Source organism: Gigantopelta aegis, unplaced genomic scaffold, assembly GCF_016097555.1.
Source record: "Gigantopelta aegis isolate Gae_Host unplaced genomic scaffold, Gae_host_genome ctg2261_pilon_pilon, whole genome shotgun sequence".
Classification (NCBI taxonomy): domain Eukaryota; kingdom Metazoa; phylum Mollusca; class Gastropoda; order Neomphalida; family Peltospiridae; genus Gigantopelta; species Gigantopelta aegis.
In genome coordinates, this window is record NW_024532885.1 from 1 (window position 1) to 119631 (window position 119631).

The 119631-nt window shown below is 31.8% G+C and overlaps 2 protein-coding genes across 2 annotated transcripts; one reads left to right on the plus strand and one right to left on the minus strand.

Annotated features, from left to right (window-relative positions):
- Positions 1 to 8723: 8723 nt before the first annotated feature.
- On the plus strand, positions 8724 to 42070 carry LOC121391381 (paraspeckle component 1-like). Its single transcript, XM_041523035.1, has 7 exons — positions 8724 to 9092; positions 9611 to 9912; positions 10044 to 10139; positions 10411 to 10594; positions 10994 to 11317; positions 40744 to 40860; positions 42059 to 42070. The coding sequence occupies exons 1-7, from the start codon at positions 8724 to 8726 to the stop codon at positions 42068 to 42070; spliced, it is 1404 nt and encodes a 467-aa protein (XP_041378969.1).
- Positions 42071 to 53069: 10999 nt separating this feature from the next.
- LOC121391380 (DNA-(apurinic or apyrimidinic site) endonuclease-like) lies at positions 53070 to 66826 on the minus strand. The gene is given in 18 exon segments (XM_041523034.1): positions 53070 to 53187; positions 53527 to 53615; positions 53617 to 53711; positions 53976 to 54091; positions 54166 to 54268; positions 54314 to 54357; positions 54403 to 54424; positions 54427 to 54472; positions 54532 to 54620; positions 55460 to 55545; positions 56092 to 56226; positions 56584 to 56663; positions 57127 to 57332; positions 61901 to 61943; positions 63125 to 63217; positions 63691 to 63792; positions 64584 to 64769; positions 66743 to 66826. Coding segments are annotated over 18 exon segments (1737 nt in total).
- Positions 66827 to 119631: the final 52805 nt, after the last annotated feature.

The window sequence follows — 119631 nt, forward strand, 5'->3', positions numbered from 1 at the left end:
TCTATAATACTTTTTTGGGAGTTTCCAAATTGTTTTAAATGCTACCCAAAATTTGGGAAATATTTTGTCAACATGGAAAGGGCTGCAACCATGTACTTATACATGTATGTAAAAATTTATCTGAAAACCCTTATTCTCACAGTCAAAAAGAAAACCTACTCCTGATCAAAATCTTGTGATAGAATTCAACCGGTGTTTTGTTTCTAAAAGGTTCCTGAGAGAATTCTCATCAACTTTACAAAGAAAAATCTAATTTTGTGAAAAGAAAACAAAAAGTAGAAAAGTCCAAAAAAAATTAAGTTTGAAATTAAGCTCTAGAGTAATTACTCTTTAATAAAACTATTTTTTTCGGAATTTCAATGGTAAAAGCAATACAAAAAGGGACAATTTTACTAGAAAATGAAGTATTTCCCGAAATTTTGCAAAGGGTAAATCTTAAAAAACTGATTTCAAGATTAAACTTGTATGACTTTCAAGAACTGGATTGAGTTCCAAACCCTTGTTACAAAGAAAAAAAGGGGAAGGGGGTAATTTTGGAATATCCCTTAAATTGGCTGGAAGTTTAATAAAAGGTTATTTTATATCACACCATTTAATACCTAATCTTCATTATTTGTAAAATCTGTTATTCGTTTTGGTTGGTATTTTTATACTTGGCTATGTGTTTCTAAAGAAAATAATCCCTTTATATCGCTGATGTGGGACTTCGATATGGTCCCCCATGTGGTATCATGGGTCACCTGTTAATGGTGGACTAAACGTCCACTCCATTAAATCTACTTAACCGAAAGTTTCCTCGTTTTTTGGGGTAACAAAGGTGTTGTGGCTGTAAACACGTTTCAATATTTTTCATTCATACCATTTTTATTAGTGATTTCAACCATTTAGCCGCCATGTTTGAGGAAGGTTGAGAAAAGAAATCCATGTATGCCACACCCTAACGCAACTTTTCATTATTACTAATAAGTCACCCATTGTTTATACAAGCCTCGTTACAATTTATTAATTTTGTTTTGTTTTCCCCAGGACTACCCTCAAATCTATATAGTTAGATTACAATTCTTTAGAGCTCCCACATTACCATACAGTATAATGGCTCACAAGTAAGCCACGCCTTTTGACCACATCCCTTTAGTATTATTTCTCTAGTTTTTGTAATATGGCTCGTAGAGCTAATTATCGATATAACACTTCACAAGAAATGAACACCTGCAATTATTAGAGCCAGATGGCCGACTCATATCCAATTTCGCGATTATTCTACTTCCGTCATGACAGCCCTCTGGTACAACACATCAAGAAGAAAGGGGAAGCATTTAACACAATTTCAGGAACCACCCCCCCCCCCCCCTTTTATTGGAGTTTTAAACCAACTACAATATTATCCCTTACAATATTTTTGGGATTCTAGTGAGAAACACTCTGTGCACCAGCCTGGTTGATCGTTTACTTTTATCACCGTGAGGAAACTCAATTAAAGTTTTAAAATATGTGAGTTCATCCAGAGATGATTATCACGTGATCATAAACCTGTTAGTGCCACTTGTTGATTTGGAAGTAAGTTTATTACTATTCATAAATTCATCTAACTAGCATAATCTTATATCAATCCTATTTAATATATCTTATTCCTATTTGTTTTTTAGTCAAAGTAGTAATAACCAGAGAGGAACGTTATGTATTAGAAACATATTAACTGGAAACTGTGACAAAGGAAGAAAATGAGATCACTTCCTCAAGTGAGCTGAATTCCTTAGAAGTAAATACATTTAATGACCTTGCTTTTATAAAAACTCTCTCTCTCTCTCTCTCTCTCCTTCTCCCCTCTCTCTCCTCTCTCCTCTCTCTCTCTCTACTCTCTCTTCTCTCTCTATCTTAGTTTCAAGTTTAAATAGTGTCAAGTTTATGGTACCACAAAGGCAATATATTCAAATTCATATGTTGGTCCAAGACCTGTTCAATTAAGTTTTTTAACTACCACGATACCGAGACACTATATGTAACCCATGGCTATCAATAAAAACAGATAGAGCCATTATACTCACAGGTATGACTACATCATTCTCCTTTTACAAATCATCAATAAGTGTAAAATGTCCATTTAGCAAATGTAACATTAATTGATAATGACTGTTTTGCAAAAACCTACTTTTTTTTGTTTTTCCAACTATTAGCACCTTTTGTACTTGATTTCTTAACATACCCATGTGCACCAATGTGGCTTATATTAACAATTACTGTAGTATTATAACTTCAAATGGTTAGTGGGCTAAAATTGTCTTTCTGTGATTAATAATGGCTCATGAAATGTTCTTATTTCAAATGTTAAATTTTTTTTTTTTCCCATCCTAATCAGTTGTATCATGATATATTTTTTCATTGAAATTTTACCTTTTGGGAAAAAAAACCTTAAAATCACATAAATTTTAGTGCATTGAAATATTAGACTAGCGATATAACACATGTATTAGTTCTGACCTTTGAACTTTGTCCTTTGATCTTTGCAGAAGAGGAAGTCACTATTGAGTTACCCCCGCTCTATTAATTGATAGTGAGATAGTATCAAGTTTCAACAATGGCAGGAGAGAAACTAGAGGACATCTTAGTACTTCATCTTGAAGGGGGGAAAGATTTCTTTATCTCTATATCCTGTTCCTTTTTTTTTAACATCTTTGTTTTGGATCATCACTGAAACAACTCATTCATCACCATACTTACATACATGAAGTACCTACAAGTAGATCATCAGATCTTACTTTTGGTAGGTTATTGATCAATGATCAATTCATCGATCAGTTCATTCATTAAATTATAATATATGTTTTTTTTTTCAAAACTATCATCTTCTTGGGAAGAATTTGATGAAGATACAACTTCAGTTGGAACTTTCTCCCCTCCTCTTGATATTTCCTAAAGAACTACATCAACTTGTGACACATCTTACTAACCATGGACTAAAAGTGTGAGCCCTTGTTTGTTCGTTGTTTGTAAACAAAGTACTTGTGACCAGAAGGAATAATATATTAATAATGATTGTTGTTGTTTTGCTATGAATGTAATACGGGTTATTTTAGGAGTCCCTTTTTACTGATGGTGGCCTCACTATTGAACGTGAGAAAATCAGAGATATATTGGACACAGGAGGGAGTGAACTTCGTATCCTCTTTATTAAATCTTAACTATTAAGGGTGTGGTTTTGTTATTTTTTCCTTAATTTTATTTTACAGCTGGTAGCGTGTACTCAGTAGCTGCTTGTCTATTAACTTTTTTTTGCGGTCTTTATCAGAACCAGTTATTCCTCGTTCATTTTCATCAACAATGTATGGAAGGATGTCAAAAATCATATACTTTGTAGACAGGTCTGTCTTTTGTATACATATGTAGATCAAGTCTTTAATTTATACATTCATCAGTCATACTGATGAATCCATTCTTTATTTATGTGAATCCATTTGTTGATTATACATTGCCCATTTATAGTGTGTCTATATTAATCAGTTGTTATTCATTGATCTTTTCATTTAGATCATACTAAAGATATCAACTGTTCATAGAAGAGTCTTTGTTTATATTATAACTTTTTTGAAGAAAATATTAGACCATTCTCATGTTAATCAGATGGATGCCAAGTTTTTAGTGAATTGATAGTTACCAGGGAAACTAATTGATAAGCTATTGTCTTTTTAGCATCTGTTTTTGGTGACATTCTTCTTTGTATGTCTCGTGAAATGAGACTAAGTCACACAAAGAAGACATTAGTAGATTATAACCAAAAGAAAGTAAATTTTATTTACCAATTTCTAACTAATGATTTAACAATTGAATATAAATAAATTGTTAACAATTGTGGCATAATAGTTACCATGGAGATTCTAATGTTCCCCATGTAATGAATGTAATCTAATTTTTATTATATATTATTTTAGTGACTTTTGAATTTTAAATAGAAAGTTATGTAAAAATCATTTTGACAGCTTAAAAGTTGAAAAGGCAGATCCATACATTACATCTGATTCCAGATAGTAGGTAGTCTTGTCTATTCCTTAACATCATAAGGGCAGAAAATGTGTAAGAAAGTCTGGGAATGAGACTAAAATATTGCCTCTCTTCCATACAGTAGTCACTTAATGAGACTATGTATTAGTATGGGTGGTTTAATTTTAGACTAATTTCTTAAGAAGTTCGCACAATATCAGTTCTAAATTGAGAGAAGATTGTAAATACTGACAATGATATATGCAACATACCATCTAGTACATTTTGAGAGGTGTTAGAAATAACTTCATCAATCTCAACATTTTGGCTCTTCTAAGTTTTATTTCAACCTTAGCAGCTGTTATATTATTGCTCTCCTTTCTCCTGCTTTTTATTTACCATCATGACTGTCGCCATTTTGTTGTTTCTTCTTTCTTCGTTTAATTTGTTTCATTTCATTAGGAGGTTTTTGTAATTGTTTTTAATAGCGAATCTAAAAACCATTTTCATCAAGAACATTCTTCAGCATGCTCTCTCTCTAACTGATTGACAACTTTGTCAGTGGACAATTACTGAAGTATTACTATTGAGGTTGGTTATTAATATTATTCTGATGTGGTATGTTATCATCATTTATCTCTCAAGAAAAAAGGAATGGCAGTGTTAAACTGGCTTTGATATCCACTTCTGTCAGGTAGATTTTGAGAGGGAGGGAAGTGACCTGGGAACAGCTGCTGAAAGATGCATCGGATTCAGTACAGTTTTGCATCCACTGTGGTGTTAATGTTGGCATGTAACAAGACATGGGTTGTCCCATCATTACATTGTACCCTGGAGACCGTATGGATTATATGGAGGATACATATATTGAGGAGAGTAGGATGTGGTGCTGGCAGTGACCAAAAAAAGGCGGGGCTGGTAGAGGCTGCTGCTGATGAAGAAATAGCCTGGATATCCTCCAGTTATCGGAAATGGCGGGTAAAGCTTGCCTATTTCTGTTGGAAGTAAGCTAGATCTTTGACGTTTATGACGGAAATTTCTTACACTGAGTGATTGTCTCTAGCCTGTTAATTAAATACGCGTACGTAGCTGTTAATTTTAATAATTATTACTTTCCCGGTAAGGACCACGCCCATATCCAACATGGCTCTCAGCACAAAGGAGTTATCTAACTTACTTACGTAAGCATTGTTATACTAATAATAGATATATTAATTACAGGGCTTTTATCTATTAGGATCTTAGCTGTAGATAATGTGACATCAAATACATTGGAACCATAGCAAACTGCTTTCCATCGTAATTTCAGCCGTTTGATCACTTCCGTGTCGGCACAGCCCTTGTAAGTGAGTAATAACATGACATCATCCCTAGATCACGTGACTACATCCTAGACCCTTTTACTACAACACAAAAGGATCTGTTGCCAATATCAGCTCAAACGCATAGCGGGATTGTTTCCTGTTGTATGATTATATCGTACAGAGCCAGCTGGCTCAAATCCATTTAATGGTAACAACACCCATTAATTAATTAGCTAATTAATATCATATTAAAGTTTTTCTTTCTTGAGCTTCCTTCAACCTTCATACGAAGATGATCGTGTTGCTATGGGATTACCATGTGGCCACACCCTCTCTCCAACTGAATGCAACCTTCCTCCATCAACTCTTGACTCCACAAACATTTCGTGATCTGTTAAAAAAGACTCCACATGCTCCTCTTGCTACAAATGATATCCCTCCTGGACAGGCTCCTGACCCAGCTGTACTGTGTCAAACTTTACAAGAAATCAATTGAAGGAATTACCCCCGCTAAAAACAAGTTTGGTATATCAACTGTTATCGGCTGATTTCTGATACATTGACATCAAGGTATAATTTAAAACTTTTAATTACGGGGTTAACTCTTTAAATTTGTAGCCATCCTGATGTCACTGTAGCGGCACCTACTGCTGAGAATCTTCTTTGTGGTAAGTTACATGACATATCACGTGACATCAATATTGTTATAAATTTTTGTTAGTTGGGATCCATGGTTGGAACAACCTTTTGAGCCGGGATTTATAAGACCACTCCCCACCTCTCCATGCATGCACTGATGAGGTATAGAGGTCATCATACAAGCTCCACCTACTTTTTATTAACATACAGGTTGTCTGCTTAATCCAACAGAAAGTCAATATTCTGTTCAATGGGACACAATGATGTTTGGTATCCGGGGGTGATGGTATGTAAGGGTTAAAAATGAAATGACTCCACTCCCTTTTATAGAGATTAAAAAGCTATTTGGAAAAGCATGTCACGAAACGTTGAATTTACAAGAACAACAGGTTATTGATTTGGATGCATGTTCCACCACCCTTTACTCCACCCATATAGACATTGTTAAGTCAACTTGAAGTTGATCCAAAACTTGTCTATCAAGATATTGGACTAACACCAGCTAAAGTAATAGTACCCTACGCTATAAGTATTACACTTAGCACATGTATATAATAATACATTATAGTACATGTACTTTTATGTATTAAGTACATGTTCATGATCATATTGACTGTACTAGTAGTTGTCATTAACACTTTCATTACACACACATACTTCAAAAACATCCTTTCATACTATGTGACTTTATGAATGAATACTTGTCAGTAGTCCATACCAATATAATAAATCACATTATATAATATTATATTAATGAGCTCACCTTGTATATATATCATATTGTCTAGTTTTACCACAGTTAGTAGAGAAGAATCCAGCTATTGCTATTGAGGTTCTCCTACGTCACATCATCTAGTCAAAATATCAGAGTAAGTCTGTACTCAATCTAATGTTTCACATTTTCTCTTTTTCTCTCTCTCTGGGTGTTTAGATATTTTGCAGCTCTTGTTAATAGGAAATGACTCTTCATTCAATGGAAGTAGTTAACAGACTGACACAAGTGAGCTAGTTGTCTCTAATTATCAGTAATGAATAATTTATTATCTAAAAACTGTAAATATTCTAATTATCAGATTAATAATGTACCAGAAACATTTTAAATTAAAATTATTAAACTTTCTTAAACCCCCCCCCCCCCCACTTTAGTTCTAATTATTAGTACAACTTATTCTACTCTATTTCATCTGAAATTATTTCTTTCCTAGGCTGTTGATTTGCCCCACAGAGTTGTTTCTTCATTTGTACATTAACAATTGATTCAACGTTGCCGTGACGTCCAATAAGAGTTTATCAAAGCCGACTAGTACGACTGGTAAGACAGGTTTTAATAAACTCGTATCATAGTCACACATGATTATTAATAATAGGTCTGTGTATTCTTACAATCCTTGATACGTAATAAAATTATTAGTGTTCAAGTAAGGGATTATCATTTTTTTATTGTCCCATTTATCAAGTAATTTATCTGTCCCCTTCACCCATTTCCTGATATTAATTGGTTCATTCATCCATTAATCAATCTTATTTATCCATTACTAATAAATGTACTGTCCCATTGTTGTATTGTAGGACGAATCTCTAGAGATCCAGGCATTTTGTTTAGAATATAGTAAAAATCAGAGAAGCTACTGCATTATATAGATTATTAAAACAATTAGATGGAGAGGGAAGGAGCTGGAAGACAATAAAAATATATAATCATGTGACGTTATTGTCAATATTATAATTACTATCGTTCAAAAAAGAATGATTTCGTTTATTTTCACTAAACACAAAAAAAATTATATAATATTACAAAATATTTATATAACACAATATATACACACACACATTATTTGATGCCTATAGTCATTGATCTTTACCATTCTGGTGTTTTGTAAGACTGCCAACATCTCTCTTTAAATACCTAAAGAAAGCAGGTGACATAAATACTCTAATTATACATAATTATAGAAAAATTAGAAGTTCCTAATAATGTACTAATTATGGGTTATTCATAGAAATTATTTCTTTACCTTAATACTCTGTCTACTTACTACTTTCTTCAACTGTCAATTCATTTTGCATTAATCTTAATTTAGTCTGCTCGTTACGAAGATCCTTAGTCACATTACTATCAGGTGATTTGCTTTCTTTTCTCTCGTAATACATCAAGTTGTTTAGATGTTAAGTCAATGCATTGTTGAATTGCAGCTTGGTCTTGACTTGTGGGCACCACGTAGCCTAAAATGGACACATAGAGACAATGAATGCATATAAATTGATAACTAATTGAACAGTGTATTGTAAAATAAAAATGGAGATATTTTTGTGTTCTATGGACATATGGCCACACCCACCTCTTGGTACAATCCTTTACATTGTTCAGGTGCATTAACTTGGTCTGCAAATGATGTTGTCGGAATTGAAGTATTTATTTATAAATTATACGATCATCAAGGGCTCTCATGTCCTGTAAGGCTTCCTGTATACAATATGGAATAATGATATATATATTTAATTAAATATACCTTTATTATCTATTTTAGGACTTACTTTAAACTCTGAAAATTCTTTACAGGGAAGCTCTGTTTGGTATATCTTCAGCCATTTCATTACACGTGGTCTCAAGAATGCGGATGTTTACGGAAACGTTCTGAATTTTTCTTAGAAATGTGATTTGTGACAAAATTACCGTATACTATGCTATGTCGTGTTCTTATAAAGGGGAAATTGATCACGTGAGCTGTGCATGTGTTATCACATAGTAGTGTAAGCATTGTAAGCTCTCTCTTTAAGTGCCATATTTTAGAAATATGTCAAGAAATGGCTACAAAAACAAGCAAACCTGGTCCTTATCCTTCAGGGTCTCGTGACTGGAGTGAAAGACGATCAGGCCAATCACATTCCTCTTCCAATGAAGATATACCAACCTCAGCTCCTTCATCAATGACTCATGGGGGGAGTGGCAGTTCTATGTCAAATGAAATGAATCGTATGACAGATGTCAGTCCACAACGTAGCTTTGAACGAAACAGACAAGAGAAGAAGTTTGCTAATAATCGTGCTCGTCTCTACGTTGGTAACTTACCTCGTGGTATTTCAGAAGCTGAATTAAAGTTATTATTTGATCCTCATGGTGAGATGACACAAGTATTTATTGAGAAAGATAAAAACTTTGGCTTTGTGAGAATGGTGAGTTTAATATTGTATAATAGTACATGTACACGTACAGGAGGTTTATCAGCTTGTTACATCAGTGACTAGCTTCTTTATTGCTAGTTAATTATTATGGTTATTAATTGGGTTTGTCCCTACTGTAGTTAATTAACCCTTTTCGCGCATGCACATAAAAGCAAGTAATTACTGCCAACCGCACGAGTATTTTCAGGGTTGGAGTGTTGCGTTTCAGCTCTTGTATCATCTCTAAACTGTCTCCTAGAAGTTTAGCTGTTTCAAGTTTGCTTTAATATGGATACCTGGATGTTTTGTTCTTCTTATGATTGGTGTATTCGTTGTAGAAGTTTCTGGATAAATCGATCAACATACGAGATGTTATATACACAAAACGCATAAATGCGTCGTCGGCGCGGAAAGGGTTAAGTTATAATGACTTGCCCCTATTGATAATCACTTTAAAGTTAATTAACTACTATCTCTTAACAACTCTTAATATTAATTATACAATGATGTCATAATGACTCTATTTATAGGCATATAGAAGTAATGCTGAGAAAGCTGTAGCTGCACTTAATGGTCAGACCATAAAAGGACGAGAAATAAGAGTCCGTTTTGCTGCTAGCAGCTGCTCAGTAAAAGTCACTAACTTACATCCAACTGTCTCCAATGAGTTACTACATGATGCTTTCTCCCAATTTGGGGAGGTGGAGTTTGCTGTTGTTGTCACCGATGAAAGGGGAAAATCCCTTGGACATGGTCTCGTTGATTTTGCTAAGAAATCACAAGCACTAACAGCTATTGAAAGATGTCGTTATGGATGCTTTTTGTTAACTAAGTATGTGTGTTAATATAGTCAGAGAGAACTGGACACAATAGACTGGTAGCCATTTTTATATTAAGATTACTGGAATATTTTAGAATTTACTGAAGTATAACTGGCCTCATGATGTACTTATGTTATTGTAGGTCACCCATTCCAATATCTGTTGCTGAACTAGTAAGAGAAAACGAAGAGGAAGGATTACCTGAGAAACAAATATCTAAATCAAGTCAATATACTTAGTGAGTTACCCCTGTTAATTATTTAATTAATTAGTTTTTAATAACTACCCTCATTGGGCATGACCTCATAGTACTTTGTGTACAATGTTGTGGATCTATTTCACATGAGGGAAGAGAAATATATTGAATACGATGACAATCTTTAAGTCTACAATAAATGCTAAAAAACTGTTATAAAACTTCACTAACATTAATACATTGATATAGAATTTATGAGTAGATTACAACTGTTATACAAATACATGTACATCCCATTTTTTTGATTTCTCAGTGAGCGTGAAGCTCCGCCCAGAATGGCTCAACCTGGTTCTCCAGAATTTGATTTTGCAATGAGATTTAAAGCACTTTACGAAAATGAGAAAGCACGCCGTGATGAACTGGACAGTCAATTGAAAGAAACTCGTAATCAACTTGAGACTGAAATGGAGCAATTTAAACATCATGAACATGCTAATGTTTTGCGATTACGTAAGTTAAATAGATAGATGGAAGGTGGATGGTCTTGTTAATAACTAGTTTAATAACTACCCTCATTGGGCATGACCTCATAGTACTTTGTGTACAATGTTGTGGATCTATTTCACATGAGGGAAGATAGAAATATATTGAATACGATGACAGTCTTTAAGTTTACAACAAATCTATAGACTGTTGTAAAATTCATTGACATTAATATTACATGTAGTAGATAACTGTGATAAGTACTGATGTTCACTAGTCTAGAGTATTTACTAATGGTAGCTATCCTAGGTCACTGTGGTAAGTACTGATATTCACTAGTTTAGACTCTAGAGCTTACTAATGGTAGCTAGATCACTGTGGTAAGTACTGATGTTTGGTTGCTCATTTCTTAGAATTGGCAGAATATCATCAAAGAGCAAATGAGACTTCAACAACGATTACAAACACATGAAGAATTCATCAAAGGAGGTCATCCTCCAATAGGTGCCCTCCCTCCTCCACCACACTCTCATTTCCCTCATATGCCTCCTCCATTACCTCCTGGGACGGGGGGACCTCCCTTAATGCCCCAACCTTTGCTTTCATTGGACAACGATGGTCGACCTGATGGGTTTGCTATGATGGGAAGTAACCCTTTATTACCTCCAAGGGGAGGTCCTCATATGCCACCTGATCGTAATCAACCTGCTTTTCTCCTTCCTGCTCCTGTAGGACAGGTAAGAGTATGAGTAAATAAAGAGTGAGTTTAGAGAGAGAAATGGAGAGAGAATGTCTGTGGATTTTAGACTGACTAACTAGAAACTTGTTATGTCTGTATTTTTTGTATTAAATATAGGGCAAAGATCTGTGATTATTTTAACCCTTAACTCACTATGACTAGTGCTCATTAAACATTTAATGAGCACTATTATCTCTATTGCCAACTAGAATATGGCTGTGTTTGTGATCTAGTCATTGTTAAGACTATTGTAACAAAACATTACTTGACGTGGTCTTACAATACATTTTAAAATGTGTATGTGTTGCCCTTCTCCTTAAATCACCTCTTAATTGTAATCCAATAATATTATATCCACACTATTGGACACTATATATTTCAGTGTAACACCAACTAGTACATAAAGTATAAATATTATCTTGTCATGTTTTTTTCTCTGTTTTAAGAAGACAAGTATGTTTATTGCTAGCTCATTCCACTTTCAGAGTTTGTCAAACACTTATCACATATAAGCAGTATTGGTTTCTCAATTGTCTTGTTCCAAGTGATCATAGTATGACCAACATGACATATACTATAAGTGTTATATTCTAGTATACACTATACAAGTAGATGACAATTAAAATCAATGTATTAACAACAGCCATTGAAGTAATTGATTGTCTTAGACAATGTTGCTTGTAACTATTGTAGGCTGACTAACTGCTGGTATAAGAAAAAATATTTAATAAATATTCATATATTAAGTGCTGCTATTAATAATTGAAGTTTTAAATATAATCTTTGCTTAAGAATGATACTGATAGTAGCTTCACTTAATCTTCATAATTAGTGTGGGCGTACTTTTGCTCTAGTACATGAATATTTATATGTATATTTACATTTATTGTTGTATTGAACTTGTTTGTTAACATATCAGTGCAGGTATATTATCAGTAGCTAGATCTCTAACAACTTCACTATTTTATTTGAAATTATTTATATACCTTTTTAATAAGCATAATAATTATAATTAGGGTCAGCCACACCCTTTTTTCATGAGTAACAGGAGTTTTTTGGTACTAGATTTGATGTAGTTAAAGGGTTAATATATTTGTTCTAATTTGGATGTTTTTAACTTTAATGGAAATACTTATAGTATTATTCTGAACTTGTAAGAATTGTTATTGATTTAGTGGCTGATAATGGTCATGTGACTATTTATATTATCATCATGTGACTAAGTAGTATCATGTGACCAATAGCATACAAATTTATTATCTATGTTGCTTTATTTAGCAAATGCCCCCACCTTCTTAAATGGGGGTGTGGCCAAGGGTCAGGGAACAAGGAAGTAGCCAGTATTAACCACACCTGCTAATCAGTTCTCTCTAATTAATTATTATTAAACTAGTTAATAACTAGATTGTGAACTCATAATTTTAATAAATTACAAGTGGACTCATATTTATTAATATACTTTCTTGTTTAAGCTTGGTCTGTTTGTAACTAGTTTTTCTTGTTTTCATAACCTGTTTTTTCATGTACAAAACAGATGTTTTGAGTTCATGTATAAACTATTTATGACTCAGTCAATTCTTATTTCACAATTAAATTTATTGTTGCCAATAATTATTGTCTAAGACTTAATGATTGACGCTGACTCTAGCAACAATGTTAGCTCTGTTGTCATGGTTACAAATGACGCAGAACCCTATATGGAGCTGTACTGTCTCTCTTAAGATACATACACTACATCAAATAATATATTTGCATTACATCATCCCTATTCTCTATATATAGACCATAAAGCCTGCTAAGTTCTAAATATAGTAACATACATTACATGTCTACTATTTTTAGTAAATGTGCATTAAATAGAGGGTAAACCTTGTAATGTTGCCTTTCTTATTGCTAGTCTATTGCTTACAACATTAGTGTTAATATGCACATAGTAAGTACACACTGGACATATCTTTCTTCATCTCTTCTACTCACATATTCTTGTAACAATTTTGATAGATTACACATAATAAAAAAACTATTATGTATTATGCTAGTATAGCTTATACAAAATCCTTTCTTGACTGGAGTACTATTTCTTTAAATAAATTTCTGCAGAATTCCTATTAATGTTATACAATTAACCTCTACTCAGCATTTACTACTATCGAATTACATAACTACACCTGGTTCTTTAGCAATACTTGACCAGTGTTAGTAATTGTGGTCACTGTATAATCTAATACCAGTGCTCAAATATCGCTGTATTTCAAGTAATTCACGTATCATTAACTGATAAAGGAATGTAATTACTTGTGTTAGTTGCTATAGTTACCTGATATATGGTTATGTTTGATGTTAAGTCTTTGAGATGTAATATTATGTGAAAAAAATGGCAATATTTTTTTTGAAGGTTAATTACAGAAATGTGACACTCTATGTGATCAGTTTTATGTGAAGTAACAAAATGAAACGATTTAAAAATAGTTGATATGATTTTATTACATGAATAACTCATGTCGATGTTGGAAATACGAAAATAGAAAAATATAAAATAATTAAAATTTTAGATTAATCAACTGACCAGTACATGGTTTACTAGACACATAATGCTTCACGTTATTCCAATCATTCTAACTTGATTTTACAATAACCTTGTCTGCCTATAATCACACATAAACATATTTACATATGATGAGTTTACTTGTATATGCATATATATGCATATACTGTGTTTAATAATTTTTATATAACAGTCCTGAGAGGAGAGGGTCACTAAATGAACGAGAGCGTTGATGATGTGTATAATTCTTTAGATGCGTTCGTTCTGCTGAGGGTATCCTTGGCAGTTTAGGTATTGAACTCTGAGTGCTATGATTATTTCTTGATGTTGGGGTTAATGGGGGAAGACGATGTTCTTTATGTAGCAATTCAGGAAGGGATAGAACAGGAGAACTAGGCTCTTCCGAGTCTGGGGAAAAGATTATTGAAGGGTGGGGTTTTCGGGGTCAGTTACTGTAATGATGGGTGGGTTCGTTGTTATAATCATAATTCAGTGTAGGGAATTCTGTAGTGGGTGTGGTGAATGAGTAATGACGTTTTTAGCCTGCTTTGTCTTAATTGTATGGGGTGGGGATATAGCTAAATAGGGTGGAGTTATAGTGGGTTGGTTCATGCCTATAGATTGTATAATAAGTCTTCATCAGAATGGTCTGTTATGTCAGTGTAACTATTGTCGCATCCATCTGTGTTCTCCATGTTTTGGTCGCCTTCTGGTATTTTTATAATCAAAATTTTCCCACGGTTTATTCAAAGGTTGGGTTAAGGGGGGAGAGGAAGGTCGTTTGGTAGCCGAGGGGACGTTCCTGTCTTTTTTAGACTTGTCCCTTGAACTACGAGACCTAACCTCGGAGATGATGCAGGAGAAGGTTGGCTTAGGGAGGAGACCCCCCGGTAAGCATTTTGTTAGCTGAAGAAGAACAGAAAATATTATGTCATTAAAAATCATATAATACAATGTAATAACATTTTATTTTATTGTCATATAATCAATTTATACTTTATTTAAATGTTTTGGGATCACATATAATATGTATACACACACATAATTACAATGCTTTATATCTGAACAAAAATTGTGACAAATAAAATTGGAAAGAACCTATTCAAAATTTTGACTACTATCTTATTTTTAATAGCCAAATAAAATTAATGTATTATATTTTCAGTTTCTCTACACTAGAAGCATACAATAAATATACTTACTTTGAAATATTAAGTGAATATCTGGAGAGAGACAAACTAACTACTTCACTCGCTTAGTAGATACTTTATCATGTTGTTTATTAGTTCAACCATATTACCATAGTAACCAGTCCCCACCCTACATATGCATGATAGTGGTTATGCTTCTTTGATGATGTGTTCAAAACAGAGGACATTCCAACAATTATATTATTATGTCTGTAATTATCACATGATTGGTCTCAATTGATATTGTATATTACTGACATGTTATTTGGAGGTAGTAAGTTTGTAAATTTGAGCTTATAATGGACTTCAAAATTACACACACACTGTAAACTTCTAATGGATATAATTATGGTACTTATTTTGTATTCAAAACTGACTTATCAACATTGAAATCACTGTCAGTGAAGTGACCAATGAAGTAACACTGATATAGTTCATAAAGTCATAAAAACTTAAAACGATTGATTAGTATTTCCTGGAACTCTTGTTTATTAACTACTGGAACATACTTAATAAACTCTACACAGATATTACATCACATTAGTGTTGTATTAGTATAGAAATCAGTATGTTCTTTGATTTAATTCTACTTATCAAGTCTCATTCTTACAGTATTAAGTTCAATAGAAATCTATACCTCAGTATGTAGCCTTATAATTATTATATGTATATAAATGAAATATAATTAATATATTCATGAGAAGATACCAGACATTTTATATAATATATAAGAGGTAAGTCATTAGTCTTATAAACCAGACCTGATTGCTTAGAGGTTGGTCTGGCTTGTGAGACTAGTAAGGTAGTTAGTAGCCGCACCTACCATGTGTTGATAAGAAAATGATTATAATAGAAATTGAAAGAGGTTTCAATTGTTTTTAATTTCATTTTCAATTTTATCTTCATTGTTGTGTGGCTACTTGACTATACTTTATTGTAATTGTTCTGGTTATGATATATTGTTACTATAAATAGTAGCATATGGAGTACATGCTTGTTTCTCAAATAGTAACGTGTGTTTCTAAATTTAGAGTCAATTATGTGTATGGAAATATAAAGACATTACCAATGAATTAAACTTTAATGGAGTATCTAATTATAATATAAACTTCTGAAAGTGGACACTTATTGTGAAAACATACTTTTCTGTGCAAAACTAATCTTTAAAAACCTTGTACTTTGTTTTATAATTATCATAATGAAAACAGAATATGATGAAAGAAGACATCATGCCATCTCTGCACAGGCAGAAAAAATGTCTGCTTAATAGGACAATAAGTTCTTAATCTAACCTCGTTATTATTATTGTTTATTATTATTATTATTGTTATTATTGGTATTATTATTATTATATTATTATTATTATTATTATTATTATAGGGTATCTTGGTTACTAAATAGGTCATTGGTATTATCATTGATGACAATGTAATGATGCCCCCCCACCTGCTCTATTATCAAGATCCAAGTTACAATGTAAGTGGTATGAGGTATAGCAGTAGTGTGTTTATTGCCACGCCCATTCTGATTTTTATCTGACTTGAGATTGTATTACATATTGTTTAAACATTAATTCAATATTCCACACCTCTCTGAGTATTCATAAGCTGTAGAGATAATCCAGCACGCACAATTGTAATTGTTATAGTAATTATCTTTTTGTGTCAGTATAGTAGCTCCAGGTGTGTTTAGCCCAAGGCTTGTTTTAAATGAAAAAGGAATGGTAAATACATATATTGACTATATTTCTGCTTTCTTAACATACTTTTAAACCAGCGATTTATTGACATTGCTACAGCATCACATACCGTAATTTGTTGACAAGTTGTTAGCCAAATAACAATTTAAAGTAGTGTTACCAATAATATTACATATTAATATATAGTGTAAAAGTTGGGATATTTAATTTCACTTAATTTGTGTTATGTTGAGAATTTGTAAAATCAAACCTCTAAATCATAAAAGGAAATTTGTCATTTATACAGTAAGTAACACAGAAAGTTTTGACTAAAATTGGTAACACTATAATTTCGTTGTTTCTGTCACTATCATGTGCATGTTATGTGATGTCATTGTTATTGGTAATGTAACTTACATATATAGTATAGTGATATTTAATCAATGTAACATATGTGATCATGGCTATATATTAAATTTTTGAAAACCTCCCACTTTTTGTATTAAATTCTTGGTATTTGTTTGTAATCTTGTTTCTTGATAGCATGTACATCCATTGTGGATTACAATGCACAATTATAGTAATATCATTGTTTAGAGATCGTCTAGTAAACATTACTGATATACCATGTATTGATATAAATATATCAGATATAAATAACATGTACAGTGTATTTATTTCTTATCAAGAGTAACTGTGAGCTGATTGAAACTGGAGTGTTCTTGAAGAATCTTCTATCAAGAATATTGTATGGTACATTATATGCGTTGCATGATATTACTTGAGGTGGTTATAATACCCTTGATAAAGTTTCTAAGGTTGTCCCTTTAGTATATATATATATAACAATTTATTTTTTTATTGTATTGATTGGTTCTTGTCAAAATAGTGTGGCACAGTTTATTGACTACATGGCGAATGTTGTGGTATACTCCTCTGCTTGATTGCTATTACTTTAATTTAACAACATGTCACATTAACCAATACTGTTGTTGGTTTTCAAAGCTCTTCACTCTTTGCAGTGTTGGTGTTAACTAGCAGTCATTATACAAGTTATAAAATAATTATTACTAAACATATACTACAGCAGAAAGAAGTGTATAACAATATACAGTTTATTATATAATTACTTTTTATATCTATTGTTATTTATTAAGTTCAAATTATGTTTTACAAAAGATGATTTAAAGAATTAGAAAGAAGACATTGTGTTAAGCCAAGCGACCTAACTCACTCACCCTACATGTGTGCTAAGATCTCTCCTATCAGTATCCAGGATTGTTAGCCAGAGCTAACACAATGTGCATACTACTAGACATCGCTCACTATAGTTATACTTAATGGCTTTATAACTCTCAGATAAGGTAAACCCCCCTTCTTCCAACCCCGTTTCCAACATCCTGACTGGAACATTCAAACCAGCTATACCAGGTTTCAAGATAAGGAATTTATTGTCAAGAGGCAGGGAATGCAACCACCACACCTCCTTCATGTTAAATGGGAGACATCAACCATATCCTAGTCTACCCTGTAGGGATACTCATCTCTGGGTATGCCCCACAAGTTATGATGATGGAGTCTGGTCCACAACACCAACATTGTCTGACCTGACTTCCTTACCTCCTCTTTTATATTCCTGCATAGTTTGTTTGTAAAGCACCCCTACACTAGTGGTTTATTTGGTGATTTATGTGTGTGTGTGTGTATGTGTGTTCTTATTATTTGGTGAAATGCTATGTTATATTGGTATATCATGAAAGCGACATATTCTAAATTATTTTCTATAAATCATAGTTAACCACAACAATTGTAATTAACTTTGTTTGCCATAGTTTTGTTTACCTTTCATATATACAACATGTGCTCTAGTTTTGTTGATGTTATTATTACGTAATTTACATGTACTAAACATGTTTTGTGACTTGTGATACAAAGCTGTCTGTTTCATGATCATGTTTAGTACATGATATATTCAACATAGGACATGTTCTCTTAATTATATAGTTAGTTATGGGGTGTATTATGTAACCATACTTTAGTAAGTTATAAGTTAATTAGTATCATTGATAAAAATTAATATTTTATTTAAAATGTCATTTGTATCTTTAATGGAGAGGAACATTGTGGAATCCAAATTTTGTGTAATTAAGTTACTATCATTACTTTCAGCTGAACAAAAATTCGTCTGAATTACTCCCTCTATGATTTGCATGCTTTAATAATAAAATTAAATGAAGTAATATTAATTATAAGTATATTTTATTGAGTAGTTCAGATGAACTTTTTGTTCCACCTGTGAAGAGTTACAAAGTAATCACTTACTCAAATTTTGGATTCGACAATATTCCCTCTCAACAGAATCTACAAATAATTGTTAAAAATAACAATATTAATTTTCACTACGATACTAATGTTATTATAACTAGTTTAAGAATTATACAATACATCCCCACACAAGCTAATTATATACTTAAGAGAACATATACTTGTTAAGTATGTCATATAGTAAACGATGATCAGAACAGAAAGCCTTTTGTACGCACTGTAGGGGGTCAACAAACATTTTAGATACATCGTAATTACCTAATAATAACATCACAAATTAAACTATGAACATAATGGTTGTACATGTTGTATATATGATAAACTATGGCAACCAAAGTTGGTTGGCAAGTTGTTGTGGTTAACTGTTTATACCAGGAGTTTTAAGAATATACTATTTTTCATGATATACCAATGTAACACGGAAGAATCTACAGTGTATTAATTTCTAACACCCACCACACACACACAGTTAGTGCAGTAAACTGGTGGAAGAAAAGTTTTATAAATAGGAGTTTTAACACTGTTGCCTCATTGCATTTCTTAAAACCATATTTTTTTTTTTTTTTTTTTTTTTTTTTTTTTTTCTTTTTTTTTTTCACAACACACTGGTGGCATAAGCATATTATAAAAGATAGGCCTGTTGCCTATAATGTTAAATAAAATCCCTACAACATCAAGCATAACAGCCGAGATAATAATTGTGAATAAGTAACCAAAGACGTACCATAAGTTAATTCAGCAAAGTATATATTGTTTATGTCCCATTTGTAACTACTCACTATATCAAATCTAAGGTAACATGTACAATTACATATATACTGCTGTAAATAATTGATATATTATTTTTAATAACTCTTACTAGCCCAAAAGCCAAAAAATTATATAATGAGTTAAATTCAGATAATTTTGAATTTCAACTATATTCACACTAATGCCATGTAAGCTACACATGATTTTTACAATAATATGTGTGTGTGTGTGACACATGTAATGTAGTTGAGGCTCCTACAAGTGCATGGACAAAAACTTTATATAGTTTGCAAGTCTTGTCGCAAGAGCCTTCAGTCCAGTTAAACAAGAACTCAACAACCTACAAGGTCTTAATTACAAGTTTTATTTCTTGATCAAAAACTGGTGGGTATTCTTTTACTTTACTTCTGTTTTAAACTATTAATTCTTTTGTTATATATATTGCTGTTTATATACTGACTCATTTATAATCAAGATAAAGTGTAAAGTTAACATATTATCTCTATTATGTCAATGATGTACAAAACATTTACTCTTTTCTTGATTTTTCTTTTAACCCTGTAGCCAGAAGTTTGTAATGGTTGATGCTATTACTATTCCTGCTTAAAAAAAAAAAAAAAAATGAAAGATGATTCGCATGTAATGGAGCAAAGATGTTGGAGTCATCTAGTAATAAAACGAAATTTTCAAAGAGCTGAGGTTGTAGAGAGTTAATTCATTTTTTGTGGGGGGGAAGATCATCCGTGCATCGATGTTACCTTCTTCTTGTATGGATGTCAAATCTTCCTTTATTTATTTCTAAAGTACTTAGGGGGCTCAATTTCTTTTGATCAATAATACTGAAAATCAACTAAATAGTGGCTGCCCATAGTACTGTTCTAGTGAGTGTAAGATTTGTATGTCTCTTACTACAGGTGTATTAATCATACTTGCTTGAGCCTCTTTTTTTAATGATGGTTTATGATGGAAGAATGAATCAGAATATTTGTATGGTACATTTTTTACAGGCTTTACTTCAGGTGGTGATATGGCCTCCTCTTACAATTGCTCGTGGTTGTGCTCTTGATTTTTAGCAAATACTATTATATTATTGTATTGATGGTTTCTTGTCAAAATAACGTGCACAAGGTTTATATAGATACATGGATGTTGTGGTGCTCCTCTGCTTGATTTTAATTTTAATGTGACAGCATGTCACATTACCAATACTGGTCCTTGTCCTTCTGGTGTTGTTTTGGTTTTCAAAGCACTCTTCCTCTCTTGCAGTTTGGTGTTAGCAGCCATTAGATACAAGTTATAATATTTTTATTACTAACATATCACAGCAGAATAGAAGTGTATGACAATATGTAGTTAATTAATATTAATTACATATAATGTGTATTTGTTTTGTTAAAATTGTTGTGTGTAGTTAGTTTGATTGATAAATTTTAGTGTATTGGATAACAAGTCATTATTTCAACTGAATCTTTGAACAATTTATTTAGTATTGTAACTTGTGATGTCATAATTCTAACATGATATATATTTAATTTTAATATGGTAATATGTTATATAAAAAATAATTATTGTTTAAAGAAATGTTTCTCAATAGATATATCTTGCTATATATAAACGTCGGATGCGCATTATTCAAGCACAGAATATTTATAGCATAGCTAACAAGTAATTAAAAAAAAGAAGAAGATGAGCGCAGCGGGCAACTTATAGGATGTGTTAAACGCAGATAGGTAGATGAATATAATATCAGAAACACGTGTTTACAAGTTTGTCATGGGCAACATTAGTAACACTATACTATATATATTATGCTGCAATATTATATTACTCATTGGTGTGCCATGCTACAGTTTCGAGGTCATGTTATTGGTTATTAGAGTCACATGGTAAGGAATTGAAATTTTTGAAGAAACTGAGTTGTCCTGAGTTAATTCAGTTGAATAAGCTAATAACGTAGTCGGCTAATTTTACTTCTCATTGTAATAATGTTGGAATCTTCCAGAAAGTTTATTTTCTGTAACTTTCTTCATATCAGTTGTGTGTGTAGAAATTATGGTGTATAGGATTTTATATATTACTATTTGCAGTATATTATCATTTTATAAATAAATCATGAAAGCGAGATATATTTAAAAATTCCTGCGATAAAACAGTTAACCACATTGCATAGTAAAGTTGTCAAACATGCTAAACTTTGGTTGCCTATAGTTCCGAGTTTCATTTACCTTTCACATATACAACATATGCTTCTAGTTTTTGATTGTTATTATTATTAGATAATTTTACATGTACTAAACATGTTTGTGTGTTACATGTGATACAAAGCTGTCTGTTCATGATTATGTTTAGTACATGATATGTTCAACATGTATATGTTCTCTTAATGTATATAGTTAGTTATGGGGGTGTATTATATAAACACATGATGAGTTAATTAATTAGTTACATGAGTTATAATACCATTAGTATATGTTTTACTGGTGGTACAATTCAATATTGTAAAATAAAACAAAACTGATATATAAACTAGTCTATAATTTATAAAATGATGGTAATATGTGGAAGAATCAAATAACAATAATTATTGTATGTATCATCAACAATATGTATACATTATTTAGGTGGGATTACTTCAGGTGTGATAATACCTCTTGAATAATTTCTAATAGTTGCCCTTATAACACCATATGACAACTACTTTTATTATTGTATTGATGGTTCTTGTCAAAATATGTGACACAGTTTATTGACTACATGGATGTTTGTGGTGCTCCTCTGCTTAATGGATATTACTTTAATTTGACAACATGTAACATTACCAATACTGATCGGCCTTGTCCTTCTGGTACTATTGGTTTTTCAAAGCTCTCTCTCTCTTTTGTACCTATAATCTCCAATAACCATATTGGTTAAATGACCAAGTAGTTTTACAGTGATGCAGTTAGTTAGTTGTGGTTCAATAAAAATTTCAAGTAATTAAAATAAAATTCAATATTTCAAAATTAAACTGAGTACCATATTTGAACAATATATTTAGAACTCATAATTGTAAACCATTTGATGTATTTTAAATGGCAACCAATATCACTTTATAACTGTTAAAAAAGGCTCTTAATTTCTGTATATCTGGAACTGTTACCAAACAATTTAATTATTTGTTGGATTATTCTAATACACACATCAATTAATTTGTGAATTTAATTATGAGATTCTGAAAATTTTAATCTGTTTAAATGCTGTGGTTATCAGAGGTCTAATAGTTACATATCATGTGCTTTAGACTTATGTAATGATTTTTATCAGTTTTATTGTTACAAATCCTGCTGCACACTTTGGACATCTTTCATAACTCTGAGCTTATATGATAATACTCAAATAATGATATCATGGTACCAGTTTAAGGAAGAAATGGAAGTAGAAGAACCATGCCAAGTCCTTGATATTCCATTTAGCTCAGACGAGTATTATCTTAGCATAGGCAACTGGAATAAGATGTTTTGCCAGAATATTTTGATGTGACTATATAGGAGGCTAGGATAACAAAACACTTCATGCGGCACTATAGTTAAGATGCTCTGATGATCTTGAGTCAAATGATGGTGCAGATCTACTCTTTTGGTTGGTTGATGGTTGCTTTTCTTATAGACTTACATATTTGATCTAGGGGACTGCTATCTGTGGAATTTATAATAGGACAGTCCTCTTATTTCATATGTGTCTTTTCTAAGAACGTTGCAGTTTTGAAGTAAATGAACTGTCAATTTTATATGCTAATATACTTAATCAATTTAAAACAGGATTATGTTCGTCATTACTTTTTAAATGTATTTTTGTAGACAGTGTATTCAACCTAATAGCTAAGTGATCATGAATGGATCCTCTTTTATTTTAACAGTATATAGGTTATGGTTGAAAGGACAGCATTATTATGTCTATATCATTTGGTTGTAAGCACTCCTAACAGAAATACATTAAATTGTATTTACAGTAACTAACATTGTATTTATTGTCATGCATAACCCTGTGACCAGGGATGGGTTTATTCAGTAAGTATTTGGTCCTATTTATTTTGACATGTTTAGTCATACCGAGCTGCCACACTCTATATAGCTATATAGCTTTACATTGCTTACTATGTGCTATCTATCTGTTTTGTCCTATTCAAAATGATTCTCTTTTCTATGGTACTCTTCCTGATCTGCTACCAGAGTTCGGGCATTGCTAAATGCTGTACTGTTCCTAGTCGAAAACTTGTGATTCACAGTGTGATGACAAGAGGGAATTCATGTTCATGACAATAAGAAAAGCTAAATTGTAGCCAAAATAACAATCGAGTGGCTGATTTCCGCGACCATAGTACCACTTGTACCAATAAGGCGGAAACTTTATTTAATATTATTACATCATTACTTACATACAGGCGCCTGTGAATGTCATCCATGGATACATATTCGTCAATCGCTAGATAGTGCAATGAATAACTACTGTGCTAGTGAATGTAAAAATTTAACAGCGCTGCATTCTACAGATGTATCAACTTCAGGCTAAAGGAATCACTTAATATTAACAATGGTGTGTGTGAAATAGAATCAATCAAGAATATTGTATGTATGGTACATTTTTTTTTAATAATTTTACGTGGTATTACATCGTGGTGTGATAATACGCCCTTGATACTCTACTTCTATTGCCCTGTCAACAGTATATACTAGTAATGTATCTATTAATGTCTATTGTATTGATAAGGACCACTTGTCAAAAGATAATGTGACAACATTTGCTAGACTTATATTTTATGGGGGGGAATTTTTGTTGTGGGTGGTGTTCCTATACTTGGTTTCACTTAACTTAAATCATGTGGGATTACTGATAGCAAGTTTGTTTCCATTATACTCTGTAATGTCCTACTATAAGGAACAGTAAGTCCCCCCCCCTTAATGTAGCTATGAGTACTAGCGGCCACTGTTGCAGTCTGCTTCATCTCAAGTGGTGATCTTGAGAGAGATTGTCTTTATCTTGATGTTAATAAAAGTATATAAAAATTATTGTAATAGATTTGATATGAAATGAAATTTTATTTTATTTCATATGTAATAACTTGGCCGTATCATATTTATTAGAGAATGAAATTGATTTGAACAGTAATTTAATTTGTTGTTAGGCTAGCTAATGCACGTATGGAGTCCATCCTGGCCATTTGTACAGTAGTTAATGAAATATATTATGTAGACAGTATAACACTGATAGTCCAATACTTTGTATTGTCTTAGACAAGACTCATCACCATAATTAGGCCTACACAGTTAGTGATCTTCAATTCTCCTTCTGGCCTACTTCAAGTTCTATTACTAACAAAAGTAATAATATCATAAAAATCTTTAATTGGACAATTCTTTTTTTTATAATTAAAGTGTGCATAGACCTAACTTTTCTAAGTACATTAATGGTTAGGAGAGTATCTTATTAGTTAACAATAGCATTATTAATATGCTGTCAATACCATATTCTCTCCTTTTAACCGGCTATCTAACTTTGTCACTGGGTTACTCTCTCGCGTGCTGAGACATGTTGGCATGAGTCTTCTTTTAACAAAGTCAAGATCCTTATGTTCTTAAGCAAGCAAGAACAAATAGTACTAAAATTGTAGCAATATAGTATATATATAGAATATATATATTATAGATATATATAATATATATATATAATATATCATATATATATATATATATATATATAGTATACAAGAATGGCTCTGGATTGTGAGATATTATTAAATTAACCTTAAAATTCATACTTTAAAGGTAATTTTTATTAATATTAATAATCTGTCATTGAGTGACTTAAACATAGGAAAGTATTGTTAATTAAGAGATAACTGACCAATAACTGTTAATATTATGATCTATATAATAAGTTGAAGAACACTTACAAGTTAGTAAACAGTTATACTTTGATATGAAGATAAAGCTTTAAATTGTTTGGAAGGTCAAAAATTGCCATTCTCTCTAATCTATGACATTTTCTTCATTATATTTTACTTTTTGATAATCAGAACATTTTTAAAAAACTGCATGGCTCACTAAATAACCTTCTATAGCTATCTATCATAGTTTATTAAAAGTGTTTAATTATAACTTGATCAACTGAACTGACATACAATAGTCTAGTTATATTATTAATGTGTAGTCTTCTATTCATCTGAAAATAAGAAAGGAAGTGTTGACTACTCTAAGTAGTTAAGAAAGAATGCTTTTTCTTAATCTCTCTTCAGAAAGTAACAAATCTCCATAAACGGGTTTAAAATAAGGCAACACACGCCCATAAGTAATTTCACAGGGCCAGCTGTCAGAGAGCAAAAAGTGCAACGTTAGAGAAGTAAGTGTCAAGCCAAACTGGTCTATTTTATGTCTACTAGTTTTGTTAGAGAAGAAATTATTAATAAAGAGATGATTAAAATGAAGTCAAAAGAAATTTAAAGATAAAAAAAAGTGGAGCGAGAAGACAAATTAAGAATAAACAACAAACTACTTACTAATACAAGAACACAAGCCTGTCTTTAATAACTTGATAATGTCGAACGTCATACAATACTCTTCATGTTGTCTTGATAAGTATAGTTCCCTTATTGTAGTATTTTTTATTAAGTGATGTACATATGGTCTTGATATCATCATTGTTCAGTGAAGTCTTGTAGAGACGTAGATCTGTCAATGATGTAGTTCTTTGTATTAGATCTGGCTAGATTGCACTGGTACGTACTAACTGAGTGATCTGAGGATTACCTCCGATTCCAACTTAGTCAATGTTTGGTTTTAGTAAGTCATTCACGGATATATCGGACTCCATTATCAGTGATGTTACAGCTGTAGAGATATAGTACTTTTAAAGTAGTGTATTACTTGATAACATAGTAGATAAGTGAGGTATATCTTCATCTGTGATATCAGTAAACATTTAACACACTAATGTTCAAGTGTTTTATTATAAAGAGACTATCACTGACTGTTTTGATACCACCAGTAAGTGAAGAGGAGTACATGCTCTAGTATCATTATTGTTGTTATAGTTTTAGTATCTCTGATAATATCGATACACATTTACTGTCCAATGAAGGTTGTATATATAAAGACTCCTCACTGTACACTTATTAAGATTGTTTATAAAACTGTAGTACTTTCAGGAGATGATGAGTAGAGACGAATACACCATTCTTTTCGTTGTTTGTTGTTCTTTGATTACTTTACTTATAACATCTTCACTTTGTATACACTTGGACTAAAGAGACTAACTCTATTGTCATCATACGCACTGAACACAGTTCAGTGTCTCCTGTTATAAAATCAAGAGTTATTATAGCTAGTAGTACACATAGTAATATATACTATAACACACTACAATACACAGACAATACACTGAAGAACTCGTTTGCCATTGTCAAAACACAGTAGGATTATTCCATATAAGGAAAATACACTCAAGTAGCATAAGTATGTTTAGTATGTGATTGGAGCAATGAATATTATGACAATAGCAACCACAAGTTAAAATGAAGGCTGGACTTGCTACATATAGACTTTTTAGAATATTCATAATGTTGATGCCTACTTTAATATAAATCGGTAGTATTAAATACTGTATTACTAAATACAGAAAACTAAGAAAGAAGTTATGAAATGCTTAAAAGAAATGGACATGGAGGGATAGAGACTTTTGTCATTAAAGAGATGGAAACAAATTGAAACAAATTTATCTCTTTATTTAACAAGATGAGTTCTTCTGGCACTACACAAAGACTAACCTCAGCCTTGAGGAAGTTACTGAAATCTTAAAGAAAACATTTTCTGCCAGCTTGTTTTTGCATCTATTACAAGGTGCTTGGCCATCTTCTTGACTTCTCTTAAATTTTATCTATTTAAGCACACCTAGGTTACAAACCCACAAGTTATTAAACTGCCAAAACACTTAGCAGTTATCCATATATGGACATATGTTCTAAGCCTTGATTCAACAACAGTTAGTTAATGGGAGTTGGACGCTCCTTCATGACACTCATTCACTCCTGCTTATAGACATACAAAGTTGTACTATCATAACAAGAATAGTCTCATCTTATAATTATGTCAATTTATAGGTGGAGTCAACTAAGACACAGTCAAGTGTTTATTAATATTGTCAGTAACAATATATGATACTAAGTTGTACATAGGAATGTCCTGTTATCACAAAAATGTTTGGTGGGTGTGGTTGAGTACTATACTGAGTCTTACCTCTCTTTTGTCTGACTCTTCATCCTTTGTCTCTTTATTATCATCATAGTCCTTAATATATCATGTAATACTGGAGACTCTATATAAGATACTTATATTAAACATGTGTACATGAATATAGTGTAATATGATAACACTTAATATAAACATTTTATAGATCTTATCATAATCATAACTCCCTATCATATTATACTGACACTAAGGGAGTGTATAGTAAATATGGAAATTCATTTTTTATATATTATGAATTAATTATTGTGGTTGAGGAATTATGGAATATAATTTACAATATAGTAAATTTGTAGTTTATAAATTTAATAATTATTAACATTATTGATTGTAAGAGATAGAATATTAATTACTTGGAGGAGTGGTTTCATCTTTATTATCAGCTGAACCTTTAACTGATCTTTTAACTCTAATATTAGTGGAGACTCTAGTAGTTACCATTAAGACATAATATAATAGTAACAATATTATATTATTCACCTGTAGTTTCATGTGTGGAATCTTCTTGACTGGATTTTGTTTGTGTTTCCTCAACTCCGTGGTCAGTTATGGTTACGAACCTTTGGTATGAATGCTAGATCTAGTACAATGTCATATAATGAGAAGTCAACTAATATCAGTTACTTTCAAGCTCTGTTTTAACTCCTCAATCTGTTGATTCTCTCTGCTCTACTTGTAAGTCAATGACGTTATGAATTTCTTGTAGTGTTTCTAGCTCTTTCTGTCTCTCAGCAGACACTGACAGTATATCTTCTCAATAGCTTTATATAAAATGAGAAGAAAATTGATCACTAATATATTATGTAAAATACTGACAACATTGGACTTGTCATTGATGTTTTGTATTAATTTACCTTCCTTGTTTTCACAAGTGATGTTAAATCTTCAATTGTCTTTTCTTTCATTTCTCTGTTTCTATATAAAGGAACATTAAGTTATTAATCAGATATATCATATATAGATAGTTATTAAATAAAACAATAGTTGTACACAATATAACCTTCATTTGTTGACAATAGATGATATTTGTATAGTCATCTTTTTCCGGGATGGTTTGTCCAGTTCTAGTTGACTTCTCAACTCCTTTGTATTCTCTTCTATAATAGTTCTAATCTGCCTATTTATCATAAACAAACAATGTAGTAACTGTGTCTAATACTACTGCATCTCTTACCTTGTCTCTTCTATGATCATAAATGGTACAATGACCAATTGTAAGTTGAAGAATATCCTCTCCTCACTGATTCAAGAGTCTCCTGAGCTCTAGCAATAAGTAGAGTTGTTAGATTGAGTGGAAAAAAGCAGGTGACAATGATGGACTTGCCCTTCTTAATGACACTAATCTGTACACTTTCTTCAACCGATTCTGAAAGGATATCCTTAATATCTTCTATTGTACAATCTTTAGGATCCCAGTTTAAAAACAAAGACAGCTGTTCACAATTGAAGATGAGAAGATGTGTTTGTAACTTTGAAGGTTTTAATTTAGACAAAGAGAAGCTTTGTTCTTTACAAAATGATTGAATGGCATCTTTATAAGTTGTATATGTACCTAGCTTCTTGATTTTGAATAGTGTCACAATGCCTTCCAAACAACTGATATTGATCAGTGTACAGTGATCATTGAAAACATCTAGGGACATCATCAATGGAGTTAGAATGGAGCTATTTGAGATTTGAGGGAGAGTAACCATCTTTAAGATATCCCTTTAATTCATCAGAGGTGGAGGTGTTGCATTGATAGCTTTTCGTATATACTGAATGCTATAGCATATTCAGTTTTCATTGATCCAAAAATAGACCAAACTTCGCAAAAATTGGAATTCTCACTTTCCTTTTTAGTCTCATCTGCCCAATGAAAAAAACATTATAACGTTATAATTATAATTAAGTCTCAATACTAACTTTGACTGGAAGTTAACTGCCATGCAACTGAAGCTCCTCCTGATGTAGTAGTCAATGAACTATATACACATTGATAACAATGATATCATACAATTTCAATGTACTACAGAACTCAAATATATACCTTCACTAACTACAGTATTAACATGTTGGACTTCAACAACATTTGTCTTCAAAAAATGTTTATCTACATTAAACAATTTTTAACAGTTATACAATAACCTGTATACTCACCACAATCCTTTAAGAAACATTAGCACATGGTACAGTGCTAGTAAATTTTAACAGTTACACTAGCAAAAAGATCATCATGGGTGATGATAGTTGGTATGTATGCATGACGTACAGCTTCTTAACAGGACAAACAATGCTTTTCCTGTAGAGTGAGATCAGCAGTATGTTTCACAATAAAAAATGTAGCTTTTGTAATAACTCCCTCTCCATAGAGGTAGTGTGCTACTCTAACAGGATATCGGAGAGACTGAGAGAGAGTGCCATAAGTGACAACGTAAAAAAGTCACTGGCATGATCTTCATGATTTATTGATCACTATGATCGGTCTGTGGTAACTCTTGAAAAATACCTGATGTCATCTGGTCATAAGGAAACATTTGAGCTGTTTATTATAGAAAGAGATATCAGTTTTCATTATAAAATTAATCATTTAGTTACATACATAGTTACTGATGAGTATGTCAGCTAATTTTTGACTTCTCAAATTGGACAATATTGTAGCAAACACTTTCAATGTCTTGTGATTTGAATATATTGATATTGTATAGCAGATAACAGAGTTGTCTTCTTCTCATCTGTGAACCTTTTAATCCCTCCATACTATCAAGTGTTGCTCACTGATACATTTCTCACTAAATAGGAGCTGAGACACTTTTACAGGATTGAAAGAAGATTGTGACAGTGCATTAATATGGTGGTGTAATATAGTACTTGCTTCAGTTACTGGAAAGTCACTTCCTATTATAAAGACATTAGTTCATTACTCAGTATTACAAATTATTTGATACACTCAGTATACCAGACATATCCCAAATTGATAACACTAGATAATAATATTACTCACTAGCAGTGTGCTAGAGGATTTTTTCAGTGATTGTGGTAGTGTATCAGTATGACTTGGAGGAATAATGCTTGATTCAGTAGTGGAGGACTTGAACTCTATTCCTATAATATGAAATTTATAAATGATATTTTAACTCAGAAAGTAATAATGAAAGTGTGTGACATAATCACTGACCACGCAGACTTTTTCAATATCTGCTCTATCTTGTGGGCGACCAGTGTTTTCTTCAATGACTTCTTCTTCAAAAGTATCTATAACTGTCTTTCTGGTAGCATTAGGGTTGGTATCTAACCACAACTCAAACATTTTTAATGTCTTGTAAGTAGAATCATCAGGTTGTCTACGAATATCATCCAACTTCTTGGAATCAAGTTTAAGCAGGATACCAAACTGATACCATTTACTACCAATGTGAATATGTTCACATAATTCATCAAGAGCTGGTTTCTCTTCTAATAACTTCTCAAATGAAAGGTTTCTTCAGCCATGTTTGCTTGACCAACTATGAACTGACACAGTAGCCACACCCACTTTTGTCTGGTGACTTTTAAGGGTGTGGCTAATTTAGTAGAAAGACAATAATATTCATTAGTCATAATCTAGTGTTAAGTTATTCTTTCAAATTAAATTTCACTTTATTATTAATAGTAATATATGATTCCCTAGATACTAACAGTTGCTCGTTGTAGTACAGCTCATACAGTCATTAGATAGGAATGGAATACCTTTATTGCAGTGAATGGTCGAATTGTTTTGTAAAGCTGTACACACTACAGATAGTGCTATAATACAAACAGTTTAAGTGGATATTAAAGACTAGAAATAAAAGTTTATTAAAAACAGGGCGTGGCTCAACGTAAGCAGTCTTGCTTGTTAAATCAATTATTGATCGTTTTCAAGTGATATCGGACATGTCAGTATATGACGACCGCCATGATGTGATTACCACAACCACTCCTCCAGCGACTACTTTGAAAACAGAGAAACCAAATGACAAGCAGACAGATATAGCAAGAAGGTAAGAGATAAACTATCACATAGAATGTAACAAACATTGCTTTGTCTAGATGAGGAGTAATGCAGAGAAGGTATTAAATGGTGGGAAGAAATACACTGTTTACAAAGTTGAATGGGACATTTATAATAACGATATATACTGTTTCAGAGTAAGATCTTATCATAATTAGTTTCATAACATGTTGTGTTAACAGGTTCGTGTTGATGGTGGAGAGTAATGAGTCTGTGGAGAATATTCTGGTAGTACTGTTGATGAAGTTAAAGCAAAGAAGATCAATGACCTAAAACAGAGCCAATGAAGTTAAATTGGTAACATTGCTATTAATTTATTTAGTGACTTAATTATATTTGCTGATAGTTGTCATAGAAACAGAAATGTTGTTTTTATTTTAGTAAATTATGTTGAATGATGTAAACACAATTAAAGCAACTATCTTGATTTTGACAATAAAGTGTTCACAGATCAACAATTTTCCATTACAAGTGGAAATACAAATTATATAACATTATAAAAGTCATTAATATATAATAAAACTCAATGCAAGAAATAATAAAAATTATAAAAACAAAGAACAATTGAGAGAGTTATCATATGCTATTTACAATGTCATTGGTGTCATTACTGAGACTCCCCTTACAGTAACTTCAGATACCTTACCAAAGGAATACTTCCCACAGACATCAATAAGACCAACATCAATACAAAATCTATAATACACACATATTCAGGACAAAGATAGATAAAACAATAAATAAATGAAAAATGTCAAACTTACTTACCCTAAAACAATATTATCACAACTTTTGATGTAATAGGCTACCTCATAATTATTGAAAACCTGACCAGCTACTCTCTTGCTTCAGACTTCATCTACATCATATAGATATATACCAGATACCAGATAGACAACATTCCTAACAATATATATATACCTTCATTGCTATATCTGTTCTTTAGCTGTTGGTCTAACAGGAGCAGTTAAAGCATCTGCTCTGGGTGTGTGGTATATCTTCTGGTATATTGCGTTCATCAGCCATTGTGGGTTAGTTACTTGCTACCAGATCAATGAAGTTCTTAGTAGCTAACAGAACAATGGAACTCTTCGTATAATAGATCAATGGAGTTTTAGCAACTGCTGGCTACTGCAATTACTTCTCGCGCACCATATGAATCACAATAATTAGCATTCCTATATGTAATATAAATTGGGATGTATTGGAGATGTTATTCACACTTCTATCTATTGTCTGTGAAAACTGTCTACCTCTAATATATGTTCACTTGACAATGATATGAAGTATAATGTTAAAATAGTTTATTGATATTATACACTATCAATTCAAATTTTGAAGTCTCACAATTATTTATTGTATAATAATGTAAACGTAATAGTTTTGTTTGTTTGTTGCCTAAGGAGAAAAACTAATTCTAAAGAATTTATTGTTGATCACGAGATGTCTCTTATAAAGTAGTTACTGGTCACAATAAGAAAAACATTGAAAAATTAAGATTAAAGGAACATCTGGAGTGTTGTGGTATTTTGATTGATATCTGATTTATCTTACTATTATAGTAGATGAGGAAATATTAATGCTATCTATTGTGTTAAAAACAAGGTCATTATTGCTATATATGGTCATTCATAAGCACTGAACACGTTACTATTTGACATATGAATTGTTTTTTAGTTTGAAGTTTGACTAACAAAACAACATTAACAACACTACATTACTGTATTGTTAATTTAAGGGAATTTAAACAACACTTTTATTAAGAATACAATGATAATTAATACTCTAAACACAATTTAATTGATAAAATGATAGTTATACTATAACAGCTATTGTCTGAACGGAGTTAGTCGATGTCTTATAATTAAAACTGTTTCACAATAAGCTACAGTGACATGAGGTCACTTTCTCCGACATTATCTTTCACTTTCAGGACCTGATACTTTGCCAAATGCAACTTTACCAGCTATATCAAGTATGATGACCACTGGTGTTCATACTAATAAAAAAAAACCATTTTAAGCAGATAGAGTTTTCAATATGAACACTGTAACAACAGTACAATATCCACACCGCACAATTAATATATGACTCATCACCCTAACAAAGTTTGAGCTACTTTTAATATACAAACGTGGGTGAAAAATGAACTGTAAGATTGTTTTGTCTCCTTTTCAAGCTTCAGTTTAAGCTAAAACATAACAAATAATAATAATAATCAGTGTACATTTTGTGTTCCTTCAAACCTTTTCAGCTATCATTTTCATTTTGTCATCTAGAGAGTTGGAGTTAGAGCATCTGCTACTTTTAATTCCTGTACGGGCTGATCTAAAAGCGCTCATCATCAGCCATGTGCTATATACTTAGTAAGAAATTTTTCCTTTACGCTAAGCTACGAGCCCACGCCCGTTTTTATTATAAAATTTAAAATTTTATTAAAAACTTGATGATTTCTTCGTCGTAAAAATGTTCATTAGAACTGTCTGCTGTCTATCCAGTTTATATCCAGGTAAACATATTCATAGAATATTCATAATATTTTATCTGTGAGTGATAATTACTTGATACAATCTATTTATACACGTAATGGTAACAGGTGCTTTCTCCTTTGAATGAGTGCATGTGGCATGCAATACTAAACAACACAATTGGTTTGTAAGTAAAAAGAAACAATTGCCACAAAAAACATTTCTAGATGTTTAGTATACAATATGTACATGTAACAGTGAATCTTATAAGTAATTCATTTCTCAATACAATCAAGAAAGAACTGGTGAGTTTTTTTTTTACTGGGAAAAGTGATCTGTTCTTGAGTATATATATATTGCTGTTATATACTGGAACTCATTTATGTTAAGATAGAGGTGTAAAGTTAACATAATATTATCTCTATTATATCAATGATGTACAGATTTACTCTTTCTTGGGAAAAATCAACTAAACAGTGCTGTCAATGAGTACTGTTCTAGTGAATGTAAAGATTTGTATGTTCTCATACTACAATTGTGTTAATCATATGATTTTGTCTCTTATTATAATGATGGGTTATGTGGAAGAATCAAATCAACAATATCTATGTTACATTATTATGTAGGATAACTTCAGATGTGATAATACCTCTTCATACCAATTGCTCGTGCTTCCAGTCTTGATTATAGCAATTACATTTATTATTGTATTGATGGTTCTTGTCAAAATAATGTGACACAGTTTATTGATTACATGCAATGTTGTGGTACTCCTCTGCGTATTGGATATTATTTAATTTGTCAACATGTCACAATTATCAATACTGATCCTTGTTCTTCTGGAGTTGTTGGTTTTCAAAGCTCTGCACCTCTTTGCAGGTGATGTTAGGCAGCCATTAAATATATAATAGTTTTATTACTAACATACTACAGTAGAAAGGAGTACATAAATATATGCAGTTATCATTATACTAATTACATCGTGTACATGTATTGTTTTGTTAAGTGTATGGGGGGGGGTTGTATATATATTTAGTTAATTAAACTTATACATAGTTATACAGATTGTATAATTGTGACCTGATTTTCAAAAAGGGACCACTTCTGTTAAAACATTTGTGACCTGATTTGTAAACAAACCACTGTTAAAAACATCTCAAAATCTCAGGTTTTGTAAACATACAGTTGCTTTATATCCATAAACTATTCTATATGTATGCAAAAAATGCTGTTTGGTATGTTTAGTAGTAGTGTCTTAACAAATCAGGTCACATATATTTTGACAGAAGTGGGTCCCTTTTTGCAAATCAAGTCACAATTATGCAAAAATTAACCACAGTACCATTTTGCTTATTAATGTCTGCCTGTTTATATAACTTTCATAAACAGAAGTACAGTAATAATAAATCAAAGTATTATCCTTACATTTTGCATCAAAATATGTTTGCTACTTGTAATCTGTAATAACCATATGTGATTAAATAAACTAATTACTGTTTAATAGATGAGTAATATCAGTCAATGCAAATAATGCAAACAAGATAGTAGGTAGACAAAAGAGGCAGAAAGATGAACAAGTTCAGCATTGACCAATTGTGTCTGAAACCTTGTCTTAACTTATAACTAAGTTATGAGGTTATCATGGAAAGAATATTACAAACACTTGAAAGATTTTGATCAGTTTTAAGTGAGAGATTCATATTTTCTGTCAATACATTTCAATTGACAAATCCAAGCCACTCCTACTTAAGTACTGATAACATGTGTCTGATATACATATTAAATACATAAAGTCAATGTAAATTTAAAAGAGAAAATAAAAGTAAACGAGAAGACTTATAAGAATAAAATAACAATCTACTTACTATACCAAAACTGAAGTCTGTCTTTAATAATTTGATAACTGTCTAACTTTTTACAATACTCTTCATGATGAATTGATAAGTATAGTTCCCTTATTGTAGTATTTTTATTAAGTGATGTACATATTGTCTTGATATCATCATTGTTCAGTGAAGTATTGTAGAGATATAGTCTTGTCAATGATATAGTTGTTTGTATTAGATCTGCTATTGTACTGGTACTAACTGAAGTGATTTTTTTTTTTTGTTCTGACGATTATATCCAATGTTCAACACAGTCAATGTTTCATGGTTTTTAGTAAGTCATTCACAGATATATTGGACTCCATTATCAGTGATGTTACAGCTGTAGAGATGTAGTTCTTTTAAAGTTGTATTACTGATAAATAGTAGATAAGTGAGCCATATCTTCATCTGTGATATCAGTAACATTAGATAATACTAACTTCTAGAACTTGTACCAATGTTGTAATACTCAGTATCACATTGTTCTACATGTACTCTAATTAATTTAGCATCCTGGTCACTTGTTAAAGTTACTGTGAGTACTTATCTGTTTTGTTCTTTGTGACTTCAGATTCTCATGTCGGTTTGTTTCACTAACAAAAGAATTATAATATTGACAATAACAATTCTTACTACATTCTTCATGTCAGTTATTTATATATTCTTGTAGAGAGATGAATATGAAGGGTTATCTGAAGAGTTACATATATAAAGAAAGTATTTAGTAGATTTGTTAATTCTGAGGGAAGACTTGAGTCCATCACAACTCTTAGTAATTTCAAACTGAAGAAATATCATGTGCACTATGTTTTGTTACTGTGTTTATTATTCATAAAATTGTCAATAATAAATTAATGGCACCAACGCCCATTATGAATATGCAGTACTTGTTCCTCGGCTAGGAGCAGTCCCTAACAACAGCAGACACACCCACTTTTGTCTGGGTTACTTTTAAGGGGTAACTAATTTTGTAGGAAGACAATAACATACATTAGTCACACACCTAGTGTTAATTATCTTCAACTTAAATTTTTCACTTTGTTATCAATAGTCGTGTGTGATTCATTGATACTAGTGAATAGTCAAATTGTTTCGTGGAAATTCCCAGTCTATATTGTGTATTAGGTATTATACATTATATACTTGTTTAAAGGATCACATGATAATGTAGATATGTTTAGATCTATTATGAACAGAGTACAGTTACATAATACTAATGTTGTGAACTTGTTTATAATTTGAGTACTTATTGTAACGTAATAGAGAGACACACCTCATAACATAATGGTTTGATGTAAAGGTCTTCATCAACTACTTATGAAATGAAGATCACCACTACAACCATTGTTTTCATCATAGCATTGTGGCTACTACTACTACTATGAGGAGGAGTAATGTTCTTATAATAACTGACCCAAGTTGTATGTACTCTAAAACACCATATAAATTCATACCATAGGTCATATCAACTAATGTGTACTATATAAAATATAATTATATATACCAGTACTTGTCTATAAGAATATTTAAACTTTGAAATTGCTAGCTATTATTAATAATCTAATACACACACATATGTACACTATATATTAATAGTGTCATAGCTAAGACTAAATCAAAATGACATTGGGTCATTAGCTCCTTTGCCTAATTGTGGTGAGTTTGGTGAGGCCCTGTTCATTTATAATCAGCCAATATATCAATAAAACTGGTCACCAACATTCACCTTAGGAGAAAGGAAAAGGTAAGCACAGCGAGTTAAGGTATGTACTTATTATGATATTACCTAATCAAATGAGGTGCTTCCTTGTTTGATGTAAGAGACTGCATTGAACTGACTAAACTTTAACTTTGTTGTGTTTTCAGCGGAAGACTTTGACCTGTCATAAATACATACCATTTACATACTATATAATGTGTGGTGATCATATGATGTATAATAATATAACAATCTTTACTAGAACCAAATATAATGAGCGTGGTTTCATGATATAAATGACAAACTAACTTTATTTGCTATTGTCTGTTCATTACCAGTGGCAGGAGTGGGAGTAGCAACATCAGGAGGACCAGTTGATCCTGGAGGAGGACCAGCAGGAACACTCTTAAGACTAGCCATGATTGTTGAAAGTGACAAGTGACAGGGTCATCCTCATTGTGACAACTAGTTAGTGTATTGTTTGTACTACAATTCAATGATAATATATAGTATTGTTGGTTGTATTATACAGTGGAGGAGGGAAGTATAATGAGCAGTTAGTAGATTCCATTCAGTTGTAATATGTTTTTTTTTGAATTAAAGAAGTCCAGCTGTCAACTGAAAAATCTTTTAGTCAATAAACAAAACATTTGACATTGACCATATCTATAGCTAGTTACACCTCTAACTAACAAAAAAAAAACATAATAGAAGGACAATTAGGTACATTAAAATTATATACATATAGTGGGTAATAGGATCCATTGAATAGTTCACTCATAAATATGAAACAAGTTCCAATATATAAGTAAGTTTGTTGTATGGAATTTACTGAAAAGATATATAACTATAGTCCAGATATTATTATAAGATAGTCTAGCTTGTTGAAACATTTTCTTGTGTGACTGACGACATGATATTATAGTGTAAAATGAATTAAATATATCAGAGTAGTTTATTAGAGTCTTGTTATATTTTAAATAAAGACATTTTAAGTATCTAAAAATAATCATCACTAACTTGATGAAACATGGCAACTTTGGAAAGGGCATTCTCAATTACATGTAACTAAATAATAAAGCAATATATTGACTTAACTATATACAATAATGGTCTGATGTAACAATGAGTAATAAATACTATTTACATGATATGTGTCAATATGAATGTTGGTATGATTCCATGACTAATTATCAATTCTATCACTACGGTTAATAATTAATATTTGTGGTCACATTGTCCATATGATATGAACATACTTATTTCCTCTAGTAATATAATGACATTTACTCGTTGATTAAGTTAGTATTATAAACATGACCACAAAGAGTCCTTATAAACTATTATGGAAACTCCACTGGAAACTGTATAACACTACTACTATGAAATTATTAATTACCTTACTTTTATGTTACTATATAATACATACACAAACTTATGTCCTTATCTTTAATAATGACAATATGTATTTATAATAATATAATACAATATTTACTAAATGTATTATATCACTATCACTGGTAACAACCCTTCACTTAAGTAATCTAATTTAGTTTAGTTATCTTGTAATAATAAATAGTTAATAGTGACTTATATTTGTTTGATATATCCTATAATATAACTACTTGAAAATATGAGAATATATAATTGTTGTTGTTGTTTGTAAGTTAACTAGTAACTATTAGTAATATACTAATGTCTAGTCTGGAGGTACTGACCCTATCTATAGTAGTAAGTATAATTAGTCTCAATGAGGTCATATTGTATTGATAAAGTTAACATACTTATTTTCCTCTTTGTAATATAAAATCAGATTTAGTGACTGATAATTAATTAGTTTATGTACACAAAAGTATTCCCCTAGGTCAACTATACATGATACAAAAACAGCTGTAGAACATCTGCTATGTATATAGTTAATCTAATTGTCTTTAAACAGAATTCATACCAATATTATATTATTACTATAACATGATTATGTACTTGTTATTTTGTTCTCATATATAATGACGGCTGATATAAATCTTTCATGTCAAATATTATTGTTCTAGTTGGATATTATGACTATTGAAAATACTGAGGAATTTAAGTGAATGGTAGAAAGCTCATCATATGATGTCATCAGATGCAGGCACTGATTTTTTAAATGAAGTTTTAAAAAACACATTACATCTAAAACTGTACACTTATAGATTGAGTGATACCTGTTATTATCAATATTTAAATAATTAAATACTGAAGTTCATTATAAACAGGGCGTGGCTCAATGTAATATATTTACTTAAGCGTCTTGCTTGTGAGGTCGTGATCTCGACATGTCACTAGACGGCGACCGTCCTGTCCGGAATAATACCACCTCCTCCAGCGGCTACTTTGGATCAAAAGAAACCAATGAAGCACAGAAAAAATAGCCAGAAAGTAGAGATAATCTATCACATTTGAATGCAACAAACCTTTCCTTTGTCTAGATGAGGAGTGATGTAGAGAAGATATTAAATGGTGGTGAAAAAATTATACTGCTTACAATGTTGAGTGGTACATTAATAATGGTGATGTATACTGTTTCAGAGTAAGATCTTATCATAATTAGTTCATTACATATTGTGTTAACAGGTTGGTGTTGATGATGGAGTAATTGATGTCCGTGGAGAATATTCTGGTGGTATGGTTGATGAAGTTAAAGCAAAGAAGATCAATGACCCTAAAAACAGAGCCAATGAAGTTAAATTGGTAACATGGTTATTAATATTGTTAGTGACTTAATTATATTTGCTGACTCGTCATACAAATAGAAACGTTGTTTATTTTAATAAATTATGTTGAATGATGTAAACACAAATTAAAGCCAACTATCTTGATTTTGACAACAAAGTGTTCAAAGATCAACAATTCCATTATAAGTGAAAATAAAATTATATAACTTCTAAAAGTCATCAATATCAATAAACTCAATGCAGAAATAATAAAAAATTTGAACAATTGAGAGAGTATCATATGCTATTTAAAATGTCATTGTGTCATTAATTGAGACTCCCCTCACAGTAACTTCTGATACCTTACCAAAGGAATACTTCCCACAGACACGAATAAGACCAACATCAACACAATCTATAATACACACATATCAGAACAAAGATAGATGAAACAATAAATAAATGAAAAAATGTCAAACTTACTTACCCTAAAACAATTTATTACCACTCTTGATGTAATAGGCTACCTCATAATTATGAAAGCCTGACCAGCTACTCTCTGTACTTCAGACTTCATCTACATCATATAGATATATACAAGATACCAGATAGATCATTCCTAACAGTATATATATATATACCTTCATTGCTATATCTTGTCTTTAGCTGTTGGTCTAACGAGTTAAAGCATCTGCTCTGGGTGGTGGTATATCTTCTGGTATATGCGTTCATCATCAGCCATTGTGGGTTAGTTTACTTGCTAACAGATCAATGAAGTTCTTAGTAGCTAACAGAGTAATGAAGATCTTCGCACAACCAGTCAATGGAGTTATAGCAGCTGCTAACTACTGTAGTACTTCTCGCGTAGGAGTGTTCCTTTGTAGTGACCATATGAATGCAGGATATACGTTTTGTTAATTAACATTCCTATATATATATATATAAATTGGGATGTATTGGTCCACACCCCTATCTTACTGTCTGTGAAACTGTCTACCTCTAATAAATTATATTGTGTTCACTGTCCAATGATATGAAGTATAATGTTAAAATAGTTCATTGATATACAATTAAGATTAAAGGAAATCTGTGGTATTTTGTTATGATAACTGTCTATAGTAATGGAAGAAAAATTAATGCTATCTATTATGTGTCAAACCAGCCACTATTGCTATATATGGTATTCATTAAGCACTGAACATGTTTGCTATTTGACAATACAAATTGTTTTTTAGTTTGAAGTTTGACTAACAAAACAAAATTAACAAAAATACATTACTGTATTGTTAATTTAAGGGAATTTAAAAACACACTTTTATTAAGAATACCATGATAATTAATATTCTAGACACAATTTAATTGATAAAATGACAGTCTACTACAACAGCCATTGTCCTGAACGGTTAGTCGATGTCTTATAATTAAAACTGGTTCACAATAAGCTACAGTGACATGAGGTCAGTTTCTCTGACATTATCTTTCACTTTCAGAACCTGATACTTTGCCAAATGCAACTTTACCACCTATATCAAGTAGATGACCACTGTGTTCATACTAATAAAAGAAAAATTATTTTTTACGTTGATAGATAATGCATAGTTTTTATTAACACTATATTACTTATAACAACAGTACAGTATCCTCCACACAATTAATATGTGACTCACTCAACACAATAGTTTGCGCTACTTTTAATATACAAATGTGGTGAAAAATGAACTGTAAGATTGTTTTGTCTTCTTCTCAGCTTCAGTTTTTAGCTAAAATAGAAAACAATAAAATAATCATTGTTGTGTTCCTTCAAACCTTTCCAGCTATCTCCTTCATTTTGTCGGTCTAGAGGAGTTGGAGTTAGAGCATCTGCTACTTTTAGCTCCACTACTGACTGGTTTATGGCGCTCGTCATCAGCCATGCTGTGCTGTAATTTTTACAAGAATCTCTGCTTACAAGGTTAAGCTGCGTGCACGCCTTATTATTATTAAATAATAAACTAAAATACATTATTCAAAAATTAACGATTTTCTTGTTCAATTTTTTAAAAATAATCAATAGGACTGTCTGCTGTCATATCCAGTTTTATATCCAGACAAGGAGATATCTTGTTGGAGGTTTTGGTAGACACGGACAGCAATATAGTCAGTAGAACCCACTTTAATCTAGGGGGCGGAGTAATGGGAGAAGCAATTAAATATTAATTAAGGTCGACAAGGCTATAATTATTATAATATTTATAATATGAAATTAAAAAGAGTAGTATTTTACAACAAGTCTAATAGAAAGTCCATATTGTCTGTTTAATATTAAAACATTGCTTTTGGAATTTGAGTAAACAATGTTATAAAAAGGTATGTGGAATCTAAAGACAACATGATTACAAATAATATCATCTTATTACAACAATCATCTCAGCAGTACTATAGTTGTTACATAATATATTAATAATATTATATTTGAAAGTGAATAATTACTTGATACAATAAATTTATTACATGAAATGATAACAGATGCTTTTTCCTTGGAATGGGTGTGGCATGCAAATCTAAACAGGACAACTGTTTGCTAGCAAAAAAAGCAGCAATTGCCATATAGGGAAGAAGAACTATTTTATGATAGATAATGAAGAAGCAAATATTATCTTATATTAATATAACATTACAGCACTAGTATTTGTACTTGTTATAATAATAGTTGCATTCATATTAGTAACAATATCTTTAAAAGAATAGTTTAATATGATTGTATTGGATAGTACGAAGAGGCCTGGATGTTTGGGTAAGTTTACAGTATGTTCATTTTTTGATCTTTCACCAAACAAAACAATTTTCTTTGCCAAACGTTTCAACAGTTAGATCAACTGTCATCATCAGTGGTCATAAACATTACTGTATTGGATAGTGGGTTGTATTGGTATATATATGTATATTATGTATTTGGGATAATAGAAGATCAAAGACTTGGCTTATGTCTGTTTAGTAGAAAGCATTAGTACTAATTCTTATATTTTAACAACAATAACACAATTATATTTACAGGAAATTTATTCATTTTCATCATACACTGAATACTAGTGAGCAAGTATCAGGTCGAGCAAGGGTCAATAATTCTAATTAATTATGATAAGGTCAAAGGTCAACACATACCTTAATAAAATAATTAATACCAGCAACCATTTGTGTACAATATGTTATAGCTATATATTCAGAGAACGATTGTCCACTTTGTTCCTCTACAGTACTTTTGACCTAACAATAGTAATATAATCAAACTGTTAGTATTTTTACTTAACTACCTTCTCTGCAATCTCTTGAATGGCAGCATCAGCTTCTCGCTCTTCTCCTAAACCTCCTAGTCTACCAGCCATTTTTGAAGTCAGTGAGTTGAGTAAAACAAAATGGTTCAGTAAAACAGGGCGAATTACAAAGGAACAATTTGTTTGAGCCACACCTTCTAATAAACAAAAATTAGCGGGTAGTGACGTCATCGTAATTGACACTCAATTGGCGGGTGCTTTAAAATCTCCAACGACTGCACCACGAGTCCATTCCTCTGCTGTGGAAAACCAGGAATGGACAGAGATCAGTCACTGAAAGTCGCTATACTGCAGTTTCTAGTAGACTATGGTCACTTGGACAAGATACCAAAGCCAATGTAGTCTTTATTTATCAAACAAGAAAGTACAGGAACCACTACTAACTGAAGATGCTGAGAGAGATGTTGTAATTCAAGTACTTTTTAACTAGTTATTTTGTGACCATATTCTCTTTGCCCTATACAGAACACAGAAGCATCAACTGTTTATAAAATCTCTCTTTTTTCTTGACATGTTCGAGTTACTGCAATTCAATGGTCAGTTACTCGATTCATTGATGTACATCATTGCTATAACCTTTAGCGTTACTAGGCAACCTCCTTTTGCACCATCCCAGTCGAGGGTGGGGTCTGTTCCATGATGTGATATTTGCTGTTGTTGATGAGATGAAGTGGCTTTCATTAGTTTCAAGTACTCAATTGTTACTTATCCTTCGTCTTACAGCACTTCCGATTTCCCGCCGTAATGTACCATGACAACATATATGTTATGCATTGTCTATGATTTTTTAGATATCATGTACATCATTTAACAGAACTACCAAAATTGAAAGAAGAAATAAGATTCCTCACTTGTACTGGAGTCATCTGTAGTATGAGCCACATAGAGAAATACACGTATGTAATATGATATCTATCTCTTTGTCTGTCTGTCCATTATTTTTCCATTCATTTGACACAGAGAGAGTGCATGTTTCCATTGTCCTGACACAACATGTACTAATACCAGGTACATTCGTTGTCACACAACAGGATCCACAGAGTCCACTACAATGAGGTATATGCACACACAGTATTTAATATAGTATCAATATTATTGTAAATATTACAGAAATGATCTTATCTGTTTTCATTGTGGTTCTGTCTTAATTGAAGATGTAGTTCATCGTAGTCTAGCTGGTAAGTTTAATACTAACATATATAGTGTATTAAATGCTGGTAAGTTAATACTAGCATATTAGTGTATTAAATGTTAAGTAATGTTAACCTTGCTTAGCTTTTTCTCCTTATGAAAGTAATTTATATAATAAATCTCTATAATAGTCCTTAAAATCCTAATTTAAAAGAGTAAAAATGGTCTACATATATATGACATATTGAAGTTTGATGTTGTTCTATTAAGTTAACAAGTACATAGTTTATCACATGACTAATTTATAATATCTCTAAACCTGTGTCTAAACATATTGTTTAGAGGTTTTAAAACAACATTCATAAATTTACTAAGTTTACTCTAATCTTTGATGATTACACAGATAAAATGTTCATTACTATTGTATCAAATGAAGCCCTGATCAACACTGGACAAATATGTTCTAATAATATACGTTATCAAGGGTTTACAGTGATACTTAGAGGTATGTGTCATGTGATTGATCATATGACTAGTGTGTTAAGTCATGTGATAATTGTGTTGCATTTTATAGATGATTTGTGTGGGAAGATAGAAAGGGCAGAGAATACACTATATTAGGAGTACCAGTTAACAAAACAGAACTTACTAATGGACATATCATTGTTCATACTACAATAGAAGTATGGATGAATAGATAAATGGTTAAATGGTTGGATGGATGTACCGAACATTTCTGCATATTTACAATTACATATTATGATCCACAGGCTAACAATGTTTTATCCGGCAGTATCATCCCATCAGTCACCATCACGCCTCTCACCTCACATTAAAGACATATTTTCTGGTACATTGATTATCATAACAATTCTTATCTTCTGATTTTAGCTTGTCAGTATTCATACTGGACATATTCGGCAACTTTGGCATACAGCTTTGGAGGTACAATCTCATTGGTCAATCCTCTAATTATCATTGTATTTATATATAGCTGAAGTTGCTCCACCAGGAGTATTTCATAGACTGAAGTTAGTTCTTCTTTTAAGTATAGTAGCATCAAAAATGTCCAACAGGTATATATTAACTAGTAAACTAGATAGACTGTATAAATTACTGTTCCTTTTATTGAGGGACAAAGATGATTGATGTTCTTGTAGTTGGTTCTGAGATGGTTTATGTGCAACAATTATTGTATTATGCAAGTTCATTCTCAGACCGTTCCATTCTGCATGGCACTGGAATGAGCCTTTGCAGTCTTGTTAGAAAAGAAGAAGGAACACAATGGATTTGATGGGTGTGTTACATCTCTTTCTCTCTCACTCATGCTCTTATCTCATTTCTAGCTGGTAGTCTGCTATTAGCTAGAAGTGGTATATGTTTATTAAGAGATATTGGTCAATGGAAGAAAGATGATCGGGAACAGTTACAACATAGTAAGTCATCCATTAATCTACCTATACAACTTTCTGTATGTCCATTCACTCTATAGTTCTCGAATTTGATCATGTGACTACAAAGACACAAAAAAGATCCAAAGCTACCATTAGTGACAGTCTAGATCATATGACATGGCCATTACAATGTACACTGTGGATGACATGTGACTGTCATGTGACTGGATTAGGACAAAGTGACGAGACTAAGCATTACATGTACATATATATATATATTAGTACAAGTAATACCTTGTTCATTATGTAGGAGAGAACTGGATTATTGAAGCATTTATGGAGTAAGAGAATGCATCCATTAACAAATGGCCATACAATTCTTTATGCATCCATTACACCTGCCATGTGTCCATTTCATTTAAATATACATCCATTTCATTTACCTATATATCCATTTCATCATCTATATGTCCATTTTATTACATACACATCTATAATTCACAGTCACTGCAGACTAGTACTAGTTACAGATCCACCCACTCAAGAAAATGAGGAATTCATTGATGGAATTCTAAGCTCCCATCTCTTACAACAAGCAACACAAGATTATTCTATTCCTCTATTATCAAAACAAGACTTCAATGAAGTACATTACAAGTTTATTCGGAGATTGTTATCTCTTTCTAGATCTTCACTGCATGTTCTCAAATCAACGTGACATTAGAACCATTAGGTCATGAATTATTAAGAGGTTATTATCTTACGAGTCGTAGAGTACGAGGCAGTGACACACCTCTTTCTGCTTTGGATACAATGTAAGTGACAAGAATTGATAAGCAGTTAGACAGGAGATCACTATGATATTCGATGTAGTATAAAGGTTAACTTATCTCCCTTAGGATATCACTGACATTAGCTCATGCACAAATCAACATGAGGACTAGGGCAATAGAAGAAGATGCTGTATTTAGCTATATTGTTATATGAAGAGACTCTAGTTCATAGATATGGTAAGTAGTACATTATATAATACATATATATATGACTACTATAGAGCCTTTGTCACTAACTCAATAGTGAAAGGTTCTTGTGTATTAAAAAAACATATTTAATACTTTTTCCAGTGATACTAGAGGTATGTGTCATGTGACTGGTCATATGACTAGTGTATTCAGTCACAACATTATATGATACATGTCTACATAATCTGTCAGTATTCAATATAGTAGAGTTCTTGTATAACTTGAAATGGGCTAATCTAATTGTCAATGAGTATACTATTAATGTATGTGTGTTACTGTAAAGATATCTCACAGTCCAGGAAGCCAAGGTTACTCTATTAATGATGACATTAGTTAGACAACTATTTATCTAAGGATATCTCAGAATTATGACTTATTTCTTTTGTAGGGTATTCTCCATTATATGTACAATGTTATCCTCATGTTAGAGATGAAAATATTGGTACTTATATGGGGAAAGAGGTTAGAAATTAGTCGCATCATTTATTTGCCAGGTCACATGACTTCATTACAGATGGATGACAACATGAAAATGTTTCACAAGCAGGTCAAAGGATTCATTAAAAACCACACCCATATACCACATCCACATTATCCAGAAGAGTAATTAAAGGTACATATAACAATAGAGCTCATATCCTAATAATTAATTATTCATAAGCTTATACCAGACTTAATAAACTTTTAAAAAGCAAAATGGTTAAATAAAACTAATAGTAGAGTTTTTTACTAACAGGACAATGGTCGCTATAAAAATATTGCATAAGTTGTTTACCAAACAATCAAATTAAACTGATAAAATTTGCCAAACATTTCAATATAGCTACATAGCCATCAGTGGCTGCTAATATTTAACTACATGCACATAGTTAATATATCATTGACAACACAATGGAACATCTTATAATAAACTACTGTATTAGTAACATTAAATGATAAACTAGTCCCCTTTCTGTGAGGGATGTGGTCTGGCTATTCAAGACTATTAATAGTTAATAGACTCTATTAATGATCATATAATGATAAGTGATGTAATTATAATTTTAATAGTTAAGTAGTAGAAACTCTAACTTCAATAAACTACATGTCATAATATTATAGTCTATATACCATATATGGTAAGTTTTAACAGCCATGTACATCTACATCCACTCTTCTTCGATTCAATAATTAATAGTTAAAAATTAATTGAAGAGGGGTACAACAAAATCCACAATAGTTAATTAATTAATAATTAATATATTATTAGAGGGAAACAACAGAGTCTATTTCTTGCAAAATGGCTTTTCCATTTCAGTCATAAAAAGGCAAAATAGGACCATCCAGTGTCTGATCTATTTTATATCCTCCCAAAGAGACCTTATTTTGAAGGCTTTGCATGACACTGACTACAAGGTAGTCATAGTTACCAGATCCCACTTGAACCTTAAGATTAAGAAAGAAGAAAAAAAACATTAACTATCATTGTCAGTATTTGTATTACTACTCCTATAAAAGGCATTGGTTATGACATCATCAATAGATCTTTATACCCCTTAAACTAAAGCGTCCTGAACTCTAAATATAGTAACATGCTTTCTAAAAAACAGTAACCATGTTTGACGTCAAATGTGAAAGGTTAATACTCACTTTGAAATAATACTGTACACCTTCCACAACCTGAGAACGATATTTCAATGGTATATATTCAGGCAATATTTTTCCCATTTTATTTTCCACAGCAGATTGGACCTATAATTAATACAATCATTATAATACAGAAATTTTATCATTTCATTCAGTTACCTCATATGCAATCAGTTTAGTAGCATCATCAACTGGTCTTGTGTCTGTTAATCCACCAGCTACTGTTGACATTTTGAAGACAATTAGAGAATGAAACAACTTTAAAAAAACAGTTGTTGGATAAGACAAGCAATCCTGCTCTTAAATAGTCTAGTTAGCTCTCTAAGATGAATCCGATTGGTTGCATGGAATAAGTGACAAGTCAAACATGTTTTAGTTTCAAGTTAAGAAGCCAAGACCTATCGTTTGTAGTATGTTACCTGGAATTATGAAGCCAAGTTAGCATTATAGTATGTGTTACCAAGAATTAGAATCAGTTATGAAGCCAACTTTATATTGTGGTATACATTACTCAGAATTATAGTCAATTATGAAGCCAAAAATTATTGTAGAAATAAGAATCTGAATTGATGACTACATAATATGTAACAACAGAGATCATCATATCTCATTAATAAATTATTCATAACCTATCTACTACAGAACTATTGAATATTTAAGAGAGAAAGCAGAATAGTTAGTTATAAAGTTAGAGGTGCTGAGTTATTTACCAACATGCAGGACAATGGTCATTGCTGTTAAAATGTTGCACAAGTTGTTCATAGCTACCTTTATCAATGGCAATATGAAATGATATGTTATTATTAACAACTACAAAGGAATATCTTATAATAAACTATACTGTATTAACAGCATCAAACAATATTGTTGAAGTCAGAGCTTTCACTACTTTATTAACTATTATAGTTATAATATACATCACTGTCATTATATGATCATTAATAGAGTCTATTAATAGTCTTGGAAAGTCAGACCACATGCATCACTAATAGAAATAGAACTGACTAGTTAGTTTCATGATGCTAAGTATATATAGACTTTATATAGTCTATATACCATATATGGTAAGTTTTAGCAGTCATGTACATCTATCTCCTCCCTTTTTGGATTCAATAATTTATAGCTAATAATTTGACAAGAGGGAACAACAAAAATTTTTTCCTGCAAAAAAATTGATTTTCTAGTTCAATAATTGATTAATTAATAATTAACATATTATTATTAGAGGGAAACAGCAGAGTCTGTTTTCTGCAAAAATGGCTTCCCAGTTCAGTTATGAAAGGGCAAAATAGGACTGTCCAGTGTCTGATCTATTTTATACCCATTCAAATGGACCTTATTTTGAGGGTCTTGCAAGACACTGATTACAAGGTAATCATAGTTACCAGACCCTACTTGAACCTAGAGATTAGGAATGAGGAAGAAAAAGATAAAATGTGATTGATAATCAATTGATAATATTATTAATGCTATAAAACCCTAAAAGCTATGACACAGCGTGGTCTACTTACATGTTACCACCAAGGAATGGTGCTGGTTTTGTCCTACTAGACTAAGCATAGAATTAACTACATTTATGACCTGTTTGTGACTTCCATGTTTTCATAACATGGCAGTTCAGCTATTGATTCAAGCTAGTAACCTGATGTTTCTTGGTTTTTACCAACCTGTACCTATATTTCAGCTGTCTCTGTAAGTGACAGCTGACAGGATCATGTCATCATCAATAGTTCTTTATTCTCTAGACCCACAAACTTCCTAAACTTTAAATATAGCAATGTACTTTTCTAAACTAACAATGTATGCAGTCTATATATTTACTGTGATAAGTTGACATGAAAGGTTAATATTTACTTTGATATAGTAGAGCACACCAGCAACAACCTGAGAACGATATTTCAATGGTAAATATTCAGGCAATAATTTTTCCAATTTATTTTCCACAGCAGATTGGACCTAATTAATACAATCATTATAATACAGAATATTTTATCATTTCATTCAGTTACCTCATACGCAATCAGTTTAGATGCATCATCAACTGGTCTTGTGTCTGTTAATCCACCAGCTACTGACATTTTGAAGACAATTAGAGAATGAAACAACTTTAAAAAACAGCCGTTGGTTAAGACAAGCAATCTCACTGTTAAATAGTCTAGCTAGCTTTCAAAATGAATCTGATTGGTTACATGGAATAAGTGACAAGTCAAACTTGTTTTAGTATCAAGTTAAGAAGCCAAAACTATCTTGAGTAGTGTGTTACCTGGAATCAATCAATTATGAAGTCAGGTTTGGACTTTTACGAAGAAGTACAGTCAAAGGAAACAACTTTATAATGTGGTATACATTACCTGGAATTATGGTCAATTATGAAGCCAAAAATTAATTTAATAGAAACAATTTGATTAGTCTAGGCAATAAGATTCATCAATAGCAGTCCTTAGTGTAGTCTACTACATGATATATTCTCATTCATAAAACTTCTTATAAGTTAGACCCAGTTTGTGAGACTATCAAATTGCAGTTGTTGTGGCTATACTAGTCAACACACATGACACACAGCTAATTCTAATGACAGTACATGTGTGAAAGTGACCTCATCTGTTATTGTTGTGGCTCTATACTAGCTAGTTGAAGACATAGTCCACTATAGTCTTGTTGGTAAGTTATTGATAATCAATATCAGTTGTATTCTTAAGCTTTTAATGTTGACACTGTTTACCTTATAAGTATGTATATTTAGTTACTAAGCTACTTTTCAATGTAATAGTACAAATGTCACATGACTAATTGTAATATTCCTAAACAAATGTATTAACATAATGTATTACTGTAATTACATATTGTTTAGAGTTTATAACAACATTAATAAATTTACTAAGTTTACTCTAATCTTTGATGATTACACAGATAAAATGTTCATTACTATTATATCAAATGAAGCCCTAATCAATACTGGACAAATATGTTCTAAGAATATACGTTATCAAGGTTTACAGGGATACTTAGAGATATGTGTCATGTGATTGATCATATGACTAGTGTGTTAAGTCTTGCAAGTTTTTCAGTCACTACATTATATGATACATGTCTACATAATCTGTCAGTAATTCAATATAGTAGAGTTCTTGTATAACTTGAAATGGGCTAATCTAATTGTCAATGAGTATACTATTAATGTATGTGTGTTACTGTAAAGATATCTCACGGTCCAGGAAGCAAGGTTACTCTATTAATGATGACATTAGTTAGACAACTATTTATCTAAGGATATCTCAGAATTATGACTTATTTCTTTTGTAGGGTATTCTCCATTATATGTACAATGTTGTCCTCATGTTAGAGATGAAAATATTGCTATTTATATGGGGAAAGAGGTTAGAAATTATTCATGTGATTTATCCACTGGGTCACATGACTTCATCACAGATAGATGACAACATGTTATCATAAGCAGGTCAAAGGATTCATTGAAACCACCCTAGATGTCACACCCACATCATTCAGAAGAGTAAAGGTACACATAACAGAAGTTAGTTATGTCATATTATATAATATATAATATGACATAACTCATATATATATATCATGTATATAATATATATATATATATAGATAAATAGAGCCAAGTTGATTAATTAATTATTCATAAGCCTTACCAGATTAATGAATATTTAAAAAAGTAGGGGAATTGGTTAATGATTAATCAAAATTAAACAACTAATGTTAATATGAAGTTTTAATGAAGGGGGCAGAGTTATTTTACAAAGCTAATAAGAGAACAATAGGACAATGGTCACTGCCATAAACTTGTGGACGAATCATACTGTCACATAAATTGTTTACCAAACGATCAGATATGACAAAATAGTCTAACCTCCTAAATAAAAGAGAATATACATATTATAAATGAAGTCATTGTGGTAAGTATGATGTTTACTAGTCTAGAGCTTACTAATGGTAGCTATCCTAGGTCACTGTGGTAAGTACTGATGTTTACTAGTCTAGAGCTTACTAATGGTAGCTATCCTAGGTCACTGTGGTAAGTACTGATGTTTTACTAGTCAGTTTACTAATGGTAGCTATCCTAGGTCACTGTGGTAAGTACTGAGTTTACTAGTCAAGTTTACTAATGGTAGCTATCCTAGGTCACTGTGGTAAGTACTGATGTTCACTAGTCTAGAGCTTACTAATGGTAGCTATGTAATAAGTAACATACCATCCTTTGTTGTTAGCTCTGGCATTAGAACGATATGACCAATATGAGTAGGCATCTTTCTTGTCAGGATAAAGATGTCTGAATGAATCCCACAAACTTGCTCTCTTCTAGTAATGTAGTAAAAGATGCTCTCTCTTCTTTTGTAAAACCAGATGTTTTTTGATTTGATTTTGGATTAGCTAGATCTAAATAAAACATTTCGTATGACATAAATTCTAGACATGGTTAGTACAAAGATCTACTATAGTGTCTATATATACTATAGTATTCACTATACTATAGTATAGTGAATTTATAATACATAAATTCAGTCTCCAATTCAATGGACTATACTGAAGCATTAAGCTGGTGGCCATATCGTAATAATACTAGCTTGGAAAGAACAATGGACCAGTTTAATCATTTTATTCTCTATAAAGTATATTTTTAAGTGGGTAAATATTGCCTACCTATTTCATTATGAGCTACATTTAAAATCACACACAATATAACAGGTTTAGTCTTGTCCAGAGTTTGAAGGTAATTTCTAAAGTCTGGATCCCATTCCCCCACTCTGTAATCCAACCTACATAGATGGACATGATTAATACATGTATAATGTTCTAATTAAACGGTATGAGAAAAAAATTTCCTACATACCGTTTCAATTTATCACCGGCATTAGGAACATATGCTGTTATAAAATAGAAGTCCTCAAATTCAGCAGTTATCACTCGACCCTCATTATCATGCTTCTCGATACCTGTTTATCAAGTTATCGAAACTTGTTTGACCAGTATTGACTTACCAATTCCATAAGTGACATTTAAAGGTTCCTCTTTACAATACATCCTATAAATAAGTAATGTGATTGTCATGTGACATGATGTCATATACCCTGTTCCACTATAGCCTTCTTTTCAGCAGAATACCAATAAGTATGGTATCCCGGCACTTCTAGATCAGACTAGATGAAATGATCACATGATAGTCACATGAGTAATTAGCATAGGTCACATGACAAACCTTGGGTAAGTCACTTTCTGAGCATTTAGTTTCTTGCAGACAAAAAATGTCTGGACATTCTTGTTTGATGTATTCTAAACCATCACTCTCTAAAAAAATCAGATATTATATCTACAAACAATGTATGTGTCTTTTAGATGAATTGATTGGTTGTATACTACATAATAAACCACACCCCTTCACCCTAACAAACTGACCAATCAAATTCGTTTTAGATATGGGCATTTAGACTGTATAAACAAGCTATTAATTGACATGTCAACAAGTTAGTATTACACAATATTTTGCTATTCTATGAAAATAAAATGCAAACACATTTTAATTTTGACGAAAATAAACAAGTTCTATTACACAATTCCATAAGACAGTTTAAAAGACATCATATTTTAATACTGATTCCTATTCCATAAACCCTTAACATGAAGTATTAAAGTATGTGGTATGAGTCTAGGACTGTCTCCTTTTAGGTTCTGTACTCTACTATACATAAACTATTATTAAAAGGAAATACAACTAAATAATTGACTACCTTTAGCAAGCCTTTATGCCATTGACATTCCAAGAGGGAAAATTTGTGCGTCCACGGTCTATTAAAAATGAAATGATATTCGCTTTCATTATCAAAACCACACCACTTATCATCTTTAGTTGTAGCATCAGATGACAAATCAATAGCGCTCCAGTCTGTACGACTTTGTGATGTCTTCAAGGAAAGAAGAGGAGGAGATGCTATCTCAGACCTCCCTCTGTATCAGGGTCCTCTAGAGACTGTGCCATAACTTTTGGCTTCTTTTTGACAGTTTTTGTTTTCCTTGCAGCTGTCTGTACCTTTTTGGATGGTTTAAAAATTCTTCATCGTCATCATCTTCGCTCTATTTTTAGAACAAATATGATGATGTAATGTTATATTGAAAATAAAAATAGACACTTGCCTCTTCAGTTTTCTTTCGTGCACGTCCTTTTGGCTTTTTATTTGGTTGGTACTCTTCATCTTCATCTTCACTGATATGGTCGCTATGGAAACAGAGTCATAATATTTTACATAAAAACAGATGCTTTTATTTTCACATTTTCATGATACAGTTAGGAATGAAATTATGAAAATGTTAAAACCATTTGAACTTGAACATCAAAACTAGCTGTATTTGTTGAGAGATCCAAAAGAGGACATTTTACTTATTAATGGCCGACTGCTACTTCTAAACACTATATCTTGTAAACTACTACGTCTCTCAAACTCAGAGACTGTCTGGCAAGAAGTCCATACTTTGTTGTGTATAGTTAATGCTTAGGGTTTAGGGGGCGGGGTTTAATATCACAACAAATAGACTTCCAACTGGACAAACAGTCACTGTGTTAATTAAAAGACAGTGTCCATTAGTCCTATAGGAAGTCCATACTATGCTTGTTGTGTATTAAAATGATACCTATCCCCTAACCCTAACAATTGCAGCACAGAATAACTTCTGCCAGACCTATAGATATGCCATTAATAAGAATATCTACTAATACATATATATATTGTCTTATGGTATAATCAACAAGTAGGGGGTCCCGTACTTTACGTCCTCGATTTCCCCCTTTTCTGGGACGACCTCTTGTCCCTTTAGTCGGCATAACTTCTGGTTCATCATCTTCATCATCTTCACTAAATGATGGCTGAAATTCTTCTTCCTCTTCCTCAGACTCTGATGTCTAATACAGTTAGTAAAAGAAATATCACGTGATATCATGTGACTGTAATACCTTGGGCTTTTCTTGGGAGGCATTTCTGTTAAGTAGAACTCGTACTATAGCACAAGGAAAAGTACACGAGGTTTGGCGCTTTCACCAAAACCACACACCACATCCAAATTATTTTTTTTTTAAAAAGGGGAATAAACTATTATTCTTAGCTTTCAAAAAACACAAATTAATTAACGCAAAAGAACTTAAAAGTAATATTCATTATGTATGTGCTATAGTATTCCAGTACCATAGCAACATGTAAATGGAAAAATCTTAATAATTGAAAATAATTCATGCTTTGATTTGTAGTAGTACAATGTCTACTTTTCAACTGGAGCTTCTGTAGGTTTTTTAGGACGACCCCTTGGTCGTTTGGGTTTGTCGTCTTGTAATTTTGGAGGATTCTATAAACAAATAATTACCATTATATAATAATAATGATAATGACAATAGTGTTGTGACCTTGCGGGGCGACCACGTCCTCGTTTTGGTTTATCATCAGTATCTTGTGCATCTTCAGTTGATGCAGTGGTTTTTCTTGTTTTCCTAATATGGTATGCAGATAGCAATAATACATGTACAATTATATAACAAACTCTGCCTATTTAAATCAGGACTAAACCTAAGGAATCTGATACAAATATGAAATCTTGTATACTATGTGTTGAAGTCATAAATTATTTAAAAAGCCTGTTCATGTCAGTATACTAAGCTTAAAAATCAGTAAATTTTTAAAATCTTTCATGCACCACACCCAAAATCTAAATGAGTTAATTTCATATTAAAGTAAGATATATGTTACTAGGTACTCAAAAACATTGCTTACAATTAACATTTGATTTGTTAAGGACCAATTAATTAATTCACCTTCTTAGGACGTGGTGCTTTTGAAGCTCCTTCTTTTTTTGGGTACTCAAAGTGCTTCCAGGAGGACGTCCTCGTCCACGTTTTTTGTGCTGAAGGTTGTGCTGCAGGCTTTGATGGTGGAGGCTCCTCATCTTGAGGTTGTTGTCCTTCTTCTTCTTCTTCCTCTTCGCTATAAGACTGTTGAACATCACCCTCTTCCTCCCCACCTAGAAATAAAAAAGAAGTTTGACTAGATATTTTTCAAAAAAATATTATAATTCTCTCTGATTCTATATATTTCAGGTTCCATTAAAATAACCTTGGACTTTTTCTTAGCAGGCATTTTTAGGGATATTGTACACTTGTCTTTTCTCAGAAGTGTCAACTTGACTTGGCGCGCTCAATTGGGTTAGACGCCACGCCTATTAATTAATCAAGATGGCTGACATTGAAGTAGAAGTTTGGCTTGCAGGTTTAATATTAATCGTTAGTATGTTGACTAAAATATTACATAAACTAAAGAGAAGTGTTTCAAGATTGGTAAGACTTTAATTAAACACATTAATTATACTGTATTAACGTTTATTAGTTGACTGAACTCATTGTTAAGGAACGTTCTATACAGACAAGTCTGGAAATTGAGATTAGGGCTTTAGAAGAGAGAATAAAATCTACAGATGCTATGGTATGTTGATTGTTAGTATAGTACACAATGTAATGTTGTATTAAATTAGTTTTGTATGTCTCTAGAAATCTTCTTGTAGAGCCAGATTACTCAAATGATTGTTAAAGCAAATAGTGTCATTTAGACACTTATAATAATATTGATATATTGTGTTTATTATAAGATCAAAGAGATTTGTGTTATATTGTCTTGTTGCTTGTACATTTTTAATGTTTTCTTGTACTATTGTCATGGAAACATGTACACACTATTATCATTACTCTATAGGAAGAGGAGAGTTCCTCTCTGGAACATCAAAGCATCTAAAAAAGATGAACTAGATAATCTTAGTGAGTTAGTATAATGAGCTCCTTGTCTCACTTTCTACTTAAATATTAAGAGAAAACAACTTGATGAAAGAGTACAATCTGTTCAAAGAAATTTCATTATAGCATTGACCATTTTGATAGTAAGTTCTAATAACAAACTGATCTTCTATATGAAGAGAATAGACACACAGAGAACCCAATTGCCTTGCAAAGGAGGAAGGTGCTAAATACTACAATATTGTAGTTTGTATACTTTGTTCTTAATCCTTTGTGAGGCTATGGTCTCCTATAATATATAGAAGAACAATAATATTAAAAGAAAGGAATGATATGTATATTTATAGGAAGGTTTCGTATTGCTGTTGTGGTAGCCAATAGAAGTACACCTGTTGCTTACTTCCACAAAACTCATTATGGCCACTAGAGAAATTACTGGCTTTTCCCAAGGTTTAACAGGTTATCATAATATAATTCAAACAGTTTCTTTTAATATTATTTTTTTTGTGTTATTTATAGATACACTGGGAGTTCCAATATGGAGCATTGCTTGTCATATTGTAATATCATATACATATTATTAATGGAAAAAGTAACAGCTGTATATTAAGACATAATACATAAGAATTGATTGGTTAGTAAAAAGATAATTAAAATAATTTTCGATTTGGTATTAGAGGGTTAGTCACTTTCCCCTTCCTCTCCTCACTCTCATTCTCCTCATCACATTCAGTTTAATATTTTCTTTATTTTCATTTTTAAAAAAAAAACGAAATTAATTAATGTGAAAAAATTAATGTAATAGTCCTATTATGTATGTCCTATAGTATTCCAGTACTATAGCAGCATGTAAATGGCAATATCAAATAATTGAAAACTAATTCATTTTTGGTGTTGTTTTAATTTTTAATCAAGTGTGACAGAACTTTTTTGTTTTTGCGTTGTCCACGGTTTCTATAACAGAAACTATTTTCAAATCATTATATAATAATAAGAAATATAACTGGTTTTTTCTTGGTTGTTTTTTTCCTAATATGGTTTTTCATAATAATAATACATGTATATACATTACAATCATAACATCCTACGCCACATCATAATAAACAAAACCTCGCCTATTATTCATATAGAATATATGTATTCTCATTGTAAGTTAATCAATACTAAACCTTAGGAATCTGATACAAGTATGAAATCTTGTATACTATGTGTTGAGATCAGAAATCATTTAAAAAGCTTGTTTATGTCAGTATACTAAGCTTAGAATCAGTAAATTTCTGAAATCTTGCATACACCATATCCTAATATAAATGTATTAATTTCAAATTAAAATAAGGCATTCTGTTACTGGTACTCACAACAATTGCTTTTAAATAAGATTGACTTGTTAAGGACCAATTAATTGATTCACCTTAGGAGGTGGTGTTTTTCGAAGCTCTTCTTTTTTGGGAGGTGCTTCCTGGAGTATGTCCTTGTCCACGATTTTGTGGTGTAGGCTCCTCATCTTGTTGTTGTTGTCCATCATCTGTCCTCTTCAATATCTTGTTGTCCATCCTCTTTTTTCAACTAGAAATAAAAAATAAAAAATAAAAAGAGATTACAGGAAAAAAGCTTGTTCATACCAGTATACTACAGTATACTACCCTTAGAATTTTTGGATGATTCAATTCCTCAATTTGACTAATCAAATAGTCCAGACTATTGGACTAAAGTTTGCCCTTAAAAATAGAGCAACTAAGCTATTGATTATACATAAATATATAGCAAGTGTGTTATTAAAATATTATTAATTAGTATATATTAGTAATAAATTAATGTACTTAAATTTTAGTTAAGTAAATAAATTAGACTTTAAAATCACTAAATATTATGAATTTATTGTAGAACTCAGTTTTTTTAAGTATTAACGAAAGGCAATCTATAGGATGACAGTTCATTTATATGCACTTAGTTATGGTCAATCCCTTACTTAATACAAAGATTTGACATAATATACTATAAAACACAATACATACTATTGTAAACTATATATGTCTTATATAATCTTAAAGTAATAATAATTAAATTACTTCCCTGAATTGAAGCCAAAACTTGGTGATCAAAAACGAAACTAAAGTCCATAGCAACCACTTGAAATAATACTTAATTAATGATCGATGTGTTTTAACTTGTACTTATTGCTGCTCTTCAACAATTATACATTCATTTTTTAGGTTAGCTGGACCTAATGATATACTTAGTAGCTGTGTATAGCTGCAAAAGGAGATCATCAGAAGAAGTGTGGTCACTAAAGATAACTATAACCTTGCTAATGATCTCCTGGAAATTGTTCTGTGTAGTAATAAAATGCAACTGTTTTTCTGGTTTTTCTTGTTTTTCTTGTTTTTCGTAATATAGTATATAGATAGTAATAATACATGTACTACAATCATAAAAACAAACCCCATCTATTGTTATCATAGTAAGTTTATCAATACTAAACCTGAGGAATTTGATGCATGTATGGAATCTTAAATACCATATGCTGAAATCAGAGTCATTGAAAGCCTGTTTATGCCAGTATCCTAAGCTTAGGAATCAGTAAAATTTTGAAATCTTGCATACACCATGTATACACTAAATATAAATGTATAATTTCAAATTAAAAAAAGGCATTCTGTTACTGGTACTCGAGACAATTGCTTATTAATAATTGACTTGTTAAGGACCAATGAAGTGATTCACCTTCTTAGGAACATGGTGCTTCTGCAGCTCCTTTTTTTGGGGGTACTTGAAGTGTCCTCCAGTGAAGGTTTGCTGTAGGCTTTTTTGTACTCGTCATCTTGCTGTCCTTCCCTTTCTTCTTTTTGTTTAGGTGGAAGTAAGGTTTTCATACTAAATTTTTTTGATGAAGGCTCATTTATCTTGCTGTTATGGTCAATCCCTTACTTCTTTCATAAACTATAAAAAGAGATTGTCACTATATATGTCTTACATAAAAAGTTTGTTTAAATTAGGACTGAATTGGCCAAAGTAAGATCAAAAAAGAAACCTAAATAGCAAACTTTTTATGAATTCAAGGATGTACATTGTTCATTTATATCCACTTAGTTAGGGTCAATTGCATTAGCTGACCAATGTATACTTAGTTATAGTTTTATGAATGTTTTCCATTTGACATAATATGAAACTGGCATACAATTTAAGATCATTATCATACAATGATAATGATCTCCTGGGAATTGTTCTGCATTGTAATAAAAAATACACCTGTTTTTTTCTTGTTTTCTAATTATAGCTGATGATAATCGATTGGATAAATCAATTCATTTTTAGTGTCAGAAGAAATGTGGTCGCTTAAGATAACTATAAGTTATACTAATGATCTCCTGAAATTGCTCAATAGCTATACAAACTAAGTATATTATTAGGTCCAGCTAATGCAAAAATGCACATATCACATATAATTGATTTTTTGAAGCTTATAATTAAGAGCAACAATAGTACAAGTTGAAACACAGACTCTTTATATATTCATTATTGTTTTAACATACATGCGCATACAGTCTTTAAATTTAATTAGACCTAGCTATAAGCTTTGTTGTGTTAAAATTAAGCCCAGTAGTCTATATATATAGTCCAGTGATTAGTGACCACCATTTAATTTAGGTATAAAATTAATTGGTCCATAGTTATTATGTTGAATTTTTAGAGAACTTGCGGGATAGCATACCATACCTAACACAAATTCCACTTTAAAATAGTCAAATAGTCACTTTAAAATTAACAATGACTCACTAAATTAAAGACCAAATATTTGACTCACCCTCTTGTGGTGGTTGTTCATCACCATGATCATCTTTTTGTCTCTAGAAATGCAAAAAAAAACATTTGACTATAATTATTTTTTTAAAAGTCCTATTAATTCTCAGTTAGCCATGAGAATAACCTTCACCTTAGCTGACATTTTGTCTCTTCCCAGATCACAGATTCACAGCAGTGTCTCAAGGTTTTATCCTAGACTTGGGGAATTTTTTGAGGTAATTTTCATTTGGGTCCAATTGTGCATTCTTCGCTGTGGTTGTATATTATATTCTCGCGTAGTATCCTCCCCTTTATCGATAGATTTGATACAATATACGAGCCGATAATACTACTGTAGGAAGTTATTATAATACAAATCTTCGCAAGCGCCTCCATTAATCTCGGTCCAATGCAACTATCCTAACGTGTCCAAATCTTTTCTTCGCTAGTAGTCAAACAAGATGTGTTCATGATCTTTCATGCTCTAGAGTTATAAACTGTTACAATAGTTTTTCTCTTTTACAACCTTCCATTATGTATATCAGGTAGGCACGAAAAGGCCATCCTCTGGAAGTTAGTGCTGGTTTTATGATCTTGCCAACAATAACAAAAAATATAATAGCATTAATGATTTTTAATAGTAGGTTCCAATAACAAATGAAACAAGTTTTACATTATGTTCACATCCATTCTCTTCATAAGGAGAATAGACACACACACACAGAACCCAATAACCTTGCAAAGGAGGAAGGAGCTAAATGCTACAATATTGTTGTTGTATATTTTGTTCTTAATCCTTTGTGAGGCTATGGTCTCCTATAATATATAGAAGAACAATAATATTAAAAGAAAGGAATGATATGTATATTTATAGGAGGTTTTCGTATTGCTGTTGTGGTAGCCAATAAAAGTACACCTGTTGCTTACTTCCCACAAGACCCATTATGGCCACTAGAGAAATTATATAGCCTTAGTCTTTTAACAGGTTTAACAGGTTATCATAATAATTCAAACAGTTTCTTTTAATTTTTTTTGTGTGTTATTTATAGATACACTGGGAGTTCCAATATGGAGCATACTTGTCATATGTAATATTATATACAATATTATTAATGGAAAAGTAACAGCTGTATATTAAGACATTATACATAAGAATTGATTGGTTAGTAAAAGATAATTAAAATAATTTATTCATTTATTAATTAGAGGGTTAGTCACTTTCCTCTTCTCCTTCACTCTCTGTTACACTTTCCTCAATAACATCCTCTTCTTCTTCCTCCTTCTCAAGCTCCTCCCACTGTTCTTTACCAGAAACTTCTTTCTTTTCATGAACTTTGATCTAATAATAATTAGAAACGTCAGTTAAGAATAGAACCTTTATTGTTGATACCAGTTCTATTTATAGAACCTTTATTGTTGGTACCAGTTCTATTTATAGAACATTATTGTTGGTACCAGTTCTATTTATAGAACATTTATTATTGGTACCAGTAGTACAGGTTATATAAATAAAATTATACTATTAAAAATAGGTGAACAGGATGTAATAAATTGTTTACTATTAATAGATTTGTCTACATTTATTAACCCTTAGAGGACTATGCCTATTAAACATAATAACCACAAGATTCATGTGGAAAAAAACAGTACCTATAGTACATATTCTATAAATAGAACTGGAATAGTTTGTTAAAAAAAAAAAAAAAGAAATCTATTTATAGTAACAAAATTTAGTGTCTTCTCATCTAGTTATAAAGTATAGTTCTATTAATACTAACAATTACTCTTAATATTAACAATGACTAAACTTACCTTTAGTTCTTGCTGTATCATACAATAGAGATAAGAGTCAGAATTGACAACCACCATGTACTTAAATGTACCTTTTTTCTCAGCTATTAGACGCAAGTTCACCTTAAAAAGATAATACAGTTTACAAATGTCATTTGCAACCCCATATATATAAAATAACATGGACACACCCTTTTTTCAGTACATGTACATGTGTAACTCTATTATGAGGTTACCATATTGACCCTTATTAATATCTATTTATTCAAGCACCGGAAATATTTGAATTTTGAGATACTCTCTCTCTCTTGGTACATCTTTCTAGAATGGTTATAATGTTATGCAATGTACCTCTTGGTTTCTTGTAATCCCACAATTTTCTCAGGAGGAACGATCCACTGTGTTTGTTTTCCTGTCTATAATGTATGCCCACCATAAGCTCTTGTTTCTCCTAATATAAAGAATGGCAATCAAAATCTATTTATAGTAACATGATAACCTGTCAGTCAAAATCTATTTATAGTAACATGATGACTCAGTGCTATTTTATAGTAACATGAGGGCGTGTACTATGTGACTTGAAGTGATTTGGTTTTTCTTTTGGTCACGTTCTTTTTTGTATTGATTTTTGTAATTCTTTCCATTCTCTCTCATCATCAGGTAAATCATTATCTGTTCCTAACTCATCGTCACTTTCTAATAAATATATATATATATCATTATAAATGGTATGTCCATTTAATAATTTATTGATCCATTATTACTTACCGTCATTTTCGTTGTCCCTTTTGATATCGTCTTCCTCAATTTCTTGTCTCTTTAGTTCTTTTTCCTAAAACCACATACCAATAACAAAAAACTATCACAAGTCATTGCCATAGTAACAAAAATAATGGTTTCTTAGTTACACATACTCTCTGAGTCTCTTCAGTAGGCGGGGCTTTTCTATGAACTGGTTTCTTTTTTTGTCCTTTAGTATTAGCTCCTCCCCCTTTACCTTTCTTCTTCTTTCTCTGTTGTTGTTTAACTAAACTAGCTTTTGTTTCTTTCTTAGTTTGTGAAGATGTAGCATCTTCATCAAATGTTAAAGTCTCTGGTATCTAGAATATTATTTCTATAACATGTGCATTATTTAAGCACTGGTATACCTTATTTTCAGTGTTTACATGTGATAAGATTAACTCATCATCATCTCTACCTTGTTCTTTGACAATATGATTTAACTCTTGTTGTTCAATGGACTCCCCCATATTGTGACTGTGTTGTAAAAAAAGACAATATCTATCTACCTCTCTAATCAGTTGTATGTCCATTAATCCATTAATCCATCCATCCATCCATCCATCTATCCATTTATATACAATATACCAGAAGACTAGTTCTTCTCAAAAAAATTTTAACAGTAACCAAAGAACCAGCAGATATCAATGAAGTATCTTCATCATCAGGTACTATAAAAGAAATAAATGTGGGTGTGGTCATTGGGGGGAGGGGCTTTCACCTTCAGTCTCCACAGTCATTGTTAGATATGGAAAATTACTACAGAAGGTAATTACATCATGATACTCTTCGTCAGAAAGACTTTTAAGAATTCTCCTATAAAATGTTCATGTATAGAAATACATATGATATATTTTATTGTTACCTTCTTTCTTCACCTTTCAAGGCACAAAACTCTTCAATAGTACCTATACGATGCTATAATGTAAGTCACATGATGATCCTGTGGTTTGGGTCTAACTTTTTTGCTAGTGAAATATCTTAAATGGTCATTCTCGACATGTGGTAACTGTAATAGTGGTTGGAAAGGGAACCAGATTGCTTGAACGAGTATCTGACTTATACGCATAAATATTTTCATACATGTCTGCAGAAGGCTCTGGAATTTCTATTGAGAGAGAGAGAGAGAGAGAGGAGAGAGAGAGAGAGAGAGAGAAGAGAAGTGCTAGAGATGAAAGAGAGCGATTCTTCTAGAGACTAAGATTCTCATCCTTTGCTTTGTTTCGATTGCATCTTTGAATATGACCATAGTTGTTTGTTAAGATATTCAACATTCTCTCATTTAACAAGTGAGGTGATAAATGTACTTAACAATAGCATCTTGATCTATAAACAATAATATACATTGCCTGTACCATGTCTCAATATCAAATCTATTTAGCAGTAAGTGTCACGTGATCTTAAATTCAAAAGTCACATGACTAAGTACAGCGGATACTTAAAGCCAAGTCACATGACTATTTTGTACCTTGTAACAGTCCTGGATCTTGAAGTTCGTTATGTTCTAAATATGAATGCAACAACAGCCGAGCCTTAGCAACATATGTTCGACAAAATGGCTGTTCTCTAGTGTCTACTCTAACAGAATGTTCTAGTTGTTTTACCAGCTGGTTGAGGTAGATATCATCACTAGGACGATCTTTTTACACCTGCTTGTTGATTATGACTAAGTTCTATAGCTGTTGCTAATATTGTTATTAATCCTAATAGAAAAACAATCACACAGCACATAATAAGAGGATGAAGTTTATGGTCCTTCAAAGTTTAGTTCAAACTTTGAATACAAAAGATAATAAAGAGATTTATCTATCTATCTATAACATTATTAGTCTGTTATAATAAAAGTGGTCATTACTAGAAAGAATTTAGGGAACAAGGGCTTAATTTTAGCTTGGGGAACTTCCCTTTCTAAAGCATTGCTCTGAAAATGATGGACTAAAAATTAGTCTTTAAATGTAACATTATTTAACTCCATTGAAACATGTTTTTTTAATACACTTACTTTTAGTAGGTATTGTTTTGGCTCGTGACAACAGATGGGTATATAATTGAGATGTTTGTATTAATATATTGGTTGTACCCTACTTCACTGAACGATACCACCATGTCCCCTATGAATATCATTATAGATGGTAACCATGACGATAATCAATTAAAAGTCACTTACCACTATAGCTGGTAGACCTATCATAAAAATTAGTATATAAGTTCCCAGTACCTAAGAAAAAATAATAAGCTCCACCCACTTGTTATTAGTTAATAACTAGAATTGTCCATGAATCCATTCACTCACCCAAAGGGAATTCTTTTTATCCACAATCCATGATGGCAATGCTATGCCAAAAGACGCTGCCTGGGGTCCATCTGGGGTTACCATACTTTTCCCAATTCTCTTTAGCTTCTTCATTTGTTAATCTATTAAATACACAAGGTCAGAGTTCAAAGGTCATTGTTATTAAGTGGAAAACCCTACGCTTCATAGGCTTTGGCTATTTTTGTGAATACTTCAGGATCACCTCCTTTATCAGGATGATGTAGTTTACTGAGTTCTCGATATTGTTTACGTATTTGAGCTGTAGTAGCACCCTGTGTGACCAGGAAATGAGAAACAAGGTCATAGTACATGTTAGCGTTGTTATCAGACAAGAATAAGTGTACAAAAAGTGAGTATGAAGATGTAGGAAACATATATATGAAAAAATAACTGTTACTATGACGACAACAGCTATGTCACATGACGAGAACAAGCGATATTGTTAGATCAACCTACCCCTGTCTATTTGTAGTATATCATAAGGATCCCACTCGACATACTCCCGTTCTTGTGTCAATGCCCAATATATTAGTAGAAAAAGTAGCGCCCAAAATAATACTAACAAAAGTATCCTTTATTAAGAAATAAACATTGTCAGGTTTTTCAGACATTATGTCCGAGATATAATACCTTAAATATTTAAATATTCTTTCAAGAGGTCGTCTCGTTTCTAACTTTGTTCTTTTTCTACAACATGGTCCACACTGACAAACGTGTTTGTTTTTATCTTGACCTAAATGTATCAGGACAGAAAATAAAACAATAGTGTTGTTGTTCCAAATAAAGCCCCACTTCACTCCATAGTATTGATTGGTACTTCATCAGTGGCTCACCTTTCAATTCACGTGGCCATACGAAGTATGTCAATATGAGAAGAAAAAGACGTATACAAGGACCAGAAAATAAGTAAAGGTACTACCACTTTCGTCGTATTCAAGTTTTGCCATGCTGTTGTATAATGATATTCATAGCCTTGCAGCGCTATAAAGGGGTGGGGCTCATTTAACAAGAAGCAGCTGGCCTCTTTGGACTCTCAATTGGATTATTTAAAAACTCCGGTCGGTTTCCTTTACAAAGAGTATTATTTACACCAGTTATTCCAGACAAATTGATTAATATGACGCGAAGTTACGAGCCGCTATAATAGTAAGTAAATGTTGCATTTGATTTCTATATAATTATTCTTATAATATTGTTCTACTATTATATGTACAAGTACATTTAATAAACTGTTTTGTTGTTTTACATATTTTACCAACCTTTATATGCCCAATTAATCACTCTACTTAACAATGACCTATATAACTAACTTCGTTGAAAATAATTCGAGTGATTTTGCTATCAATGATTTTGGGTCCTTTTAGAAATTTTTATAAGTCCATAATCTCAAGTTAAAAATTGAGAATTGGTCCACACCTCAAAATCACTTAGCTGTATAGGTCATTGTTATATGACATTGGTATCACTGCTTCAAAGATGAGGTAATCCTGGCTGGAACGTTGCCCGTCACCTTCAAAACATCCATACTTGGGATTCAAAAAAAAGGTCTATCATTGTCGATAGAACCAGGACTGAAAATATACCAAGCCTCTTCAAAATTAAAGGGAGATTACCAGTAGTTTGCCTTTCCAAAAATCATAATCTCTTATGAATATGCTGACCTCAGAGGTCATGCACAAGGAAATACAAAAGGTGCTCATAATTTTTAATTGATGACCATGGTGACCATGACTACTACATTCCATTGTATTTTAATATTATATCTTAATTTTTTTTTATTAGATTATCAATATCAAGATTTAAATACATCTAATAAAACAGTCAAACTTGTTAAACCCAGTTAAAGAATTATCTGATAACATTTATGCTAATAATATTTTATAATAGTTTCTTTGTTGTCTATATAATATATAGTTATGTATTTTTTTAAGTACCTTTTTATCATATAGAATACTCACTATGACAGACTGGTAAGTTCTACTGACATTGGTTAAATAGATTAAAAATAAAAAAAAACCTTGTGTGTTGCCCAAATGATCCCCTCCTCACTTACCCACTTAGGCTCCAGAATTGCTGTCTTCCAACATTATGATATTTAGGATATCTGTATGTGAAGTAGTCAAGTTGTATACGTTTGTATATATAATGGAGTTTTCAAGTACATAAATTATTGTAATAAATATGAAGAAATACAGAGATTTGTCTGTCTGTCTTTAGCACTATTTCATTGATATATAGCTATAGCATAGAGAGATGACAAAATAATATATAGTTGTTGTCATCTCTCTATTACTATTAATAGATTTAAATTAAAAAAAAAAACCTTGTGTGTTGCCCAAAACGATTCCTACTCGCTCACCCACTCAGGCTTCCACTTAGGCTCCAGGATTCCCTGCTATTGCTAGCTGGGACCGCACCTGGCTGGTAACCCTCGTCTTCGCGAGGTAATCCTGGCTGGAGCGTCGCCCTAACTTAAAACCAGCCGTACGGGATTCCAGCTCTTAGGGAATGTCGCATTCAGGAACCGGGAACCACAAATACACCAGCCTCATCTCGTTTAAAGGGAGACTACCAGCCCTATCCTAGTCGGCCTTTCGGATTACTCCGTAGAGTATGCTGGTAACCATCTCAGAGGTCTGATGCATTGCAGAACGCTGGCCCACAACACACTGGCACTCATGACTGTTTCAGTTTCTTTTATATGTACGTCAGATTTTTCCTTCATGCTCTTTGTGGGCGCGGCGATCAACGCTATGAATCTCATTAACGATAGTTATGGAGCAAGAATGAACTAAAACTATATTTTAAAGGCCAGGAATGAAACTAGTCCAACTTAAGCAATCTAGAACAACACTACTAATTATAATAATTTCTATCATATTTTAATTTTTAGGGGCTTAAATAAAAATCCTTATCAAAGTTCAAAAACACTCATCATTATCTTTTGTTCCTTATTATTGTTCAATGTTCTGTTTATATATAAACTATACAATTGTTGCCTACCATTGTTGTGCCAGTCTACCAATTAAAATGATGTTCATGATTTCTGTCACTTGATGTTCAGTTTGCTATTGAGAAGTATTAGCCTATTTAAAAATGTTTCCTCTTGCTGCTATCATGAATCAATTCTCAAATGATGTGGTCATGTGGAGAAGTCTAGTTCTCATGATTTCTGGTATTATAGCAGTATATGTATAAACAGATTTATATTCTCCTTTATCTTTACTCCTGAATTCACTCTCCTTGGCTGATGGTGACTTTGTATGCTCTTCCTGACTAATTGGGAGGATTCCTTTCAAGAAACATCTAATCACAAATGGCTGCCTGCTATGTGACTGATATTTAGTTATTATCTAGAAGGAGTATTTTTTAAATTGACAAAAAGATTTCAGTCTGATTCAACTTTCAAATACCAACTTCCAAATAACAATATTTCAACTAATTAGAATTAACATTTCAATTAATTTTAATTCAACTAACACAATCATTGTATATTACATCAATCATATATGTATCTACTCATTCATATCTACCCAGTACAATCCTCAATGACTATCTATACAATAATGATTTATATAATACATTATTACTGTTTAAATATTAACATGACTGGTTATTTCTGCATTAAGAACAGGAAGTTACGTAACCATAGAGGGGCAATCATTGTGCTTCTTGCTTCCTGTTCATGTTGGGCATGTAGCAACCGTCTTCTAAAAACATGGCTTCTTCTGATAATCCAATTGGTCGTTTTAAACGACTATGCTACCAGACTTGGACTTAAAGTTACTGATGAGTACGAACAAACTGGTCTCTCTCTCTCAAACGTACTTTTATATGTACTATGAAATGGGAGAATACGCTGGAAATGGAGAGGGGGAAAGACAAAGAAAGAAGCTAAAGCAAATGCTGCTACTGACTTGTTATCTAGAATACCAAGGTTCTCCAGTATCAAGGGGAGTGGGTTAGATAAGGGTAAATTTCAGAAGATGTACCTACAGCTGTGTTGGTATCTCTTTAGAGCCAGTGGGTACAACTATACCATTACATGGCGCTTCCTGTGTGCCACAGAACAATAATAAAAACAGACTTCAAGAAATGTGTCAAAGGAAAGGATTACCCATACCAAAATATGAAATACTAAGTCAAACTGGCCCCTCCCACCAATTAGAACATACTGTTAGAGGTCGTATTTATCGGATGGATGATACTGCAGTCATTGCTCAGCGAACTAGTACCGCTAAGACAGTTAAAGGAGCAGAAATGGACGTAGCTGGAAAACTTATAGAAGATTTTGAAAATCTGTTTAAAAACCGACGAGCCTAGAATGCCATTTCCAGCTCTTGAAATACCAGAAGATCAAACAGATATAGTAGCTCACTCAAAACAAGGACCAATTCAAACTTCCAGAGGAGTACCTTTTGGATCCAGTACCCAGGTGCTCCGAATGTGAAAGGACAATTGCAAGAACTTTGTCACAGAATTCACTTCTAATACCTATATATAAACCTATTGGTGTAAAAGGTCAGTCACATGATCGTGAATTTACAATTAAATGTACAGTACGAGATGGAATGGTGATACTTTAGAAGAGACATATGGTAACGGAAAATCTAAGCGAGCAGCTGAAGTTGATGCAGCCACCAAGTTATACAATAAATTAAAACCTCTTATTGATAGTATGCCATTTGGCGGAGTCATACCACGTAATCCACTAGACCTGTTAAATCAGAATCTACCACATTAGAAGAAGATACAGTTACCCTAGATGAATTAGTAGCTCTTGTATTATCTAAAGATTGTAATCTACCGAATATCTTATAGAGAAAATCTGAACCAGCTGACCAAAAAGATCCAACAACATTTAAATATCTTTGTTTAGCATACACAAATCATCTAACCTGATTCCGTTGAATGTCAATATGATATCAAAGAACGACCTCTTGTAGGACATGGTACAGGTTATACAGAGTCTGAAGCTAAATGTGAGGCTGTAATGAATTTGTTACACACAATAAATGCACTGGGTCTATGACACACTGACTGTTATAATGTACCTCCCTTGTTACAATTAATACAATGGATTATTCAAACTATTTTGTATTAATTTGGTCAATTTTTTCATCATTTTGTCAAACTGGCGCTAATGGTAATAACATTAACTATAATATAATGCAGAGTACATTGTAAGACTATAGCTCTGTGTAAATCTGTAATTGATATATGAGGTATAAAAATCATAAATTATTGTAAATGTTTATGATTCTTTCGTGGACTTTTCTTCAATGGGATGACCTCAAATACAGCACTTATTACAGATATATAGATTACAGTAGCTTCCATCATTCTCTTCATATCCAGCACTAGACTTCTCAACACTATCACTTTTGTCATCATATTTCTCGTCAGGTGAATCTTCCAATAACTTTTCTTCTACTAACGTTAGTACCGGGACCAAGTTGTACACCAAGAGATTGTGATACAGACTGTGCTTTTGATTTAGCTAGACTTACTGCAGTTTTGAAGGCTGCCTCTCTAAAATAAAATAGTACATGTATATAAAATTTTTTAGTTAATTAGTCATGATGTATTAATGTATTATAAGACTTTACATGTACATGCATAGGTGGCTGCAGCCCGGGCATACACAGGCAATGACCGGGTTGACTTGACTGAGCAATTCTAAATAATGCCCTGAACAGTCCTTCTAATCAAGCTGGTATCAAATATTTCCTTGGATCGAATATTCAGTAGAGAGATTGCGTTTTTCGCGTATTTGACATTAATAAACGTGACCCCACAACCCTTTTTCCGGGTGGAGTTACAGTTCTGCAGCTGCCTATGTGTACATGTACATGTAATTGTGAATTACTAAAGAACTAGAGAGAGTATCAGAATTGTATTAAGAGTAATGATACTATCAAACACATACATTACATGTACATTATATATATATTACATACATACATACATACATACATACATACATATATATATATAATATATATATATATATATATATATATATATATATATATATATATATATATATATGTATGTATGTATGTATGTATGTATGTATTTTAATGTCATTTCAAACTACACAATATTAATATACCTCATATTAGCTTTGTGTTTGTGGCTATGTTGACAATATATATGGCCACATTTAACAGAGCTATCCATCTTTTCCAAAAGGACATTTCTAACTTCTATACACATTTCTTGATATATCTCTTCCTTCAATAATAATAATACATTTAAATTGGTAAGATTCGTCATCTCGTGTTATTTCTTGAAATATTTGGGTATTGTTATCTCGGTATCCATGGTTACGTAACACTTGTAATATTGTAATCTGATCTTCTTTTAACACTAGATTGTGCTTCGTCTAATTTTTCTTTTGTGCTGGTGATAGTAATGGTGAGGGTGAATGTGTCTGGAGGACACTGTACTTCTCCTTCTGCATGTACTGATATTGTTCTGTGTGAAGCTGACAAAGGGGGGGGGACTATGGGTGTGGTTTCATTCTTTAAGCCAGTGTTGTAATTAACCATAGAACAGTCTCTGTTACCACTTTCCATACTAAAAAATAGATAATTCTAAATTACATTATATCATGAAGAAAAGATTTTTAAACTCACCTCTCTTCTTTCTAATTAATGCCCACAACAGACAGGTTACCATAGCAACTGCTATGCAAAATTGCCTAGAGGTTTGCTGCAGGCAATACTCGCATTCATCTTTGCTGATCAGAATCGAAGATGGACGAACGTCATTGGTGGTTTGCTGGTAAACTACAGGAGGACATTTCATTTCAGTGGCTACGACAATCTTCAGTATTGGAAGATTTTCTCTCTGATTTTGAAGTAGCTGATTTGATCACAAAGTTTCTAGCACCAGGAGAGAGCCTAGGAAACTCTTCTTTTATTGTGAGGAGATTGAGGATGAAGAGAATAGAGCATCGAGTGCTATTAATCGCCAGATAAAAGTAACATCTCATATCACAAAAGATCTACCATTGTTACGAAATGAAGAGTGTCTGTCTTTATATACTAAAGAAGGATCCATTGAAGGAAATTGATGTCACTCAAATTGATAGAAAGAACTCTACTGCGGAGAAATACAACATTCGGTACTGTCTAGTCTCTCGTCTCTATTATCAGATGCTTATACTCCCATTCTGCATGGACATGAAGATTGGGGATCATGTTCAAAAGAGAACATTTCTTCCTTCTTGCAGACATTTGATAAACTTGCAATTGTGATACAAGACTTGGCTGTCCAGTCTTTGTGCCAAAAAGCTGTCCTATTGCAACCTTCTCCGATGCTCAAAGGAACTCTACTTCACATACAATCTCAGCCTGGATCTGGAGTTGCAAGAATGAATTTAAGGAACGAGATTGTGTCTGAATGCGAGTCTTTACTGAGCGATTGGATTGCATCTATTGAAGGATTATTAATAGATGCTACTGATGAGAGGTCTGTTTACTTTGATATCTCATCAACTGCATTCTCTTTGTCCTCCCTCCATTGCTATAATCTATCACTCATTCATTTCTACCCTCATTTCCTCTCTCTTTCTCTTTCTTCCCTCTTTACATCCCACTTACTTATTTTTTCTATTTATTTCTATTATTTTGTCTTACACTCTCAGTTAGAGGATCCCATTGGTTTCCTCATGCAGAGAGACAAAAAATGGGAGAGAAGGCAGATACATCTCTGTTCTGTTTATAGAACAGTTAAAATGGAGGGAAAGTACAGCAGTTATTGCTACATTAGCAGCTGTTAAATCTAAGACCATCAAGAAATGGAGAGCTATTGATACACAGTATGTTAATATCCTTATAATATTATCACTATGATCAAAATAACTCTATAATAAATGACTCATCTTTATAACAACAGCGCTCAATTAACTATGAGACCTTATAGATCACAGTAGTGTACATATATCTATAGATATCATATGTATGCATCTATCCTTAAAATAGAATATAATACACCTGTAGTATTGGGTTACATTATGGGAATATACAATTGTCCCACATTACAGAAGCCCAGTGGGACACCCAGCCTTCAGGTATGGGCTACTGGGACAGTCTGAATCTCTGGACCACATACTTTAATACTTAATTTTTAAGATTTATGGATAGCGATCAATATTAAAATACACTGATCATGGACTGTCCCTCTGGGCTTCCATACCACTTACTAACCTCTCTTCTCTAGGTTAACTGAAGCATTCAATGGTTGTAAGGACAAAGTGTGTATCTCTCAGCACTACAACACACACTTTGATGCAATTCAGGTAGCTAGTCATCCTGCTGTGATACTTACTGATGTTCTCCCTGGCATTGCAACTAGTATTAAACAAATGGAGGGGATATCACGTCTATTTGCTCAGACAGGATACATTGCTGTGGTCTTTCGAAAGGTAAACACTACTGCAGTGACCTAGGATCCTACAATGTACTATTAGAATACTTTACATCAGTACTTACCACAGTGATCTAAGATAGCTACCATTAGTGCTCTCTAAGTTGTATTAATTCATAAATTTATTTTGCAGATTGCTAATCTTCCTTACGAGTAAATGCCAACAATTATTAAAATCTACTTCGGAAGACTCTGACAACAATTATGGAGTCAAATCTTTAAACCCAATAGTTCTAAAAATCTCAATATATTATCAACAACTTTACAAGAAGTCATACGACTAAGCTCTGCCTATCGTGATCTGGTATACCAAAAGTAAGGACTCACTGTTATTTCAACAAGGTTTCTCAAATGCTGGAAGACGTGTCAGTCAAAAATCAAATACTAAAACCTCTAGCGTTGGTAGTGGTAGTTCTTTACAACCTGTAAGTACTAGCTCTGTACAAGGTTGTATACCTCATATACGGTCAGGTCTCTCACTCAACAATATCGCTGATATTGTAGAACCATTAATCGCTTTGTCATCTCGAGCAGAGAATGTATTGGAGATTGTTAAACAAACACAGAAGTTGTCCCTTTTGTGGTCCGCAACTAACTGGTCTACCTCGTTTAACTGTTTATGGAAGACACCTGAAGATGATAGAGATGGATTACAAAAGAGGTGGAAGAAATGGCTGAAAAGCAAATTTCTAAACCAGTAGCTTATTCTGAAAGTACTGACGATAGTGTTGTTGTTATGATATGTAGTTATCTTACTGGTATGCATACTCGTCTTCAGACTGGATGTCCTAGTGGTTCTAGTCAAGTGTTTGCTACTCACGGAAAAGAGAAGGACCGTTTCAACCAGTTTATGAAAATATTGTCACCTTGTAACAGAATTACAAGAAAATATTTGTAGATATTTACTGGTGAGCTAAAATAATGTTTTCTAGTTATTTATTTACTGTTCTCTCTTATTCTCTCTCAAGACTTTGCTTCCTCAAGTGAAAGAGTCAAAGAGAGGACTTGATATAATGGAAAAGTAACAGACTATAGTATTGTATATTAGTTTAAGTAATACTTAGTCAGTAGTACCTATGTATATAGTGTTTATAAGTGGATTACTTCCATTACTAACTATAACTACAGTAGTAATATACCAGTTTCACTTTTAGGTTTCATTCTATCTCATTTTGGCCGTCAATACAAAGTACTCTACATCGTTGTGCAATAACGACATTTAAAAGATATTCAATTGAACTTGAACAACTTCAACAAAATTATGAAAATCAAAAGGTTACAGTTCCATTTCTTATTATAAAATTACTATTGACTTCAATGATAGGGTTCTCCTCCTCTTCCTCGAGGGCGTTCACCAATAGTTGGAGCTATAGAATGGGCCAGGAATTTGTTGAAGAGAGTGGAAAGGTCCAATGAATATATTTAGAGAAGATGAAATGCTCATGAAAACACCTGTTAGCTATAAAATATATATTATATTAATATATTTATGATACATGCATTATTAACTGACCTGCTTATTCCTTTGTCTCTTTCTCTTTCAATTGACAGGAATCACATCATGTTTGTTCATTACACAATCGTCTTGCAACAGCATTAATTCAATATGAAACTGTTTTATTGAAGCAATTAAAAGAAAGGATGGAGAAGACAGTAGCTGTTAGTATTACAGCACCTCTCTTGAGATTACAAGATGAAAATGGAGGAAGGACAAGAATTGTTGTCAACTCAGATACAGGGTAAAGTGAACAGATCTATGGATGAATGGATGGATGGACTAGATGAATGAATATTGGCTTGACTGATGAATGGATGAATGTACAGACAGAGACGGACAGACGGACAGATATTGTATAGGATGAACAATGACGAGATGGATAAGTTGACAGGTCAATTCCTTTCTACTTCTCTCAGGTTATTGCAAATGTTGGATGAAGCTAAAGCTATGAAACAACTCAAACTAACTCTTCCAGTTAACTTTACTTCTTTATTAAATCAAGAACTGAGAATAAAGGAGTTTAATCAACAATTACAATATGAAGTGAATCAATCTTATCTGCTATACAAAAGATAGATCCAAGAGTGTCTCCATTGTTTGATGGTCTTGTTGATACTGTCATTAGGTTAGTAGTGAGTCATGCTAAGATTATATAGATCTATTGATGTTTGTATTACATGAATTTGTGTTAAGATAGTGTTAAGAACAATGTAAATCTACATTAAATACTATATAAAACTTGTGTTAAAATTGTATTAAATTCACATCAACATTCATAGTTCTATCTACCTGGATGGACTACATTAACTTGGAGTACACTTAACATTGATCCTTATCTCCATCAAGTGGATACCTCTACTAATATACTGCACACTACAGTAGACACATGTCATAACATCCTTAACACAAGAGTCTACCCTGTTCTGGAAAGTATTGAACAACTGTCTCTGATAGATACAGATCTAGCTAACAGTAAAGTATGGGTAAGTTTATCACAAAAATAATGATGATATTCTCTCTCTCTCTCTCTCTCTCTTCACAGACTCCACAGGATTTCTCAGAGGCAATGCAAAATTTTATTGATGATCAAAAAGATATTGTCATTTACAAGGCTACTCAAATTAGGAACGCTCTTCAAGAGATTTGTAGTACTAGTTGAAGAGACACATGACCAATTGTTACAGACACTACAAGATCACAGCAATACGATGAGTAAAAGTAAAGACTTTGTAAAACTCCCAACACTAACAACAACAACAAAAAGTAAAAGAAAAACCGGTTATTAAAACAAGTCATAAAGCAGACAAACTGGTTTTACAAGATACTCCAGTTAAGCAACCTACAAGTTCTCTCTCTACTAATGTCATTCAGAAAGTTTTACAAGAGTTTTCAAATCTGATACGAGAGGCTGTTGCTTCTCTTGTCATTAAATCTCTCACTGTCCTACACGATGCGATCTGTCAGTTTCCCATCACTATCCAAGAACTGAAGGAGCCAATTGAATCAAGAATAGGTTTAATAGTTATGATCAAGTTTCTCTATCCCTTCTGTCTTGTTGGTACCCACTGTGGCCAATGTCTATGATATTATCAACGAATTGATACTATCTCTAGCTGATTTGTTGCCTAGGTTACAGCCGTGGTGGGGTGTCAGCGGAGATGAAGATGAAGAAGATATGGAAAAGGTCGTTGATAAAGTTTATGAGATGAGGACCTCTTTGAAGACTTACTTTGAAGGTATGTTATTCTAAAAAGAGAGATACCTGTACATGTACATGTATTGTATGGTATTTAGTTACAAGTTATTAAGTTGTTAGAGAGTAGACTTGAAGTGTGAGAGACTTTTACAACATGAGAGAAGGACCTACTGACCATTTCATCAAATTATGTTCTGGATTACTCTCAATGGAGGAGGGAGTTAATGTTAGAACTGGTTCCACTTGGCCAATGATAGTGTCTACAATGCTATGATAACTTCATCTTTGTATCTTTTTTAGGTCTCAATCCACAAGTTTCTCAATATATGACACTCTTAAGACATTTGATCATCTCTGGCAGAAAGATCTCCATGTCAGCCACACTAGGTTTCAACAGACTTGTCCCACACCACAGCAATGGAGAGATGAAGTAATGGAACTAGTAAAAATTGAGAATGAGGTAAAAAGTGTATAGTTTATAGAAAAAAAAAAAAAGAAAAAAAAAGAACTCATAATCTCAACGATAACTCGAGACTCAATTCTTAAACTTCAAATATTCAGACTTAATCTATGATTGAATGTACATACAGAATCATTTAATTTATAAGTTCTACTTCTTATTTCAGATTATGTCTTTACCTGGTACTTTAAGACTTGGCCCTCTACAGCTCATCACCACTCCATTGAAGTCCACTCTACAAGCATTAGCCTCAAATTGGAGAAGCCTGTACTCCACTTACTTACATGATAGAGCAAAAGTAGCTCTTGACTCACTTGTACAACAGAGAGAGACAATGATACAAGTGTTGACTTCTGAAGTTGTGTTGGAGATCTCTCATTTCTGAGAGAAGTTCTTGAGTTGTTGGAGCAAATAGATGAATTACAACTCACAATAGATGAGAAGTATTTAGCTGTAGAGGAGATGTGTAGACAACTGAGGTAATATATATAGGTCAATAGATAATGAATACAATGATAGATAAATGAATTGATAAAGAGATTTAATACTATCATCCATCCATTCAATCAAGCCTATTTATTCATTTGTCTGTCCATTCCTTCATTCATTCATCCATTTATCTATTTATTCATCCATTCACATACAGGGAGTTTCAGTTAGTATTACCAAGACATGAGACAGAGGAGGTAGACAGTTTACGCATCCAATGGGATCATTTAATTTCAACTACTAAGAAGGTACAAAGATCTATCATAATATGTAGATCATTAATATATACACCATTTATCACTAATGTATTATAGCTATTGTAACTAATACAATATATTAAAGTTTATTTAAAGAACAGTTCATATATTATTATTATTATATATAATATGTACATTGTATCTTTTTATATACTCCTGTTTTGTATTGACCAGTTACCTCACCTTTAATACTTCATGTACTAAATGTACTTACCTTTTATTTTATAGGTTCATGATAAGTTACTAATACATCAAAGATTAATACATGAACAAGAGACAATTAAACAAGTCAAAGAATTTGTCGTAAAGACTATTCAGTTTCGTAATGAGTTTGATACCGAGGGACCCTTAGTTCCTGGACTGACTCCAAATGAGGCAGTATCTAGAGTTGGTAAGATAATATGGACTACTTTGTATTTATAATGACTTTGTTTTATTAAAGGATATTTCTTGGAGCAATGTGAGGAACTTCAAAGTCGACAAGATTTGTTAGATGCAGTACAGAAACTACTCAATATTCCTCTGACTCCTTATCCTGAATTAGAACACACACAAGAAGTAATTAATAAAGATATACATAGATTAGTAACCTCTATCTCTCTCTCTCTCTTCTCTCTCTTATAGGAATTGTCTTACTTGAGAGCTCTTTACAGCAATTATCAAGACTACATATCATTTGATGAGTCATTTCAACAAGTACTGTGGTCTGAAGTAGATCTTGAATCAGCAATAATGAAGGTTTGTTACTAATATCTGTTATAATCTTTCAATCATATTTACACAACATGTTCATTCAGGTGGATAAGTTTTGGCAGTCCTTTCTTTCTTTACCTCAAGAACAGCAAGATTGGGAGGCCTCTCAGAAATTGAGTCATGGCATCAGTAATTACAGACTGATTTTGCCGCTATTTATTAGACTTCACTCAAAGGTATGGATTGTCTTTGAAAAGGATAGTCGCTTGAAACCTTCATTATCACAAACAGGAGATTAGAAGTCGTCACTGGATTCAAATAATGAATGTCTCAGGTTGCAATTTTCCCCTAGAAGCAAGATTTTTTAAAATGGAGCATCTCCTTGAGGCTGATCTTTTACGGTAAGTTAAAGAGAGATTTAGAAATGTAAGTGTCAATATAATTAACATGGAAATGTTTCAGGTTTTCTGTTGAGATAAATGGAATTGTAGAGAATGCACTAAAAGAACAAGAGTTAGAAACTCAGTTCTTAGCTATTGAAGAGGAATGGAGTGAACAGGTATACTATAATTATGTATTATAATATAATGTTAGTATTGATAACTATTAATAATAAAGAATATATTAACTTACATTTTTGAGAGGGAGAAAGAGTGTCTTCATTATAATATCTTTTTCTTTAAGGTTCTCCAGTTTCACTTGCACTCGTCCACAAACTGTCCACTCCTTTCTCTCTCACAATCGCTCTCACTCCTAGAGCAACTAGACTCCACACAGACACAACTAACCACAATGCTTATGTCTCAACATATTAACCCTCTTAGAAATGAAACATCACAGTGGGCTGGTAAACTATCTGCTATAGCAGAGGTACTTCAATTATGGCTCTCAGTACAAGAACTGTGGTTAAGTCTACAACCAGTCTTCAGTAACACACTGACATCTAAGGTACATGATATATGTCATAGATACACAATCATCTTGTCTATATTTTTGCTTAAAGTTTTCACAGTAATGATTTTATACTTTATTATTTATAGGATTTTCCTGAGGAATCTGTAACATTTAGTAATATTACTGATATCTGGATTGATATAATGAATCAAGCAGCTTCTATTAAGAACTGCATTCAAGTAAGAACTCTCTATCCTCTTGTTGGCCCAGTCTGTCCACTTGTCTATCTGTCTGTTTGTGAACTTGTTTGTACATATATTTGTTTACTTGTTTACCTGTTGTTTTGTGTACTTGCTTGTTTGTTTGTTTTTGTATTTTCTGTCTCAGCTATTTTTTTTCTTTTTTACAATAGTGCTGTTTAGCTAGTGAAGATCCTATTCAGCCAATACTTCAAAAACTAAATATTGATTTAGAACAATGTAAAATGTCACTGTCGTCATATTTATCAACTAAAAGACAAACATTTCCAAGACTTTATTTTATACCAGACGATGCTTTATTAACTCTTATGAGTAACTCCCTATCATCAATGCTAATTAAACCTTATCTTGGGTAAGTATCAACTACTAGTTTATATACATTACACAGTCTCATTCCCAAATGTCCGGGAAGGACTGTATTAGTGATGGTAACTACATAGTAATATAAGTACTTTTGTTAATAATGATATTATCTTGGGTAAGTATTAACTACTTGTGGTACATATAGTCTCATTCCCAAACAGTGAATGAGACTACCTGTAGTTGTGTATTTACATGTACAGTCTCATTCCCATGTATTTCACATGAGAATGAGACTGTGTGTTGGTATAGAAACCATATACAGTAATATTGAAGTATCTAATAATAATACTATATTGTCTGATTATATTAACTGACTTACCTCTTGTTATTTTATAAAGGAGTTTATTTGGTGGTGTAGCAAATCTCTGTACTAATCCTGACTCACCACTAAATATAACAACTGCAATATCAATTGAAGGAGAAGAACTTCCATTAGCACAAACTGTAAGTGAATAAAATATAACAAAGTTATACTAAAAAGACTCATTTTTATTCTTCCAATATAAGTACATATTAAACTTAATAGCTGTATAGTCCAATACTGTATTAGACTCAGCACAGAGAGTCTCATCCACAGACTACCATATCCCATAATGAAATTAGTTGTAAGGCATGATAGTCTGAGCATGAGAGTACACTATAGACTGTATTGGGGATATTATAATAATCATCGTTGTCTCATATATAAGGTACTAATGACTACTAATGTGAAGACTGGCTTATATCCTTACTGTCATCTATTCGATCTACTATTAAACAATGTCTCCTTCAAGCTATGGACAATGATTTACCATCTTTAGAAGAGTTAGTGTTGTATCAATTAACACAAGTAGCTTGTGTTAGTCTCCATCATCAATGGACTAAAGATTGTGAACAGGTTAGATGTATTTTGTAGTACACTCTAGAGTCTAGAGCTTAGTAATGGGTAGCTATCCTACTATCAATGTTATTATTAAAGTTATTTATATTTAGCATATATTCATTATTATTAGGCTCTAGCTAGTTGTCGTTATGACAGGCGTGCAATACCAGGTGTTAGAAATAAATTCAATAACTCTGTCGTCAATAAACTGAACACATTACTTATGAGACAATCATGGAGACATTCAGATAAAGCAGTCACTTACTTACATCATACAAGACTAGAGTGTCTTATTATGGTAATGTAATATATGATATCTGTAATGGACAATTTAAAACTACATGTACATGTACATGTTCTCAGTAAAGAGATGTCCTTAAATTAAGGTTAAACATTGTTGTATTATAATACAGGTCCTATATGATACTTCTAATTAATAATTAATATTGTAATTAATATTATATTAATAACACCATTAATTCTGATAGTGTTGTTATAAGACACTTGCACTATATATATTCTTATATTACTATAAGATTTGTTGTTATATAGTTGTCTCTATGGTTACGTGACTTAACTGATGATTTGTGTCAGAGAAAGATAAGAGATGCAAATGATTTTGAATGGATACGTTTTCCTCGACTATCTCTCCATGTTTCTGGTAAGTAAATAAAGTTGCAAAAATATGGAAAGCATTTACAGACTGAGTGTTAATACAAGTACACTCATGTACTTAAGACTTGTATGCATATTGCTCATAATACAGTGAGACCTCACTATAATGGACACTTTAGGACATTTGACACCATCCTTAGTGTTGATGTGTCCTCAATATAGAGGTTATATAATACACTAAAGTATTAGTATGGGACTGGAACAAGTGTCCTCAATATAGAGGTTATATAATACACTAAAGTATTAGTATGGGACTAGAACAAGTGTCCTCAATATAGAGGTTGTATAATAAACTAAAGTATTAGTATGGGACTAGAACAAGTGTCCTCAATATAGAGGTTGTATAATACACTAAAGTATTAGTATGGGACTGGAACAAGTGTCCTCAATATAGAGGTTGTATAATACACTAAAGTATTAGTATGGGACTTGTCCTCAATATAGAGATTGTATAATACACTAAAGTATTAGTATGGGACTAGAACAAGTGTCCTCAATATAGAGGTTTATAATACACTAAAGTATTAGTATGGGACTAGAACAAGTGTCCTCAATATAGAGGTTATATAATACACTAAAGTATTAGTATGGGACTAGAACAAGTGTCCTCAATATAGAGGTTGTATAATAAACTAAAGTATTAGTATGGGACTAGAACAAGTGTCCTCAATATAGAGGTTGTATAATACACTAAAGTATTAGTATGGGACTTGTCCTCAATATAGAGATTGTATAATACACTAAAGTATTAGTATGGGACTAGAACAAGTGTCCTCAATATAGAGTTATATAATACACTAAAGTATTAGTATGGGACTAGAACAAGTGTCCTCAATATAGAGGTTATATAATACACTAAAGTATTATTATGGGACTAGAACAAGTGTCCTCAATATAGAGGTTGTATAATACACTAAAGTATTAGTATGGGACTAGAACAAGTGTCCTCAATATAGAGGTTATATAATACACTAAAGTATTAGTATGGGACTAGAACAAGTGTCCTCAATATAGAGGTTATATAATACACTAAAGTATTAGTATGGGACTAGAACAAGTGTCCTCAATATGGAGGTTGTATAATACACTAAAGTATTAGTATGGGACTAGAACAAGTGTCCTCAATATAGAGGTTATATAATACACTAAAGTATTAGTATGGGACTTGTCCTCAATATAGAGATTGTATAATACACTAAAGTATTAGTATGGGACTAGAACAAGTGTCCTCAATATAGAGGTTATATAATACACTAAAGTATTAGTATGGGACTTGTCCTCAATATAGAGATTGTATAATACACTAAAGTATTAGTATGGGACTAGAACAAGTGTCCTCGATATAGAGGTTATATAATACACTAAGTATTAGTATGGGACTAGAACAAGTGTCCTCAATATAGAGGTTATATAATACACTAAAGTATTATTATGGGGACTAGAACAAGTGTCCTCAATATAGAGGTTGTATAATACACTAAAGTATTAGTATGGGACTAGAACAAGTGTCCTCAATATAGAGGTTGTATAATAAACTAAAGTATTAGTATGGGACTAGAACAAGTGTCCTCAATATAGAGGTTATATAATACACTAAAGTATTTTATGGGACTAGAACAAGTGTCCTCAATATAGAGGTTGTATAATACACTAAAGTATTAGTATGGGACTAGAACAAGTGTCCTCAATATAGAGGTTATATAATACACTAAAGTATTAGTATGGGACTAGAACAAGTGTCCTCAATATAGAGGTTGTATAATAAACTAAAGTATTAGTATGGGACTAGAACAAGTGTCCTCATATAGAGGTTTATATAATACACTAAAGTATTTTATGGGACTAGAACAAGTGTCCTCAATATAGAGGTTGTATAATACACTAAAGTATTAGTATGGGACTAGAACAAGTGTCCTCAATATAGAGGTTATATAATACACTAAAGTATTAGTATGGGACTTGTCCTCAATATAGAGATTGTATAATACACTAAAGTATTAGTATGGGACTAGAAACAAGTGTCCTCAATATAGAGGTTGTATAATAAACTAAAGTATTAGTATGAGACTAGAACAAGTGTCCTCATACAATACAGAGGTTGTATAATACACTAAAGTATTAGTATGAGACTAGAACAAGTGTCCCTCAGTATAGAGGTTGTATAATACACTAAACTATTAGTATGGGAGGTGTCTTTATATATTAACTTAGAATGTCATTTATAAGAGGTACATATAATTTCTATAACTGTAGGAGAAGGAGATCAAGAATTAAATTACATTGTCTTGATGTGGAGTTACCTTATCATAATGAGTTTCTTGGTTGTCAAAAACTTCCTGTGTTCTCACCAAAAACAGATGCATATATAGTATCACTCACACAAGTAAACTTAACATACATACACAGTACAACATATATATATGACATATCAACTATCTAATGAGTTATCGTGAACTTAATACACATAACCTTTTGTGTTAAGAAATATTTTATTTTATTTTAAGTCATTGAGAGATAATCTAGGAAGTTGTGTCGTACTACCATCAGGAGGAAATAAAACTGAAATAATCAAAGTAAGTTTTACACAGTTAAGTTTATAAGAATGAGAGTCATCTGTCTCTGTTCTTCTCTCCTTTTTCTCCCCCCCCCTCTCTCTCTCCTCTTTCTTTCTTCCTCTCTTTCTCTCTAGGGATTTGCCTTTCTTATAGGACAATTCACTCCCACTCTTTACTGTTCATCTCTTACAGAAACTGCTGCAATAGTACGACTATTAACAGGAATAGCACAAGTAAAAATGGCTACACCATAACACTTATTACTCCACACTACTACCATATCATACATTCATTCATGTATACATCGTTGCCATAGTTACAAATGTGTGTTACATTACAGGATGGTTCATGGGGTTGTCTATGTGATGCTCACCTCATACAAAGAGAAGGACTGTCTTTGTTGTCAGCCATATTGAATATATTGTCTAATGCATTAAGATCACGTCAAATGACTACAATTTTAAACAATAGTCTACAGGTAAAGAAAAGAAATATATTTAATGATTTTTATTTTTGTATACTTCACTTTCTCCCTTCCTCAATCCTTCTCTCTCCTTACCCTTTCCCCTCCCTCCCTCCCCCTCCCTAGATACATCTTCAACCAAAATATGGCTGTCTTTCTTACTCACTCTACTAACTGGTCCCTCCCAACCATTCTTACTCCACACTTCCGTTCCTTCTCTTTACCGTCACATGACAGTCATCTTACATTAAGAACCCATTGTCTAGCATTAGGATTCAAAGGATCAAAGAGTCTCATACATCGTCTAGAGACAGTGTTCTCTCTTATCAATGATCAATTGTAAGTACTAAAAAAGATTATAAATCAGATAACTATGGTCTATAGTGGACAGTTTGAGATATTATATATTACTGTATTATAAGTGTCCTCATTATACTTTTAAAATAATATAAGGTTGGAATTAGCAGGAGTACTACTACCTATATGCATGATGACAAGTGTCTTTATGAATCTCTCATTATATTACTGTATTATAAGTGTCCTATTAAAATAATATGAGGTTAGAATTAGCAGGAGTATTATCTTGTACCTACCTATATGTATATAATAAGTGTCTTTATGAATCTTTCATTAACTCTCATATATTCAGGACACTTTCCTATAATCATTGTTGATATTAACTGTTCAGTTAAGAATATATAATATGATTTTAACTTACTGAGTTAATACATTTGTTTCATGACTTATTTCTTATATATTGTAGGTCTACCAGTTCTCATATCCTCGTATTAGTGTTCCTATAATGTGTCTTGTTTTTAGAGTAGCTGCTAAAAGATCAAGAAACTCAACAACAACACCCATCACATACAATACCATCATTAAATACAATATCAAAATTAGATGTTCCTAAAACATCTCCAGGTAAAATTGAAACAAAAGTTTATTATCTCTCTGTCTATCTCTCCACCTACTTACTGTCCATTTCTATTATCTATCTACTATGTACTAATCTATTGTTCTATCAATTCATCTGTCAGACTATACTAATATTCAAAATATTCCTTTAAATTATTGAGCACAAACTTTCTCTATTTTATATATATATATACAGTTCGATCTCCTGCTAAACAAACAGGTTATACTACAAACCAACAATCACTGCAGCCACTAACAGCAGCTGTTATTAGAGAACATACTTTAGTAGCAGAGACTTTAGCTGTGTTGTTAGGAGCTCAATTTAATAATGAGGTTAGTTAAAACAAAACTTACCAAATAATTAGTTTAAAACACTCAATATAATATACAATTTAGTAAATATTTTAATAACTAATATTAAAATTATTAAAAGAACAATTCCTTTTATTTTAGGAGCTACCAGTCTTTCAAGCCATTCTCAAAGATACATTTCAAGATTGTCCTGATATTGATCTGAGAATAGGATCACCTGATTCTAATTTACAATTATCTAATTTTCTACAATCAACTTCATGTTTTAAGAGTCAATTGTCATTATTAGAAGAACATGCTAGAAGTAATGGACTCACTCCAACTAAAGTATGGTTGGAAAAAACTGAACAATTGTATCTATTAAGTAAACCAATCACGGTAAGTATGTAACTAGATAGTTCTAACTAGAATGATTTGATATAAATAGATTAAAGATAGATAGATGTATAAAAGGACAAATAGATACATGGATGGATGGATAGATACATCATTATGGATGAATTTTATGGATGGATGGATAGATCAATGGATACAATTGGATATAATGGATAGATATTAATGATGAATGGATGAATGGATGGATAGATGGATGGCTGTTTCCTATGGAACAGATGAACTAACTTACTTCAACTTCTTTCAGCTATAATTCTTTCTGGGAGTGAAGCCTCTGGTAAAACAAGTGCTTTAAAGACAGTTGTCTCAGCTTTAAACTCTAAAGATGGTGACACAGACATGAAAACTGTCAGATTACAAAAATATATCCTTGTCTTTTCACTGATCAATCTGAAGTGTTTGGTAGTGTTGACAACAATGGAAGTTGGAGAGATGGCATCTTCACTGGTTTACTGAGAAAGACAATAAAGGTAAACTAACAGAGATATTGTAAAAATTAATTATATAATAAAGTAACTAATTAAGATTCAACTTTTACTTTGGATTGGAAGTTTAAAAGAATTTTAGTAACACAATCAGTGAAAACACACTGCAATGAACTGTTCTATATAGAAAAAATAAGATTGAGGATTTGGTATACTTACATCTACTAGTTTATATCTACTATATACTGAAGTATCTAAGTCTATTTGAAGAGTGCTCAATGTTTGTTTAGACAGAGTGGGTTAGAACAGAATTAACTCTTAAAAGAACAGGGCTCTTGCTGTATTGCTGTTACTCTAGTTTTACGCGTTATGTGATCATATTTTAGTTGTTATCATTTCCTTAGGCAACACAGACTACAATATGGGTATGTTTTGATGGACCACTTCTCAACTATTGGTATGAATATCTTGGTGAAATAACAACATCAAATAAAGTTAGTAATACACACATATTACTAACACCAGTACAAATTTGCATTAACCTTTATTACATGTATCAGTACATTTAATACATGTACATGTATAACACATGTATAACACATGTATAGCACATGTATTTTGTTCTCGTTTATAGTGTATGAGTTTGGGTGATGGGGAACACCTTCGAATAAATACAGATACTGTTAAACTGGTTTTTGAAACTGGTTATCTAGTAAATGCTTCACCTGCTGCTCTGACGTATTGTGTAAGTATTAAATAGTACAATAATGACAAGTAATGATTGTACTTGTATTTGTGATAACAGTTAATATACTTACAAATGTTCTTCTTCATGATAGAGTGTTGTGTATTTTGATTCTTATATTTTGGGTTGGAGGACATTGGCAAGTTCATGGTTGAAGACAAGAAGAACCAATGAAGGATCAGTAAGTAGCACTGATAATAATACTACTTGTAATAATGATACTCTTTGTTTTCCTATAGTGTCTACAAAAATTATTTGAATCTACTGTTGATCAAGTCTCTCAATTTGTTCTAAAATTAGAGTAAATTAGAGTATGTAATGGATGAATGGATAGATGTGCATATGATTGGACTGGATGGATGATGGATAGAGGGTTAAATGGATGAATGATTGACTGGATGGACAGATGATGGGTGATAAAAGAGAGTGGACAAATGAAGTATAATATTGTACTTTCCTTACTTCCTTAGATATAGAGAGAATGAGAATGAAGTATGTCTATTCAAGACATGTCTTGCCTACCTTGGTTCTCTACTTAATGTAAGACAACATTACAATAAGTACTATAATATATAATACATATTACATTACAATACACTACTATAATATATAATACATATTACATTACATACACTACTATAATATATAATACATATTATATTACAATACACTACTATAATACATAATACATAATATAGTATTACAATAAAGTACTATATATAATACATATTACATTACAATACACTACTATAATACACTACTATAATACTATAATACATATTACATTACAATATACTACTATAATACATAATACATATTACATTACAATAAAGTACTATTATAATACAATAACATACTACTATATATTATATATGACAATATGTTATTCTATGTTATAGGCATACATGGAGACTGCTGAGGTATTTAGTGAACTTCACGTTGAAAGACTCTTTCTATTTTCTCTTATTTGGAGTTTTGGTGGAGTTTTATTGAAAGAGAAAGAAAAAAAAAAAAGTTCAGTCAACTTCTAAGACAACTAACAAACAGGTAAAGTACATACATAAATCTATTATAATCACTTATTATAATCATAATTTATAAATACCTTTATTATAATCATTATGGTGATCAAAGATGTTTGTAGTGATGACATCAATCCTTAGGTATCCACTAAGAGCAGTAGTAGTTTATTATATAGATTATTCATAGAGCAGTTTATCATGTAATGTTGTGTTGTCATGATATTCATTGTCAATTAAAAAGTTAATTTATATTCCAATTGACTATAGAAGAAATCACTTGATTTATCTATGAGCTTGTCTTTATACCATTAATCAATTTATAATTCCTTAACTTGGTTTATTTTTGCTCTTTCTTCTAGTTTACCTGATGATGACACTGAATATTCAGTATTTGATTATTATGTTGATGAGTCAGGAGAAATGGGACATCTGGCAGAGCAAGTGAGTAGATCCTTTCACTATCAGATACACTCCATGTACATAATTATAGAGATACATCTAGTGTATACATGGTACAATTATATATATATCATATCTATGTTGTTATTAATGATATTATCATATCCACATTATATACAGTACTCATGTACAATTAATAGTTAATACATGTACCTTATTATAGGATACCAGAACAAAGATGTCAAGTGTTGATTTAATGGGAAGAGTCTTTGTGGAGACACCTAGCACTGTAAGATAAGGACGATAGCAGTGTGTACATGTACCATTATCATATGTATATATGTGTGTCTATGTGTGTACATATGCATTAATATAAATGTAGTACTATTATAATATTGGTATATTGATGTTCATTTGGGACATTTTGTTAAAGATACGTGTTGAAATGTTACTCGAGTTAGCGCAGGCTTCAAGAAGAAATGTTCTCTTAGTTGGAGCCTCATGCTAGCGGAAAGACAGCTACTCTAAATCACTTTCTCTCAGCTAGAGGTATATAATAATAATAAAGAAAATAAAGTAGATTGACTCTTTTCTTTTTTAGCTCTACATTTCTCCAAGACAGAGTCAGTCAAACGAGTTATACTTAATGGCTACACTCAATCAAATGATCTACATCATTTTATGCAAATATCATCTTCATCATAGACAAGGTATGAAATAACTATATAGTATGTAGCTATGTATAAAACATGTACATATTATAGGTTACACATATGGACCTAATGATAATCGCTGCCTTCATCTTTTACTGGAAGACCTTCATTTACCTCAGAAGACCACATCAGTCCCAATAAGTACATTTGAGGTATTTATATGAATTAATAGATACATGTTTGAAAATGTAATGTATCATTAATGTATTATCTACATATATCATTGATATTTGAATTATACTCTCCCCTTGTTACTCTTCAATGTATCTCTCTTCTATCAGGGGTATGTTCTCTTTCTCTCTCTCTCTCTCTCTCTCTCTCTCTTCCTCTCTCTCTCTCTCTCTCTCTCTCTCTTGCGTCAAATAATTGACAGTCAAAGAATATGTAATCTTACTAAAACTAATCAATGTATAACAATTGAAGACTTATTATTATTTGGTACAATATCCATTATCAAGGAACATCAATGATAGATCCTCGACTGAAGGTACTATATCTAATAATATTTGTTACGAACTACTCGTTTTTTTAATACATATTATAGAGACATTTTACAGTAATACCTGTAAGTCCATTAATAGACGATGATTTGGAGGCTATTGTTCCATTAGCTCTTCAGGTATACATTTACATAATATTTATGAAACAATTAACAGCAAACTTATTGTTATAGATGTCCCAGTCAAGCATTATACACTAACTACTTATAATATATGTACTACTGTCTTTACTTCCTTTATAGAACTTCACTAGACTTACTGAGAACATACCTCAACAATTAGTCAGTTCACTCTCTAAAGCCTCAGAATACTATATCAGAAATCGCCTCAACTTTTAAGAAATCAGAGTACTCATGGAAGACAACCTTACATGTTTTCCCTGAACCATTGGAGACAGCCCTGCAGGTAAGTACAGAATTTTAACAGGAACTTTACTTCTTGTGAATGTATTGTAATTTTTGGTAATTTTAGGACTTGGGTTTTGGCCTGAAGCTTCTAATATTGATCAATTTGCTGTTTCATGGAAGAGTGAAGTAAGGAGAGCTTTTGTTCTTCTCTGTGTCATGAGGAGGACAAACAGTGGTTAGAGGAAACCATTATAACTACAGCTCAAGATTGTTTTGAAGGAGTTGATTTTAATTCCCTACCAGAGACCTTGTTCTCTGGTATATCGCCTCATATTGAAATAGTTCAACTGATAGTAATACGGTACTACACTCAGTGCTATGCCTGAAGTGTCATTGCATGCTGTTACAAATGGGAGAAGATACAGGAAGTAGTTCAGCATTACATCACAAGATATTGTGAAGAGGAGGCCATAACATCACCTTGGACATTAGAACTGGTGTGATGATAACTTACTTTTGTCGTTACTACTCACAGAGCAATTAAAAACACGCAAGGTTTGTCATTGATAGAGATTAATCAAACATAACTCTTTGTGACTTCTTTGTCTTTCTCTTCTCTCTACATTCTCTCTCTACTCCTTCCTTTCTTTGTTGTCTCCTTACTTCTAATATTTGTTTGTATTGTTTCTCCCTCACACTCTTACCTCTCTATCTACTCTCTCTTATTTCTCTCCTGTCGCTTTGTTCTGCAGGGGTAATTGTGTTCCTTGTTGGTTCTCTTGGACAACCAATCTATAACTTAGCACAGTTTGTCTCTCTACATTGCTGGATTACTATATTCTATTTAAAGGATGCACAAGACAATGATATGAAGTTACGGGATATGTTGAGATCCTTGTTTAGATTAGCAGGATTAGAAGGAAAGCAGGTTGCATTATATTACAATGATTAACAAAACTGTCTAGTACAAAAAAATCTGAAAAAAGTCTATCTGTCTGTTATCCATCCATCCATCTACTCACCCATCTACCCATTGACCCAACCATCTTTACGTCCATTGATCCTATTATCCATACTCATAAAAACCCCATTTAAATATTACACAAACATTGTATAAAATTATTATTCTTATAATTAGGAACAACACTTACAAAACTCAAAAGTTCTTGGAATACTTAACAGTTTTCTATCATCAAGTGAAATTCTACTCTATTTACTGTTGATGAGATGGATAGTCCTCCTACAGCTCTGGCACCATGTATAAAACGAGATTTCCCAAGTGAACAAATTGATCCTGAACAATACTTTTCAGCTCGTATATGTCATAACTTGCGAGTTGTCATGTGTGTAACCCCAATTGTGATATACATCAATGATAAAGCACAGTATTGTTAATAAATGGAATGAGGGATGGGTGAATGAACTGACAGACTGACAGACAGACAGACTGATGGGACAAACAGAACAACAGACAGACAGACTGATGACAAAGACAGACAGAGACCGGCTGATGGACAAGACAGACAGACAGACTAGTGGACAAGACAGACAGACTGAAGACAGACAGACAGATGATGATGATGATATGCATACTTAAATAAATGAATGAAGGAAGGAACAAACAGTTGGACAATCTCATAAACAATGAATTATTGGTATTAAATTTGAAATTTTTTTTTCTCTCTTACCAGTTTATATCAAGGTCTCTTACAACAATCACATATAATATGGATGGAAGAATGGAATACATTAACAATTAATAGACAAACAACCTGGTTCTTTGCTAGTATTATTGCACCAGAACACAACACTTTACTGACAGAGACTATCACAGCCATCCATTCCTATATGTTAGCTGAGAGTGGGATACTTAAAACAAGCTGGAATAAAAAAACAGTGCAAACATACAAAATAATAGAACTTCAACAGAACATTTCAAGATGACTCAATCATTTCGTTACCTCATGGAAAAAATGTCACAAGTGTTAGATCCAAAAGGCATTTGTCTTTCTCTTCCATATGTAGGCCCCTTGACTCTGAGGCACTTTTTAGAGTGTTTTTTGTCGACTATATAGAGAAAAAAATACAACCATTGAAAAAGAAAGAGTCAGTCTGAGGTAAGAGACACAGTTAGTATAGTATAGTCATCCCACTACTCTATTACCAGACTATATATCCTTCAATATATTATGATATCAATGATACATAAATATATAATAATATTACCTGCACACACACCTCTAGACAAGCTCTGGCCACTTTACAAAGTATTACTGACTCAGTCAAGAAATGCAATGTACACTGTGGACAACCTTAAACAGAAGCTTCCACGAGACTAGTCTTTGCTCAAATGGTCTACAGAAACAAGTTATTTCTAAATCATGTAACTAGAGAGAGTAAAAGCTCTCCTTGGTCAAGGGGGTGCTGTCCTTAGTGCTATGAGAATGGTGTCAAGAGCAGAAGAGACTTCCTCTCTGAGAATGAGGAAGATGACTATGAGTTGTTGGCTGTGTTTTTTGATCGTTATCTCGTAAGAGTTTCTCGTATTGATGTCTTGATGGAAAGAGCTCAGGAACAGCTGAAATTAGCAATGAAAGAGGAAGAAGAGACAAGACAAGCTATGATTAAAACCAAAGAACAAGTAAGTCATGGACACAATGTTCCTACAACAGAGGACTTAGTATTTGTTACAAATTACATTTAATATACATTGCATGTAAAGTGTATGAAAAATAAACTGAAGACAATTGATGATCTGTTAGTAGCAGTGTATTAAATAAAGTTGTAAAGTTTTCTATATAGACTTTATTGGTTGTATTTAATGTTCTTTTTCTTTGTAGGCTTGCTATTGGCAGAATAGAATAGATCGTAACACAATTGATCAGATCAAAACATTGCATAATCCTCCAGCTCTAATTGGCACTATAATGGAACTTATGTAAATCTTTTACAGAAATATGGTGCCCCCTATCAGGAGATACCTCATCACTGAATGTCCCAACATATAGAAAGACAACATCAATGTCTTCATCTGTCAATTCTAAAATGGAGAGAGAACATTGGTCACTACAGTTACAGATAGCCATCGGAGACTCTCAACGGTTCCTGGATCTTTTAAACAACTTAAAATGGGAAGAAGGCTTGTCCAATGATGCTGTAGCATTAATAGAATCCAAATTGGCCACATCTAATACTAGCAGTACCATCACTGAAAGAGACAGTCGTCAACAGTGATAGTCCTACTTCAAACTCTACTGGTTTAATTACTGTAGCAATGGCTAAATATGCTTCAGAGTCAGCTGCCATTATGTGTGCATTTGCAGTAGCTATAGTTAATTATCAATACTCCTTTCAACCACATCTTAATGCACTCAAAAAAGTAGAGAAATTAAACAAAGACCTAGAAGGTAGCCATCTTGCTTGCACCTACATATATACACATACATTAATTCACTCATTATGAATATGGCATTTTTTCTTATAGCTTTGCAAAAAGAAATTCCAGTTGATTTGAGTTTCCCTCCAACAACTGTTTCTAATGATTTTCCTGGTGATGAAGAAGAGGCAGAAGTTGGAGAAGATGACCTAGTGCAATTAGAGAATGATCTTACTGGTTTACAGAACCAGTTTTGACAAGTGTGTCATGGAAAAAAGCATAGCTTGCAGAAAACTTGCGAAGAATTGGTCACAAAATTGAAACTTGCTCGAAATCTTCTTGAAAGGTAAAGATCATCTGTTTACGTTGAATTATATTTGATATTATTTTTCAGTTTGAAACTAAGACAAGAAGAATGGAATGAAAAGCTAACTGAACTGCCTTCTACTGAAACATTACTTGCTAATTGTGTTATATCTGCTGTTTTCCTAACCTACTGTGGTCCACTTCAAGCCCAAGCAATGTTAGTACATATTATGTATAAAATGTCTCTGTTTAATACTAGAAATTAGTTTTCTTATCAAATTATCTGATATGATAATAATAGTGAAATATGATGTATTTTATGTATAGTCAGTTTCTCAGTTAAATTAATAGAACAATGAACAGACAGGCTTTAGTTACCTGTATACAACTGTCTATGAATTAATTGTGAAATGTTTTCATTCCTCAGGCAAACAGTCTTTAATAGTCTACTTACTCTCTGTTCCTCAAATGGCCTCTCTTCAAATAATACCACATTCCAAAGCCTCTCCAAATTCCTTGTGTCACCCAAAGACTATCATCATCTTTACCTTGAGGGACTACCAATGGATCAACAGACTGTGTTAAGAGCTTGTGTTATATCTAATACACACAGTTCTCAATGGCCATTAGTAATAGACCCACTAGAAATGGTTTGTCGTTGGCTTAGAGGTAGAAAGGAAATGTTGGAGGAAGAGATAGTGATAGTTAAATATCAAGTAAGTTTGATCCATATATATTTTAACATGAAGCACTACTTGTATAGAGATAGGAAAGGTAGAGGCTAAGGAGGATATAGCCCCTCCCAACTTAAATTTTTCCTATTCCTATGACTACATGATATAATGCTATAATGCACAAATCTACAGTTATTATTAGATAGCAGCTATTGAAGCCAATATTAACTTTTTGTTATAATTAATGATGATTATAATTGGTTCTTTCTTTGGTTATGTTTATTATAGATCAATCTTTGAAGTCCAGTGTCATTCAATGTATGACAGAGAGTAAAACCCTAGTAATTACAGATATTTGATGTCCATTACTTAGCTAATCATGATGACATACTCAAGTCTGTTATTGCTAGTAAAAAACAGTTAATAAAGAGTCACTCAACAATCAAGACTATGGTAAATATATTAGCACACATTAGAGTCTCATTCCCAGTATCAAGTTTGGGTATGAGACTAGAATAAATGAATGTATAACAATTATAATATATACTATATCAAGTTTGGTTTTTGGAATATAACAAATGATGTTAATTTTTTAGGTTGATGGAAAGGAAGTTGACTGTTCCAGTAAATTCAAGTATGTTAATCTACAATTACTTGAATGACTTTAGATGTATCCTTTATCACTAGACTGATTCTTGTGACTAAAACTCAACCAGATAGTCTTCCAAGACTTGTCTCATCTCAATGCTCTGTTGTCCTTTTTCATCCTGACTGTTCAGGATTAGAAAGTCGACTTCTGGATGAATTTCTTGAGATTCAGAAACCCCAAGACCTTCAGTGAGCGGACAGAGATCAGGAAGGTACTGTTACATATCATTACTATTCTCTATTTCCTTTTGATGAAAATTACCTTGTGTGGACTAGATCAACTGTTTGTAAATCTTTACATGTGACATAAGTTTAACATTTATTACATATTTATTTGCAGGAGATCTGTTCACTTATTCTCACTTCAAAATCAGTAGAAAATGAACTATTATTATCATTAGATGAAGGAAAGGAATTAGAAATAGAAACAAAGACAGTCAATAAATTACTGACTTTAAATAAGTCTTTGGAATTTGCACAAGAAAGGTACTATAACTCAACTATTATTGATGATATATGCCATACATATGATATATACATACATATACATATATATATATATATATATATATATATATATATATATATATATATATATAGTATATATAGAACAGAATTAAAGGACAAAAGAACAGGCTCTCCTATGTTTGCTGTTTACTCCGAGTTTTCACGCGTTATGCGATCATCAGATAGCTGTTTGATGATCACATAATGCATGAAACTCAGAGTAACAGCAACCAGCAAGAGCCCTGTTCTTTTGTCCTTTAGTTCTGTTCTAACCCGCCTCTGTCTAAATGACATCGAGCACTCTTCAACAGACTTAGATACTTCAGTATATATATATATATATATATATATATATATATCAACACTAATATCTTCAATATTCAATATACCTAACTATATCTAATACTAACTACTACTATAGCTTTGACATGTTCCTTTCATTACATATAGTCTCCAACAATTAAGACAGTCTCTTACAGAGATGAACACCTTTCATTTATCTACTATTACAACTTTAGCTAATAGATCTTCTATCATTATCAACACTGCTTGTTTGATGAGTCACATTCAACCATTGTATAATACATCCTTTGATTATGCTCTGCTAGTCTTCAAAGAATATATCAGACAAGCTGGAAGGTAGTGAGAAAGTACAATATTTAAAACAGATAGAAATTAACTGTTAAATATATAAATAAGATGTTTGATTACATTTTTTTCAAATTATTTTAGTCGTATCCAAGGTGAAGACTCTCTCTCTAAACTCACAAAGTTTGGACATTCTCACTTTGAAAGAGGTTTCATGGAATTAGATAAACAAATCTTTTCTATTTTCTTAGCAATTGAGGTATCAAATTACTTATTATAAAATTAATAGTTCATCTTTGTTGTGTTAAGATCGAGTCAAGTCAAGGACGGGCTTCAGTTGAAGAAGAAGAGAATTTCTTCTTTGTTCATCTCCTGGTTCAAAGTTTATTGTCAGAGGATTGTTGAATCAAAGACCATATGAGGAAGTCCCTGTCATTAATTTTGGAAAGAAACCATTTGATTGGATGACTGAAACCCAATGGCAGAAGTTATTGGTAAGTCAAGACATTCAAGAAAATTAATATAGTATTGTTGATTTCTTTGTATATTAACAAATTAATATTTTATATATTTGTTAATTAGGTGGTTGCTTCTCATTTTGAATGGATCCATCCAATTCTAGCATCTTTTGGAAGAGATGGTAAAGAAATGTTTTGGAGAACAATCAGTGAAGGAGCTTCACCAGAAACTATTCTAATAGCAGAAGGAATAGGACAAAAGTAAGTTCAAAATTGATATCGTCATTAAATTCTAATATACATGAGCAAATTATCAGAATTATCAGTGGTTTATATATCTTACATACAATAGGTTTAACATGATGCAACAGTTCTTAATACAATGTGCACTGAGACCAGAAAGAGTCACTCATTTGCTCTAGTATTTACTGCTCGTGTCCTTGAACACAAACCACTCAGGTATAATGAAAAGTGGTCATTATTTACATGTACTTTAATTTGTTTTTATTTTAATAGTCCAAGTCATTTTGATTTGCAAGGAGTTTTAAAAGGTCTTCCATATCAACTGACTCCTCTGTTGATCTATGAAAATGATCCTCATCTCCCTGCAATAAAACTACAACACTTAGCACAGAAATGTCATGTAAGTATATTATTAAGGTAAAAATAAATGAATTGAGTTAACATGTTAACATGAATGTATGTGTGTGTTTAATTTGATCATTTCAGGTTTCTCTGACTGTTCAAAATCTCTCAGGTATGAAACTGATCATGAGATTGATGTCATATTGAAAACTGTACAAGACATTAAAAGCAAGGTGACATATCTCACTGATCTTATAACACACATGTTTTAAATTGATCTCTATATTAACATGTAGGAACAGTGGGTCTTATTAACTCATATCAATAGCTCCAACACTAGTCATCTAATGATGTCACTTAATATACTACTCAATAAAGAGAAGAGCAGTGACAGACCTAAAGGACGACTTTGGCTCTCTATTGATATTAGTTCAGTTAAAGAACCTCCACTGATACTAAAGCACTGCTTTAGAATAGCTCTAGATGCCCCAATGGTACATCAATGATAATATAACAGTATATAATGACATAATGATTTTAAGACACAACTAATACACTTTACAACATATATACTAGTACAATTTGTACTACTTTAATAAAATAATGTACTGCTCTTATTTTTTTCTTTCTTTCATAACACAGTCACCATTAAACTCTCTAGTTCATACTCTACACTTGTGTAGTGGACAAAAAGACATTATCAATAGAAGTTCTCGTACAGAATGGTTACCACTCCTTCATAGTATTGCTATGTTCCACATCATTCTTGTTTTGAAACAAATCACTTGTCATTGGTCCTTTCATAACAATTATAAATGGGGAATTACTCACCTCTGGGTATGTTACTGAGTATATTCATCTATACTTCATTTACAGAACTACACACACACACACACAATATACTATGTAGGGTTATAGAGGAGACATGTTGTCTTTTATTTCATTATCTTAGGATGCTATAACTTATGTATCAAGGGAGTTCACAAACTGTGATGTTCCAGGTAGTAATGGTGGAGTCCAACCAGTTTCTGGAGTGGTATTAGATATATGATATCAGAGGTAGAAATATTATTTGTAATAGATTTACAGCATAAAACTGTCTATTTTTTGTAGGTATATTATGGATCTTTAGTGACGAGTGAGTCAGATTTTATTGTATTAAATGCTATCACTGAATATTGGCTGCATCCTGGAGGACCTAAACGAGAGTCTGGTAAGTCTCTGTTCTTGCAACTTCCTCTTATACAAGATAATAGATATAGTTTACAGAACTGTACATACAACTTAATATACCATTCATTTATATTGAAGTACTTATTCTTATTTTTTCTAGGTCGCTATCAAATTCCTGCTGTGTTCTTCACTCCTAATACTCGTCTGAATAACCTCCTTCAAGCTATAGAGAATGCCTCACCTCCTCTAGTTCCAAGTGCCTTACTATATGGACTCCATTACACACCAGATGTAAGTTACTTATCATAAAGTACATTCATAATATCACTATATCAGTTCTGTTAATATTATTATACTAGTATATACTGCTATATTAGAACTCATCTCTGCTTTCTTTTTAGCTGCAGTTGGGATGGAAAGACGTCATTTTCCCTTATTAGCTCAACTCAATCAGATAAAGCAAGACTCTGTTGTCCTTTCTTTGTCAACTGAACCTATCAGAAAATCTCCTATGTCTGGAAGAATATTACGAGACATCCATGCTGTGTCTGCAATGAGTGTTCTATCACAGTTTGGCAAGAAGTCCAGTTCTCAACCAGTGTCTACATCATCATCACATATTTGGATAAATTACCTACATTTATTCAACTTCCCTGTAACATGTTAGATTGTCAACTGGAAATTGTACATCCAGAAATGCTCTCTATAGCATTAACTGATACTGTTATGGCTATTGAAATACAGTCCATACTTTTACGAACTGTCACTAAACTTTTAGACACTTTTTCCACCTGGATGGAAGAAGGTATAATCATTAGTATAGTAACATGTAGTAAGAAAGGCTTTGAGGGTCTCTATTAGCCCATTAGTCTATAGAATAGATGAAAAATCTATTTTTTCTCTTTTTTCAAGGACATTTTGTTGGAAAGATTACGTAAACTTAATACAGAGAGTCCATATGGAAAGTTCTTGATGCAAGAAACACAAACTTTGAACAGATGTATGCTAGATATTGTCAATGACCTACAGGTAATATACACATATATATCATTATTAATGTAACATAATGACTTCCTAACTTATTGTCTGTATGTAATCTTTAGAATCTTCAGACATCTTTGAAGATTTCATCAATAGATGATGTCCTGTTAATATCATCTCATCTTCATGAAACAGCACTGGCTCTCCTTCTTCTTAAAGTACCTAGTAACTGGTCTAATATAGTAGGAATGGAGTCATCTCCACCTCCTGAGAAATGGGATCTAAAAGAATGGTGTACAGATTTAGTGATGAGATTTGCATTCATGGACAAAATTATCACTTGGGGACTGGAACGTACACCAACATTCTGGTTAGGAGCATTCTTCAATCCAAAGTCTCTTTAAGCATATTCAATCAGTAATATAACACTATCTTATATATATAGTATATATAGATATATATATATATATATATATATACATAAATATTATAACTTCCTCTATTATTATTATATAGTATTCAAAAGATAAACTATTTTGTTTATAGTATTCAGTAACTACTTATATGGGACCTGAGTCAGTTACTTTTGTTGCTGAGTTAACAAGCAGAGACAAAGACCATGTAATAATGACACACTAATTAAGTTAACACAATTAATATAGTAATAATACAAAATATAAAACTAGTTTGGTTACTAATATGTGGTTTGTCTTATAGATTAGAGATCCTCCATCAGATGGTCTCTTCCTCTATGGTGTCTACCTCTGGGGAACACACTTTGAGAAAACAACAAACTTAGAATTACATGACACAACCCCAAGATCAGCTCAACCTTCACCACTTCCAGTAATCCATCTCACACTCCAGTCTTCTCCATCATTACATACTACAATAGAGTCAAAACCACCTTATATACATTATGTTCCTTGTATACAGAGAAGAGGAGGACATATAGAACCTTTGTTTTATCTTAAGATATATAGTAATGAAGTTCAAAGTACTAAATGGACATTGAGAAATCTATGTTGTACTCTTAGACCATTTTAACATTATATAGTAATGTAGACTGTTATATAACATAAATAATTATTTATATAATATATTATTATATTTATTACATTATATATTACCCAGTATTAATACTATATGATATACAGTATTATAATGTAACTGACATCAGTCTTTATTACAAGTACACACATAAATGTATAATTTTTATTAATAGTTAAAGTTCAGTTAGTTAATGATATTATATTACCAGCATCTTATCTTGTCTCACAACAATATTACCATGTCTACCTAGCAGTATATCTTATACTATATATATTGATATTATTGTTGTTGTCTTGTTTGTGTTGTGAAAACATTAAAATGGAAGTAATAATATTTCTTTATAAACTTTGCTCATTAAGACAATTAAAAGTGGAAAATGATCTATTAACACAAGACAATATAATGTAGAGAATTATAATATGAGAACTTACTATTATAATGATTTATTACTGCTGTCTACTAACACTTAATCTACACATTTTAAAACAATAATATTTAATATAATTATTAGGATCAGTTGACAAATAATAATTACGGGCGGCAAATAAGCAGCTGTCAGAGAGCAAAAAAGTGCGACGTTAGAGAAGTAAGTGTCAAGCAAAACTGCTCTATTTTTATAGTCTACTAGTTTTGTTAGAGAAATAAATTGTTAATAAAAGATGAAAAAAATGAAGTCAAAAGAAATTTAAAGAGAAATAAAAGTGAGCGAGAAGACAAATTAAGAATAAACAACAAACTACTTACTATTACCAGAACACAAGTCTGTCTTAATAACTTGATAACTGTCTAACTTCTTATAATACTCTTCATGTTGTCTTGATAAGTGTAGTTTCCTTATTGTAGTATTTTTATGAAGTGATGTACATATTGTCTTGATATCATCATTGTTTAGTGAAGTATTGTCAGAGATTTAGTGTTGTCAATGATGTAGTTGTTTTGTATTAGATCTGCTATTGTACTGGTACTAACTGAAGTGATCTGAGGATTACGACTGATGTCCAATGTAGTCAATGTTTGGTTTTTAGTAAGGCCCTTCACAGATATATCGGACTCCATTATCAGTGATGTTACAGTTGTAGAGATGTAGTACTTTTAAAGTTGTATTACTTGATAACATAGTAGATAAGTGAGTTATATCTTCATCTGTGATATTAGTAATATTAGACAACCATAACTGTTCAAGTGTTTTATTATTAAAGAGACTATCACTGACTTGTTTGATACCACCAGTAAGTGAAGAGGACCACAGCCGTAATGTCTTTATTGTTTTATTAGTTTTTTTAGTATCTCTGATAATATCGATACACACTTACTGTCCAATGAAGTGTCCTCTATACGAAGATACCACACTGTACACTTATTAAGATTGTTTATAATAACTGCAGTACTTTCAGGAGATGATGAGAAGAGACGAATACTCCATTCTTTTCCTGTTTGTTGTTCTTTTATTAATTTACTTATAACATCTTCACTTTCTAATACACTTGGACTAGTGAGATTAACAATATTGATATCATCATTCCACTTAACACTTCCAGTGTCTCCTGTTATAAAACAGAGTTAGTATATAGTATAGTACACACATAGTAATATATACTATAACACACTACAATACACAGACAATACACTGAAGAAGAAAGGAAGCCATTACTGTTTATTGAATATGTTTACTATGGCAATGAATCATAGGAGGCGTGGTTTACTGTTAAATTCGCTGTCTAGTATGTTCTATTGGTTACAGAGGAACAATTCTTTCATACTAACAGAACATTACTATATAATGGATTTCTGGTATTCATACATCAACTTAGTCTGGTGAGATCAACCCCTTTGCTTTGAGAGGAATTGTAGCTTATCAATCTTTTCCTGAAAAAACACATTTTTATAGTTTAGTGTGACAATAAACTGTTTTGATCTAATACAAGATCTGAAAATGAATTATTCTTAGACATTTCCTGTTTGTTGTTTCTTAACATATATACTTTTGTTGTTAATATTAAGTGAAATGTGTAAAGTTTATTGATAATAGTTGTCAATAGGTAAAGAATAGAGACTGAAATAAAACAGTCTAAATTGTCTTGTCTTGTGTGTCTAATGTTACTGTAATATAAGGTGACACAAGACTACAATGTCTTTATAATATGTATTGTAAAATTATTACATTCTATTTCATTGAGTACAGAATTGAGTTGATATGTTTGTTACATGAGGAAATTATGTATCTCTCTACGTTGTACATAGGAATGCTCTGTCGTCATAAAAATGTTTAGTGGGTGTGGTTAAGTACAGTAACTATACCGAGCAGTACATGTTAATAGATATAAACAAAAGTAGAAGGAATTACAAATAAAATGAGTTATCAATTGATTTGATACTTTCCTTGATATGTTACAATATCTTTCATTTAGTCATGTTGATTTAACTCAATACAAACATTATATTGTAGTCTTATAAACCAACTTAGAGAAAGGGGCTGAGTTGATTATGTTCCTTTTATGATATTAACATATAATAAGGTTTACATAAAATTAAATCTTTTTCATCAACTGTAATATGCTACCAGATCCTTCCTCTCTAAGCGAAGGGGCTGACCTCACCAGACTATATATGGTATTATAATATACAATGTGGCTCTATCATAACAAGAATAGTCATAATGACATCATTATTACTTATATCTATTATAGGTGGAATTAACTAAGACACAGTCAGTGTATTAATATTTGTCAGTAACAATATATGTAGTAGTCAGTCTATTTTAGTTGTTATTCTTGTCAATAAAGTTACATTATAAAATAACAATACTTGTAGTGTATGTGTATTTTATTATATTATAATTTATAATAAACTATTCTCTGAGTCTTACCTCTTTTGTCTGACTCTTCATCCTTTGTCTCTTTATTATCATCATAGTCCTTTAATATATCATGTAATACTGGAGACTCTATATAAGATACTTATATTAAACATGTACATGTATATAGTGTAATATGATAACACTTAATATAAACATTTTATAGATCTTATCATAATCATAACTCTATCATATTATACTGACACTAAGGGAGTCTATAGTAAATATGGAAATTCATTTTTTATATATTATTAATTTAATTATTGTGGTTTGAGAATTACGAATATAGTTTACAATATAATAATTTCTGGTTTATAAATTTAATAATTATTAACATTATTGATTGTAAGAGCTAGAATATTATCATATAAACTTACTTGGAGGAGTGGTTTCATCTTTATTATTAGCTGAACCTTTTAACTGATCTTTTAACTCTAATATTAGTGTAGACTCTAGTAGTTACAATTAAGACATATATATTATTAACAATATTATATTATTACCTGTAGTTTCATGTGTGGACTCTTCTTGACTGGATTTTGTTTGTGTTTCCTCAACTCCTTGATCAGTTACTGGTTTACGAACCTTGGTATAAATGCTAGATCTAGTAACAATGTCATATAATGAGAAGTCACTAATACCAGTTACCTTTCAAGCTCTGTTTTAACTCCTCAATCTGTTGGTCTCTCTCTCTTACTTGTAAAGTCAATGATGTTATTACATCTTGTATTGTCTCTAGCTCTTTCTTTCTGTCTCTCAGCAGACACTGACAGTATATTCTTCTCAATAGCTTTATATAAAATGAGAAGAAAATTGATCACTAATATATTATGTAAAATACTGACAACATTGGACTTGTCATTGATGTTGTATTAATTTACCTTCCTTTGTTTTCACAAGTGATGTTAAATCTTCAATTGTTTTTTCTTTCATTTCTCTTGTTTCTATATAAAGGAACATTAAGTTATTAATCAGATATATCATATAATAGACAGTTATTAAATAAAACAATAGTTGTACACAATATACCTTCATTTTGTCTGACAATAGATGACATTTGCATAGTCATCTTTTTCCGGATGTTTTGTTCTAGTTCCAAACGACTTCTTAACTCCTTTGTATTCTCTTCTACAATAGTTTCTAACCTCCTATATATAAGGCCATATTGAGTACACAAAGCCCAAAAACAGTTTATCAATAAACAACACATGTAGTAACTGTTGTCTAATACTACTCATCTCTTACCTTGTCTCTTCTATGATCATAAATGGTACAATGTCCAACTGTAAGTTGAAGTAATCCTTTCTCTTTCATTATTTCAAGAGTCTCCTGAGCTCTGGCAATAAGTAGTAATCCTTTCTCTTTTGTTAGATTGAGTGGAAAAAAACAGGTGACAATGATCGAGTTGCCTCTTTGTATGTAACGAATCTCCACATTGATCTCAAGTGATATGGAAAGAATGTCCTCGATATCTTTCAAAGTACAATCTTTAGGATCCCAGTTTAACACAAAGACAACTGTCTCACATTTGAGAAGAGAAGGAGTGTTTGTTTATTTTAAACTTTCATCCAACAGAGAGAAGCTTTTGTTTTTTCACAAAATGACTGAACTATATCTTTGTATCTTTGTATATGTGTCTCAGCTTCTTTAATTTCAAAGCACTTTACAATACCCTCCAGACAACTGATATTGATCAGTGTACAATGTTTTCCTCACAACAGTTAGTATTTTCATCAATGGACTCGCAATGAACAATTTGAGATTCAAGGTGAGGATAGCCATCTTCAAGAAATCTTTTCAATTCATCAAGAGGTGGAGGTGTGGTGTTGATAGCTTTTCTGATATTTCTAAAAGCTATTGCAAATTCACTTTTAATTGATCCAAAAATAGGACTCAAGCTTTGAGGAAGTATAACTTCTTTTACTACATCATCTACAATAAGATCAAGAAATAATCCTTCAATATATCACACACAGTATATACTAACCTCTTGTCTTTAGTGCTTCTACTGATGCTATCTACTGGATTTACTCTGGTCTGTACTTGGGTGTATAACATCAGGAAAAACTTTCTCTATCAAAAATTAATAATAAAATTTAATATAATGGGTACATAATGATGTATTTACCACAATCTTTTAAGATAACATTAGCACATGGTACAGTGCTAGTAAATTTTAACAATACACTAGCAAAGATCATCCAGATGATGATAGTTGGTATGTACAGCATGACGTACAGCTCCTAATAACATCAATAATGCTTTATTTGTTGACAAAGACTTGGCAGTATATTTTATAATTGCTAGTCTAGTTTTTGTAATAACTCCTTCTCCATAGAGGTAGTGTGCTACTCTAACAGGATATCGGAGAGACTGAGAGAGAGTACCATAATGACAACGTAAAATGTCACTGGCATGTTCTTCATGACTACTATAACTTGTCATTACTACCTCTTGAACATTAGCTACTGTTGTCTGGTCATCTGGAAATGTTTGACCTATAAACAATATGTATTAATTATAAATTGTTTAATTGACCTCTTACTATATTCACTGATAATTCTCTCAGAGAGCACTTTTGTCTCCTCAAACTTGGACAATACTGTTGCTAACACTTTCAACTTCTTGTGATCTGAAGATATTCCTGTATGTATAGCAGACAACAGAGTTGTCTTCTTCTCATCTGGAGAGCCTTTGTAATGACTCCATCTTATCTAGTGTTTCTTCACTAATGCATCTCTCACTACTAAATAAGAGCTGAGACACTTTTACAAGATTAATCAGACACTGTAATAGTGCATCATTATGACACTGAAGAATATCAGTTGCTTCATTAGCTAGAGACTGAGAGTCCATTCCTATAATAAGAACAATACACAATCTATAAACAAACTAATAATATAACATTTATAACATGATGTACATGTAAAAGGTTCTTGTACTCACTAGTAGGAAGATTACTGGATTTTTCAACATTTGCTCATACTCATGGGCAACAGTGATTTCTTCAATGACTTCCTTCCTCAAAGCATCTATCACTTGTCTTCTAGTAGCATCAGGTTTGGTATCTAACCACAACTCAAACATTTTGTTGTTTTGTATGTGGATTCATCTGGTAGCTTGTGAATATCTTCCAACTTCTTAGCGTTCAGTTTCAGCTGAATTCCCAACTGATACCATTTACCACCAATACGAATATGTTCACATAATTCATCAAGTGTTGGTTTTCTTCTAGAATCTCCTCGAAAGTTTGGTTTCCTGTAGCCATTGCTTCTTTGCCGACAATGAAAAGTCTTAATTGATGGGTGGGGTATGGCCTTCACTTATTCAGTATCAACAATTTGCTATTGCGCCAAACTTCAGAGACAATGCTGACTGTCCTGAGAATTGTAAATAGAAAGCATCTTTCATGAGAGGTAAGATACTGTTACTTGTGTTGTAATTGTCATTAATTGTGTCATTAAAATTACTTCAAGTTTATTGTACTCTTATTTAGTGCTATTATATAAATGTTCTATGTAAGATACAGCTGTATCCATGATAATACATGTACATGCATGTATAATATTACAATATGTATATTTATTATTAATTCACTATATTTATTTATTTCAATGTCATGTGATATTAATACTAAACTATTATAAGTGACTAAATCCTTTGAACCTTGGACCAAACAATATATTAACTTCATATTAAACAATACATTTATTGAACTTAATTTCTCTAGCTCTAGATAATGGAGTATTTGCTATATATATATATATATATATATATATATATATATATAGTGATATAACCTTCAATATTTAAAAAGATAACATTAACATGTGATACTATGTTCTCCCATACTAACTACACTATACATATGTTTAACTAAGGGGAGTGGTCTTGTATGGTCTCTCCCTATCAACCATTAGTATGAGATTAACATAGTAATTGACTATATATATTACATATTGTTATATTAGAGATGTTAAAATGGAGTATGTTACCTTCTTTTACTGAATTTGTGTCATTTTTTCAATATCCCAAATCATTTAGAATTTTTTTTGGGGCTACTCACTACCACATGTATATGTATATATTCCTAATATTGATGTTAGTTGTTATGTCAGAAATAGCTCATGTAATAATTAAACCATTTAGTTCATTAATACATTGTTTTAGTAATATACTCCCCCCCCGGTAATTAACTTTCATTATTCATTTTTTTACAGTTACTTTGTGATATTACTTCCTTAGACAATGGCTCATGTCTCCTTACCACATAATATATCTAGTGCTAACTTAGATCAAACCAATCTCTATCATGACTTTATCAAGAGGTGTCCATTTTTAAATGGTCATATTTCATAACTCATCCATTCATTCATCTGTTCATTAGTTATCATACAATAGTCTGTAATGGATTGATAGATAGTCAACTAATGGACAGATGATATCAATATTACATTCATATATTATTGATCCATTTCATTCATCTATCTATCCATTCATACATTAGTCAATAAATACTACTAAACAATAATATTACAACAATTAATTAATGTATTAAAACACCTTATCATGTTATCATAGCTCTCTCTTTCTCCATAGCAGATAAAGGAATCAACAGAGGTCATATTAAAAACAAAATCTACTAATAATCGTAAGAAAGGAGTTAAAATAATACTTACAGTTCTACTCTACCTATCAGAGTAAAAGCTCGTAAACAATCAAGTCCTCCAGTACCATAGTTCTGTCTGAGGCAGAAAACAATTAAATTAATGTAATTAATGACTTAATGTAACTGGTCTAATATAGTAGGAATGGAGTCATCTCCACCTCCTGAGAAATGGGATCTAAAAGAATGGTGTACAGATTTAGTGATGAGATTTGCTTTCATGGACAAAATTATCACTTGGGGACTGGAACGTACACCAACATTCTGGTTAGGAGCATTCTTCAATCCAAAGTCTCTTTAAGCATATTCCATCAGGTAATATAACATTCTATCTTATATATATATATATATATATATATATATATATATATATATATATATATATAAAGTCTCTTTTGAGCATATTCCATCAGGTAATATAACACTCTATCTTATATATATATATATATATATATATATATATATATATGTATATATATATATATATATAATATATATATATATATATATATATATATATTATATATTATATATGTACTGCAAAGATTAACTTCCTCTATTTTATTTATAGTATTCAGTAACTACTTGTATGGGACCTGAGTCAGTTACTTTTGTTGCTGAGTTAACAAGCAGAGACAAAGATCATGTAATAATGACACACTTAATTAAGTTAACACAATTAACACATTAATATAGTAATAATACAAAATATAAACTAGTTTGGTTACTGTATGTGGTTTGTCTTATAGATTAGAGATCCTCCATCAGATGGTCTCTTCCTCTATGGTGTCTACCTCTGGGGAACACACTTTGAGAAAACAACAAACTTAGAATTACATGACACACCCCCAAGATCAGCTCAACCTTCATCACTTCCAGTAATCCATCTCACACTCCAGTCTTCTCCACCATTACATACTACAATAGAGTCAAAAACCACCTTATATACATTATGTTCCTTGTATACAGAGAAGAGGAGGACATATAGAACCTTTGTTTTATCTTAAGATATATAGTAATGAAGTTCAAAGTACTAAATGGACATTGAGAAATCTATGTTGTACTCTTAGACCATTTTAACATTATATAGTAATGTAGACTGTTATATAACATAAATAATTATTATATATAATATATTATTATATTTATTACATTATATTACCCAGTATTAATACTATATGATATACAGTATTATAATGTTACTGACATCAGTCTTTATTACAAGTACACACATAAATGTATAATTTTTATTAATAGTTAAAGTTAAAGTTCAAGTATAGTTAATGATATTATATTACCATCATCACATCTTGTCTCATAATAACTTACACATTCCACTTGTATATATTAATGTTATATACAATTGTCACTATCTACTGACTTTATTAGAAGGTACATATGTCATTGAGAATACTAAAATTGAAGGAAATATTTCTTTGTCTATTAAGAAGATTGAAAGTGAAAGATATCAATAAAGACATGACAATATTATGTATAGAAAATAATTTGAAAAACTTCCTGCTATATCTTAATTCTCCAGATTTCTTTACTATGGATTCTATAACTACATTTTCATTTAAACAGTAGTATTTTGATAAGTTAACTTATATTAGGATCAATCTGTATGTGTGATTATGATGATATTAAGCTAGGTCAGCAAGATTAGGGATATATGGAAAATATTGACACTCTCTCTCATTACAGACTGTTTTCATTAATGTCACTGAATTCATTATTATTAATAATGGATGAGGTTTATAAGTTACTTGATTTTTCAACAATGTCAACTTCAATTGAACACTATGTAATACTGTTATATTATCATGTGTACATATGATGTCATAATTATGTAATGTTTTGATGAAAATTAATAGTTATTTAACTTAAAAATTAATATAAAAGTAATTTAGTTAACAGAGGTACATAGATATACTAAAATTATTGGCAGCTGTAGAAATAATCAACAATCATAGAAATCTCCATTAATAATGAGTTTATTAGACACACACCATCTCTTGTCCTCTATTCAAAAAACTCCACCCACAACAATATTACCATCTCTACCTAGCAGTATATCTTATACTATATATATTGATATTATTGTTGTTGTCTTGTTTGTGTTGTGAAAACATTAAAATGGAAGTAATAATATTTCTTTATAAACTTTGCTCATTAAGACAATTAAGTGGAAAATGATCTATTAACACAAGACAATATAATGTAGAGAATTATAATATGAGAACTTACTATTAGAATGATTTATTACTGCTGTCTACTAACATTTAATCTACAGTTTTAAAACAATAATATTTAATATAATTATTAGGATCAGTTGATGTGTGTGATTGTATAACATCTAGTATAACTGGTGACCTTTGTACTTAGTCTAGCTAATAAGAGAGAGGAGAGGTAATAATTATTGTCTTCAATTATTTCAACTTACATAATATCATCTCATCAGTTACTATGTGCAAACGTCTCTACTTCAGAAATATGTATTGTTGGACTTGAACAGTTGACAATTTTTCATTATTCAACTGAACTGATCTCAGTATAATAGTTAAATTGTTGTCTTCCATCTTTTCTTAATATACGTCATGCTGAATTCTTTATTCGGTTTAAAAATGGGATACAAGTACGTTCTTTACTGTCTGACGTCTTCAAATATTCTGTTCAGGAGCTAGAACTAAACAGAACATATTGGAACTACAAAGGGTTAAAATTAATGCCCCACCCACAAATAATAATTACAGGCGGCAAATAAGCAGCTGTCAGAGAGCAAAAGAAGTGCGACGTTAGAGAAGTAAGTGTCAAGCAAAACTTCTCTATTTTTATTGTCTACTAGTTTTGTTAGAGAAAGAAATTGTTAATAAAGATGAGAAATAATGTTAAAAGAAATTTAAAGAGAAAATAAAAAGTGAGCGAGAAGACAAATTAAGAATAAACAACAAACTACTTACTAACATGGAGAATTTAAGTCTGTCTTTAATAACTTGATAACTGTCTAACTTCATACAATACTCTCTCATCTTGTCTTGATAAGTATAGTTTCCTTATTTAGTATTTTTATTAAGTGATGTACATATTGTCTTGATATCATCATTGTTTAATGAAGTATTGTAGAGATATAGTGTTGTCAATGATGTAGTTGTTTGTATTAGATCTGCTATTGTACTGGTACTAACTGAAGTGATCTGATGATTACTCCAATGCTCAACGTAGTCAATGTTTGGTTTTTAGTAAGTCCTTCACAGATATATCGGACTCCATTATCAGTGATGTTACAGTTGTAGAGATCTAGTTCTTCTAAAGTTGTATTACTTGATAACATAGTAGATAAGTGAGTTATATCTTCATCTGTGATATCAGTAACATTAGACAACCATAACTGTTCAAGTGTTTTATTATTAAAGAGACTATCACTGACTTGTTTGATACCACCAGTAATGAAGAGGAGTGCAGCCGTAGTATCTTTATTGTTTTATTAGTTTTTTAGTATCTCTGATAATATTGATACACACTTACTGTCCAATGAAGTGTTCACTATATAAAGACTCCACACTGTACACTTATTAAGATTGTTTATAATAACTGCAGTACTTTCAGGAGATGATGAGTAGAGACTAATACTCCATTCTTTTCCTGTTTGTTGTTCTTTTATTAATTTACTTATAACATCTTCACTTTGTAATACACTTGGACTAGTGAGTTCAACACTATTGATAATCATCATACCACTGAACACTTCCAGTGTGTCCTGTTATAAAACAGAGTTAGTATATAATATTGTACACACATAGTAATATATACTATAACACACTACAATACACAGACAATACACTGAAGAAGAAAGGAAGCCATTACTGTTTACTGAATATGGTTACTATGGCAACGAATTACAGGAGGCGTGGTTTACTGTTAAATTCGCTGTCTAGTATGTTCCACTGGTTACAGAGGAACAATTCTTTCATACTAACAGAACATTACTATATAATAGATTTCTGGTATTTATACATCAACTTAGTCTGGTGAGATCAACCCCTTTGCTTTGAGAGGAATTGTAGCTTATCAATCTTTTCCTGACAAAACACATTTTTATAGTTTAGTGTGACAATAAACTGTTTTGATCTAATACAAGATCTGAAAATGAATTATTCTTTAGACATTTCCTGTTTGTTATTTCTTAACATATATACTTTTGTTGTTAATATTAAGTGAAATGACTTTATTTGATAATAGTTGTCAATAGGTAAAGAATAGAGACTGAAATAAATAGTCTAAATTGTCTTGTCTTGTGTGGTCTAATGTTACTGTAATATAAGGTGACACAAGACTATAATGTCTTTATAATATGTATTGTAAACATTATTACATTCTATTTCATTGAGTACAGAATTGAGTTGATATGTTTGTTACATGAGGAAATTATGTATCTCTCTACGTTGTACATAGGAATGCTCTGTCGTCATAAAAATGTTTGGTGGGGTGTGTTAAGTACAGTAACTATACCGAGCAGTGCATGCTAATAGATATAAACAAAAGTAGAAGGAACCACAGGTAAGATTATTTTATCAGTTTATTTTGATGCTTTTCCTTGATATGGTAAATAATCTTGATTATGAATTATTGTAGTTATAATAATACATTGTACATCCTATAATTCATGGTGAGATCATAGCTTATTGAACTGACAAACCACATTGTTTTTATAGTAGAGTGTAACTGAAAAATGCTTTGATCAAAAAGTCCAGAGTTTGACAATCTCATTCCCAGACTGCAAAGCAAAAGGCAGTCTGTTGTATTTGCTACAAAATTCTTGGTCCTAGTATTATCAGCGTGACATGTCAACTCCACTCAATCATATATTAATGGTCACATGACAAGTAGCTGATGGTCACATGACACATGAAGTTTGTGATAAAGAAGTCATTAATATAAAATCATGATAATTCTGAGACTAAATACTATCATTACTGATGATGTAGTTATTATAATTATAAAGTTTGTATATGAAAATCATAAGATTAAAACCAACCAACAATTAACTACAGATTATAACATAATTATAACTACCTATTATAAGAACAAGAGATATTTTAAGAAATACACAAACAGTTTTGTTATATTAGTCATTACTGAGAGACATCAAATTTTAGTAATAATGTGTTTTCCACATGATCATATGATCACTGATGTCACACTGATAATACTAGAACCAAGAATTTGAATCAAACATACCATATAGTACTTACATATAATCCTCAAAACCACAGTATTCAAAATTGTTTAGATCTATTATATTCAAAGAATATTAAGGAATGCCAATCTCTCTTATATTAGGAGCGCATGAGTGTCGCTAAGGAACCTCCAACTCATATTATATTTGTATTTTAACCATTGTAGTCAGGGATTATTCCATATAAGGAAAATAAGTAGCATAAGTACTGTTAAGTATGTGACTGAGCAATGATATTATTACAATCATCAATGGGAAGTAAAATAAGAAAGAAAGTTATGGAATGCTTAAAAGAATTGGACATGGAGGTTATGGAGACTTTTGTCATTAAAGAGATGGAACAATTGAACAAAATGTATCTCTTTATTTAACAAGATGAGTTTCTCTGGCACTACACAAAGACCAACCTCAGCCTAAGGAAGTTACTGGAGTTCTTAAAGAAAACTTTCTGCCACTTTTTTGCGTCTATTACAAGGTCACTTGGCCATCTTCTTAAATTTTTATCTATGTAAAGCACACCTAACTAAGAGGTTACAACCCACAAGCTATTAAAATGCAAAACTTTTAGCAGTTATGTCCATATATGGACATATGTTCTAAGTCTTGATTCGACAATAGTTGCTTAAGGGGAGTTGGTTTATAAATTTAATATTATTAACATTATTGATTGTAAGAGATAGAATATTATTAACTTACTTGGAGGAGTGGTTTCATCTTTATTTAGTGGAGACTCTAGTAGTCACAATTATGACATATATATATTTAACAATATTATATCATTACCTGTAGTTTTCATGTGTGGACTCTTCTTGTCTAGATTTTGTTTGTGTTTCCTCAAGTCCTTGATCAGTTACTGGTTTACGAAACCTTTGATATGAATTGTAGATCTAGTAACAATGTCATATAATGAGAAGTCATTAATATCAGTTACCTTTTAAGTTCTGTCTTAATGCCTCAAACTGTTTGTTTCTCTCTCTTAATTGTAACATCAATGATGCTGTCACTTCCTGTAGTGTCTCCAACTCTCTTTGTCTCTCTGTAGACACTGACAGTAACTCTTCCTTAATAACTAAATAATTATTAATTATAATTATGTATTGATAAATCAGTAACACAGACTATGTTAGTGATAGCTATTGTATTAATAATACCTTCCTTCCATTTTAAAAGTGATCTCAAATCTTTGATTGTTTTTTTTTCTCTTCATTTGTTTTCTTTCTACATAGAAACATTGAATTTTAAATCAGATATATCATATAATAGACAGCTATTAAATAAACAGTGATTATTGACTACATGGACAATACCTTCACTTTGTTGGACAACAGATGATATTTCTAAAGTCATCTTTTTACTGATGGTTTTGTCGTAGTTTAAGTTGGCTTCTCAACTCCTTTGTGTTCTCTTCTACAATAGGTCTAACCTCCTATATATCAATAAACAACACATGTAGTAACTATTGTCTAATACTACTCATCTCTTACCTTTGTCTCTTTGACGTTTATCATAAATAGTGTGGTAGCTAAGAGTGAGTTTTTATTAATCCCATCTCTTTCAAAAACATCAAGATTCTCCTTAGCTGTTATTAGTAAATATCCATGATATAATGTGGAGCATAGCAGGTCATAATGATGGAGTTGCCTTCTTTAATTGTTCTAACTTGGACTGACTTTGCCATATCTTTGAATGCTTTTGTTAGCAAATCTTTAATATGACTGAGAGTATATTCATCTGTTTTCCATTCCAATACAAACTCTATAGTCTCACAGGTGAGATGATGTGAAGAGGTCACCTTGAAATTCTGGTAATACATATGTCAATTTTTTCACCTTTTCACAAAACATATCTACAGCTGTCTTGAACTCCGTGATATGTCTCTTAGCTTCTGTTATATTGTAGTGATCAACAATAGCCTCCAAACAGCAGATATTAATAATGGTACATTTATCTTCTACCAGCTCCATGACATCATCAAATGATTCAGCTGATAGTAATTGAGGTTTTAACTCTCGGAAACATCTTCCAAGATATTTTTGAGCTTCTTCAATGAAGGGACACCCATTGTAATGAGAGGCTCAACTGTTTCAATGAGATTCCCAAAGTCACTTTCATTTGATCAAAATCATATTGATATGTTCTATGAAGACTGACTTGAGAAGAGAATGTTTGATCTATTAATAGAGTCCAGTATTTATATTAAATATTATAAAATATTTATTTACCAAACTCATTGAGTATATCTTGACCAATTAATACTGTTTGTTCAGATTTTAATAAGACACTTGCAAACAATTTTAATTTGCCAGGATCTTCAGACACTGTAGTATGTAGTGCTTTCAATGGACCATCTCCTAGTACACCTCCCAATCTATTGACTTCATCTAATGTCTCCTTAGAGATCACTCTCTCTGTATATAACATCTGAACAATCTCCACAGGAAGAGTAAGTGGTGAGATCCTATCAGAGTGTTTCTGTAACATTTGACAAGCTGGAGTAGATATAAGTCCATAAATACATATGTCTATTAATATATTTACTACTAACATTAATTTATACCTTTATCTGAATTAAGTTTTACATGTTTTTTTGTTGTAATTCCATTGTTTGAACATCTTGTTTTTCTCTTTCTTGAACTTGGTATATCAGTGTCCTCTATTAATTATTTATATTTTATTAGATCTAATGAACACAATGTTCTATTTACCTCTAGTTAAGTGTTCATGTATTTCAGTAACTTTCTTGTTATTATTAACAATAGGACTCTTAATAGCATCAATCACTGTTTCCCAGGTAACAAGATGTGACTCAGTAGTAGTTAACCAGTTCTCAATGACTTGATCAAGTTTGTAAGTATTACTTAACTGACTACTTGTTAAACCATTTAAAACATTCTGAGAAACCTTTAATGATGCACCAATCTCATACCACTTGTCATTAATATCAGCTAATAACTTGAGTAGTTCATGTTTAGTAGGAGAAATACCTGAGAAATAGATAAATTAAATAATAACAAACAATTCTATCATGTCTTGTATCTCACGAGATTCCATAGTTACAGTAGAAGAGAGGTCACTAAGTCTAGAGAGGATGTGGTCACATACCATCAAATATGAATATTGTAACACTAAAAGTGCAGTCATCAAATCCTTTGACTACAAGTAGTCAAACGATTTGATGACTGTCAGAAATTCAATGTGATTTCTACTGCTAGTCCTTCTAGTGTAGTCATGTAATACAATAAGTTTTTATAAGTATATATTAAAGTTACTATTTATCAAATGACAAATGTCAATGCCTTCTCCAACTATACTTTCATTAAAAATACCTTTTATTCTCAACTGATTGAATTTAAAATAGAAAATGAAATAAAGAAATTAAAAAAAAATCAACTAATAAATTATAAATAATATTTACATAATATTTGTTTTGTGACTGTCAGGATTGGATCAGAAAAGTTGTTAAGAAAACTTCTAATATTGGTAATGGATGACCTTCAGTATTGAACATCCATTTATCTAGTGATATTACTGAGTCATCAGAAAATAGAAGATAAAGATATTTTAATGTTTCAGCAATAAAGAATGATTGTTGTATGTCATCTTTATTTGGAAAAGAACTATAGACATTTGTAATACCAGAATATCCACCACTATCAACTTTACAATGAGACTCTAATGCCTAGATAAGGAAAAGATAACTGATATCCTTTGTGGTAAACATTTGTTGTTGTAAGCAACCACAAAAAGGTCATTTTCTACAATTAAGACTGTTTCCTCAAACACATGCTTCAGCCATCCTCAAACTCATACCAGCAAAACTATCATCCTCAAACCCGTACCTGTACAACTTATCCTCAAACCCATACCTGTACAACTTGCCATCCCCATGTTCGATACTTGGGATCGTGTGTCAATCTCCATAAATAAAATAAGACTCTACAGTTTCTGGACGAAGAATATAATTTCTCTCATTTCCTGGACTACTCACTCTACCAAATGATCAAATATAAATGAATCACCTCCTAATCTACTTTCTAAAAACAAAAGACAAAAACATACGTTACTATAGTAACAGTATTGATTAACAAGTTATAATTGATATATAAGGACAGCACTATAGCTATAAGTTACAGTTACATAATATCAAAGTCTGCTGACCTAAAGTTTGATATATCATAGGTTTTATTCATATTTGGATTATAATATGGTCACTGTTATTAACACTTCATATTATTATAAAAGTCTAAATATAGTACTATACTCTGTCCAAGTTGAGAAGAGCCCCTCATTCACATATCTGGGTGGCTCTTCTCACTTGGATAGAGTATAACATCTGCTATGACCTTGTGACACAAGTATGAACAAATATTAATAACTATTATATTAAGTTG

Coding starts and splice junctions, on each gene's coding strand:
- LOC121391381 (XM_041523035.1), top strand. CDS start 8,724: ATGGCTACAAAAACAAGCAAACCTGGTCCTTATCCTTCAGGGTCTCGT. Junction 9,093..9,610: donor ACTTTGGCTTTGTGAGAATG/GTGAGTTTAATA, acceptor CTCTATTTATAG/GCATATAGAAGTAATGCTGA. Junction 11,318..40,743: donor TTCCTGCTCCTGTAGGACAG/GTAAGAGTATGA, acceptor TTGTGTTAACAG/GTTGGTGTTGATGATGGAGT.